At 40.6% G+C, this 128,012-nt stretch overlaps 4 protein-coding genes across 6 annotated transcripts; all 4 read right to left on the minus strand.

Moving 5' to 3' along the window:
- Positions 1-6,799: 6,799 nt before the first annotated feature.
- On the minus strand, positions 6,800-53,251 carry hcn2b (hyperpolarization activated cyclic nucleotide-gated potassium channel 2b). Its single transcript, XM_039812008.1, has 8 exons — positions 52,302-53,251; positions 50,650-51,073; positions 43,583-43,744; positions 34,638-34,856; positions 20,664-20,810; positions 19,642-19,882; positions 15,958-16,122; positions 6,800-11,877 (listed from the first exon to the last, which is right to left on the minus strand). Exons 1-8 carry the CDS (start codon positions 53,126-53,128, stop codon positions 10,904-10,906), a joined length of 3,159 nt encoding a protein of 1,052 aa, XP_039667942.1. The 5' UTR covers positions 53,129-53,251; the 3' UTR covers positions 6,800-10,903.
- Positions 53,252-55,717: 2,466 nt separating this feature from the next.
- On the minus strand, positions 55,718-75,707 carry bsg (basigin). 3 transcript variants are annotated; one of them, XM_039810450.1, is made up of 9 exons: positions 75,489-75,707; positions 69,145-69,495; positions 66,094-66,262; positions 61,417-61,505; positions 61,036-61,166; positions 60,526-60,802; positions 57,134-57,146; positions 56,972-57,044; positions 55,718-56,804 (listed from the first exon to the last, which is right to left on the minus strand). In XM_039810450.1, exons 1-8 carry the CDS (start codon positions 75,550-75,552, stop codon positions 56,984-56,986), a joined length of 1,155 nt encoding a protein of 384 aa, XP_039666384.1. In that variant the 5' UTR covers positions 75,553-75,707; the 3' UTR covers positions 55,718-56,804; positions 56,972-56,983. The 3 variants fall into 3 exon arrangements, with proteins under 3 accessions (XP_039666384.1, XP_039666383.1, XP_039666385.1); XM_039810449.1 differs by having other exon boundaries at positions 57,134-57,158; XM_039810451.1 differs by lacking the exon at positions 69,145-69,495 and having other exon boundaries at positions 57,134-57,158; positions 75,489-75,701.
- Positions 75,708-77,866: 2,159 nt separating this feature from the next.
- Positions 77,867-84,227, minus strand: LOC120565091 (E3 ubiquitin-protein ligase RNF126-like). The gene is made up of 9 exons (XM_039810452.1): positions 84,102-84,227; positions 82,640-82,698; positions 81,805-81,865; positions 80,584-80,819; positions 80,366-80,434; positions 80,184-80,253; positions 79,926-80,019; positions 79,103-79,218; positions 77,867-78,988 (listed from the first exon to the last, which is right to left on the minus strand). The coding sequence occupies exons 1-9, from the start codon at positions 84,174-84,176 to the stop codon at positions 78,809-78,811; spliced, it is 960 nt and encodes a 319-aa protein (XP_039666386.1). The 5' UTR covers positions 84,177-84,227; the 3' UTR covers positions 77,867-78,808.
- Positions 84,228-93,644: 9,417 nt separating this feature from the next.
- On the minus strand, positions 93,645-98,457 carry fstl3 (follistatin-like 3 (secreted glycoprotein)). The gene is made up of 5 exons (XM_039812386.1): positions 98,153-98,457; positions 97,541-97,720; positions 95,526-95,741; positions 95,174-95,401; positions 93,645-95,042 (listed from the first exon to the last, which is right to left on the minus strand). Exons 1-5 carry the CDS (start codon positions 98,220-98,222, stop codon positions 94,990-94,992), a joined length of 747 nt encoding a protein of 248 aa, XP_039668320.1. The 5' UTR covers positions 98,223-98,457; the 3' UTR covers positions 93,645-94,989.
- Between the last annotated feature and the right edge of the window lie 29,555 nt (positions 98,458-128,012).

Consider the following 128,012-nt stretch of genomic DNA (forward strand, 5'->3'; position numbering starts at 1 on the left):
CTCTCCTCTCCCCTCGTCTCTTTGAGGCCAGTTGTCAAGGGCAGAGATCTTTTCTGCAAAGTGCTCTCAAGATCGCACATACTTGACATATATAACATTTCACAACTTAGCCTCCGATACACGGCTGAGAAAAGAAATGTACTGCACTACATGACCTGAGCTCAACACCAAGGAGTGGTCATGGGTAGAAGGATGGATAGATGCTGAGGGTATAGCCTAAGTGTCTCGATCAATAGCTGTGACTCGTGCCAGAGGGACGGCTATGTATTTGCTTTAAAATGCTGGCAGTACGTATAGAGGGGGAAGTGCGGAAGAGCGGGGGGACACACACAGTTAACAATTTTTGTTGAGATGACGTGTGTGTGTGTGTGTGTGTGTGTGTTGTGTGTGTGTGTGTGTGTGTGTGTGTTACCTACCGTTGACTTTGGCAGAGGGAGTAAACAGGATATTGAAGATGTCCTTACAGCAAAATCTTGATGGGCCTGTCTCCGTTTCTCTGGGGTGATTCCAAGGATGTCTGCTGTTTAAATTGGAGAGCTGCACCGGTCCAACCTGCAGTAATGGAGCCGTAATGGAGCTTGTAGCAGGAAATAGTTTGAGCGCTTCCATTACAGGTCCTCTCCAGAGATTAACACGTCTTGTTGATGATGGTTCTGTATTAGGAAAATAAATAGTGCAAAGGTGATGGAGTTCTGATGTCTCTTGAGAGAAGAAAATGCAATTTTTTACTTCCTTTTTAAAATGTTGTTTTCCCATTTGAGCATACACAATTTTAGCCTCTGTATATGCTGATGGTCAGTGTTAACGCTTATCACTTCAATTTTCTAAGCACAAATGGACATTTGGAAAAACTGAAAAATGGGTTAAAATATCCAATTTTTCATTTTTTTCCACCTTGACAAATTAATAAATTGGATCTTTGACCTGTTTTTCCAATTTTCTGTTTTTATTCAGAGGGTCAGAAATTGAGAAAATTACAAAATTGCGTCTGCGCTCCAATTATTCAATACTGCAATGGTATTCTCTTCCTCTACTTTGTGGAATATGCAGGTCATTAACTGCATATGGACCAAAATGAAAAACTGATAGACTTTGGGGTCAGAGGTGCTTGCAACTGATGGTTTTGAGTGGGGGGCAGGGCGTAGCTAGGCGGAACGAGAGAGAGAATACCCTTGCGGTATTGAATAATTGGAACCCAGGCGCAATTTTGTAATTTTCTAAATTTCTGATCCTCTGAATAAAAAAAAGGAAATTGGAAAAACAGGTTAAAGATCCAATTTTTAAATTTGTCTTTTAGACAGATTGTTTTGGTTCTTTACTGTCATTCTAAACTCTTGTGTCATACTATACTTTTAGATACAAAATACAACACTCAGTGTGAATCAGTGCACCATTGCTTGTCATGTTTTGCTAGCTTGAATGCTTGAATGCTGTCCTTTTGTCTGTATAGACAGTTTTCAACTTTACGTAACTTTTCTTTGCAATGACGCTATCTTGCACTATGATACCATTGCACCTTTCTGCATTTTTTCCACACCGCTCCTTTAAACTATTTATGCTACAACCAAACTTTACTGTAAGGACACACCATTGATATCTTTCTTTGTATTTATGTAGTATGTGTGCTTGGATGTCATATGTCTGTGTGCCTATGTGGATGTATGTTGTGTATAAGCTATCCATTGTTCAAAACAGGTAATCTGACCTTTGACCTATGTATAGGCCTATACTAAAGCAGTGATTGGTTAGTGTTCAGTTAAGCATAATGTGTTTGCACATGTGAGGAGTGTTTGTGTGCCCTAGTAAATAAGTGTAGCATGTTTGGAAAAGGAAAGCAAGTCACTTCCTGTTAGATTTTTGTGTCTTAGGTAGATAATTGTGTGTAGTGTTTTGAAAAAAGTTTTATGCAATTGAAAACTGAGTGAAAGGCTGAAAAATAGCTTATGGTTTTGGATGTTTGCTGTGTAGTTTTGCACTTTGAGTGAGAGGTTTCAAAAATTGTGTGACATGAAAAGATTTTGTGTGTTAGCAGTTGGAAAAAACTAACAAGTGTGAGGATTAACTCACTCCTGTTGCCTGTATACATACCTCTTTTTTTTGCATACCTTTCCATCTGGCCTGGAAGAGTTTTGCTTACATCTCAATATTTTAGGTGTGATTTTGTTGCATTTCAAGAATGTCTTTGATTTGAATTGTGTTGTCTTGAGAGTGAAAGCTTAGTTGGTAACAACAGCTAGTGTCCATTCATTGTGGTTTAGTGTGGAGTCACGTTCTTCATCCAGGTGGTCTGCTTTTTGTCGACAACTAGAGTCAAGTGGAAGCTTGAAATTGTCCTTCTATCTGTGTTACCCTTGTGTAATAGCATGGGTTGGGGGGGGGGGGGTTTCCGCACAAAGCATGCTAGGATAGGCTCCAGCCTATCATGACTAGAAATGGACATAGAAAGTGCAGATTATTTGGCATGACAAACATATGGCCTGTTTTACATTAAAATTAAATTTGAATTAAATGTTTGCTGATATGAAATGTGATGTGTCACACCAAGCGTAGACAGTAGTGTGGGGCTTTCAGCGAGCTTCAGGGGATGCTATGGAAGTGTTGGTCGCTATCTGTCAGGCATGCCAGAGCTGGAAGCCACTCTTAGATAGCTGACCAATCACTTTCACTGAGAGCACTTTGATTTCCCTGCCAGGCTCCTGGGTTCTTCCGGGCTATCTCCTGCCCCGTGGCATCGTGAGTGGCCAGCACTCAGCAGCTCTAGCATGGGGGGCAGAGTGTACATACAGTCCTGGAGGGAGTAGTGGGCCAGAGCTCTCTCTCTCTGTTAGCCGGGGAGAGGAAGCAGGAGGCAACACTGTGGAGAGGGTGCACTGGTGTTTGGGAGAGAGAGAGAGAGAGAGAGAGAGAGAGAGAGAGAGAGAGAGAGACAGACAGGTGGTACAGTCTTGGCAGGTGTGTGTGTGTATATGTCAGTGTGAGTTTCCTTTGTCTGACCTTTATTCTGAATGACAGGGAGTGATGGGTTGATTAACCATCAAACACACGCATCTGGTGCCTGATGCAGCGATGCTTCAGTGAACTGGACCTGCTTAGAAAAATGTTTTCAGAAACCTTTTTTTTTTATTTTTTAAAAGAGTGTCTTCCTTCAGATGTTTAAATCTAATGTATGCAACAATATCAAGTTAATGCTTTAACTAACACAACAAGCGTTTCAAATATTTTCAGTTTCCCCTTTGGAGTCCATCTTTCCTAAGTGTGCAGAGAAAAGTCTGGCAGCCTGACCAGCAACAATAAAAGATGATCATTATCGTACATCTGGCAACAGCTGATGGTGTCGCCTGCGACTCAACTTGTCACATTAGAACCATAGACTGTAAAAATAATGGACGCAGCATCAGTGATGTCACCCATTGGTTGGGGTACTGCCGTTTTGAACCCATTAGTTTGCATTTTGGCCGTCACCATCTTGGTATTTTGGAGCCAGAAGTGACCATATTTGGACAAAAGGGCGGAGCTGGGAAGGATGAAGGATCTAGCCAGTGTTTATGGTTTTAATGGCGCTGCGCTAAAAGCTAAATAGGGAAAATTGCCAGTTTTCAACCCTTCTGACGCAGGTCTTACAGCTGAGTTTTACTGGTCCATTGAAATATTGCAATCTTTTACTGAGTTTGAAGGGTATTTTTCTATTGATAACCAGGCAGATAATCAGATGATATTAAATTAAAACAATCTATAACAAAGATTCAGAGGCCATAATATCATGACTAACAGAAAGCAGAGACATTCATCATCACGTGCCTTTATTGCATCAAGATGCTTGTTTCTATTAAGAATATGCAAAATTATCATAACCTGTTTGTGCTTTTCCAATATGCTAACCCAAGATTATTTGTCTAAACATGAAGCAGTGGAATCAATCTGTATTCAAATACAATTTATTTCCCTTTTTACATTTACTGCAGTGGGATGTAATTGACAGTGATGTTTGTATTGAGGAGCTTGCATTTTCATTACAGCCACACACAAAGAATATAGTACATGTATGTGGAGACTACAGTATCTGCTAGGCACTAGGTATGCACAGTACATGTTATGGGACGTGACAACTGTAGAGTGGCTCAGTAAATAAGAAAATCAGGTCTCTGATTTCCCAGACAGCGACTGCCTTGGGTGGCCTGTTTGATTCAAGGGAATTCATGGTTACTGGTGAAGATCTCAGTGTACATTAGTCTGTAGTGTTTAGGATTGGTTTTGGTATTGGTGTTGGTGTTGGTTTGGTCCTAAGTCACTATTATTGAGTGTCACTAACAGGTCTAGGACATGAGAAAGAAAGCAAGAAAGAGTTAAGCCAACAAAAGTCAGGGATGTAAAGGAAATAACAAATTAATACAGAAGGCTTTGATATTGAATCATAATTGTATCTTGGTAAATACAGAAACAACCAGTATTAAAATAAAGTGTTACATATTTTTCAGTGTTGCTGTAGTCGTTATCGTCCAATAAGAGAGAACTAATCTGAACTCATTAGTGGGTTAGGTGACAAAGTTAGAGACACAAAATCACATCATCGCTTAATCCAAATAAACAGCCCTTGTAGGTAAACATTTTAACCACTCGGAATCTCCACGCTTTACTGTCATTGATAAAGCCAAAAGACACATTGGAATGGTAAATAGTTTTAACTGTTAATAAGCTGTAGCATTGTGAACAGGGAAAATTAGGAACTATGAAGAAAGTATTTATAAAAAAACAAAACATTTTGATAGCGCAAAACTTGGCAAACACAAAAGCTTCTGTAGATGTTGCCACGTGTGTGTGTGTGTATGTGTGCATGTGTGCATGTGTGTGCGTGTGTGTGTGGTACAGACATCATCCTGAAAAAGTTGAACAGCTGTGTTGTTGTAACATTTACTAACACTTAATATGTTTGTAAAGTTGCAAAAAGAGGGAAAAGTGCATTTACAGAGTTCTGGGCAACATGCTAATTAGATGTCAGAGGTAATAGTAATGACATAGAAGGTAAAAAACAAATCAAAAAGCAGCATTGGTCAAAGGACCAGGATTTGCAAATGGAGTGTGGAGAATGGAAATGTGGAAAAATGAATAAACAAATGAAACATACACAATAGAAGAAACCATGCAGGCCTCACAGCAGCTGGCACAGGATTATATACAAACGGTGGGTAGCACTGTGAGCGACTGTAGAAGAAAAAGTTATACGTCTTCTGTAATGCAAACTGATTTGTTCTAACTATATGGGGGGGGGGGAATGTGGACCTCTGGGTACTGGTGCCGTTTCGTCAACATGTACAGCAGTACACAGAGCTGGTTGATCATAGGCAGACTTTCTCTTAAGTTACCAGCTAACGCTAGCGCTCGCTAGCTAGCTTGGTTGGCAGAATGCTAATCTATATCAACGACGTTACACTTCCGGGATTGTTCAGGTGCCGTCGGAAATTTCTTTGTGTTGGCATTCTAAACTCTGGTCAATTTATAAGGGACTATGGTCAACTGCTCCTTGGATCTCCGTGCTGGGTAAATCGGGACAGCTAGCTATCTGTCCAATCTGAATTTTCTGTTGCACGACTAAAACAACTTTTGAACGTACAACTTCCACCAAAACAAGTTCCTTCTCGAGTCTATTTTGCACCGTCATTGTGTCCAGCGCTTAGCACCGCCAGGGATGATTGTGATTGGTTTAAAGAAATGCCAAAACATTTCAATTACCTTTGATGCAGTGAGCACACAGTGGGGGTCAAAGTTTAAGATGAAAACACGAAAAACACCCCAAAAACAAGTTAACGGCTATTTTAGTGTACACAGGGCCATAGATACGCTTTGCTAAGCCTCTGTCATTGATTGACAGCTCTGCGTTTTGCCACGCACCTAAAGCACCCCCTCCTTTATTGTCAATTTAAAAATAAATAGCACTATAATTTACAAAATGAACATCATGCTGTATTGAAGAAGACTGAAACTAGCAATTGAGACCATAAACTCGTTATAAAACTGTTTATTGAGTTAATAAATCAAGTGAGAATTAGGGTAATTTCCCCATAGACTTCTATAGAAAATGACTTATTTTTGGAGTCAATGGAGTCGCCCCCTGCTGGAAATTAGATAGAATGCAGGTTTAAGGCACTTCACATTGGCTTCACTTTTCAGGCCCGGAAGGTGTCACCTGTTTCAATAGACAATCACCTGAAGTCAGCTGGCCAAGTCTTTCAACTGGCTGAAATGGCAACAGTTTTGGATGGAGGCAGTCAATGGGTGCGAGAGAGCAGTGAGGGTCAATAGGTTGAGCGAGCTGGAGAATTTGAACAAAGCAGTGAATCAGAGAAATAAAAAGTTGTAAACTGACAGGTTTCAGAACGCTTCAGACCGGCACATTTCAAGCAGTTGCAAGTTTGAGCTTGTCTTGTCGCAAAACTATATTTACAATTGCACATAAGAAGGCTTTAAAAAATGTCACATTTTATAATGACAGCATTCAAAAACCATATGAAGCCACTATTCCACACTAGAAATATTGCAATCTTTTACTGAGTTTGAAGGGTATTTTTCTATTGATAACCAGGCAGATAATCAGATGATATTAAATTAAAACAATCTATAACAAAGATTCAGAGGCCATAATATCATGACTAACAGAAAGCAGAGACATTCATCATCACGTGCCTTTATTGCATCAAGATGCTTGTTTCTATTAAGAATATGCAAAATTATCATAACCTGTTTGTGCTTTTCCAATATGCTAACCCAAGATTATTTGTCTAAACATGAAGCAGTGGAATCAATCTGTATTCAAATACAATTTATTTCCCTTTTTACATTTACTGCAGTGGGATGTAATTGACAGTGATGTTTGTATTGAGGAGCTTGCATTTTCATTACAGCCACACACAAAGAATATAGTACATGTATGTGGAGACTACAGTATCTGCTAGGCACTAGGTATGCACAGTACATGTTATGGGACGTGACAACTGTAGAGTGGCTCAGTAAATAAGAAAATCAGGTCTCTGATTTCCCAGACAGCGACTGCCTTGGGTGGCCTGTTTGATTCAAGGGAATTCATGGTTACTGGTGAAGATCTCAGTGTACATTAGTCTGTAGTGTTTAGGATTGGTTTTGGTATTGGTGTTGGTGTTGGTTTGGTCCTAAGTCACTATTATTGAGTGTCACTAACAGGTCTAGGACATGAGAAAGAAAGCAAGAAAGAGTTAAGCCAACAAAAGTCAGGGATGTAAAGGAAATAACAAATTAATACAGAAGGCTTTGATATTGAATCGTAATTGTATCTTGGTAAATACAGAAACAACCAGTATTAAAATAAAGTGTTCCATATTTTTCAGTGTTGCTGTAGTCGTTATCGTCCAATAAGAGAGAACTAATCTGAACTCATTAGTGGGTTAGGTGACAAAGTTAGAGACACAAAATCACATCATCGCTTAATCCAAATAAACAGCCCTTGTAGGTAAACATTTTAACCACTCGGAATCTCCACGCTTTACTGTCATTGATAAAGCCAAAAGACACATTGGAATGGTAAATAGTTTTAACTGTTAATAAGCTGTAGCATTGTGAACAGGGAAAATTAGGAACTATGAAGAAAGTATTTATAAAAAAACAAAACATTTTGATAGCGCAAAACTTGGCAAACACAAAAGCTTCTGTAGATGTTGCCACGTGTGTGTGTGTGTGTATGTGTGCATGTGTGCATGTGTGTGCGTGTGTGTGTGGTACAGACATCATCCTGAAAAAGTTGAACAGCTGTGTTGTTGTAACATTTACTAACACTTAATATGTTTGTAAAGTTGCAAAAAGAGGGAAAAGTGCATTTACAGAGTTCTGGGCAACATGCTAATTAGATGTCAGAGGTAATAGTAATGACATAGAAGGTAAAAAACAAATCAAAAAGCAGCATTGGTCAAAGGACCAGGATTTGCAAATGGAGTGTGGAGAATGGAAATGTGGAAAAATGAATAAACAAATGAAACATACACAATAGAAGAAACCATGCAGGCCTCACACCAGCTGGCACAGGATTATATACAAACTGTGGGTAGCACTGTGAGCGACTGTAGAAGAAAAAATTATACGTCTTCTGTAATGCAAACAGATTTGTTCTAACTATATGGGTTCATACCAGATGATAATATGCATTTTGTCAAAGATTAAAAAGATATTTCATTTTCAAACATGTTTCTTTATGTCTACAGTTACAGTGAACTAGGCTAAATAAATAAATAGTCTGGTTTACATAATGATGTGTACACATAGAAATAACAACCACGTCAATCACGTTATTGTCACTAAAGAGCGCAGATTGAAAACTAAATATCAGTTCAAGTTCTCCCAAACACAGACTTTAAGCCAATTCTCAGTCAAGTTTGGGAAATGAATCCAAAAGGTGAAATATTGCATCTCCATCAACACCTTAATGACACAACAGAACCTCATCTGCATAGAGTGGCCACTTACTCTTTTTTAAACCGTTATTGCTGTTAATATGACTGAATGGGTTAAGTGTAGTATTCTCTGATTAGCACGTTTAGTTAGTGTGAATGATTCAGTCTTTGACACGTCGTTCAAAGCTTAACATTTTGAAACAGCATACAAAAAAGTAAATTTGGTTTCACTCCGATCATTCTTCAGCTTTTATTTAAATTGCGTTTGGGATCATTAGAGTTACTAATATCTGCCGCCTGCATTCCTCTACTGTGTGCATTCTAATGAAGTATAAAACAGTCCATCAACATATTTAGTCACTAAATGCATTCCCTGTCCTAAGACAGTGCCTCCAGGACATAATGTGAAGTTCAGTTAAACACTATTCTCATAACGAGCCTCTGTATTCATAATTTTTTCGAGCATCCAAATAGGTTCCACAGGGCATAATTTGGGCATAAAACAAGAACACAACAGACCTCAAAAACACTGTTTAAAAATACTTACAAACCATCAACTTTTTTTTCCCACTGATGACTCTGAAGGTGGATAACAACGCAGGAACTGAAACTAAACAAAATGAAAATGCAAAACAATCATAGAAGAAGAACTTATTATTGGCTCTGAATAATAAAATCCAATCAGAGGAGAATAATAACAGTCCCAAACAGACCCGAGGGATTCCAATTTCCACTCTCATTACCCAGTAATGGTTCAGGCATTAGTCAGATGAGGTGAAAAAAAAGTAAGGTCCAGGAGAAAAGGTTCCCTTTCTAATGCTTTTGGTCACAAATCAGTAGCAGTCCTTATTGAGGCATTAATGAGAGAGCCACACTGCAAAATACATCCTGCAAAGTATCTGCACTGTCCTTGGATGTCGATCAAAGCTGTAGCGTTTACAGTAAGGTTGAGTTTTGCAGGAGTTTCATGAAATGACTTTGGCATAGTGACATTGCCCAAACTGCTACAAAAATGTGGAATTCATGGTTAGAAAAGAATGAATTCATATTTTGATTATGTGAGTTTTAATGGATGTACATTTTGAGTCATATAAAATGCTGTGTAATTAACTGGCAGTGAATTATCATTTCTAAGCTACAATAGTGTGGGATGTTACTACTCACATAAACCCATTACTTCAGATATCAAATCTGGTGTTAGGAAGAAGAGTCTTTTAGTCAGGTGCATTTTGATTGGATCTTGTTAATTTATGAATCTTAAAGCTACATTAATACACTTTTGGCCACTTGGGGGAACATAAACGGCAAAACAAGCTGACAGCCCTGACATATTATTACTTTATCAAGTTGTTATGGCAGACATGTTAGCAAACAATCTGATACTTACATATCCAGCACACACAAGCAACATTATAATAGTCCCACTGGAGTCATATTTCTGGCCACCTATCTCTATATATTTACTTGCCTTTTAGATCTGGTTCACCAACTCCTGAGAAAGATATCTGGTTCTTTAGTTTTGCTAAATGTGCAAATGGGTTTAAGGGAGCGTTTCTGCTGAAAACTGCTGCATTTTGCTACTGGAAACAGGGTTGAGTGATGAGACTAAACTGTACAGAAAATCTGTTGGCTTTAAAGCCAAAACAATGAGCTAAAGAAAAGCCAACAAAAACTCTATAGAGGCTGGAACTAGACAATTTGTCCCACTGTAATTTCTATATAAAGGATATTAATTGTCTGTGATCTGAACATCCTAGGGGGTCACATATTTATCGGTGGGGTCTATCATAGGCAGGGAAGACTTACAAAAGGGGCCAACTAGATTCAGAAAATGCTTTATTTTGACTTGTATATTCATTCATCCTGTCATATCAATATTCTGGGGAAAGATATGCTAAAAATCATTATTACATATTATCTATATAGGTCTAGGAATACTTAGGAATCACAAAAAAACCACAATTTTAATGTTCAAACTTTTTAGGAAAACCACAATTATGCCTTTGTGAGAAGATCATTTTCTAAAGCCAGCCTACTGACAAAATGTGGTAGATACAGTATAAACCCATTAAAGTGCCAACTTCTGATATCTGAAGCAGGTCCCTGATTTTCCTTTAGTCCCATCGGATCCAAAGTTTGCATTAAATGAGGTGAATGAGAGGATAGTGAAGCAGATATGCCCATGACTATGTTGTAAAATAAAGTAAATAAAGGAGTTGGAGATGGGTAGATGCTACTTTACCACTACTGTGCAACTACTATGTCTGCGAGTAGAAACTTCTCAATGCTGCAGATTCAAAAACCACAATACAGAATTTATGTTCGAACAGTCTTCTCTCAGATTCTCCCTGCTGCCAATCAACACTCATACATTCGGATAGTCAAACTAAAATAGAGAGAGAAGAGGACCTGTCGAAGATAAGCAGAAAGCCCCAGTGTTCCTGCAGTCAAGTCTCTCATTGAGTCACTCCCCCAGAGTAGTTAAATTAAGATCACAAGTTTGAGGATAGCCTGGATCTGACTCTGATGTGGTCTGTTTCAGGAAGGCTCACTATAGAGTCCTTCTTGGGTCGTCCTGAGTCCCCCAGACCTGTTCCTGCACCCCCTACTGCCATCCCTGCACCAGCCCCAAAACTCTGCACAGAACCAGGCAGGGATGCTACAGGGAAGGCCCCCACAGACATCTGGTGGGGCAGTACCACCTTAGGTGGTATAGCGCTCCGGATGCCTGTGTGACCTGATGGGGTCTGAGGGGGTCCAATGGAAGTAGAGGAGACTCTTGTAGACTGGGGGGGACTAGGGGCACCTGTTTGCCCCCCCTCATGAGGCAGTGAGGGCTGAGAGGCTGACAGTGCCCTGGCGTCTTGGCTCAAACTACCCAATTGCAAGGAATGAGTACTCTTATATGTGCCGGGCCGGTGTGCGGGGCTGGCTATGTGCTGCTGGGCTAGAGAAAGCTGGGAGCCTGAGGTGGGACCAGCTAGGGCACTGGATCCATACTGGAATGATCGTCCTCCAAGTGTCAGCGGGCTCTGGACAGGGGGGCTGGACTGGATGGGAGCAAAGGCACCAGAAGCAATGAACTGAGACTGCAGTGGAGAAGCTGAAACAGGGCTGGGCACACTTTCCATCACCTGGAATCTCCTCACCATCTTGGGGGACTGCAGGTTCCCTACTCCCATCAAGTTCCCTTGCATGGGGGCACAAAAGTTCATGGCTACTGCCTGCTGCAGAGTGGCAATTGCGGAATTCTGGGGATGGGTGGAGGAACCTGGAGGATTAAAGACTCCGTCACTGTATAGAGGAGGTGTCATGGACATGGCCCGCGAACGTGGTACATTGACCTGTTGAACCATTTCCCGATCATATTTAACTATCTCCTGGATCATCTCGTTCTCCCGGTTGTTGAAAACACCCGAGTTCAGATCATGCTGAACTTTGTGCATCAGGACTGAGTTCTTCTTGCCTGCAATGACAAGGAGACAGAAGGTAGCATTGTTGCTGAAGTAAACACTATTGGTTGCTAAAAGAAAAACAGCCTTAGTTGTACAAGCAGTCAGTTTTTACTAGACAGAAATAACAGCTTCACTGTTTACCTTTATCCTTTGTTCTATTCCTGGCCACAGTAGATAGCTTGTATAGTAGCCTTTATATAGAACTATCTGCCATTTTCTCCACGCACAAAATCCATCACGGACACACACACACACGCTCAGACAGAGAGAGAACTAGAGAGCATCTTATATTTTGCACTGATTCCCTTTCCTGAGGATATAGAGAAAGTGTTTTTGCCAGTCAGGGCTTTTGCAGAGTCACCTCAGTGCTGACAGTGTGAGTTAGAGCATGTCTGTTGCCAAAGCAATTGTTTATTTGTGCCTCTATGCCTATGCATGTACTACCTGTATGTGATTAGATGGTGATGGTGTCTGTGGGTGTTTACTTTCACTTGGCTGGTGTTCTGCATGTATTGGCCCTCCAGGAGTAAAAAAATAATAGTTATCTGGATACCTGGTAACTCCAGCTCTATGAGTGTGGGTTAAGCCATGTTGCAGGCCTCACTTTTGCTTAGCAGCACCAGAGACAACAGTTGCACCATCTCCTGAATTAGATGGTGGCATGCCCTACGAAAGAGCAGAAGCTCACAGCTTGAATACTTGGGTGTAATGAGAGACGCTTCCTAGTTGTACGGTGTATTGGAGGTGACGCAAGGCGAACAGAGACATTATCATCTCAGCCATGATAGTGGCGACAATAAAACACATGCTTGAGCAGTTCCTGTATGTGTTGATTTCACAGTAGTGTGCATTTTTTTGTAGATGATGGAAAAACCAAGGCATGTGATGTATCACATTAGCAGCAGCATCGAGGTGGAAAGAATCAGAAAGTTGTCTATGTACATCAAAATCCCCAAATGAACTGTCTCCACACATTTGAAGAATGGACAAGGAAGGGAAGACACAACCACACATAAAAAGATAAATACAATGCCAAAAGACAACCTCTTCTGATCAAGACTCAGCTGTCATCGGGATGGCATCGGGACTCCCCCTACCAGGCATTTTCATGCCAGTTGACACCTTGATTCAAGTGACACTGATGACGGACACGAAGGCCACGCCACCTTCACAACTCACATGGGAGAGTGACAAGTTGTGTGAATGAGATTCAAATGCTTGTGATCTCTCACCAGTAAAGTAACACTGATGAAGCCTCTTGGAAGAGAAGCACGTTTAAGTTTCCTTCTCACTCTTTGATAGATTAGAGGAGGACCTCTGTAGAATTTGCCTTCATGCAGGTAAATATCGACTGGTGGCTGAATTGTAGAATCCCACTTTGCGGGAAAAGCAGACTGCACGGCTCTAGCCAAGCGGACTAATGCTAGATAGAGAGTCACAGCAGGAAAGTGTGTAACAGAATCATCACATCTGATCTCACATGGCTCATCACGGGCTGTTTCTGAGAAAGAAAGCAGTGCGTGCGTCACAAAGTAGTGGAGTTCAAACCCCATGGGTTCTCACTGCTGTCAGGTAAATCAGATGAGTGTGTTGTTAGAGACCGCTGTGTGTGAAACCTGCTGAGAGTGGAATGCACAAGTTCCTCCTCTCCGACGTAATGACCGGGAAGGGTGATGGAGGATGTGAACAGAGACATCTCTCTTCTTGATCAAAAGAGAGAAGGAGCCTATTTGGGGAACAATACTTTCTCACTAGTGAATCAATTGCTTTGACATGTGCAGAAAGGTAACAAATGGAAAGTTGAGGCAAACACACCCTCAATATGTCAGCTGTTTCTTTAAATCAGATAGAAAAGGAGACAGTTAAACCTGGTCGGGCGCCTCTCTGTGTTCCATAGATACACAGGTTCAGATAATTAAGTAGGAGAAGAAAAGATATTTCCTTTTGTAATGGGTATGACATCATGTCCCTGGGAAGGGTAAAGGTTATTTAGGGACACTGATCATTTTCGCTCCCCTTCTCTCTCTCTCTCTCTATCGGTCAGTAGGCAACTTGTGGGGCGCATGCAGCGGGAGGTCTAGAGTGCTGGCTAGAAAGCTAGGTTGTTAGTCAGTACAACAGCCTGAGTGATACCCATGTCACAAAGAAGTCAAAAAGGCTGGTGAACTTGTTACTCTCTAACACAGTCAGCCGCCTAGCCAGAAGGAGAAGTCACGGGAGGAGGCAGTTCCAAACTGGCATGTTGCATGGATTCCATCTGTGGGCCGAAAACACACCCTCTCGGGTTTGCAGGGAGGAGGCAGAGGAATCCCCATTTGCTGTGCTGTAGCCTGGAAAAGCCCGGTCGTTACATTTAAAGAGTTCTTACTCAAGGAGTAGTTAGGTCTTCCTCTTTGATACGGCGGGGATCGTTCTTAGTACACTTCCTCCTGAGGAAGCGAGAAACAGCAAACATGTCTGCCTTTGACATCTTGGAGCTGTATGGATGGTAAAACTATGCTATAGGTGGCACCTAGGGACAATAACATGCTGATGGCACTGCAGAACTCACACATCAGCCAATCCATTATTAAGTAACACCTCCACCCCCCGTAAAATCACTGCTATACATGCAGCTTCCTCTGCTGATCTTATGTGTCACTGTGTTTTAATGAGGCGCATTCAGGAAATAAAGACAACAGGCAAGGAATTAGCTCCTCTCTATGTAAGAATGGCTCACAGGTCAGAGACTGTTTTTACGAAAATGGATGACTGGCTGGTAGAGCAAAGCCTGGTTCCATCAAAAATGTGAGTAATTATGGTCTGTCAGGCTGAACTGATCCTAAATAAGCACTCCTGGACACATATGCTCAACAAAAAAAATAATCTTAAATATTTGAAGCATTGGATTCCACTGGCTTTTAAAATAAGGACCTTATGAAGATGCGTCCAACAATAACTCTTTACACTTGAGAGGAACAGAGCTTGTGTCATTACTTGCAAGTCTGTATTTACATTTCATATTCTTAACATGGCTTGATAGCCCTCTGTGTGTTTGATCCAGATGTTTTTTTCGGACAAACACCGCTGACAAAGCCAAACAAAAGAACACAGTGTTAGTGATTGAAATTAATCAAGTGCACATGGAGCCCAGTGGGAATATTCGGATCTGAAGCAGATATGTCAGCCAACCCCCCCAAATATGTGAGCTGGTTGACTGAAGGCTGCTCATGTGTGGAATCTGGCTGCTATGGCAACAGCTGGCAGGTGGTGGATGCAGGGCTTTTGTAAACATGTGAAGTGTGGTCATGAGACAGGGGGATGTGGTGTGACATCAGTAGCACTGCTGGCCTTAGGGGGAGTGGGGGGCATTATGGAAGGGGGAGGTTGTTTGCATTGTAAAGAAAAAATAACATGGTTGTGTTTACTAGTTAAAAAAGGGGCTCCCAAGGCTTCGCTAAGACAAAGCAGTCTCGGTGCATGTTTGTGTTTGTGTGTGTGTGTGTGTGTGTGTGTTTCTGAACTCAATGTTCAGACAGAGCCACAGCTGAGCAATCGTGTTAACAAATCAGTAACTTCATCCAGAGAGAGTATAAAGGTAGGAAACAGTGATCTTGCTTAGCGTTTTGTGTCACACATGTTAAGTAACTGTTTTCAAAATGGCTGGTATCAACCGGAAGCATTTATTTGCCATGACAGATCTACTCTCAGGAAACTACATGATAAATGATTCACTGCCATGAATACATTTTCACCATAAGCTCCTTTCCTTTAGCGCACACATCATACCTCTAAGGATCACTCACACAGCGCGTCACAGCTGTCAGATGTGACAAAGACATCACATTAATGAATGAATACATTTTCCTTATGCTTCATTTCATCTAGTGAATGACTCATATGCTTATGAAGTCACAATACTTGTGGCTTTTATCGGTAAGCCGTGACGCTAATTACCCGTGACTGAATCTCTCAAGACACATTTCATGAATTAGGTCTGGATGGAAAGATGCATTTGAACACCTTTACACACCAATCATTATAGCAATCATGCTATAAGGTCATTTGTTAAACAATATCAACTAAAGTTTGCTTTACTGGAGCAGTCTTACCTATCCTGTCCAATCTGTCGATGGCTACCGTCTCAAAGGCCCTCCTCATCATGGGATACTCCTCCAGCACCTCATTAAAGTTGTCCACAGAGAGAGAGTACAGGCGACAGTAGGTGTCTGATCGCACGCTGGCCGTCCGTCTGCCACGGGTCAGTAGGCAGATCTCTGGCGAGGTGAAAGAGAGAGCAGACAAGAGATGGTTAGATCACAAAATGGCAGACTGACAGATTTCAAGGCATCAGACAGTGACAGAGAAAAGAACAGATATACTAGAAATAAGGAGAGGTCTGAAATTGACATCTTAAAACCCTAGGCTTTGAAATGTGTGTGTTCAGAATGAAAGTGGTTTATGCATGCAGAGGTCGTAGCCAGTATGACCCACTGACAGTATTTTCCCCAGCAGTGGCACAGCTCTGACAGCTGTGTGAAGGAAGCCCACTCTATATTTGGAGATGTGCAGCTAAGCTTCATTACACTGAGTTGTTCCCTTTCCTTTCCCCTAGTATCGTTATCTCTCTAGCTTTCTTCTTCTATAGGCATGGGCTGACTGTTGTCTTGACAACCATATGCCCTCCTTTTTCGCCATCTGAAAAGGTCGACCTCCTCTGACTCTCTGTGGAAAAAAAGGGAGAGGGATAAAGAAACGCGAGAAGATTCCATTAAGTACATGCATGGGGGCACCGTGACTGTCTGTTCAGGACTGTGGTGTCTCCAGCTGCAAACGGGGCGCTGCACAAAGCAAACAAGCCAGGAGGGTTTCAAGGAATATTGCAGACACACACACACACACACACACACACACACACACACACACACACACACACACACACACACCTCACTTGTCATTAAAAAGCAAAGTTCCAGTCTTAATGCTAATCTAAGCTAACCATCTGCTGGTTCTAGTTTAATATTTGCCATAAAGACATCATGAGAGTGGTATTAATCTTGTTGTCTCTATCGTGATCAGAAAGTGGAAGAAGTTAATATTACAGTACATATTAATAAGATTTGGCCATAATGATAGGATATAGGACACAGCTGGCAGACATTCTCATACAAACAGATATAGTACATTAACATACGCCCACATGCATTCACTGTGTAGGAATCGGGGGAGACAGCAGCTTTTTTATTCAGATATTATTTAAGTGTGACCTTAAGTGTGGACCATGTTCTGATCATCCTTCATGATCTGATAAAGGATTTATAGTTGCTGTTCAGATGAATTATTAATAGCCTACGCAGATAGATGCTTTACTGCTTACTGTAGGTTGGTGGCGATGCTCCCCAAGGTCAGCTGCTGTAATGGAAGTAAAAGCTGTAGGATGTAATGTATGAAGCCCTTTGGACAGAACTATGACATGTACTCATAGCGTGACTTGACGGCGTAGTGAAATTAGCTACACGTCAGTGACATCACACACCTTAGTAGCAAGTTACTGGGCTTTCTTTCTTAACCTAGGTTTTGTCCAGTCATGTTTGAGAAATGAAGGTTAATCGTTTTTAAGCATTGTAGATGCTCTAGTGCTCTAGAGTTGTGGAAAGACTCTCAGAATCCACAAAAAAATTGGTCAATTGGGATCTTCCTGGTTATACATAACACATCCATTTACATATCGCTAGCCGAGTATAATTAGTGGGCCATGATGCTGGGAGAGAATAATATCCTAATGAAACCACCGGGGCTGCATTAAAAAGCCATTCAAACCACTGGGGTAACCATTTGTATCTTGTGGGCAACTCTCATCATCAAGTATGATGAAAAATACAGAGAAAAAAAAAGAAGGGATTTTTAGCAGCACTATTTGGGATCAAGCCTGCCTTAACCTTTTCCTATAGCCTGGGATGCACTGTTTCCTGTTCCCACTAGTAGACAATGCAATGTCCAAAATGATCTTATTATAGTTGCCATATACTATGTTCACAGGGAAACTTCTTCTCCTGTTTCTCTTCTTTTCTGAAAATGTATGCCAGTTCATAAATAATCAGTTAACTACATAAGCCCCTCCGTCTGTATCACTATAAATGATTTTAATAACAAGAAACAAAAGTGACTTTGAGGCAACATATTGGCAGTTCAGACCAGTCACAGCAGCAGTAACACAAACGTGCAGACTATTAGTTTCCAACAACAAACTTCAAGTAAGCAAGTTACACGCTAAAAATTGAAATATTGAATCGTGCAATAAGGCAGGTCTGCTTAGTTCTTTCTGGGAATGATTGTAAAGATTTTCAAACAATATGTTTTTTGCATTTACTACGTACATGGACGTTTTTGGACCGATTGGTGCAGATTGCTATGGAAGCAGTACACATGGCGATACACTGCAGAGCAAAATACGTTTAACCATGTATCAAGCTGATGTAATAGCTCACGTTACTGTATTGTGTGAACAGTTAACTTCAATTAATATTGTATGTGGGGGTTTCTTTTGCGTGGTGCAAATGTTTCACCAAAACAAGTTCCTTCCTGAGATAATTTTGCAGAGCCAACGTCTCTGTTTGTGATTGGTTTAAAGAAATGCAAACAACCTAAAGCTTTTCTTTTACTCTAGAATGTAGCTGTGGAGGGGCCAGACCATACTCCACAGCGATGTGGAGATAAGTCTGCCAATGCGAGACTTTACATTACACGTCATTTAGCTGACGCTTTTATCCGAAGCGACTTACAATTGCTGTATGTCAGAGGTCGCATGCTTCTGGAGCAACTAGGGGTTAAGTGTCTTGCTCAGGGACACATTGGTTGCTATATCGCAGTGGGAATTGAACCCTGGTCTCCCACACCAAAGTGTCACAAAAATATGTGTCATATACACTTCACCATCTACTTACTGCTAATTACTAATTGAGAGATTTTACCACAAACACATACTGCACTGCACCACACTGCGGTGGTTAAACCATGTTGTCCCTCCAGTCCAAGCCCACTGCTAGTTTTGTTTATGACAGACCTTTGACTTCCTCACTGGCGGCAGGGAAGGCTCTGAAAAATGTATGCTTGACATTACAAATGGCCCGTCATCATCGTTATGCTGTGATAATTAACTGGTTATTATTTGGATGTGTGTATTTGTATGTGCATGTTTGTATGCCAATGTGCCTGTGGCCCTCCAACAGCGCCCTGGGCAGCTGGCACATCAACATTACTGCCTGTGAACTCTGGTCTGCTGCAGAAGGCACCAGATGTTAAAAACTGCAGCCCCAACCATCAACCCATGAGACTTAAAAAAGTGTGGAAGTGTGTTTTGCGCACGCCTGTGTGGGTTTATGGATGGCGATAGCAACACAGGCACCACATGTTTCTAAACAGCCACAGAGGAACAAAAGCCTGTGAAAGTGGGACAGAAGTGGCTATGAGGCAAGACTGCACAGAATTCAAACGTACACTTTCAGGGTGCTGTTTCTATTTTTTTCTGTTGCTACAATTTTTAAAACACACATCTGGGATAAAACTGTAGTGGACTCAGAGTGTATATAACATGTCTGGAAGCACAGAATAGAACAGCTTTCTGTTCTATCCTCTTATTCTATTCTGTTCGGTTTCGATCATTTTTCTATTCTACTTTTTATTCTCTGTTCTGATCAGGTCCTACAATAGAATAGAACAGAGCAGAACAGAATGGAAAATAGTAGAATATGACAACAGAACAGAATAGAATAACTGATGATCCTAAGGTGACATACCTCCAAAGTAGGAGCCGTCCATCAGCTTCATGCCGATGCTTCCTTTGGTCAGGACGCTGACCACCCCGTGCTGGATGAAGTACATCTTCTTGCCGATGGTTCCCTCTCTGATGATGTAGTCTACAGGCTGGAAGACTTCAAACCTCAGTTTGGTCAGCATGGCTGTCACAAAGTTGGGGTCAGCGTTGGCAAACAGCGGCATGGAGGCCACCAGCTTACGGCAGTTGAAGTTGACGATTTCCTAAATTTGAACAGGAAACATCGGTGGATCCTAATGTTGCATTGGATGTCGTAAGATGTATGGGCATGCATGTAAATAGGTTTACATAAGTCTCAGTTTGTACTCCACGCAGCAGATTTAGCTTGAATTGGCATTTCAGGAAGAACAACTTGTAAAACTATTAATTTCATGATTATTTGAGGGTAAACACATGATGGTTAGTTAGTTCATTATTTTCATTTATGTATCTGAAAAAAGGAAATGACTGTTTATTATTTTTAAAAGGATTAGGTGATTAGATAATAAAACACTCATGTACATGTTTAACCATTTTTTTAATTACCTTACGGGATCCTGGCACAGTTAATTTAAGTATTCGCCTATTTTTCTCTTAATTTTCTGTTACCTGAACAGTACTTTAAGCTGCCATTGAAGCAAGAGGACCGTATTTACTGTAAAATGCAGTGAACAGTGTTCACTGGCAGCAGGAAAAATCAACTCTTAGGTGTATGGGAACATAAAGTCAATGTGGAAATCACTGTAAACCCATCCGTTACTTTTCAGTGAGATCTGGTAAGCACTTAAGGTGACTTCATTGACGGTTAATAAGTAAATCAATACAGAAGCCTGGAAATGGCATTTCTGACAACTTGGTTACGTTTTTCTTTGAGACCATAGCTAAGCATTATAATGAATTTATTCCAGTCCACTTACTCGGTGGGGAGTGGAGAAGTGTGTGTATGTGTGTGTGTGTCTGTGGGTGAGTGAGCACATTATAGTGGATGCTTGGGTGTTTTCATACCTCGCGCAGAGGCTCATTAAGCTCCTCCAGGATGCTCTCTTCGTCAAACATCTTGCCCTGGTATCTGTGCTCGTAGTAGTCATGGATTTTCTGTCGGAAGTCGGCCGGTAGTTTGTGGAACGACATGTACTGCTCCACTTGTTTATACTAGAGGATGGAGAGAGGCGTGAGAGACAGCGGTCAGGAGAAACAGAAGCATAAATCGATGAAAACAGGACTCAGCAACTCTACTGTTAATTGTGACAGGAAGAGGCTTGAGGAGTTGGGTCCGATCAGCAGCTGTGAGGACACCAGACATTTCTCATTTATATTTAAACGGACTTTTGGCCACCTCTTCATCAGCTGTTAATGTGTGCAGTGATGTACAGCTCTGCTAACGTGAAGATCCTGTGACCCATTTATTCCTCATAGCTATGGGAGGAAAATGGTGATGAAGCTGTTAAGGAAAACATGGCAGCACCGTGAAGCCCTTGAGGGTTCTATACGCTCTACTGTGTTTAAAGAAGAATGACGCATATTGCTGCTATCATACATCTCAAATCTCTCTGTACTTTGGTGAACTAAAAGCTTTACTTTGAAGGGACAAATCTACAGTACAGGAAATATTAATCGGGATTTCCACAGGGAAATATACAGTATATCTAGTATTGTTCTGTGTTTTAATGAGAGAAATATATAAAACAAGTCTTCCATGATCTGTGAAGATGAGAAAAAGAAAAAAAAACAGGTAAATAATTAAATTGGGGCATTTGTGTACTTGGGTTACTATTCTGAGGAAGGAAGATATTTGTTATTTATGTTGGAATTGATAAATATGTAACTACGTGGTGAGAAAAAAAATATGGAGGTTGGCTGCATCACATCATGTATGCTCACCCAAGTGATTCACACCATCACTGATCACCAGTGTTGTGTTTATCTGCATCGAATGCAGCCTGAATGTCCACTTTTCTCAACTCATTATGAAGCTCTATCACACATTTCATACCTGGATTCCCTGCCAAAATGGCACCCGCTGGATCTACTGTATAGCTTCTGCTGTGAGATGGAATTACATGGCACTGTGTTAATTGGGGAATACAATTTGCTATTATTCCCCTGTACACAAATGGCTTTGGGTTTCATTGTATTCCTACCGGGAAGATGGGGCACTGTATGCCAGTTTTACACATCGCCACCTTGCTGTAAACCAAACATACACCCTTATGCTATACACACCTTGGGATGCTGTTGTGTGTCACACAACAACATCCCGAGGGAGAAAATGGCTTGTATTTTAGAACAATATAGGCTAACAAAATAACCCCCTGAAACTAGTGGAGAGCTGTTCACTTCCTGTTATATCAGCAGCAGACTCGCTCCAAAAAGATGCAGAAAGATGCAACAACTGGTAGACAAAAGAAAGCTAAAATCTCATTGGGTAAGAAAAAAAAAAAAACATGCAAGCAGGAATAATTTAATCATGAATTAGCTTTCATGGACCCAAAGCTGTTTACTAAACATTGATCAATACTGTGCAACAAATCCACGTGACCCTGTTGTTGGAGCGGCTTTAAAATGTTACGTAAGGTCTTTCAATCTCCCAAGTGTGTGTGTGTGTTTGTGTGTGTGTTAAGCAGTGTGAGCCATCCCTCTGTGGGATAAACTGTCAATTGGATGAGTAGATTTCAAGCAGAGGGTCAAGGGAGAACCCTGTTCAACACCACACCAAAAGATCCACCAGTGCAGTCATTGGGCATTTCTTACTTTTAGGTTGAACACATTTTTAAGACAGGTATATCCACATACTATCGTACTATAACATGTCTTTCATCCTCTCTGGACATATCTCACAATTGAACAAACATACTTATATTGTAAAACCTCAACCAATGTTGTCTACTCAACTTCTTTAAACAATAGATATGTTTTAACTAAACTTTTAAATCTCCTTTTACTGCTCTCTTGTGTAATTCTTCAGGTAACACATTCCATTCTTGCATTGCTCTATACATGACCATACGTTTAACAGTATTAGTCTTTGCTTTTGGTAAAGTTACCTCTTGTGGCATGTCTAGTCGCATAGTCGTCTATATCTAAACTGAAAGGTAATTTATTATACAAAATAGATGTTTTTTTTGTAACAAGAATATGTAACAAGAGTGTGTGGTAGAGCGAGTGAGAGAGTGACGCCAATGAGCTTCGGAGCGAGTAGTGACTCTAGAGGCATAGTGACAGAAACAAAGTGTCTCCCCTGTGTTTTCTGACCAAGGTGGGAAATATGTCGCAGGAAAGGTTCACCCTCTCCTTGATTTCATGTGGTTTATGGAGAAGGAGAACCAGGAAACGAGTCGGTGGAAATGCAACGCTACATTTTTTGAGAGTTGCACGTCAGAAGCATAAATCACGCTTAACAGTGCCACTTACTGCCAGTGAAAAAGAAAATTGATTGCACCCTGTCAAGCAAAGCCGCCACTGTTTGAAGCTCACCTGTGGTTTTGCAACGTCTATATTAATCAGCGGTGTTATAATTCTTTTTCCTCCCACCTTTGAAGTTAGAGCTGTCCTGGCTGTCAGCTTTCACTGTTTTAACCTCAACTGAAGAATAACATGTTCGAAGAAAAAAAAAACTGAATATGACAAAAATGCTGATGAAATCCTTTCAATTATAAGTTGGATAAACTCCAAAATGACCTCTGAAAAGTAAACAATTTGGAGATTTTCACACAAGTTCAGTTGACATTTTACATGGGTGACAAATGGAAGGAAAAACCTGAATAAAGGAGTGTAAGAACAAATACAGATACCTCCACACAGGGCACAAGGGGTCAGTGAATGATTTGATGAGTAAGGATGTGAATCATATGCTAAACCTAGGAGTGGGCATTATGGATTTTTTTTTTTTTATAAGAAGTATTTACATCCAATTTTCAGAGACTATATGTCAACAATCACTGGAGGCTTGTTATGGCTCAACACCTTACAAATACACTTTTTATTCATTAATTCATTTTTCCCTTTTATTTGTCACCCATCTGTATCTCATTAAGTCACCGGATGGCCATTGGAAACCTAGTCATGTAATAACTGAGGTGTGGAAACAGTGCAGTAGATATAACAGAGATCTTGTGTTTACATACTACGCCCACTTCTTTAATCATGTAGAGTGCCGATACCTCCCTGCCTGTGAGTTTTGACCACACACTTTTGATTTATAAGGACACAGCATGTATGGAGGACCAGTGGGGGTGCTAAAAATGACCTTGCCTGCAACAGTCATTTACACGTGCATAGGATAGGATGTATGGGGAATTACTCACACTGTCAGGTGACATATGGGTTAGAGAAGAAAATGATTGGTTGTTCGTGGTGGCTTGGGTGCACGGCAAATCACAATGTCCTTTATATAGCACATACTGGCTGTCATGGTAGGACATCATTCATTTTGTTTCCCTAAAGGAGGATTTTCTCTCCATAATATAAAGCAGTGTGTTTTTTTTGTTTTTTTTACAAGAGGAAACTTGGGTTTATGTAAGAATTGCAGCGTTGGTGGAAGAGAGTCACATTTGTCCTTATTTTCAGGAACACTTAATTTCTATTAGACTATAAATCCTCTCTATAAATCTCCTATAATCCTTCTCTTTCTGCTTTTTGTTCCAAATGGTCCTCACACGCTTTCTTTCCCTGTGTCTTTCAGGCACTTTTGTTCAATGACTGCCCAGTATCAGTGTGACTTCTATACAAATACATATTGCACACACTTGCATACAGTACAGCATGACCTTCTACATGACAAAATGAAAATCCGAGTGGATCACTTACTTTAATGAACCACATTATGAAATTTCATCTGCAAAAACAATTTACTGCATCCGTTTCTTTCTTACGTGAACCAATTTTAATCTCATTCTCATTTAGTCTTAATTAATTCCATCGGGCCATGGTTCATTTTAGCGTTGAAAAGCCATGGCAGCACTTAATGAAAACCCTACAGGGTGTCATCCTTAGCCATCTTTTCAGATGTCTAACACATCTTGAATGTAAACACATAATCCAGACAACAACAATGGGAATTATTCTTTTCAAATTGTTAAGAAAAATGTGTTTAGGGACATAAGAGGGGATTTCCCAAATTGTGCGCATTCCTAACTAACCCAGTAGAAAACAAAATGAAGTAAAGTCATTTTCACTTAAACCTGACAAATTCCTCCTGATTTGCTGTGTGTCAGTAAGAATAACAATGCAGCCGACGTTCAGAGTCTCCAGCTCAATCATTCAAGCGTGGGGATAAACGGAGAGGCTTCTATTAAGTGTTTCCTGCCTCAGGATTCAGTGTGTGGCAGTCTCAATTAAATTGAAATGACATCTCTCTCTCTCTCTCTCTCTCTCTCTCTCTCTCTCTCTCTCTCTCTCTCCCCCACTTCTTTAAAAGTGGTTGTCGAAGCAGCTGAGTTTTATTGACTTTCTGATTATTTTCTTTTAGTGACCATGTCACTCAAAGCCAGTGGGATGTGAGTGAGACTCAAATGTCCTCGTTTCCTAAAAACCTTTTATTTTATTTTTTTTAAATGCTGCTCGCTGCTCCCTTCTTAACTACAAAATTTGGAGTAAGTCACAGTTGTAGTGAAGCGGAATGTTATTCAGCAATTATAATATTTTGGAAATCCATAATGCATGCTGTGTTACTACATGGTCATGTTAAACAGGGGAACATGCGAGAAATGACAGTTAAAGCTCTGACTCACACTGAATAAAACACACTTAAAGACAAAGAACCCGTCTGTATGAAAACATCCTCACGTTTATAGCCAGATACGCACTTCTACATTATTTACCCTCCAAGGTGGCACGTTTTCAGAATCTGAACTTCAAAATATTTTCCATATTCCACTGTTCTAGCACAAGCAAAAACATAAATGTCTAACACCGATAAGAGCTTCCTATACTGTATGATTGATGCAGTGTCTATTTTATAAAATCAAACTTTGTGGCCGGAGGATGCAGTTAAGACTGGACTTAGATCCTCCTGAAGTACTTTTTTTAATGGGACATAAAGCCTCTAGTTGGTGGCTTGCGAGCATGATGCATGGCTGTCACTGTAAGCCGCCACTGAGGAAGGGAGAAATTGAATTGGCCCTCCCATTAATGAGCCATGTCACTGAGTGTCAGGGCTCAGGATGTGTGTGTGTGTGTGTGTGTGTGTGTGTGTGTGTAATGTCCTGCATGTTTAAAACCTGAGTTGACGTCAGCCAAAGACCAAGACAGACCCACAGAAATAAACACACACAAACACACACACACACACACACACACAAACCTTTAGACACACACAGTATGCGTGCATACACTCACTACCTTACTAATGTGTGTTGGCGTGGAGGGACTTCAAAAATATGTCAGAATGATGAGGAATGAGAATTTACACAAGAAAACACTGTATTTTTATGTCCTACTGTACGTTACATATTGCATGACTACAACAGAACGTTTATATATGTTAATGTTATGTGTTGTGGATCCTGATTTCATTGTGATTCACCAATATATTTTTAATATTAGAGACTCTTCCTCTCTTCATGAAGCGCACTGATGACATGGAGCCAGGTTGATGCCTTATCACATATTAATTTCTCTTCGTACACATAAACCAAACATAAAGGAGAAAGTGTAGATTTGAGGATTGTGGAAAAGGGGCTACAGGAGGGAAATACCAGTTTACTGGCATCAGGGTTATTTTCATGGTTTGGCTTTAGAGAATTTAATTCTTAACAAAAAGCCTGTTATAAACTTGGGCAGAGGTAGGCAGGGACAGTCTAACAAATAGAGCTGTGGAAGTGATTTTCCCAATTCAATTGCTCCATTGACATTTCAGAAAATGCTTATTTAAAGAGTTTTAAGCCTGGAGACCAACCAAGCCCCCCAGCTACGAGATGAATCGTGACCATAAAACATTTGATTCGGCGCAACAACAAAAAAAACATTTTGAAAAAAAGAAAAAAGCCAAAGGTACAAGACTGTGAAATGATCAAAGACTTCAGTGGTAGCAGCACACCCTCCATTCGCAGGTTCAGTAAACAGTTCCATGGTCATAGCAAGCTAACCTGACTCAGATGGATTGCTTCGCATTTGCTCGGCATATCCATCTGGGAATTTTCCGTTGGAGAACTTTTGGGAAGGGGTGAAAATACTGGTTAGCTGATTGGATAGACCATCTGTCTATCACCACCTATGTTGGTGATAGACGGGCCAAATCAACCAATCAGATCAAACTCTTGCCGAAACCAGTCGGGAGAAGAGCAAAAACATCTTTTCCTCCAAGAAAAGCCTCCAGTGCCGTTTTTTGCTCTTCTTTCAATGAAGGAATACTTACTAATTCGGATAAAACTTGCGCGATAGCTACGCTCATCTCATCCGTGGAAGCTGCCATGTTGTTTAGACTAACAGTGGCTTCTCGTTGCGTCACACCTAAACCCGCCTCAAAACCAACAATGATTGGTCGGTCGTTTGGCCGTTTGATCTCAAGATGCCAGCATTGACATATATAAAATGGACCAACAGATCCCGTTGCTCTGGACGGAGACCAGTGAAGGATATTAGAAGCACTTTTCCGGTGATGGCCAGCTTTACTGCGCAGCCTCCAACTGAGAGAGACCGCGTAAATGTGACGTGAGCAACGTGTCTGAAAGTTGGAAGTCTTCTGGTAGCTGTGCCAAGAGAAATCTCAATCATTCCCAATCTTACAGAGATGGAGAGTGTAGGTATATGTAAGGAGATAACATAAGCACAGGCTAATTATTGCTAACTAACATGCTAGTTAACATTAGTAATTAAACCTAAACAGCTAACGTAAGTCGAAACTGCCTGCGAGCTTCTCCTGTACTATACGGTAATTCCTCTACTGTGTGACAGTAAGTCTCGTGGTTATGACACAATCGTTAGCCTATTTTTACAAAAACGTCTGCTACGGAGCCATAACGTGAGGTACAAGCTAATGGAGCCTTTTATACATTGTCGTGTTTCTTTAGAAATAAACAACGGACAAATAGAGTCTTTAAACGCTTCAGATGTAAAGTTATTCACTGTCAAGTGACGTAAAAAAAAAATGGCGGTCAGCGGAATGCTAACGGGAGGTGATGGCCAGGTAGCCACAAAATGGCGCCATAGATGGCTTGAGTTCTGAAGCGAAGCTTACCCCCTTGGATGCCAGACTGATCTGCAAGTAGAAAACTGGAGCTCGCGAGATCAGGACGGTCTCATGAGGCTAATAGCAAGCCCCACCAATCAGAGACTTCGCTGTTACACTTTGATATACGGATATACGGATTGTTATTGAAATTACATTTTCATTCAGTGTTAGGCATTAGTGGTTTCCCAGGTTATGAAGTGAGCAGCTCCTCAAGTGTCTGTTTCATGTGTCAAGGCCCAGTGGATCAGTGCTCCTCACCAGAGGCCCCGGGGGTCACATCTCCCTCCTCTCACCACCATTCAGACACGCTGCTCTATTGCTCTTGAAGGGGAAGAAGTGATGTGAGAGGAGGCGCGGGAGTGCAGTTACATAATGGCTAATGCCCTCCGTTCATGTGTGGTGTCCGCTGGCAGATGGTGTATTGCCCAACGTCAAGGGCAAATGAACATATGAAGCAGGGGAGGGCTGGAGGGACGGAGGTGGGAAGAGTGTTGTGGAGAAACATGGGATGGGGGCACCAGTCACCTTAAAGGATAATTTTTTTTTTTTAACCTGGACCCTATTTTAGTATGTTTTTATGTGTAAAGCCGCTTTCCGACCGTAGGGATTTTTGCAGTCCCTAGAACCCTTTTTTTCTCCTGTTCCGACTGGACCAATTTGGGGATTATTAAGTTCCTCTGGCCACAGTTCCTGTTAACTCTTTCAGCTCCTACTTCAGGGTAGGGTCTTTTCCCTTTTCCACATAGTGGTGGTTAGATGGCTGTGATTATAATAACAAAAGGTTAATTCCTATGGCCACTTGGCCAGTGTGAATGCAAATGGAAAAAACTGTTTTGGGGGAGAGTACTTAGAACAACTGTTTAGAAGTGGACTGTTCCTATAATTACGTTCCTGTAACTACTTGGTCGGAAAGAGGCTATAATAGTGACTGATGTTAACAACAATCTTTGACCGGGCTGTAATGTAACCCTATTGGGCAAATATGCATCGTCAATTTCGACCAATAAAAGTGCTGTTTTTGCCACCGACAGACTCAGATTGTTATTATAAGTGGCTGACAAAATTATGGAAAGGATCCCTATGGAGATAGGCCTTTTTAAATCTTCTTTAAGACCTTTTTGTTTAACCAGAAATAGCTAGACATCGCTGGCACTAAACCTACCAGACTCCATTCAAAAAAACTATACCTTTAGCGTGTGTAGAGCCAACATATTTGTAAATCGGTAAACTATGTGTTTTATTTTTTAGAGTTGTGATTGTTGGAAAAGTGGAACGAATGACGAAATGACTTTTTGGAAGGCAATTTCACGGATGTTTTTATATTTCAAAAGAGGATCTGACTCTTTAACATTTTGCATCATAACTCCTGGCCCATAAGTCAGTAAAAGAATACTTCTTGCTTTCTGAATTTTTTTTGTTCAAAACAAATCGATCAGTAAAGGCCACGCTCATTTCTGCCTCAAACGTTTTTTATTTAACCATTCCTGCTAAAAATGTCATCCGGTCTTCACCAAATTTGGTACATAACTTAATTGGATGGACCTGGAAAAAAAACTTTCAAGTTGCAATTATACTGGAATTGGTTTCCAAATGGGCTATTTGACATTAATGCCATAAGGACGTCCTCCTTATGGCGTGCTCAGAGACAAAAGAGAAAAATTGAGACAAATGAAGTCTGCGGAGTCTTTGCTGGAGTCTCTGTTTTGTGTCAGTTATGTGTCACTGTACTGTGGTGTGACGTCTGCAGCAGTCACTTCCTGCCATCAGTCCCATTCTCCTCTTCTTCCATGATGCACAACAGTGAACTAATGAACTGAGTGGCAACACCTTGCTAGGCTAGACTAGGACAACTCATTCAACATGCTGTCCCTCTCCAGCCCCCCATGACTTTGTTTGTTCGTCATTAACCAATGAATTGAACCATGCTGCACTGCAGTCTGCAATAAGTACTGTTCTGCCATCAGATAACAGACTGGAGACAGAGCTATTGGTTGAAACTAGCCTCTCTGACAAAATAGATTCTTTGTCAAAGATAATGCAAATGCTCGCTACGGCATGGACTTGTGTTGACATAAAACAGAGTAAACAGTTAGAGTCATGCTCAGCGTTGAGACAGAAATAGCATAATAGCTCCAGCACTAAGCATCGTCACCTGTCTGCATGCAAAGACCCGACTGACCAAAGAAAGATGACGACTGTTTACTGTGGGCTCAAGAGTTAGAGAAAAGCATGCTGGTATTTCTTCTGCTTATCAGAATGGACACATGTTGTGTATAACAGGTCTAGGGATATAAATAGAGACACACAGTGTGAGATAAGAGAGGGAGATGAGAAAGACTTTAAAGGTGTAGTGCTCGACTGTCAACAATGTTTTCATACAGATAAATTGTCAGGGTTTTCAGTCGGTTTGCCTTCACAAAACTAGTGTGGGGGGCATCAGCAGCTGTTCTTTGAACCTTTTATCCATTACTTTTGAAGCTAACTATTTCACCTGTGTATTCTTTTTGCTTATTATTTCATTTGTTTATTCATTACTTTTAGTTATTTCACGTTTATCCATTATTCTAATTATATCAACAATTTGCCTGTTACCTTTAGTTGGATGTTCTCTCTCAGCCATTAGCGACTTTAGACCCTTTTTAAATTTCATCTCAGGCCCCCTGAAAATTATAATAATAAAAAAAAAAATGTAATCAATTTTTTTAAATCAATTTTAGTGCTTCAAGTTAGAGTTTGCGACCTTGTCTGTTAGTAATAGTTTTTCATGGCCTCTCAATGTCAGGGATTTAAGATGTTACTGGCTCAGATTGATGGGAGGTACTGAGCAGTCTGCCTATTGTGTTTCCTGGTTATTGGGACACATTTACACACCAGTTTGTTATCCTGTGTGTTCCTCCAAAACACAAATATGCAGATATACTGTATTCATATATATTTTTTAATTAAATCATAATTTCAATTTTTTCCAATTACTTAGGCCACTCTACAACGTTTCCACGTACGCTCTAGCACCTGCAGAATTACCTGCTGGGATACAAGTAACCCTGATTGGGAATCACTGTAGAGCATCTGTGTTCTCAAGAAACCTAACCATTTTAAACATGATGTGGTTGATCCTTTACTTACAGTAAGTAAAAGTATTAATACCACACTGTAAAAATACTCCATTAAAAGTCCTGCATTGAAATTTTTTTTAAAGTAAAAGTATGTAAGTGTCATTAGGAAAATGTACTTAAAGTATTAAAAGTAAAAGTATTTAATGCAGAAAAATCCTCACATTTTAGAAACTTTTGTCAATCAGAAAGTGTTTAATTGACTAAACATTTCAGCTGTACATGTAGGCCATTATATTGTTGGGTAGTTTAATTTATAATAAAACATTGTATTTTATAAACAACATGTGTTTTATGTGCAAAAATCTTAATTTGTAAAGTAACTAGTAACTAAAACAGTATTTCCCTCTGAAATATAGTTGAGTAGAAGTAAAAAGTGGCATGAAGATTAAATACTCAAGTAGAGTACAAGTATGGCCTACCTCAAACTGTACTTGAGTAAATGTACTTTCCATTTACATTCCACCACTGAATGTGTGTCTCCACAAAAAGTATTACTACTCAAAATATGAGGCAGTAACAGCAGCTTAGCGTTCCTTTGTCACCCCCTCCTTCACCTTAAAGGGTAACTTCTGTTATTTTCAACCCGGACCCTATTGTCCTATGATTTTGTGTCTAAATGACTGATGGAAACAACAATCTTTGACATTGGCCCAGTATTAAGCAAGACCGCTGCTGTCGGCAGTCTGCGAAACAAGCTACAATGTAGGCATAGGGCAATTTTGCACGGTTCTATTTACGTTCACAAAAGTGCTCGTTTGCCATTGGCAGGCTTCCAATTAAGTGCTTTCAACGTTTAAGGTGCAAACTCCAGACATTAGTGCAAGTACATTAGCTTTAAATAAGCAAAATTACAAAGAGCCAAATGGAAGTGCAGTTTCAGCTTCTTTTTTTTATCCAAGGTGCAGTCAGAAGAGATGTGTTTTTAGCCTTCGGCGGAAGATGCGTAGGCTTTCGGCCATCCTGATGTCAAGAGGGAGCTCATTCCACCATTTATGAGCCAGGACAGCAAACAGTCGGGATTTCGTTGAGTGATTAGTTGTCCCTCGCTGTGACTGGGCAGCAAGCAGGTTTACTATTCTAAGTTTCTGACAACATTATGGGAAGGATGTCTAAGGAGGTCCACCTTTTTGTTAAAGTCCCCCTTAACTCAAAAATTAGTTTTTCTTATGTTTATGTCACCGACTCCCCAAAAATGTCTGACTTTGACTACACTGACTTTTATCTGTGCAAAGTTTGTCACAGAGTTTTCACATTCATCTCCTTTACATGAAGATGTCTGTGCTCTTCCCTGAAATTGAGATTCAAACATATCCAAGGCAAGCTTGATTAGGTATCTAATCCGTAAACCAATAGCTGTCTAATACGCAAAAGCAGAGGTGAAACTAAATCACACATCGACCCATTATATGTTCATGAGTATCCACCATGTACAGTTACATGGAGTTCAGAATGCTCAGTGATTATGGATGGCGTACCCCAGATCCATTGATAATGTATCCATTTCGTGCTGCATATACCATGCTCCTGAATCTGACATACATACAGTAGCTTCATTACTTTTTAAATACCACCACAGCCCCTCCCACAGGAGTGTTGGTCTGCTATAAACGCGGCATCATCATGGATGCTCCCTTATATCATGACCTAAAAAGTAAAGCAAAACAATGATTATCTCTCCAACATGACAGACAACCAAGTCAAACAGAATAAAGCTACATGTTAAGGCCGAAACAGCACACGGCAAAATAAGAGAGACGTAAACCTGAGCGCCCTTTGTTCTTAAAAATGGCCAGAGGCTTCAACTAAACAACAAAGCTCGACCAATCACTCTGATGTGTGCGCACGTGTCTGCATGCATGTGTACGAGTGATAGATAGCATAAGACATGTCCACATCACGCAGGATCTAAGGAAGCTAACAAGACGCAGAGCACCGCTGACACCATGGCCTTATAAAGAAGGAACGTGCTCCCCTCCCTGGCGTGCAGGAAGCTTTGATCAGCCGTCACACGGAGACGTCAGACAGGCCGAGGCTGAGGCCGTGTTTATCTAACTGATAGAACACATGCTGTTCCTATCAAAGTGTGTTAAAGGTCCAGTGTGTAGCGTGTTTAGTTGTTCATTATCAAAATCTGTGTTGCCCGTTCACAAACTTGTCCTTTTTCATGAATATTTACCACCACCATCAATTCCAAGTATTCCTATTGGCTTGAAATTTTACATTTGCATGAACTGGGGTAGACGCTCCATATTCATGCGCCATCTTGAAATACGTTAGCCTGTAAGGGACACACAGGACATACTGCTCCGCGTTTTCACCTTTCGTTGTCACATGATAAACTCACAGGTGCTGCTAATTGCTTTGCCTAATGCTGCTAATGGGTATCGTCGCTTCCCGGCCCCGGCAAGTTTGAAGAAGGAAACATGGAGGACCACACGTATTCAAAATCCAAATGTCAGGAACAGGAGTCTTCTTCTTCGCCCAGAAAAAGAAAAAGGATATTGAAAAGAGCAAGAGACCGGCTTTTTGAAGCGTGAAGGCGACCGTAGCTGTAATGCGTACTTTGAACTGCGTGGTGCGAGAGAGTTGATTGCGATATATGATCTCAACGCTAGATGGGAGAAATTCCTACACATTGGACCTTTAAAATCAAATGAGCAAACCAAATATCAAATGTGATAAGCATATTCACATTTTTGTAGAGGACAAGCACTGTAGCTTAAATCACATTTTGGGGTCTCCTTATGGCGTCTTGCCATGCTGTAGATACTGGGGCCACCTGGGTACGGGTATATGGTAATTCTGTAGCTAACTCCCCGATTTATTTCACAGGTGATCTAAAAATAGATTTGTTGATAGACTGTTGTAAAACCCTCCTTTTTTAATTTGTTTTATATGTAAAAGTTTTAAAGCTGTACTATTTACTCAGATATGTTTGAGGTTTAAGGGTTGGTTCACCCATATTACAAAAAATACATAAAAACCTACTAGTTGGGGTATCTTGCCATGCAGATAGATACAAAATTTTAAGATTTTAAGATTTAGTTTTTGAGATATCTGTTTCTGAGATTCTTGCCACCACGCAATAACTTGATGGTGCATTGGGAAACCATTTTAAAATAACAGTAACATCTCTTTCTAGAGAAGGTGTCCCTGTAACTCTGGTAATGCACAGAACACACCGTTTTCATAGGGCTTATTTCTCCGGTAGAAGGTAGTTCTAATGACTAATAACTGTTTAACTGTCTGATTTCTTGAGTATGTGGGACATTGTTTCTGAAAAGAGGTGCTGCTGCTGAATTTATCTAAAGAATAGTTTGGTAAACACGCTCAGAGGGAACTTGATCTTCTGATCTAACTCTTGGCAAGAACCCAAATAAGCGCAATTCCCAAATTGTTGAACTATTCTGTTAAATAAAAATGGAATGCTTTGAACACAAACCAGTTCCATTCTCCACCATGTATTGCTAATACCTCAGAGACAGATCTCTCAAAACCTGGACAAACCTGGATAAAACCAGAACTATCTGCATGTCTAGATACTATTTGGGGTGTGAGTGAGAAAATGTTTTTTTTTTTTGTTTTTTGGTTGAACTCAGCATTAATCTGCCTCAAACTATTAACATTTAGCTGTTTAGCAGTAAACATCCAGTGAAATGAATCCAGACACCAAAGAATTAGCCAGATCCTTACCTTTTCTTGGTATTGCCGTCTGGACGAGTCCAGAGACTGGATGAGTGCGGTTGCGTGGCCGATGAACATGGCGTAACAGGTGGCTCCGACGATCATACTGAGCATGGTCAGCCAGATGTCCGACATGCTCTCTGGTGCTTGTCTACCATAGCCAATACACAGCATGTGGCTCATGGCCTTAAAGAGGGCGAAGGAGTAGAGCTCGGTCCATGTGTCGTTCTGTAGGGAGAGAGGGAGGGAGGGAGGGAGGGATAGGAGATAAGAGAACAAACAAGTTGGAAAAACAAAATAAATATAAGGAAGGTTTTAGGGTTATTTCGTCTTCCTAGAATAACGCCTTACTTTTTATATTGTTACTTTCAGGCTAGAATGATTTTGACTTTACTAACTGAGCCTGTCATCTTGGCCAAAGGTAAACTGTAAAGGCACACTGCAGTGAAAAATGATTAAGTTAGAGTGTGACAGAGAGAGTTAGGGAGAGTAAATTAAAGAATAAGAGGGCTAAAGAGTAAGGCATTCCTGGTGAAGTGTATGGCTCTGTGTCTGGTGATTGTAATAGGTTTGGTGGATGGCCTTATCATCATCATCATTACTGAGCATTGCCTCGTCTTCGCCAAAGCAGAAGGAGAAGAGGAAAAAAGGGAGTGTTAATGAGGAGCCTTTACATCTGCCTTCTCCAGTCTGCCTTTGATTGGTGCTCACAAACTCAGTCAACTCTAATTCTCCCGCGTTTGATTCATTAGAAAGCCCTTCGTCGGCGCGGCTGAGCCTCACATCCTCCCCTCAAACAGCTGTGGTTCACACACTGACCGTGTGAGACACTGTATGTGTGTCTCTTCTTCTGTCCTTCTCTGACACAAGTGGTGTGTTCCCTCACTGATTGACTGCTTGGATTCGTATCTGATTTGTGTTTTTCAAGGGTCATTTGCATTTTATTTGAAATTCAAATTGAGTTGGTTTTGGAGGAGGTGAAAGAGGACGTACTGGCAAGAGGCTGCTGTCAGATGAAAATGTGTGTTTCGGAAAGGTGATTGGAAGAACAGCGAAGACAGAAAATGAGATTTTAAAGGCACTTAGCAGCATCAGGCAGCATGGTAACCAGAAATTGGGCCCTGGTGGCTGACTGTGAGCCCCGAGCATGGCTTAAAGTCAGCTGGATCGGTGGTTTGTATGAGGAGATAAAAATGGACCTTTGTAATCTTAGATAATAGAAAGAGAAACAACCCACAACAACAGTTTGAAGCCTTTAAGATTATGAGCATCAGAATATCTCCAGCTTTGTTGTTATGTATGTAGCCTTGTAACTGCAGTCCTTGTCTCACTGTCACGGCTAAGCCCATTATAATAAGCTATATTACAGACAAACCCTAACAGAACATTTAAAACACTCCAGCCTCAGTCTGAGCCTCATCTCTGCTCCCAGGTGGTGAACAGACCCGGAGCTGTATCCCTCCAGTCAGCCATCAGCATGCTCGCCACATTGAAGGAGAAGAACATTCCCTAACCCAGTGTTCAGGTTCTCATACACACACACACACACACACACACACACACACACACACACACACACACACACACACACACACATACACACACACACACACACACACACATACACATACACACACACACACACACACACAAACAAAATACACTGTGCAAAGGAAACTAGATTACAAAAATACTAACATAAAAAATGGACTGCTACTCAAGTATACTGTACATGAAATCAAGAAATAGCCCTTAGCTTGTCGGTCTATAAGCTATGCTTATCTGCATCTGTCACATGCTGTTTTTGGCATTTATAAGACAATATTACTGGATGTCCAGCAAGGGAATTTTTAATCATCTTGGTACAGATACAGGGTGTAACAGTATCTATGGGTCGAAGGTGCATTACTCTTAGTCTGTCTGTGGGGCTATTATTGAAAGCCCTTGGGTATAAATCAGCTCGTCTCTCCTGTGTTCCTAGAAATGTTTTTGTTGATGTCAAGGCCTACGTTGTAGCATAGTCTCTCCTGTTTCTGCTCTGATATCCATACAAATACACAACACAATCATAAACCTCAATTAGGCAGAACTGATGCTCCAACCTTAGTTATAACAAATGGATGCATCCATACCATAGGAATGTAGTGAAGGTCAAATGGATATAGCATGTCTAGTTACACGTAAGCTTTAAAGGAATAGTGGCAAATGCGCTTCTTCACATTCTTGCCAAGTTATATGAGAAGATCCATCAATCTTCTCGTTTACTGTCATTTTCGACAAACGGAATCGAAAGCAAATATACGCGCCTATTCCTTTACGTGTGATTGTATGAGCAGGAAAACCCTTAGAGACAGAGACAACACTTCTTAAACCAGCTGTAACTGTATCTATTTGAGATAATAGCTAATTAAAACTGACAGTGTACAACTGTCTCTTACTATTGGAAATTACAGCCTTCATAGTAACACAATCAACTTATTCTGCAGAGAAGAAAGAGGAAACAAATTAAATTAGCTGGAGTTCATTTTATTCGCAATCGGTCTTCACTGAGCAGCGTAGATGATAGCTAATTGTACATTACACATTTAGGGAGGAACACAAAGGGAGTATGGGACATCTATGATGCATGATGGAGTATAGAATAGTCAGTGTACGTGCATGGTGGCATGTCCGTCAGGGTATACATGTTGACAGACAAATACATTTCTCCCGATAGGCCTATGTCATGCAACAATTGAAGACCAGAAGAACATCTCTGAGTGGGGATACGGCTCTTCCGCTTAGCTTTTTACAATGGCGGAGCCCGATAGACACTGCTGGACCAAGTCTCTCCGCAACCTGCCTAAAGTCACCTACGACGATGTGGTTGGGATTGTAAATGAACACTCTCAAAGTAAAAAACATTTTGAAAACGGCAAAAAAGGCAAAAGGTACCAAACCGTGTACAGAAACTATCAGAGACTTCAATGGTAGAAGCTCGCTCTAGCCGTTCGCGGTTACGGTAAATGTTTCTATGGTAACAGCAAGTTGGATCAATCAGAGACATTGTTGTTACGCTAAGGATTGTGGGTAGTGGAGTTTTTCTCCATAAGATTGCGGATAAAACATGTCTTTCTTAAAAGAAGGTTGATTTCATACAGATTTCCAGCTTCTACAGGAGCAGAAACTTTCATTTCACAACCACGTAGCTCGTGATCAGTCTACCTCAGATGATTTAGACATTATGGCTGATAATCTAAATCCTTATGGAGAAAGGGACTGTTGACCGGAAGTTCTGATTCCCTACTCCACGTTCTGGAAGCAGGAAGTGTGACATAGGCCTATTGGAGATTGAGCGTTAATGTGGAAATAATGGACTACTGAGCACAATTTCAGGGCTTCATGCTAGCTGTGTTAGCGAATGGAGCTGCAAAATCACAAGTTTGAATTCATAACTTGAACTGTTTCTTTTTCTGAATATAATCGGCAGCCTATTAAAAGATTTCTTTTATGTTTTCTGAAGGACGGAGCTGACTTAATTGTGGCAGCATGTTGCAGCTAAAATGTTTTTTTTTTAATATATATATAGAGCGAGGTATTGCACCAAAAATGAAAAAGAAATATTCAAAAGTGATCACAATAAAAACTAAAAGGGGACTTGGAGAGCACAGACCTCTTCCCAGGCATGCCCCATCTCACAATGTTAACGCAGGGAGAATCTTCCCAGTCCGGAACAAATTTTTCAGATTATTCCGACACCACATAAATGAAGCACAAACACCCTATCTCGCAATGTTAATGAAAGTGAAAAATAATTTGTGTACATATGAAGTGAAAAATAATTTGTGTACATATGCAGTAGTAGGCTACAGCTGTGGTTGAAAGGAATGTCATCAGTTTTGCAGGTTTTAGTCATAAACCAAAGTATTAAAAGGGATACTTTGCCGATTTCAAACCATCTCTGTGTCATTTTTGTGTGGGTAGTGTGTTACAGTAAAATGAACGGTGGTCATCGGAGGTCTGCCGAGATCAGCGGGATGATTCAAAACCGTCATTTAATTGTGTTGCAATTGCTGATTTGGGTTTTTATCTCAGTCGGGTTTATGGAAGTCTTTCTACGCTGACTCATGTGTATCTTTCATTGACTTCATCAGATGTGAAATTGATGCTTGTAAATCATGTGGCAGGACAGGATGTTAATTGATTTGCGAGAGGAATTGGACTCAGTGGATCATAGCTTTGCTGCTCAATAAGCCGTTGTTATTGGGTTTGAGTTAATTAGCTTTAATTGGTTTTTCGTCTTTGACTGATATCAAGAGGAAGCAGTTCAACATGATGTGCTCGAGGAACTTGTTGCTTAAACTAACATTTATACTAACTTATATAGTTACAGTGGAGACTCAGCAATTACATTGTTTATACATCATTTAACTGTTACATATAGCGGTTACAGCAGCTAAAGCGAGGGTAGTCTATTTTTTGGGAGAACAGGACAGGGGCTAGTTTTCTCTACCCAGATTTATGTTTTCAGCTCTTCTTATTATAGTCTATTGTAGTTTTTTAAATATTGTTAACGTTTCCTCTCTGCCAACACAAAATACAAAGGTTCAATGAGATGTGTTGCTTTATAAATCATCATCACACACCTCCGATCACTCTGTTATATAAAGCCTTACTACATTTAAAAAGTGAAAACTGCAACGCTATGCCAACTTGACATCTTTAGTTTTTTTAAGAGTTGCTAGTTTTTTTTCATCCTTCTCCCTGAGGTATTCAACACTGGCAGAACTGCGATGAAGATCACCACAGCTTTCACAACACACAGTACTTCCCTCATCTGGAACCAGTCACAGAGAAAATTCCACCACTTGGCCCCAATGTTCCTTCTGTTGCTAGTGCGGGATATTCTGAGTGTACACAAGGTACGAGCAGTACAATTGTCCACATAATGCACCATTTGCACAGCGACTGGACTCTGTCTGAGGTCTGGCTGGGTAATTGTGTGCAAGGTCTGTCTTGGAAGAACTCACCAGCCATCCAATGTGAACTTCTTCAGGACAAATGTGCCGCAAAATGGATAGTCTCGCTTTGCCAGACCCTCCTCCACAGCGCTGTGAAGGAGGGTCCACACAGCCATGCCTGGATGGGAGAAAAACGTGCTCTGGTTTATTGGCATTTCTTTAAACCAATCACAATCGTCTTGGGCAGTGCTAAGCGTCATGGTGCCGCTTCAAAATAGCCCCGGGAAGGAACTTGTTTTGGTGGAACATGTGTACGTTCAAAAGTTGTTTTAGTCGTGCAACAGAAAACTCAGATTGGACAGATAGTCTAGCTAGCTGTCTGGATTTACCCTGCAGAGATCTGAGGAGCAGTTAACCATAGTCCTCAGAAATGGACCAGAGTTTAAAATTCCAACTCGAAGAAAGCGGAAGGTAATGGACATCCGGCGTAATTTCCGGCGGCACCGGAGAAATCCCGTAAGTAGAACATCGTGGACATAGACTACAAAGTGGATGAACCTCATTTCTCATTCCCTGTACAGGAACGATCCATGTAAAGGAGAAATTCAGTGCTCCCCTAGCGCAACATCATCATCGAGGAGGTAACTCTTGCCACCAACATAGCAGTGGCAGTTTTAGGATGCCAGTGCCCCCATATTATTAAGCTGTGGCAGAATCATGAAACAAGTAACTGCCAAAACATACCTCAGGCCTATGGACTTTCATGTTTCATGTCTACTGAGACCTTCATGTCTCAAATATCCTTAGAATACCTTTATAAATTAAGGATTGAAGCAATTTCCAAATGCCTCTCATTTGTATTGCCTATATTCCAAATTAACTTCCAAAATGTGTTACTGAGATCTGTTACATTAAATACAGAAAGAGAGCTCACACCGGAGAGAGGAGAGGAAGAGAGAGGCTTTATTCTAATGCCATTGATCCAAGAGCTGATCCGGCTGAGGCAGATGGGTCAAACCCATCAGGAAGGAAAAGAGTTGCAAGGCTGCTATTTTGAGTATCATATAAAATACAGACGTATACATACATATAAAAGCATGTATGAAAGTGCACATGAGAGTGTCCTCTGACCAACTGAATACATCACATGTTGTTTCTATCTGGCTGTATTATAGCCTAAGTGCATGGATGATGCAAAAAGGAAAGTAGTGTAGCCCAGTAAACGCCCAGCACAGGCTGTCAGCCTGAGGTGAAGCACGTAGACGAGGATCATTTAACGCTGCGTGTCTGATTCAAAGCCACTCTGAAGAAGAGGATATCTGACCTTGATTATCCTGAGATGGAAAGCAGCACAGCACACCAGGCGGCCGCGCCCACATGGGTGCCTGCTGCCTGGCATTGCGGCATCTCGCTCAGAAAATGGCACACAGGTGTAAACAACGCACATCACTCTGAGGCATCAAAGAGGAAACTGATTGTAAGCACGGCGAGGTGGAACGGAGGGAGGAAAGGAGTGTAACACGACAGCTGAGATAACAATATATGTTCTCTGCATTCATACCCTTTGGTGATAACTAACATTGTACACAAAAATGTCGTTGTGCAATATAGAAGCTGCCTGTTCTCTGAGACTGGAAAACATCAACGCAAAAATGTTGCTTTGAATTGGAATTGAATGCTAATAATAGGCTATCAACACATCTATGTTTGCAACTGGGAGCTGAGATGCCCAGGGAGCAGGCAGGTCTGAACACTATGGGCAGGATAAAAGTGGAGGCTAGTAATATGCAAACTTTAGTCACTTTATTCTTTCTTTAAGTCTATGATATTGCTACTGCATTTCGTGTGTGTGTGTGTGTGTGTGTGTGTGCCATAGTACACAGTGTTTTGTGTGTGCCAAATGTAGAAGGTTTAGCATATGAAGCATTTCTTAGCGACAGAGGTGTCAGACAGCTCAGAAAACAGCCCGCACATGACAAATGCACAAGAAAGGAATCATCCAGTCTGCTAAACTTCACACAACAATTATGTGACGTTCCCTCCAAGAAATTGTTTAAACTAACTTGCAAATCAGTTAAACCTATTTGCAGCTTCTGACACTACAGCAATAAGTCAACCAGTAACATCTTTTGGCTCTTTTCAAGTGCTGGGCTAGTTAATGGGGAAGATGATGTTGATACAGATCAGGAAACTGTGTAGTTCCCACTCATGCCAACTATTTCTCCTCAGCCTTAACCAATCAGTTTACTCCACATTCTTGTCCGTGCCACTGGCTCTGCCAGTCACCAGCTCCCAGTCAGTTGTCTCTAACACAGAATGACGAGTCAGACAGGATGGAAGTGATTAAGCTTAAATGATAAATACAGTACAGGCCAAAAGTTTGGACACACCCTCTCATTCAATGTGTTTCTTTATTTTCATGACTACATTGTAGATTCTCACTAAAGGCATCAAAACTATGAATGAACACATATGGAATTATGTACTTAACAACAAAGTGTGAAATAACTGAAAACATGACTTATATTTTAGATTCCTCAAAGTAGCCACCCTTTGCTGTTTTTGATAACTCTGCAAACCCTTGGTGTTCTCTCAATGAGCTTCATGAGGTAGTCACCTGAAATGGTTTTCACTTCACAGGTGTGCCTTGTCAGGGTTAATTAGTGGAATTTTGTCCCTTATTAATAAAAAAAGCAAAGGGTGGCTACTTTGAAGAATCCAAAATATAAGATTTTCAGTTATTTCACACTTTGTTGTTAAGTACATAATTCCATATGTGTTCATTCATAGTTTTGATACCTTCAGTGAGAATCTACAATGTAAATAGTCATGAAAATAAAAAGGAAACGCATTGAATGAGAAGGTGTGTCCAAACTTTTGGCCTGTACTGTACACAAACAGGAAACATGTTTTCTGATGTTGTGACATCTGATGTAATAGTACAGCCATAAAAATACCTTTCCTTTAATAGTGTTGGAACAAGTAGACAGTATATACACTCAGTTGCCAGTTGATTAGACCCACCTGGCAAAATTAATCTAATACAACAGGCCTGCAAAAACCATACCTTCATTAAGGATATAATGTTCAGTATTTATTTTAGTGAGGTTTTAATTCAACTGTATGGTCATTTGGTACTGTATGTAGCTTGTGGTACTTGTGGTTAGTTTTATTGATTGTAGATTTTTTCTAGTTCTAAAACTTCTACAGAGAGGATTTAATGAGAACATCAGGGTTGACTGAGCAAGGTATGCTCCTGTTTGGCAAAATACTTAACCAGTATTTTGCCAAACAGGAGCATAACTTGTTTAATGTTCGAAACGAACATGATTTTAATAAGGAATATTATTCTTTAATGATCTGGTTAGATCATTGCTTTTCATGCAGCTTGAGTCTTGCACTACTTGCTCTCCAGAGGGTTTTTCTTCCATGCCAGCATTAGTTTTGGAGAAAACCTCTCCTAATGGCCTGTCTATCAGCAGTTGGCCAGAAGCTACCTGCCAGCTAGAAGGAGAAAAGGACATCTGATAGGAGACATAAATAGGATAGAGAGAAAGAAGAGAACGGCTAAAGAACAAACCACATTGCATGCTGTATGAACTGAATGAAAACTGGCTTTTTTTCATCCCTCAGTCCTGCTTTCTGTACTGGCATGTCTCCTGGGTTTAACTAGAGAGGGTTTAAGGCCAGTCCTTTGTCTTTGTGTGTGTGTGTGTGTGTGTGTGTGTGTGTGTGTGTGTGTGTGTGTGTGTGTGTGTGTGTGTGTGTGTGTGTGTGTGTGTGTGTGTGTGTGTGTGTGTGTGTGCTGACTCAACCTTAAATAAATTTGATTTCCCAAGTTGCCTGCAAAAAACACACCTTTGTGCTCCATGAGGGATATTTTTTATGCTTTGGTTTTGCAGTAATTGTTCTTTCAAACGCCTTTGCATGGTAACATCCCTGTGATTTTGTGACTTACAAATGGTATACACATATACACAAAGATATACAGTGCACACGCAGCATTTCGCTTACCACCATCTTGTTGAGGGAGACCCAGCAGTCAGACGGAAAGTCCTGCAGCATGGGAACAAGGAACTGGAGACAGCCATCCCAGTGACACAGCAGCAGCATCATACCAATCAGGTTGAATATTCGCATCACAGCACTGGCCAGGTCATAGGTCATGTGGAAGATCTGTCAGGAGGAGAAGAGAAGGGCCGCGAGAGGGTTATCAAAGCGAAGTGGAAGAAAAACGACAGAGATAGACGTGTGAGGGCAATGAACATAAATTATGTAAACATAAACATAACATAATGTTACATAATAATCTTTATGTTTAGACAGATTGAGGTAAAAACACAAACAGTAGAATCACAAACAGTACACATCCAGCATATTGTTCTACTGAGGAGAAAATTGAAAACAGTTGGTACAATGCATAACATATGTATTATTTACTGTTATCTACAGGAGATCGTTTGGCCAACATTCTACTCTTTAAACAGTATCAATTTATTTATTTTACTTTTGCCACTTGGGGCAGCAGAACATATGTAAACAGAACAGTTACATATTATCATCTCATAACATTGATATGGCCCACATGTTAGCACACAACTGCCTATTTATACATCCAACAGTTACAAAGCAACATTATCACTCATTTGGAGTTGCTTTTCAGTGGCTAATCTAAGTCCAATATTCATCTTTTATTAAATATCATAGTCCTTTTTTTTTTTTGGGTATGTAAAGTATACAGTGATTTACGACATGTTTTTCATTTTTCTCAAAACAGTTGCCTGCTGTGTATCGAAAAGTGAACCAAAACAGTAAAGGCGAAGATCTTCAGCGTCAGTTAATGTAAATATCGCCGTAATGATAAAACCGACCAAGTTTTTAGGCATCAACATTATCCGACTCTTCTGGGCTTTCGGTGAAGCGACCGATGGAAAAAGAGGTAGGTGACAGTACAAACTTTGAATTTAAATGGTTTCTTCACAATGTCTGAGCTGAAAAAGCATCTTGTTGTCACATAAGGGCCCTGTTCATGCTGCACAGAAATTTTAATTGCATTTTGTGTCTGTTAAGAGGCACAAAGGCACTCTACAACATGCCCCCCACAACTGGCATTTTAGCTAACTGGCCATTAGCTGCAGCAGCACCAGTTTGCTAGCACCGATTTTGGCCGTTTTTTTTTTTTTCCTTTCGACAGTACTCGGTGACATCTAGCGATCAAGATTCAGGTAAAAATCGGCCGGATTTCTCCTTTAAGTTGCGGATCAGAACACACAAACAATGAGGTGAAAGACGCTAAAGGGAACTGCTAAGTCAGGTGGTAATTCTTTGTGAGTTTGAAACAATAAGTCACCCCTTTCACAATCTGGATAGTCATTTGACCTCGGGCTAGGCGATAGGACAATATATATCATCAAAACGATATAAAATAGTCTATCATATACAGTATATATTTTTCTATATTGCTTCGATTGCGATGCCGAAAAACCAGCGGCTGAACGGCTTTACAGCAATATTTACATAATTTGGATTCAGCTTTACGATCTGATCATTGCACATTATGTTCATTAATATGCACTAAAGTTCTCAATAAAATGAGAAAATACCCAGTACTTTTCATTTGTTAAGTACTTAATTTGCACAGCGATATACAACAAAAGGCTTGACCATGTGGTCATTTCATACAGTACAGACTATTTACTTTACAATTTATAAGATATGAAATTACCTATATCGGGGTAGAAGATTTTGGCTATATCGTCCATTCCTAATTTGACATATTGTTAATATAAAAGTATTGATAAGTAAAACAACAGCCGGGGCGGAAGAGCTACAGGGAAGTATATGTTTAAAAAGCAAAGTTTTCAGTAGTTTTGAAAAACTAGCTGGGTTTTCCAATGATGTAATTATACATCAAATATTATAATAGGAGATACCATTTTAAACATGGTATGATGATGTCACTAATCAGTAACAAAACAAACCCGACATGCTGTATGTGATTCCTCAGTCTTCAGTAGAATACCAGTGTCAGGATGGAGGGTCTACATTATGACCAGGTGGGGAAAATGAACAAGAGCCTGTGTTCTGCACTCTTTCATGATGAAACCTCATCAGACGCTGATGAAGCTTTGATCAGCAGCCCGGGCCGGCCTCTCGCTCTAGTGTTTCTTAGATTTACTCCCCTCAGGTAAGAAATGCTCATTTGTGTGGAGCTGGTGTTCTGGTCACAGCCTTGTAAACACTACTCAGTGATGCTGTCGCTGTAAATGTGCAGTCCCCTCAAAATAACTCAACACACAGCCATTAATGTCTAAACCGCTGGCAACAAAAGTGAGTACACCCCTATGTTAAATTCCCATAGAGGCAGGCAGATTTTTATTTTTAAAGGCCAGTTATTTCATGGATCCAGGATACTATGCATCCTGATAAAGTTCCCTTGGCCTTTGGAATTAAAATAGCCCCACATCATCACATACCCTTCACCATACCTAGAGATTGGCATGGGGTACTTTCCATAAATTCATCTCTCAATGCAAATCAGCTATTAGGCTAACCGACATAAAACCATGCCATTCTCTAGGTATACATATATATAGAGATATATAGAGATACTGTGTGTATATATACTGTATATATATATATATATCAAAAACATATATATATATAATTTTCTCACTTGAGACTAGAGAATTGCCTACAACTAGGCCAGATACTGTGTGTGTGTGTGTGTGTGTGTGTGTGTGTGTGTGTGTGTGTGTGTGTGTGTGTGTGTGTGTGTGTGTGTGTGTGTGTGTGTGTGTGTGTGTGTGCTCCGAGCGCGTGAACAAGCATCCTCCGTTGTGAGTTTACAGTTTGGGAGCTGCCAGGTTGAGAGATTCGGTGACTCATCCCGTCACCTCAGAGACCTCGCTGCCCTAAACCCTTAGCTCACTTGAATATCAAAACCTGCAGCTCCTTTAAAACCCCGGAGGGCGCAAACGTCTCGTTAGTTACAGTGCCGACACAAGAAAGCCAACCGGTCTCACGTATTTCTCCATCCAAACAGACCAACACGCATATTAATATCCACTTGCCAATGTGCATGATTCTTCCCCAAGTGATGATTTTTTTTTAACATTAATATGCGTTCCCCCAGCCTGCCTATGGTCCCCCAGTGGCTAGAAATGGTAATAGGTGTAAACCGAGCCCTGGGTATCCTGCTCTGCCTTTGAGAAAATGAGTTCAGATGGGCCGATCTGGAATCTTGCTCCTTATGAGGTCATAAGGAGCAAGGTTACCTCCCCTTTCTCTGCTTTACCCGCCCAGAGAATTTGGCCCACCCATGAGAGAGAGACACCATGGCTTGCAAACAAGCAAAGTGGCAGTTGGTCAAGGTCACACCCCCACCCTCCACCTTGCCCCCCCTCTCTCCTCCTCAATAGCATTTAAAGCTACAGACAGAAATGGCACATGGGAAAGCTCATTGTGGGACTGGCTCTAGTGGCTGTAATTCTGCACCAAGGCTGAATTTCGGGAAAGAGTCTTCAATAGCTAATAGCTTTAGCTAATTTGGAGAAGGAGAAAGGGAAACACACTGTGAGGCCCTGCCCTGTGATTAGGAAGCATTCCCATCATGATTGATGAGGCTCCATGACTAATGTTCTCCCCCGACACCCCAACAGTACCTGGCCATGTGTCACTGTCAGACCACAATCTGGGTCAATGCACATTACTGTGACTACAACACACACTCACAACCTGAAAACCCTAGATAAAGTACTTTTTACTCCTGTCTGCTGCACGCTGTCAAACACAAGTTGAGCTGAACGATTCAGATGACGACGTTTAGAGAGAACTGTTGAACCTGATGACTCCCACTACCAATCTCCACTCTCATGCACCCACTGCCACCCATTCACCATCATTGCCTAGCTCATGAAAAAGGCATCCTCTCTTGGACATGCCAGCAAGTGAAGAGTCTTGATACCAGCTTTCCTGCCTCAGGAAATTGCTCTGATTATTCCTGACAACGCTTATCTCTGCTTCTCTGTTGGCCGCACACGCACGCACGCACACACACACACACACACACACACACACACACACACACACACACACACACACACACACACACACACACACACACACACACACACACACACACACACACAATCTATTCAGAGTCAACAATACACAACCTGCTCTTTCTTTTTTAATTATGAGCACGACTGTTGACTCAGTTGGCCCACAGCTGAGCTAAACGGTGAAATCATCACAACACTAAGGATAATCTTTTAGGGAACACCGCCGCAGCAAGCTGAGCTAAGCCAAGCCGAGCTGGGCAGAGGGGAAACACAGCCAGCCCCGTTTGAATCGAGCTGAGCAGAGCAGAGCTCGGCTGAACTAAGACGATCAGGGGAGGGCTGAGTCGAAGCAAAAGCAGCATTCACTTGTGAGTGTTTGAATCAGTAATTAGGGTTCTCGTGGAGCTCAAATTACCACTCTGTAATCAGAAGAGCAGAGTGGTTATTTTCAGAGAGAGGGCACACACACTTTTGATTCATAGATGATTGGTTAATCCAAATAGGCATCCTCAGTTTATATCCGCAAGCACATTAGCAGGACAGGGTCAATTGCGTTTGCGTAGCACATAGGTATATGATGGATGGTAATGCACCTATCTTATTTCCTGATGTGTAATGTGTCCAGAAAGTGTGTGCAGTTGCAATGAGATTCAAATAGGAGTGTAAGAGATAAAGCAAAAGTCAAACACCAAACTAAAACAATTACAACAATGGGGGAAAAGGGAAATTTTGTTATGAGGAAGAAAAAAAAAAAAGCAATTAGTGTCTCCGTGGTTGTTTATTCCTCGAAAGATCCCTGTTCACTTTCCCACTGATAAACACAAATCATTTTTTCATGAATTCTTACCTACACTGGGTTATAATGAGCAGTTATCCAGCTGTTATCCATTGCTATATAAGATGGTAAAACCACAGTTTTTATGTGTCAGGGAGAAATTGTACAGAGGATTGTTTTGATGTACAAACAGAATTACTTGTACACTGACATAAACCACTGCAATGGAATCCAATCCAATATTGTATTATTAATTAGAGCACAGTCAGACTGTTTTTTTTTTTTTTTTAAGCATAAAACCAAAATTCAAAGCGTTTGACTTTGTCACAATATCCAAACTACATCAAACATGATCATTAATACAGCTCTGATGGCTTTGATCTGTAGCAAGAGTGAAGCTGACGAGCCTTTTTTGTTAGACCCTAAAATTCATCAGGATTCATAATAAACATACTCTTGTGTGAAGGCTCTCTTACAATCTGCACATTCCTTCACAGATGAGCCTGCATTACAGCACCGTCTCTGTCTTCAAGGTAACTTCATAGGTAACTCATGATGTAAAAGTAAATGCTGTTAGGAATAATGTCTGCAAAGGCTAACAGACATTATCGTATATTGCCTGGCCGACATTGATATTTAGATTTTTGTTAAATTTGATAACGATATATTAGCCAATCTTGATTTTTGGTTTTTACAAAGCGGGGCATTTCACAGTTGAAAAATCAACTTGTCAGTGCCCTCTGGTGGAAAAACTATGTCATGGAGACACCATTTCTAAATGACCTCCGACCTACTTTGGCATTTCTGTACAGGGATTTCTTGTTAGTTATCGGCCAGCATTAGCCTAGAAATCTAGACGCACCCTAGCGGCAGCAAATTTAATTTGCAGCCGGGGGAGGGGGGGTTCTAGGCACTCTCCGCTGGCTTGCGAGCTGGAAAAACCAAACTCTCGTCAGGCCAATCACATCGTGTATAGAGTCGGTGGGCGGGCTTATGGCTGCTGCTGCTGGGAACAGCGGTCTTGTGGGAAAACTTGGAGTTCAGCTTTTCTTTGAGAAAAGAACAAAGAACGGCACAGAAAGCATTCTTAAAAAAAGGAAGATGCGTTCGGAGTTTTGCCGACCGGATACAGCCAAAGTTTAATCTATCAACTAGCTCCGCTACCTTCTTCGTTGCTCTGCCTGGTTGTAGCCCTATCCTATAACGTGCAGAGGGAATTTGAAAGACAACCGTTTATCCCGCCCCTTGGAATGAGCCCTGTCAATGGTGAGTTCCCAGACCCAACATCTTGATGTGGGTCTGCCTTGTCAGGCTAGGCCAGTATATAATCTGATACCAATATATTTGTATTTTATTAAGCTAATATCGGCCGATATTTTGCATGTCCAATTTATCTGTCTAGATCCAGTATCTTTTAACCTTTTTCTGTTTCACTATTTTTTTTCTCCATTGTTTTATGTAATAAAAAAAGTTATTTTGTGAGATTTCAGTAAGAGATTTAACAAACCAGTATAACTTCACCCTAACTAACGAATAGAGAATGACAATATTTTTGGCCGATACTGGCTTATCAGATGAATACAGATCTGCCTCTATCATTTTTGATATGCAAAGATAAAAATGCAAATAGACATTGCAGTAGTAGTTTTAATGAGTGCATTTTTTTGTACTAGTGACCCTCATTTTTCAAAATTAAAATATTTTCTGTATATTTTGGTTTCTATCGATGGTTATTATATAGGCCTATAACATCTCATTTACAGTGTTTGTGCACTTACAAATGTTGCTGTTATCTTATTGTAGACTGTTACAGTAAGTACATCTATTTTGACCCTATAAATATATGACACAACAATTCTTCAATAACATTTGATGCATTATCAACAACAATGTCCGTTTTTTTGGAATATCTGCCTATCGTCCCATATCAGTCAAGTTAAACAGTTTTACGTATGGCTTAGATGAGCGTGACAACTACCATCGCCTAAATATAGCACGCTATCTACAACAGTGGTGCTCATGCTGTGTTCTGTCCTTGTGTATTTGCTTCCGTCCAAGTACCACAAGGCTACTACATGATTATTGTTATTATCGTGTGTTGTAGGGCCTGTATGCTCACTGTGTACCTAATTCAAATAAAATCATAAAGATTAATTCTCCAACTCCCAACTCTTTCTCCCATGAGTGGTCAGAGTAACACCCAAACCCTTTCACTGGATCATAAATGTTGAATCTCTGCCTACCTCCTCCCATTGGTGGATGTAACGGATGAGTCGGGACAGCCTCAGCAGCCGCAGCAGACTGAGGATCTTGGTGAAGCGGACAATTCGGAGCGCCCGGGCCGTTTTGTACACCTCCGAGTCCATCCCTCTCTCCACGATGAGGAAGATATAATCCACAGGTATGGAAGAGACGAAGTCCACCACGAACCAGCTCTTCAGGTACTTCTCCTTAATCTTCTTGGGATCGAGGATGATCTCGGTGTTGTCCTCGAACACGATGCCGGTCCGGAAGTTCAGCACCAGGTCCATGAGGAAGAAGGTGTCAGAAACCACGTTGAAGATGATCCAGGGAATGGTGGTCTCGTCCTTGAAGAAGGTGATGCCCACGGGGATGATGATCAGGTTGCCCACCATGAACATCAGCATGGTGAAGTCCCAGTAGAACCTGACAGTGTAAAGCAGTGGTTAGAGACTGAGGGACTGCCCCCCCATCCCACCCCAAACACAGTGACAAATGGCCGATCTTTTACGAAATGCCTGCTTTTTTTTTTACCAAGTGCATTGTATCTTCTCCCTGTGAGGCAACCTATACCATATGACTCAAGACAGTGTCAGGACAAGGAGAAGCAGAGAGACATGGATATAACAGGAAAGATAAGCTGGGTGCAGTTCATTCCAAATCAAGGAACAACTGACATGAAACACCCGTAACAGTAAAGCTATACTGATGGAGGATGCCTCAGCAGTTATCACAGCAATTGTGCAAATTTGATATCTTTGAACTGCTGGTCAGACAAAACACCACATTTGAAGACGTCACATTGGGCTTTAGGAAACTGTTTTTTTTTCTCCCCACAATTTTCTGACATTTAGATGAGACCAATAAATACATAAATAGAGCGGATAACTGGCTCGATTCATCTACATTATAATAGAAAAGAATCCTAAGTTGCGGCCCTGTTGTGTCCTCAGAAGGCACACGTTACACAGCTGTCTGATCAGCGGAAAGTATACATGGGAGACTGCAAAGGAAAGTGTTGCCGAGTCATGAATGTTCCCTGACATAATCGCCGACAAAACCATTGATTATTATATTAAATGATATTTTGGTAGCAAAATCTGAGTCACAGCCAGTTAGGAGCTCAAACAGTTGGCTTTATCTTCAGACTGCTGCTGCTGTTTTACACTTGAGAGATTTGGAGGAGCTGTCCTTGGTGCTGAAACTCGATGAGGGAACTTTTCCAACTTCAAGTCAAATTCATCTTTAATACAAAACTCATCAACCAAAGCTTTTTTTTGAGGAAACGTTTGTTTTTCTCAGTCCTCATGATGGATCAGATTCTCCCCTAAGTTTCAAGTTTTTTCCCCCAGATAATTTTTAAGCAAAATAAAAAATATAGGCGTAAATAGCTATCTAAAATCTTTTTCTTTATTTATTTCCATCTTGGCTACAGCTAAAGTGTTGTCTATGGATGACATTACCCAAGTGCCTTTATAAATAACTGAATAAACACCTGAATATTCTAAATATAATGTTCTTAGTCTTTTCTCATATAAAGTTTGATATGTAAAAACTGTGCCAGGCGGTGTGTTACTACCATATCTTTCAAGCACCTCAATATAAGAGTCTGTAGGCTTACTGGTTATGAACATCAACTCAATTTGACCCATACCTGAAGTCGCTGTATGGGTGGATAATCCAATTACCCGCTGACTTTACGCGCTCTTGTTCTTTCTCCACCGCCTTCTGGCTGCCAAACATGCGCAGGGAGAATTTGTTAACTCCGGGCTGGAGCATGGAACTAAACTGCCGCTGCATGTATGTCTGATTCCCTCTGTAGTCTTCATCATCCGGCACTATCTGAGAGCCATCCTCAGCTTTGGTAAATGTGACAGAATTTCTCGACTGCTGACTCGGAGTTTGTCCTTTACCAGCTGGGGCGTTGGAGAAGGACACTCTGGAGTCTTTTTTCTCCATCGCTGCCGCGGTCTTGACCTCGGCGCCCGGCCCCTGTGTCAGGGACCCCGCTGAAGTGATAGAGCCGTCCATGCTCGCAGCCTGCCCCTTTCCGTCTTCAGCAGCTACGACTCCATCTGCCTGCTTCTCCTGCCTTGAGATGAGAGAGGAGAGGCTCCCTGAACTGGCCGGGTCCCTTCTACAATCTCCGTTTTTGTTGCATATCATACCGATGGCTCCCTCTGCTATCACGCCTGCCTCTGGGACTGTGTCCCCTCCAGCAGCATCCCTCCGGCAAAACAGAGCGGAGGCCGTGCTGCCACTGGCACGGACAGGTGCGGAGTCCTCGTCTTGCAGGAGCCACAGCTCATTGATGTTGGAGTTTTTACGCGCAATGGACGCGGCTCCGCCTCCTGGCGTAAATTTCTTCATCTTGGTTCCTCCGCTGCTCCTAGGATCCGCGCGTCCGGACAAGCTGGTTACTTGAGGTGGTCGAGGCTGCTGGAATTTGGGCTCCTCATCGCCGTCCTCCGCCTCGTCCATCACAGGCAGAACAGACACAAGACAGACGCTCCCCGCAACTTGGACCTGGTGAGCCTGGGCGGCGGCGGAGAAAGGAGAGTGGATTTCAAAGCAGCAGCAGCCCTCTGCTTTCCACACACGCCACTTTAGGATAACAGCGTTGCTATAGCTGCAACCTGGCTGCTGTTATTGTGTGTCTGTCTGTGTGTGTGTGTGTGTGTGTGGAGAGAGACGACAGCATTACCTTTAGGCTGCACCCACCTACATTTAAATTATATTGAAGAAACTACGTGAACAGAAGAAGCTGGCAGTGTCACAAAACTCTATTCATCTAATAAATAAACATAAACATATATGATGAAATCCATAGATAAACCCACCTGATGGGAGCCAGGGCCAAGGCGACAGATGAAGCTCACAAGAAACCATCAAGTTCTTCATGGTTTGTCATCCACAGTTGATTCTCAGGTAGACCATCAGCTAGGGCTGGGCCATATATCAATATTATATCGATATCGTGATATGAAACTAGATATCATCTTAAGTGTTGGATATGGTAATATGGTAAATGTTGTCTTTTCCTGATTTTAAAGACTGCTTTAGACAGTAAAGTGATGTCATGTTCTGAACTTACCAGAATGTTTTAGCTGTTCGATTATTTGCCTTCAACCGCTTTAGGTAATTATATCCACATTACTGATGACTATTTATCAAAAATCTAATTATATTTTTTGAAGGTACCATTAGTCAACCCTACAATATCTGGTCAAGAATATCATATCTGATTTTCTCCATATCGCTCAGCCCTACCATCAACCACTGGTTAGATGATGATCATATAATGCTACACGAGGGCTTTCCTCACTAAGAGGCTGTATCAACAGGGTCGGCCAGTTGCTTAACCCTTGTGTTGTCTTCGGGTCAAATTTGACCCGTTTTCTAAATGTCTACATCAGAAATATGGGTTTCTCTTTAACTACCTCATTTTGATTACCCAAAAATAACACGGACGGAATGATTCCACACAACGCGCTTCACAAGTACAACAGAAGATCTGACCTCTACTTTCATTGAATTTGGGTTGTTTTGTTAAAATTTGTTAGCGTTTGAAAAAGAATTAGGCATAACTTCCTTAACCCTTGTGTTGTCCTTCGGGTCCCAGTGACCCGAAGGACAACACAAGGATTATGTACTTCCGTTTACTTTGTTGAGAATTGCTCTCTAAACAAGGGTTAATACAGCACCTTAGTTCTTGTTTGTACAGCATTTTGGTCAGCTTAAACTGTGTTTAAATGTGTTCTAGAAATAAACTTTACTTACTTACTTTACACAAACAGGGTTTAGAGAGCAATTCTCAACAAAGTAAAGGGAAGTACATAATCCTTGTGTGGTCCTTCGGGTCACTGGGACCCGAAGGACCACACAAGGGTTAATAAATTAGGTTCATTTATCATGAAATCCAAAAAGTGTAAAACTAGTAATGAGTTGGTGTTAGTGCTGTTCATACATGGTAGTAAAAATAAGTGTAAAACGGCAAAAAATAAATAAATAAATGCCAAAACCATTGAAAAAAAAAAAATAAAAAAAGTGCCTAGAACTGAAGACAACACAAGGGATAAGGTTGATTGTCTGCCAATATGGACGGGGGTCCCCTATTCTTGGATAAATGGCTCCACCTTGTGGAGAAATACACACTGCACCCACAAGCTTCCGAACGCTTTTTCTACCCATGGACTCAGACATACGTCCACTGTCCACATAGCCTGATGTATGGGACACCGTACTCCTCCAATTCAGGACCCTAAACTGCATATCAGCGCCCTCACTGATTTTTTTTTTTTTGCTGCAGTCTTCCTTTTCTTTAACTATTCTGCTGCAGCTTAACACATTCCTATGGGGCAATCATTTAGGCGTTCGTAAACCCAAGATAAAGCTAGTTCTTAAAGATAACCCTCTTTTATACAGTAAGGAAGCACACAAGATAAGACCTTCAGTTTTGTTGATAGAAGGGGGTTACAAACCATGCTTTCTTTTAGCTTTTGTGTTTTGTGTGTTGAAACAGGAATATGTGGAAGGTAAAGTCAATAAGAAAGCATGTTTGGGGCCATTTTTGTAAAACATTTTAAGAGATTTCAAAACGTAAAAAAAAGAAAAAAAAAAAAGAAAGAAAATGGATTGTTGAGCAGGTTTAAGCTCAGCGCACACATAGCTGCAGTGGAGTTCTTAGCTTCTTTGCTCAACATGTGTAATAATGCCGGTAGACAACATTTCAATAAGGTAGGGGTTGAGAAACCCCAAACAAATGTTCTCGTGAATCACTTTGTACGCTTGTTTAGGCATGCAACAGTCTGAAAGGCACTTGGACGTCTGGCTTGAGGATATGCTTCAAGATTTTGTCTCAAAACACATTCACCTTGTAGTAACAATTTTATGTTCAGAGTTCTTCTTCCTTTATGCCCTGACATTTGTTAGCAGGACAGTGAATGCTACAAACAATGGTTTTGGTCTTCTGTGTAGCGGTTTGGTCCTCCTTGTACACAGTGCTTCTTGACCTGCTATTCTAAGTCAACTTTTGAGTTGAGGAAAAAGTTAAGTAAACCAACAGACATGTAAAATCAAATACCTTTATTCAGTTTGTGAAAGTTGGAAAACTGGTGGCGTTCCATGTACTTTGATGGTACAACAATTTACACAACTCTGGCTAAGTCTTTTATCTGTGTAACTGAAACGGTAACATCGAATCACAACACTAATCAGGTTAAATGGAACATATGGCTTCTGAATATCTACACACGGGAACAGAGACGACGGTCCAACAATTGCACACAAATCTCTCAGATCACTTTGAGTGAGAAAGAAAAACCATCTAATTAAAAACAGTTCATCACCTGTACTAAATTAAAAACAGCAGTACGTGGTGTTGAGGTCGCAATCAACAGAAGCAACAGATGTTACATCTCATGCACTTGGTCCTTTACAATATATTTTTTTACTCTGGATGTGACATTGGCAGCAAAAACATTGGTTAACTAAAACCTCAGTTTCAAATATGTGAACTGCAAAAAGGAAATAAAAGCTTGATTTAAAAAAAAAAAAAAAAAAAAGTAAATTTTAAAGTGTCACATTTGCACACAAAAGTGTAGTGGTGCTTGTAAGTATAAAACTCTGCTATGGGAGGATGGCGGTGGTGTGGGGACAGGTCAAACACACTCCAGTAGTTTCATACTAACTGCCATTCTCTTAGCATCAGGATCAAAAAAGGTTTCAGATGCTCTGAACAGAACTCATGCTGTCAAGTCACCATCCCAGATCGGAGAATATAAAAGCAAAGACTGACAACTGTGTGGTCAGTGTATCTGGAAGCATCAACATGTAAAGAAAAAACAACCACAAACGTGCCATTCTTCACATGAGCTGTCTAATGATTTTACATTGAAAACACACACACTTTGCTATTAAATGCATGCAATATTTGCCCTGCGGCCTCGAGCAGAAAATTACTTCACACTATGTTCTGTGGCTGCACAACGTGGAGAAGCATATAGAAGAAAAAAAAAAAAAAAAAAAAAAAAAAAAAGAGGAAATCATTCAGTTTCTTAAAACATTTATCACCCAAGCACAAAAAGTAACTTAAAATTGCAGGGTGCACAGTATAATGTGCAACGGCTGAATCCTGGACTGCCATCTGGAGGTCCATCTAGAACAGAAAAAAAATTGCATGAATGAAGAATTTAAGTTGTTTTCAAACATTTCATCATTCAGATTCTTAAAAAAAAAAAAAAAAAAAAAAAAAAGGTTTATCGTCTTTTCACGGTTTTTGAGCAGAGTAAGTGAAATTTTAAGAAGAACTAAAGTTTCACGCACCTCTTTCAGCTTCTAATTAGAATTCCTTTGCCTCACATTCTTGTCTTTGTGATTTGCATTAGAATTCGTCTTCCTGAAAAACATTAGTGAAAACATGAGTTCTGTTTAAAAAAAAAAAAAAAAAAAAAAAATAAGACTCAAGACGCTGCTAACGATACTTACAGAGGAGCAGCTCCTGAGTCGTCATCTGGACGGCAGCAAACGATCAGTGAAGGAGGGCAAAGAAAAACAAAAGTCAGTTGGAAGCAGGACGTTACATGTCGGTTACTGGTTTGAGCACCACATGCCACCCATCCTGCCCCACAGATGACGGCAGAAAATGTTAGAAAAGCGACCTCCTCCGCAACGTGATTCCAACTGGGTTATAATCAAATACCAACTGAATAGGAATTAAAGCATGCCCACCTGGTTCTGACAATGAATGACAAAGCTAAATCCTTAGCACTTCATTTATCCAGCAATTCCCCACACACAAATCATCGTTTGTGTTCTATAAAAAGACCCACTACTGAACGTCACTTAACAGACTACTGCAGGGGTCACCAACCTTTTTGAAAGTGAGAGCTACTTCATGGGTATTGAGTCATATGAAGGGCTACCAGTTTGATACACTCTTCTGAAATAACAAATGTGCTCAGTTTGCCTTTAGTTATATATGATTATTAATGATTAATGCTAGTCATCTATGTGAAGACATTGATCATGTTAATGATTTCTCACAATAATTATCAACAATGACTTAACAAGGTGGGAAACCGATAATATCAATATTCAATTTTCATTTTTAGAACAGGCCTGAGGGCTGCTGATGTGGTCCTTGGGGGGCTACCTGGTGCCCGCGGGCACCGTGTTGGTGACCCCTGGACTACTGTATGGTCTCTTTAGTAAATCTTCAATAAGATTTAAACATTTGCCATTTATGAATATCTTTGTACATTGTCCAGAAGTATATGGAAGCGTATTGCATTCACCATAGTAAAAAATAAATAAAAATTTAGACACCTTATCTCATAATTACGAGAAAAGATCTCGTAATTATGAGATCATTTTAAAAACACCTGGAAGGTGGCATATCTAGGAAAATGCTCAACGTGATTTAATGTATCGAAACAACGATCAATCACCACCAGATTTTATCATGGTCATATCTTGTCACGAACACTTAAGCCCGTCAAAAAAACTAAATCTAAATCCAATTATAGAAGTTATCTCACGTTAATGTTTTCTTATCATTGGCCCTATGGCGAGGAAAAAGCTTAACGTGGTTTAATGTACCTAAACAATGATCAATGATTACCTAATTTCGCTCTCATAATCACTGAAAACTGTCAAAAACTCGAACCCAAAGTCCAATTATTATGGACATTATCTGACATTAAGCGTTTCTGCTTCATGCCTATTGTAAGGAAAAAGCTTAACGTGGTTGAATGTACCTAAACAAAGATCAATCATCACCAAATTTCTCTCCCATATTACCCCTCATAACCACGGAAAACTGTCAAATAATCTAACCCAAAGTCCAATTATTATGGACGTTATCTGACAAAGCGTTTCTGCTTCACAGCAGGGCAGCGGAGCGGCTGGGGGTTGACTCTCCACGGTTCTCATTGGCTTTAAGTCCTAATGTGAAAAAGCTTAACTTGGTTTAATGTACCTAAACAACGATCAATCACCAAAATCTTCTCCTATATGATGATTGATCATTATTTGTACATTAAACCACGTTAAGCTTTTTCCATGTTAAGTTTTTTCCTTACAATACCAAAATAATGTTTTGACAGTTTTAAGTGGTTATGATGAGCAATATAGGTGCAATATATGGTTAGGATTGATCGTTGTTTAGGTCCATTAAACCACGTTAAGCTTTTTCACGTTAAGCGTTTTAGAATGTCCCCTAGATATGCCGCCTTCCAGGTGTTTAAAATTATCTCAATTACGAGATCTTTTCTCGTAATTACGAGATCAGGATCTCGTAATTATGAGATCTTTTCTCGTAATTATGAGATATTTTCTCGTAATTACGAGATAAGGCGTCTAAATTTTTTTTCCTATGGTGAATGCAATACGCTTCCGTAGAAGTCACCCCTTAACATCAGGCTCATGCAATACAAGCAAAGGACACCAAAGACCTAGTAGCTGTATTAAGATAAAAAGAAGGAAATGTCTTTATACAGGCAGAGCCAACTTACACCCTGGCGTGTATAGTGGCAGTATTCACAAAGTAAGGCTCTCTCTGCTGCCAAAATGGTCAATGAGACAAATGTCAATGATGTACTAAACTTGAGAAGAGGGTTGTCTATCATTTATCATGCATACAGTACAAGATGCAGAAGGCATGCAGACAGAATGCTGAAACCTCACTTATCAACCTGTTCCAAGTTCATGTCAAACCATTATGTGTCTCATTTGACTCTTTCATTGGCTCAAACACATGACTTTTAAATAAAAAAAAAAAAAAAAAAAAAAAAGGGCTAGTAGAAAGTGCAAAGGAAATATTTTAAGCTTGCTCCGATTGCAGGGCCAGTGAAAGAGTGACCAAATCTTTGAGCGCATTCCTCTTAGAAGGGGCGAAAGCAGACTCCCATAGCTTTTTCCACGCGGTCATTTCACCTCAACCACTTCAGTCTGACATGCAGTTTTGTCCACTTACCAAAATGCAAAATCAGCAGCGAACAGAGAAGTAAAAATATAAATAATAGTTTCGATCACAGAGCGTTGATACAAAAGGCGGAAGCTAACTCCTGATCTGCATTTGAAAATAAAATAATAATAATAATAATAATAATAATAACAACAACAAAGACAATAAGGGTTTGTATTAAATGCATGCAACTACAGTCTATACATTCCCACCTTAAGAGCAATGCCTTAACAGTCTTCAACTTGCCACTGAGGGGCAGTACATCTTCTCAACTCAAGTTTAGTAAACGAGGCCTACAGTTTGATGCATTTTTGTCCTGTTGGAAGACTTCAAATGTTCTTTTAGCCACACATTATGACAGAGGATACAGAGTGCAGGTTGGGATATGGCCATATCTAACCTCAAAATGTACAGTTCGGTAGCTAACCATTCCATCATGTGATACCAAAACTTGTGTAATAATACAACGGCAAAATGCCCAGTACGTTTTGGAATTCACCAACGGTTGTGGCCAATTTACAAATAAAATTCTCAGCTCTAAGTAGCTGTTCAGACCAAAAACAGCAGCAAGTTATCACAGCTCTAATCACTTCATCCTGTTTGGATTTACGCGAGGTAAAACAGTAGAATGAGCCTATTCAGGTAACAAAGTCACGGGACCTTGCACTGGCAAATGGCAGAGTCTTGTTGGATCATCAACGCATTTGCCATTGCGACTTCTCCCTTTTTGTTGTTGTTGCTGCTTGCACCCCCTGACACTGTCAACACAGTGGTCTCATTGAAATGAATGAGAAGGCAGTGTTTTATCTATAGTGCTAACGTCGGTCTGAACACAACCTAAAAAAAAAAATATATATAAAAAAAATAAAAAAGTATGGAACACGTAATGTTGGAGGCAGCATGGCGAACGTACCGTCGGTGATCTCATCGGGCTTTCTCCTCTTCTCATAGATGAAGATGATGGTCACCAGGATGATGACCTCGGCCACGATGCCAAGGAAGGGCCAGAGGGCAGCCAAGCGACTGCGGACACGCAGGTGGATCTGGTCACTGGTTGTGCCGATTTCATTGGTTCCAGAGCAGACGTAGTCGCCGATGTCTTCTTCGATGCTCAGGTTCTCAATGACCAGAGTGGTCTTGTTAGGGGTGCTCTTTATCTCATATTTGTCGGTAGTGCCGTTGATGATAGGCTGAGGGTCATTTTTAAGCAACAAGTTAGTTACACAAGTAGCAAGACAGGTGAGACTATTCTGCCTTATTTCATTTTATTTAACAATTGAAGGGCTGGACATACACCATTTGCAACTTGCAATCGCAAGCGTTACGTCACCTAAAGGTTACGTTTGAGTTGGTTTTAAAACTGTAGGTCAAAAACATCATGAATCATTTTTAAGCCAAAGTTACAAGCTTGAGAAACACATACGGTTTGGCCGCCATCTTTGAACCAGGTCCAGTCAGTAGGCAATGGGTAGCCACTGCTCAAACACACCAGCACGCCTTTGTCCTTCTCGTTGCCATGCTCAGAGTGCTTGTAGGCAACAACATGGGGAAGTACTACAGCAAAAAGAGAAATACATATTCAAATTAGAATATGAAAGTTTGTATATTTAAATAAATTACCTCCCATGAAATAGTTTATCCTCAAGCTGGAGAAGAATGCTTGAAATAAAAAAATAAGGCTACCTAATCTATAACCATAAAAACATTTGCAACCCATGCAAGTTAAAACCCCAATGTAAACATGGACATGAACTTAACAAAATGACCAATGAACGCAACTTATCTGCGATATTCATTAACTTACTTTTGACTTCAATTGTCTTCTTCACCTCTGGATCGGTCAGGAACACACATTCGTACTTTCCACTAGAAGTGTGGGTGATTTTGTTCAATCTATGGAAAGAAAAAGAAATGAAGGATTTAAGAACTCCTTGCAACACTCATTAATGGAACTTGAATAGCATTTTTCTCTGCTGACCTAACAACCTAGCATATAGCAGATGGGGACTTCTAACCAAATCTGCTGTAGCCACTTTAATGACAGTGATTAGTTTTCCACTTAGCTAAGTAGAAAATTCACAATAGAACCGTTTATGCACAAGAGCCAGGGGTAAAAATAAAGCTGCTTGTCCATGCAACAAATATTTCAAATTTCCCCTGGTAATCACAATCCTACTTGTGTTTGTCCCATACAGTCCTGCCTGCTCTCTAATGGGGAATTAAGGTCAGGGCAAGTGAGCACACTGCCAGGAGTGCTTATCCCCGCTACCAAGACTACCGGCAAAGCTGCATGACTGCACGGTCCATCTCTCTGCTAATCAACAGCAGTGAACGCCTGAATGGCGCCCCTAGCTTGGCTGCTAATGGAGGAAGGGAGAACAGTGAGAGGGGGAGGGAGGACAGACAAGCAGAAGACAAAGTGCAAGGGAGAGAATATTAGGATAAAGAGATTTTGACTGTAGTAACACAGCCAGCATAAGAAACAGAGTAAAACACTAGACCAGGGGTGTCAAACTCATTTAAGTTCATAGGCCACATATCCCTGATTTGATCTCAAGTGGGCCAGACCAGTAAACCACTCCAGAAAGATCAGAAACTTTCTTATTAAGTTTGTCAGCTTGATGTTGGCAAACACAAGTTACTTCTACTACAACAGCATTCTTAGGCCATTGTAGGGGAAAAACAAACTATTTATTTATTTAATATATATACCATTTTAATCTCAAACAACTTTGATTTCTCTGAGATCAAACTGGTAAATTTGGAACATGCAATGCCAATATAGCTCACTTTTAGATTAGATTCAACTTTGTCATTGCACATGTCACAAGTACAGAGCAAAGAAATGTAGTTGGTGTCTTAACAGAAGTGCTTAAGCAGAGATTAAATAAATTAAACATGTGCTACAGTATCAATAAATAACATGCTACAATATATACAGAGTGCAAGGTATGAATTATATCCATATAGATATGTGTCTATAGGAGTGACTTACTACAGGAATGTACAGGCTATGACTATTGTAATACAGAATAATAACTATACAGTGTGTACAGTGGTGCAAATTGTGAGTGTTGAGGGCTTATACAATATGTACAGCGATTATACAATATGTGCAGTAGAGCAAGAGGAATGATTTACAGAGCATTCCAGGTTTGTTCAGTCCAGGGGGGCTGGTGGGTATGTGTGAGGGGTGTCAGCCAGGGATGCCATCAGGGCCTGCAGCTTTGCGTATGTTGATCCTGCTCAACACTGCTCTGACATCAGTGGGAGAGGGTGTCAGAGGTTGGTGGTCAGCAGTCAGTTCTGCCTTGGTTGCTGGTACTTTGTTGTCCTCAAGCGAAGTTGTTAAGCTCGTTGAGGAAGGAGATATCAGTGGAAGGGAGGGGAGGGGTCGATGGGCCTGAATGCCTTGCCACATACGTTGGGGGGTTGGAGTTGGAAAAGTGCTCCTCAACCTTCAGCTTGTAGCATGTAGAAGGGTTTCCATCAACTGGTTTAGAGCGAATAAACTAGACTACGCAAAGCGTAGTTTCTTCACAAGTTGACGTTACGCATTGTTGTAGATTGCAAACCGTCTTGCTAAATCAAAGAGTTTAGAAGCCAAGTTCTTTGGCTAAATGGAGAGAGGTAGCATTGTACAAGTTGGCCACATGTGCAGAATACAGGGTTGTGGCAGAGATATTTGGTGTCAGCAAGACAACCGTTCACCGCTGTGTATACACGGTGTGCAGGGCCACACGATTCAAGCTGTAGAACCAATTCATCAATCTACAGCGCACCGCAACTCCACTACGCACGTTGTGCCACAAGTGTACGGCGCACTGGATGAGACCCATTTCCTGATCCTTCCCCCATGCGATGGATACCGGGACTACAGTCATGTGCGCTACATCACAACTTAATCAGCAAAAGCCATCTCACATTTTGCGCATTAACTTTCATTTCACTGTGGGTTTCACACATTGGATGAGTGGTGAAAGAGAGAGCAGCAGTGTTGGGAAAGTTCACTTTCTACATGAACCAGTTCAAAGTTCAGTTCACTAATTTTAAAATTAACTAGTTCAGTTCATACTTCAAAATTTTGAACGAAGTTCACAGTTCCAAAAAATGAACTAGTTCATAGTTCTTTTTTTCCATGTTGCTGCGAGCTATTTTTCAAAATTATTGCCACAGCCCATATAGCACATACATGCCATTTCAGGTTTGCTATGGGTGCGATTGAAGTGCGGATTTTCTTTTTGAAAGCCGGCAAAGTTCGCACAGAAATGTAAGATTTTTCCCATCCTCACCAACATGGTTATAAAACTCGTTTAAATGATCATACGACGCCTCCTTGCTGCTTTTTGTTTTGATGATGCATGCGGCGGTGCGACACTGGTGGCTGGTGTTACCAGATTGGGTGTTTTTTTTCCCACTACATATCAAGGCCTGTTTACGGTGCATTTTAGCCGGGTTTCCGCCCGGAAGGCTCTATAGAAATCTGGCACCCTATTGAACAAAGTTAAACAGATAGCGTGCCGTTCACAGACACCAGAATGAACGAGTTCACAGTAAGACCCTTTATACACTAGACGCAGCCCAGCTGGCGTGTACAAATGTGACGTCATGGAATCGCCGTGAGTATTTATACCCGCGCTGGTGCTCGCGACACTAGTTGCAGTCTTCTCCTGAACAGAGGTGGCGCTAATGAGCAAAGGCTACCAACGTTGCTGTTTCTACGGACTAGAAGGAAGAAGAAAAAAGGTAAACAACGGCAGAACTGGCAGCAGCATTGCCGTCAATGCTTCGATTGGATTCAATGACTTACTTCGTCAGATGAAGCCTTTCATTCGCCATAAAAGAGCTCATCTTAACCCATTAAGTTTACAAGACAGACTTGCAGTCACTCAGAGTCCTGACATCCGGTGGTCGGCGAACTCATTCAGGCCTCCTGTTTCTGCTTTGTCGCGCGCCGCTGAGAAATAAAACAAAAAACAGAGCCGTGCGCGACCTCGGCTTGCGCGCCATAAATTGGACGTGCCGGCCGGCTATTACATCACTTTGACGTCACGATGTCGCGTGCCACCTCGGATGCGTCTAGTGTAAAAAAATAAAAAAAAAAATAAAAAAAACTCATCGTTCATCAGGCAGTAATACAGTATGTTCAGTTCACGTTCTCCCAAAATATGAACGAGCTCAGGCACAACACTGGGGAGAGGTGATCTGATTGTCTTATGTGGGGGAGGGGAGTAGCTTTGTAAGCTCCAGCTCTGTTGGAATAAACATGGTCCAGTGTCTTGTTTCCTCTAGCATGGAAGGAAACATGTTTATGAAATCTGGGGAGTATTGTCTTTACATTGGAGTGGTTAAAAGTCACCAGCAACAATAAAGGCAGCCTCGGGGTGTGTTGCCTGCTGTTTGCTAATGGCTGCATGTAGTTCTTTCCTTGGAAGCTTAGCATTAGCATCCGGTAGTGTGTATACAACAGTAACTATAATTGATGAGAGTTCTCTTGGGAGATAGCAAGGTCTGCATTTAACCATGAGAAACTCCACATTAGGTGAGCAGTGACTCTGTGATTGAGCTTGTGCACCAAGCTGAGTTTGTATAAATGCAAAAATCTCCGCCTCTGGTCTTACCGGAGCCATCTGCAGTGCTGTCTGCATGGTGAATGTGACGTCCTGCTAACTCAATAGCATTGTCCGGAAAACGGCTATTTAACCATGTCTCTGTAAAGATCATGACATTTGAGTCCATAATCCGTTAAGTTTATTGTTGGTGATGCAGAGTCGTAGTTCGTCCATTTTATTCACCAGAGACCGGAAATTAGCGAGAAAAATGCTGGGTAAAGGGAGCCAATGCGGTGTTAGCTTTAGCTTAGCTCGCAGCCCTCCGCGCTTACCCTGCTTTTTTTACGGTCTCGCCACAGTCAGCACTTCCGCCCGGCCGGGAAAAGTGGGCAGCCTTCGTTGTTCAGGAGATCTTGGGGATAAAGCTGGAGATCGACGATAAAACAGTTGAAGTTGTGTAATCCAATGTCCCAGAGCTCCTGTCGGCTGTAGGATGTTAAAGCAGCGCTGCCCTGAATGAATAGTCCAGTGAGGAGCAGATAAAACACAGCTAATTTGCCAAATCTGGAGAGACAGTGAGCCTCGCGTTGTTCACGCGCCGTCATCTTGGTATTATTTTAGGCTGTAAAATGGCTAAATGTCTAAGTTGTCCATACCACATTTAAAAGTGTCAAAGCCAGCTAGGCTTGCCATTTTCTGGTATGTTCATTTACTCAACACTGCTAATCAGGGTTGTGAAAAACAAACTGGCCTCTCAGGGGAAAAAAAAACAATTCTTCTGCTTTACGAGGTAGTGGGAAACAGCATATATATTACACCAACAGATTCAGGGAATTTACATCTTCAGAGGATGGGCACTTTGATTATGCCATAGTAACTGCAGGGAAGATCTGCCCATATGGCCCACTTGGGTAGATGAAGCTACTTACTGGAAGACTATGTATGGAGTGGCAACAGAGGACTTCGACTCTTCAATGAGTTTGCCATTGTGCGTCCAGTGGGAGCCCTTGATGGGAAGACTGGACTCTGTCAAGTTGCAGGTAAGGAGTGCTGAGGTCTGGTTGCTGACTTCTTCAGGTTGAGTAATGATGTTTGGGTCTTAAGATAAACAGAGAGGGAAAAATAAATTATTCATCATCCTTTTCAGCTTTGCAGGTTGAGACACCAATGGTGCCCTACAAAAGGCAAAACCCAGCAACTACATATTTGTTTAAAATTTCTGACCTGACCGGTTTTGCTATATAAAAATATATATTCTACCATAGAATTGTTTTAATCCCTTTTTAAATTTGCAGTAACTGACCTAAAAACCAAGGCAAAACACAGTATTTGCACTTTGGTGTGTAGTTACTGCACTCTGCCTTTGTAGGACCAAATTACTTGTCTTAATACCCTTCTACTTCATTACTGCCATTAAGATATTGCCTTGAAATGTATCATTACTGGGTGCACTGTTTTTAAGATATAGTTTAATTTACATTTTGGCTCTGAACACTCAACAGTTGTCTTTCCAGAAATGAATGATACAAAGGTTAATAGGGTAAACTGTACATGACAGCCCTATGCACACACTCATTGAGGAGTAAAGAAATAAATGGAGGCGGCCAGAGCTGATCGTGGGCCTTGGCCACTAAAACACCGCCACTTTCAAAGTTTACAGACAGCCTCTTTACGGTTATCAGGCTCCCTTTTGTTATTGGGTTTAAATCCAAAATATTGCCCACATGGAATATAGATTACGATTTTGTTGAGATGACAATTGTTGAGTGTGAAGTGGTCAAGCGGAAATCAGAAAACAATTACCAACTAATTCCATGGCAAAATCCTTCAACTTACCAAGTTTGAGAAGGAAAACTAATCATTTCTCACAAATTAAAACAAAGAAAACACAAGTACAAGTTCTGAACATAAGCACAGACCTTTCTAAGAAAGGGGGAAAACAGATCCCCATAATGGGGCGATCTGTCCCACCAACAGCAGAATGGAGGGAAGAATAGGAGTTACTGGAAATCTAGTAGATACAGTCTACAACAAGGTCATGGGGAAAAGATCTTTGAATACAAGCAGAAGAAGCAACAACAGGGGGATGAAATATTATTGGCAGTATCACTGCCAATCACATGATAAAAATGTTAAAAATTACATAATTTTGCTTCAACAGGGTGAAGAAACTGACCAATTCTTCAAAAGCGACAAAAAAAAATACTGACCACAAAGCAGAAAGATACCCCATGGCTGAGAATCTATTTTAATAATTAGTTACCATCTTCTGTCAACCTACAGTTCAGTAGGTCATAAGTCACAGGAATGGTCTACAAGAATAAACAAAAAGGAGCATTGCCAATGTTAGTATCATTTAGGGAAACCGGTAACCCTTAATTTGAAGGGGTGTGCATAAGACTGACATGACACCTGTCATGAACATGGAGTCTTTATAAATTTTTATGACAGTTGTCATTAAGTGTCATTTAGTACATAAGGACACTTTTAATGCAATGTTAGCATTGTTGAAGAGGTTTGTGTTAAGCAAGCGTGGCGGCCTCTAGAGGTGGGAATCACCAGAGGCCTCACGATACGATATCATCACGATACTTACGTCACGATACGATATTATTGCGATTTTAAAAATATTGCAATATTCTGCGATATATTGCAATGTACTACCTTATTTCCAACTTCAAATGTTTCCCAATTTCAAATGATGTCCTCAAAAGGACAATTTTATCAATTTATCTGTTTTATCTAAAAATATATATTTCTCTGTCTGTTGATCTCACTTCCATTTTATTGCTGCAAAATGGGATTGTCAAGCAGACAGGCTGACTAACACATATATCATAAAAGATCGATACTTGACATCTGTGTATCGATATAGTATTGCCACGAAAAATATCGCGATACTATGCTGTATCGATTTTTTCCCCCAGCCCTAGCGGCCTCACCCTGGCCGTCCTTTGCACGCTTTCAGGTGCCGAGCTCTCAAGGTACAGATAGGTCACTAAATTTGAGTATACGAATAATTCCCTTGACCTCAAGTAAAGTGGAAGTATTTGGACTTTACATTTAGATGTCATAAATGTCTGTGACCGGAATGAGTCAACATTCACGTTTTAGGCTGCCATTACTTGGTCAGCAATTTTTTCTATATTGTCCAAATTGTAATTTGAATTTGTGGAATACATTTTAGGGCACTAAATGTAATTTAGTACTTTACTTAAGGTCAAGGAAAACATTCATGACAGTTATAATGATCTCATGACAGCCAATGTCAAAACCAACCACTTATGACCGTTTAAGGTTAACAAAGTTAAATAGTTTTTGTAAATTTGATAATTAGGCCTTACGAGGTTATGTTAATGTCAACTTGTCACAACGATAATGCCAACTTTGCAAGGGTCATAATTTACAACACTTAAATGAACAGTCATAACCATTCATAAAACTCCTTCATGTTCTTATGACCATTTCTTATGCACAGCCCTTTAAATAAAGTGTTACGGGAAAATGCTACCCAAGTAAATATCTACCAGGACTACTAATCAAGAAATCTGACACCCCTTTTTTGTTTTAAATTATTGATATGCAATAATTTTCCGGGAAGAGCCATTTGCAAATTTCCAACCTTATGACAGTATTCTATCTAAGAAAACATAGTGGAACATAAGCCTTGAAACAAAAAGGGGGAAGGAGAAGAGAAGGCATCAGATTGAAGACATTTTCTGTGTCAGGTAAACAGGAAAAGGGAGCGGCCCAGCCACGCTTTATGACCAGGCTTCGGATTCAACTACAGGACAACTTTGGAGCTTTTGAGGAGAGGAGAGGGAGAGCGTATACTGGGTGAAGCAGGATGGAGAGGGTATTGGACCGGGAAGCATGGGAGTTGAGTGTAACTGGAGCTGAATGTCCAGGACTTCACTAATGAGGAGATGACGGCCAAGCTACTTTGACCGGAGTCTCCTCGTGCTTCTTCGGCCACTCACTTTCGATGACAATAACGTTTGCCTGCGAGCGGATCCACTTGATTTTTGGCGTCTTCTTCAGTTCATTGCGGTCAGGGTCGTTGGAAGCGCGGCACTCGTACGTGCCCGAGTCGTTGAAGGTGAGGCTTGTGAGGTGAATGGTGCTAGTGGCGTGTGCTATATATGTGGCATTTATTTGCACACGGTCATCCCGTGCCCCGTCAGAGAGCTGGGTGAAGGTCTCGTTGGGCTCTTCACCCTCTATAAACCACCACTGCACCTCAGGGATGGGGTTCCCTATCACCTCACAATGCAGCTCTGCGCTGTCACTGATCAGCTTCATCTGAGACAGGGGAGACTTGATGAAGCCCGCTGAGCACCGTTTACAGTCCCGCCCAGCAAACAGAGATTTCAAGAATGTTTTGAATGTGGTGGGTTTAAAAAGCAAGCCAGGTCATTTCATGGAGTGGTGATAAAAGGCCGTGATGGAAGAAAGACAAGCAAATAGGAAGAAAGAAAGAAAAAGAAAGAAAGTTAAAAACACAAATGAAATGAAAATATGAAAGTATACACACAGAAAATAGATCAGAGCAACATTTTCACCAAATTATTTTGGGAAATGTTTATTCCTGGTACTCTGACCCATCTAGACGAAAATAAAAATCATAAAAAAGGCAATAAGGGATGACCCAAGCTGATCCAAGAGGACAGCAGGCTTCATGAAGGCTATAATGTTTATTTGTTCAGCCTGTTAGAATTATTACTACTAATTATTATTACTTAGTACTACACTTGGGAGGCATTTCTAATATTTTGCCCATTTATATATCACTAAGTACATTTACATGCACACCAATATTCCACTATTATTCCAAATATGACAATATTCCGAAACGTGGGATATTTCGGTATTATTTTGGGTTTTCGAGGCATTGTTTGGACATGTATACAGCGCATTCGGAACATGCATCTCAATCAGGGTTTTCACCGCAGGCTTATGGTCAGCTCTGTGCGTTGCTATGGTTTCTGAACACAAACCAACCAGCCAACAGATTGCAAGGCTGGAGACCCAATAAGGAGAAACCGCTACCTTTAAACATTGTCAAAAACTTGGACATCAACAGGTTTTTGGATATGCGCAAACCAGTAGGGCTGCTCGATTATGGAAAAAAATAATCACGATTATTTTGGTCAATATTGAAATCATGATTATTTAACACGATTACTCATTAATATTTGGATATAATGGATAGTGTCCAGGGTATAATCTGTTAGTGTCCTTTATCTCACAGAAAGTCTTTGGATCAGAATAAAATCTGTTTTACTACTGTGAGTCGGTTCAGCATTACAGATATCACACATAACGTTACACAGCTAATGAATAGTTCCACAGACATAACAGTGTATCTCACATCACATGTTCACTCACTATGACCACTACTACGGTCATTACGGGGAATATCGTCTTTTTCGGAATTAGGGCAAACACAGGGATGTTATGTGCATGTAAACGTACGGAATGAGAGTAGACTACCATTCGCTTTGAGTGATCCTCTCTGTGATACGCTGAATCTGTCAATGGTGGACTTTTGTCAATTTTTCGTTTACCAAAAGAAGAACCTTTATATGAGTGTTTGTTCCATTTAAATTATGTAAAGACCTTGTATTAGCAATTACTCAATAATGAATACTAGGACTGCGGGCAAAACAGCTTGGGCAAGACATCCCTAAAAAGGCAGTTCTAGCAAAATATAAAGAAAAGAAAAAAAACATCAAAAGCATCCAATAGCAATGTGCAATGAATGGAACAGAACATGAAGAGAAAAGCAGATGAGCTTGAAATGAAAAACATTTCACGTAATAAAATAAAAAATCCATGAAAGCCTAAGAACACGCAAGCATTTTGGGCTGGTGCCTTTTCTCTGCAGTGCCTTGTGTCACCCGACAGCGGCTAGCAGGGTGTTAATCTAGGCTAACACAGTCCATTTTTCAGAACATTCTGTGTAGGATCAATGTAGCTACGTGGAAATCAATACCCACCGGGTGATGCATTCACATGGGAGTAACATGACAGAAAACATTTTTTTGCTGTTGTGCAATTGACTGTACCAAGCAGATTTAGAAAGAAATACATGTATTGTTTTGGTATGAAATGTGCTGATCAGTTTGACTAGGCTGTTAAATCCTGCTTGAGTGTGTATGGGTGCCTGTGTCAGGACCCTTATTTTCTGCCTACACTTTAAGGCTCACAAAACCACTGAGTGACTGTTATGTCATACAAAAAACCCTTTCTGATGGATTTACTTATTTTGATATTCGTTTCCTCCCCAGCTCTCCACATTCACAGCAGGCAGGGGACCTTGTTTTGCCACTCAGTGGTGGCCGGGAGGGGTTATACACTAAGGTGGGTCCAGGGAACAATAACCTTCTCACACTACAGGCCAAAGCACGGCCAGCTTGTTTCCCTCCTAGCCGAAAAATCCTCAAACTAACACAAAGCCGGGGCTGGGCACAGGGTATACCTAGTACCAATAAGAAAACAAAAGGAATATCGAGTTCATCCTCGAGATCTAACTCTAAACTCGCTTTTTTTTATTTTATTTTATTGTTTTTTTAAAACATGCACATCCTTTTTCTACATTCCCCTGATGAAAATACTTAAAACTTACATTTTCAAAAACACAAGACAGTCAGTAGATATTAGTGACAAAACAAAACAGGCAGACTTGTGAATGTGTACATGACCGCCCTTGTGAACAACATGTATATGATGTAACCTTTCTAGCTTAGGGGCTTCCACCACCGCTGCCAAAAGGTCACCTTCGTGGAACATGCTGAATAGAAGTTCAAAATTAAATATAGTCCGGACTGTGAATAGATGTCAAGCACATGGATCGTGACAGTACAATTTACTGCCTTTAGCCCTCTGCTCTTTAACATGAGAACTAACTCCATGTGTTTCGGGCACTTTCAGAGAACAACTTCCATAGTTGATATTCATGTTATTGTTTACATATGGCCAACAAACAGGCTAAATGCCTGAACAATGTAGGGCTGCAACTAGCCATTGTTTTCACTGTCGATTGACCCGTCAATTATTTTCTCGATTAGTTGTTTGGTCTGCAAAATGTCAGAAAACGGTGAAAAATGCAGATCAGCGTTTTCCAAAGCCCCAGGAGATGGCCTCAAATGTCTTGTTTTGTCCACAACTGAAAGATAGTTTACTGTCATAGAGTAGTGAAGAAACTTTTTAACAACAAATTTAAGAAGCTTGAATCTGAGAATTAATTCCATTAAAATAAAAAATAAAAAAGACTCAAATCAATTATCAAACTAGTTGGTGATTAATAATTAAACAGTTGACAACTAATTGATTCATCTTTGCAGCTCTAGAACAATGCACGAAAAGCCTGTAAATCTATAATTTTACCATACAGGATATCAAGATTCAATATTGAATGTAATACAGAGATAGCATAAGATTTGTTAAGCACAAAAAAGTAGAGAGGAGCAAATAAACCCAAACTAAGGGGATCCATACTATATCTTCATAGATAATTCATTTTTCATTCAACCAGCTAGGTGAATAAATCAACTTGAAAAAGGGGTTTACTGAGCCTTTTGAAAAGACAAAAAGGTATATACAAAAGACTAAAACATGTAATCATCAGGCCTCATGACACATTCAACAGGAAGAGCTAGTACAATGTTAACATCCTAATAGAAGATGGATGCCAATGGTTCTTACATGATGACACGCATGGAAACAGACACACTGTTTAAAGAGGCCATTTCAAGCTTTCATTTCAGCCCTGTATTTTTTTTGGTAAAATGTCACTGTTTGGAAATGCAATTCCAAGGAGGGGGCAAAAATACTTTCACTTGTCACTTTCTGCCCACATAAATCCATTGGATGTGACCCATCTATGTAAAGTGCACTTATCAAGTAGCCCAATGTCACCACTGCAAAATGTCAACTCCCACCCCGTACACACAACATAGCTACCTGTCACTGCAACTGCAGGCTTTTATAGTAAAAAAATAAAAAAGTGGTCAATATGAGTTTGTATTCATCCCCATTCACCAGATTACTGGGATTAAAAATCCAGTACTTAAAATATGTGACAAAAACTGACTTTGTTCACACAAATTAGCCTTACCAACCCACCTACCTCATAACACTCACTTTTCATGCCAAAGTTATGCTAGAGAAGAAGCTGAAACTCTACTCCTGATCTACTCCAGAGCAGTTATTACCAAAGCAGGAAACATCGAGTGGCATCAGGGCTCCTTTTATTTTGTTTGACGCACTTGCACACAACAACCATAAACAGAAACAGTCTGGTCGCTGCTACAGACTTTGCAATTTCAAAGTCACCTGCCCATGCTTTAGGAAACCGTGCTAAATAAAAAGGACACATTTTACTTTCAAAGCCCATAGTTTTACAAAATATGTCAGGTCACGTACTCGCCCATCTCTCTCAACTGCCTTGGGATGACGAAACGGAGAGGAAACTGACGTGTGAAGTGTACTGAAATGATTGAGTAACTCTTTCAGTGTTATAACTCAATAGAGAAGAAAGCTCAAAGCAATTTCCACATTATTCAATTTAAGTACGTAAAAGGCAGCGTCATGAAAACACACCTGGCAGATCTGCATGGCATGACTGCGTACATTGACAACTGAACCAGCCCCCTTCTTATACATTTAGTGTAATGTGTTGATTATCCCTATACTTTAAGACTTAGAAGCTCATTTGAATGATCATTCTTAGACAATAAGTATATGGCAGCTTTATTATAAAACACTGCTTCCATTGGTATTGCTCACAGAGACAAAATAAGCAATTATCCCTATTTGCTCCCACCTACTTCCTAAGTTTGTTTGTTTTTCCCTACAAGAACCTTCACTAAAAAGAATGCCTGTCCTTATGTCTGTTATTTGTCATCCCAATGCTGACACATATGTCAAGTGACCCATCCAACAGATTATTGACAGCGTTCTGCCGGAGAACATCACTGTCTGGACCACAAGGCCATACAAAGAGTTGTTTGTTTGGCTGAATACACAATAAGCAGTGTCCTACCCTGCTACCTAGAGGACGTTTACACCAGGCACTGCAAGAAAAAGGTTAGGAGAATCATTAAAAGATCCAAACCACCCAGGTAACAACCTTTTCTCCCCGTTTAGGTCGGTAAGAAGGTACCTTATACACCAGGCCAGCACTGAGAGGCTCAGGAGGAGCTTCTACACTCAGGACACTAGGTTCATCAATGAGGACACCGCCTAAAACTGCCCGCCCCCGACCATCATCATAAAACATTATTTATTATTGTCACCGTTTTTAATGCAAAAATTGGACTGACATTACATTCCAATGAATTTTTTTATACGCGTTCACTTGACAAATACATTGATTTATCATTGGTTACGATCACTGTAACCAAGGAAAGAGCTATGTATGAATAAAATACAGCTCTTTATCGAGTAACAATCAGTGGCGAACCAGGTCGATCAACTGGTAGGAAGCAGAAGAGCTACTGGCAGGTCATTTAATGAGGTCGAGGTCCTCAACCCTTTAATATCAAAACGTAGCTACTGCAACAGAAAATGGAGGAAGGCTCAAAATACTGTATTGTGACATGTGATACGCATCACGGCGTTCTGGCCTACTAGGCTTAAAAAAAAAAAATAATGACCGCCTAACCAGAACAAGCCACCAACTATGCTAACGTTTAGTTAGCATAGTTGGGCTCCAGTTCCTAAAAGGCTGTGCGGCCTAGATTTACCAAAAGACTTAATATGTTACGCTTTAACGTTAGCCGAAAATGACAACGGCAGTTGACGTTAATTACCAGCTAAAGGATAACAGCCCTTTGTAACGTTATGAACCCTTTCTAGGTTACGCAACTAACGTTACGAGGTCACAACAGCAACACGTTTCTGAACCACCATACGTTTTAAAATTAATTTTCTTTTGAGCTCATGTGACCGATTACATTCACTTACGATTGGCAAATATCTAAACCCCTTTCTGTGAAACTGGGACAGACGAAGAAAAAGATAACGTTCCACTCAACGTGTTACGAAACCGCCGGTTAATCGTTGGAAAGGATTTTGCAAATGTACATTTTCAAAATGTGTCGCTAGCAGGAACACTGCAGCTAACGCTAATTATGTGACGGTTTCTTACTAACTCTGGATTCATTTTGTAATAACGGTAGCTGCAAAAATATATTCGACATAGAAAAACAACTGTCATAACCCTAGCAAAGCAAGAATCGGAATAAACATTTGTAATGTTCGTAGTCCGGGGACAGTCTAGCTACATATTCAACCAACATGGCTGACACACAATTCTTACCTGTGGTCGCATTGGCTCGCAAACAGCTCAAAAGCAGGGCACTGACAGCCCACAGCAACTTCATTGTTGATAATTTAGTATTTACTAAATCGTCGAATAAAGGCAATGTTAACGAAGGCGGGCTGAATCTTCTGCTTCTCTTTCTTCTGAACTTCCAGCTAGATGTAACGCTTCAGTCGTAGCTGGTCGTCTTTGAGTAGCACCTCACGTACACCCTCTGATCATCACGTAAATATGACGTGCTGTTTAGAGGCGTGGTCACGTCAAATAAAGCCATTTGACTTTATTTAACGATTCTTACGTAATTTGGCAAAACCTAGACTCTAATTAAAATCTTTAAGGTAAAACAAACCAACAAAAAGTAATGGTTGTGCTATTTGCCATACACACGGACAATTAGTGTTTTAAGGAAGTTACACGTTTTGAGGGCTATTATCATAAAATAATAACGTCACTGTTTTAGAAAGAAACATTTCTAGCATATATTCACAGAGTAACATGGATGTCTGCCATCTCAATATAGTGACTAAAGGAAAGTCACCCAGATGTTGGCGTACGTTAGAGCAAAATCACAAAAAGTGTAAGGAAATGTCTGCAGTATTCAAAGACTGAATTGTTAGGTTTATTCTCCTTGGCTAAATTCTAAAGTATGGGGTTCTCACAAAAGTCTGAGTTTCATTTAACTTGAACAAACAGAAAATACTAAGTACTTTCTTTATCAGGTAATCCACTGGGCAAAAAGATATTAATTCAGCAAGGATGAGACATCACATTCAGCACACTATTTCAAAATGCTAGGCTGTGTTGCAGCTTGTAAAAAGGCACATAAAGACAGATGGCACAATACAATTTTAGCAAAAGAATATGGTGATGCTAGGAATCTTTCTGCAGGTGGTTTTCAAATGGAGACTAGTTGAGGGAACAATAAAAAAAAAGAAAACACATACAATTTCTGGAAAAAAAACAGTTTTCGAGTCTGACTGCAGCCAGACTTTAATCCTGTTAAAATTCTGTGGAATTAATTTCACATTACTACCCTGATATTCCCTATAAACTTAAACTCAAAGCCTTAATGTATGAGAAGGTATGTCAGAAAATCCACAAATCCAGATGTGCCATGCTGATGTTTCTGAAAGAAGCCTGAGTGCTGCAAACCTATTGAAAATCTATATACATGTCACAAGTTGTATTTTAAATCCAAAAAGGTAGCTTTAGACGTTAAAAGTTGTAGCAAATTAATATTAAAACAGCTTGTCATATTTGAAGGTACAGTTACAAGGGCACACATTTGCAGTGTAAACTACAAAGACAACAATAAACTGAATATAAATCAGCTATTTCACATTGTAAAGTCAAACTTATAGTCAAGTGTATATATTTGTCATCTAGCTAGACCAATGTTCTGCTCATAGAAATCCCCTCAGATTAAAGGCCTTTGAACCTTAAACCCCATAGGAGAAGAGAGGTACAATGCGGAGGAAATACACCCATATGGCTAAACAATGAAGGGAAGCAGAATTGATTGGCCCTTTGAAAACATTTAATAGGCAAGTACATGTACCCCATTGAAAGATTTAATAGAGACTCTTGTTTACTATCTGCATTCCTGCAGGCCTTACTTTGAAAGTACAAAACAATCTCAAGACTATTATGCATTGAAATCACTTTGAGCAGTGCTTGCTAATGGTGTTATTGTTTTCTGGTTGATGTGTGCTTGTTCTAAGAGCCTGCAAGATGTCATTAAAAGGGACAAATAACTTAGACTGAACAGACCAGAACAGCTCATGTTTGCCAATGTGTTTACCATATTACTATTTTCTTTATTTGGTATTAAGGAAAAACAAGTGACTAATTTTTTTTTTGCTCAATGATAGCTTATTTGCTGTACCGACCACATTTTAGAAAATGTCCTTCTCTTTTTTTTTTTTTTTTAACACTACACTACCATCTAGTGTCTAAGCACAGCACTACACAATAAGTGCATACAATTAAAAAACATTTGTTGGTAGTTACGGTCATCAGTTCTTGAAACAAGCTAAGATTTAACCTTGGGTGTCTTTAAATCCATTTTTATGACTACCTTTGCTCATGATTAGACCTTTAAAGATTACACACACACACACACACACACACACACACACACACACACACACACACACACACACACACACACACACACACACACACACACACACACACACACACACACACACACACACACACACACACACACACACACACACACACACACACACACACACACACACACACACACACACACACACACACACACACACACACACACACACACACACACACACACACACACACAAAAAAAAAACACACACAAAAAAAAAAAAACACACACACACACAGAATGCATTACATGAATTTTGAGTGGTAGCACCCAAAAAGCTTTATTTTCATATCAGTTTTTATTTTTATTTTGACACGATCATACTGCAAATTAATAGTTTTTCAATCTGAAACTTTAGAAAACATTTAATTTACCTTTAAGTTAAAATGCACTAAAATATTTCTAAGTGTTTTAGGCTTGCAGATAACATCCAAGCATCCTTGTGTGTAATTTAGTAATGAGTATCCACATCCTTATCCAAACAGCACAAAATTACTGCAATTTGATGCATTCTTTCAAGTGCAAACAATGGTACCTGTGTGGTGTCATGTGATGTGGAAGTGAATCTCTACAGTAAATTCATTTTATAAACTTTTGGAATTTTGTTTTGAGAACAAGAGGAATCATATGTAGTATCATTCTAAACCATGAAGAAACTTAAGTGCACACTTTTAAAAAGTGCACTACAGTGCACCTTAGGTCATATTATCTGAGAGATATGAATGGTACTTATAAAAATGAATAACTGTACATTTCTTTTTGCTTCATTGGCTAAAGTGGGTCTGGGGTTTAAAAAAAACAAAAGAAGAAAAAAAAAGTAAAAAACAAAAACAAACAGCAACTGTCTGGTTTTCTTTCCCGAGTCTTCTACCTTTTGGATTCTTTTGTTTTCTCTTCCTGTATGAGGTGATTCAGGCAGAGCTCCATATCCTCCCTGACAGAAGCTGCACTCCAGGCCTCCGCCCTTCCTTTGTTCAGATCCCTGATGAAGGTGGGAGCAACAGGACGGGCAGAAATACATGGACCTCACGCATCACTTACCCCTGAATCAGGCTTGAGTGCTCCTGGCCAGATGCACTCAGGTCTCTACCCTACAGCAGGGAGAGACTGGAGGTCACCGCTCTGAAGTACAGCAGCCTAGGAGCTATAAACAGCTCATAGGGCGATAAGGACAAGAGGTTCTCTAGGAGTTATCAGTGGAGCTCTCATTGCTGGTCGAACTTGAGGACTGAGGGGTAGAGGAAGATGAAGAGGACGAGGAGGAGGAAGGGGAGGAGGTAAAGTTCATCCCTGAAAGTTCTGGAGGGTTCGTTGCTGTGTTCTGCCCACTCAAGCTTTTCCTGCATACTGGACAAGTGTCATGCTGGAGAGAAAAGAGGGGTAAAAATACAAAAGGTCATCGCTGATGCTTACATTATTCCAGATAGCAAATGGTGAATATAAGTGGAAAGAGCATTAGTAGGCGGGTCTTTAATACCTGTTCCAGCCAGGGCACGATGCAATCATTGTGGAACATGTGATTGCATGGGAGCTGCCTCACATTTTCTCCAACAGTGTAATCTTCTTTACACACTGGACATTCCAGTCCTGAAGCTGAAAGACAGAAAATGTTTAAAAATTTAAATTAAAAACAAAATGTAGAAAATGTAGAAAATGTAGAAACTAAAATAAATATGACCCAAATACAATCTGTCAAGTGGATTTGAATGAGAGGTTCAAACAGTTACATAACATTGTGAACCATCAATGCTATTTAGAAGGAAAAAGAAGGAAGAAGGAAAGGTTATTCATAGCCAACAGCCGCAGTGAAGTTTAAAATGAGATGGGATGGATCAGAAAAAGGTTTGGATGCTACTGGTCTGACTTGCCTTTAGCTATGCAAAGTGGCAGTTGCACAACCGACTATCTAAAACCTGAAATTATGGGCATGCTAAGTAACTAGCATATTAAAAATCCTGCAGATAACGATTGGACATGTTGGTGCAAAACTCTACCAACTGTTAGATGATGATTTCAATAAGACTAAATATCTATCTATCTATCTATCTATCTATCTATATTTTATTTTATTTTTTACAAAATCATGCCTTTGAGCTCACTTGAATGAATAATTCAAGTCCATGGTGAGATGCTCCAAATGAATCATTCTTATAATGTTCAAAACTGAAGCCCAATGAAGCCCTTTCATCTGGCAAAAAAAAAAAACTTTATACTGCTGTCCAAAATTTGCACATAATACAGTCTAAGATATCAGAAGAGTTTCAGACTAGACGATTAGCCTTTATTATGTTTTAACTTACCAACATGCTCAGCTGTAATTTGTACTGTAGGAAGAGTTTTTATTTTATCCCCATCAGCAGGCGGAGGTCCCGTGTTCTCAAACTGGTTTAATAACTAAAGACAAGAGACAAAAAGATAGAAAAGAAATGCATGTATGCATATTACTGCATGCTTTCTAACACAACATGATGTGTAAGAAAACATGCAAATCAAACCTTTTTTTTTATAAATAAGAAGAGGAATCACTTTGAAAACATGTGAAGGTTTCTGAAAAATACCTGAGTTATAATTGCATCTAGTCCATTAGCACCCCAGGCGTAATCCATAGGACTTGAGTGCAGAACACCCCTTCAAGAAAACAATCGCAACATTACATACATAACATTTAGGAGACACCTAGACAGTGTTTTGTTAAGAATTTGTTTTCTGGGTTAAATATGGCTCTGTCCCAGACACTCACCAGGGTCCAACACCAATATTTGGCATTGCAGTGGGCGCAATTATTCCATTCACTAGTTGCTGAATGATTCTACAAAAGAGAAGATACAGCTATGAGAAAGATGTATTGAGAGAGAAATGAGACAAAAAGTGTTCCGCTATAAAAAGGAAAGACTTAAGTCCCACTGGTGCTTGATTTTATGACTCCAAGTCCCACAAGTCCCACGGTGTTCTCCTTACCCTTCTAAAGTGGGAACTCCCTCAGCCCTCCCTGCTTGTCGCCTTGAACCATGACGACTTCTCGGTTGCCTGGCACCGTATCGTTGCCGTGACGCCGTTTCCCTTTCTCGTCTGTTTTCAGCATCCCTGTTATCCTCTGTCCCCAGTCCAGACCCGAAGCTGAAGCGGTCGTCAAAGACACCCAGGGCAAACTGACCATAGCCAGAGGGGAATGTAAACAAGTGCTGGTCCGCATTCTGAGAGAAAAAAACAAACAGATGAAAGCACACAGAAAAACCTGGGTGCTGTAATCTTGATGGTAGGAACTTGTGAAGCTTTGTTTCTCTACTTACTCAAAACTATGTATTGTCAATACAACACACCTGAAGCATTGAGTTTGCTTTTTTTTACTGTAAGGTCAAATTTTAACCCAATGGAAAAGCATTCTGGCATAAAGAATCTCGCTGTTTAATGAGGTAACCACTAGAGATGTTCCGATACCGATACCAGTATCGCCCCCGATACTGCCTAAAACGCTGGTATCGGGAAGTACTGGAGTTAATGCACCGATCAAATAACACGTAATAAAGCCCTAAAGAAAATCTATGTTAAAGTAATTTATTTATGTTCTTTTTCCGTTATAACTGACTGTCAAACTGGAGAATAAAAGAAAGTTATGTGGCGTTCATCGTTTGTTTGTTCATGTTTCACAAAGAGTTTAAATTAAACTAGACCGACAACAAAGATAGAAAGGATATCACATCCATACAGGGATAGCAGTATACAGTTGTTAAAACATAATAAAATATATGACCTGTATCAGATCAGTACTCTGTATCGGCCGATATGTAAGTTCAGGTATCAGAATCGGTATCGGCAAGCACAAAATGGTATCGGGACATCTCTAGTAACCACATCACAACAGCTCCTTTATTTCTAAGTAAATAAGTTATCCCACAGCACTTACGTAAACTACATATCAGGCTAGGAATGTGATTCGTCTTTGGGCAAAGTTATAACAGCCCAACCCGTCAATATATTACCATATAGAGCAAGACTGTGGACTGTTACAAAAGCAGAAGTGGAAACCCTGAGGTGACTTCAATCCTGTGCAGTACTAGATCAGCAAAAAAAATGCCAACGGAAACTATTTGAGGGCATTCTGACAATATTATGCAACAGTGTCGTAGATCAGAGAAAAGGTTGTGTGACAGAGATAAGAGTAAAGAATAGGTTAGAAACCTCAAATGGTTGCTGGTTCTGGGTCCCGCTGGAGATGTTAGACATAGAGCCATTGTCAGCACTAAACAGGGAACAAGTAGTTGACAAAGTTATTTTTTTCGACTCAGCGGTATTCAAGGAAATTCATTTCCCCCCCCCCCACCATGTGTCATAGTTTCCATCATTCCCAATAATGACATCAAGTGTTTGTGTCCTATTTCTTCCCTTTATCCTCAGCCCTACACCTTCTGTGATATCAACATTAACTTTTGATATCACTCTCAAATAAGTGATTTAGATTGTATGTGTTATAATACATTTTGTTACAAGCTGTGTAGCTTTACAAGTAACAAAATGTATCACAACACATATGATCTAAATCACTTATTTGAGAGTGATATCAAAAGTGAATGTTTAAAGTTGACATTTGATCACAATCACTCATGTGATAAATGACTGTATTGATTAAATTTGTGGCAGGATCACAGCTTGTGTTGCTAGCCCTTGTAGGTGCTTGTGTGAAGCAAAGTAACGCAGGGTGCTATTACACTAAATGTTAGCCACTGTATGTTCAGAATCATCTTTAATGGACAAGTATGTATACACATACAAGGAATTTGACTCAGGTGTATGTTTGTGAATAACATAACTGTTAGGAATGATGGCCAAACATATGAAGACCCAGATTAAAAAACAACAACAAAGACTTTCCTTTACAAAGACTATTTGAGGAACTTCATTCTCCATAATAAATGGCGTCAGTCTCCTCATAACTCTCTAATAGTTACAGTCTAACAATCATATAAAATGCTGCCTTGATATGGAAAACTGTATTTAATACACAATTTATACACACCTTCTCTCCTCCAGCAGTTCCTCAATAAACCCTGACTCACATCTTGGACATGTGTACTCCTGTGAACAAACAAAAGGTAGCACATTAGACTCATCATAACAACATCAACTATCTATTTTACAAACAGGTGCATCCCTTCTCATTTAAACCAGTGACTTTAAAAACTAAACATAAAGTTATTTGCATGAAAACTTCAACTGCAGCCTATTACTGTGTCAGTGCGTGGCAAGTGTTAACTGCAAACAACATGTGTCAAATACAACTCTACTGATAGCACAGCTGGACAGTGAGATAAAGAAGACGGAAAAGGATTATCCTTCTCATATGACTAAACCAAGCTCTCTAACCTCGAAAAGCAGCGTGAAGCGTTTTGAGGTCTGACAAAATTGCCCCATTCATTGGAGCGAATATTAATAAAACACAAAATTTCAAAAAGAGGGCTCACGACTCATGTGAGGAGGCCTTCCCACTCCATCCTAACTATATATATATATATATATATATGGCTATACGTTAAAAGTGGCCTGACCAGCTGTGTCACTATTTCATAAGTTTGACTGTCGCCTGTAAGCCCCTTCAGCAAACACCGTAGACAGCTGAGAAGACCCCCCCTTATTACCGTACATAATTTTTTTACACTTTCTTACTTACTTATGTGTGTCATGTTTTGTTGGTTTTAAACCCTGATCCTGAGAGAAACAATGGCACACAGGCTATTCCAAACAATAAAACAGCAGTTGCACAGGTGTATGAGGTGTTAATGCGACCACAGGCCATTACCAGCAACCTACAGAAACCTATGGCTGATCTTTTACATTGTGAAAGGCGCATGTACAGCTCTATGACAGATCATTCTAGCCGGTGACAGGCATGCCACTTGTGTGCTTCACTGAATGGCAAAACAAGAAAAGGACGCAGTGGCATTGTTGCCGCGGGACCATTCACACGAGTGGTTGACAATCTAATCTAACGTTAGTACGCAAAGTCAGAATAGTGTTAACGGAGTTTCACTAATAAAAGAAATACGCGAAGTCGAAAATTAGTCGCGATCAGTGTTACAGTTACCAGTTATTGCTAGTGAATAGAGCTGCTAACATTATCAGTTAGGCTAACATAAACCCACAGTAATCAACAAATGACCCAGTCAAACGTTGTTACAAATACGGCATGGCAAAGTTCCAGTTGGCCTGTGTGTAACAACTAAGCTAACGCTACGCAGTTCGTGTTTGTATGCGGGTGTATCCACTACAGAGATAACAAGCTAGCTAGCTAGCTAGCTAACTAACTAACACTGGGTAGCGTTAGCAAGATAAACGGGAACTCGTAGCAGCCGGCTAACACTGCTAGCATGCTAACTGTTGGCCCAGCTGCTACAACGATTTCTACTGAAGTAACAACAACGCCACTGTGTTTTTCATTTGTCCAACTGTCTCTATCTTTACTTTCTGTCTACAGTACTTACGGGAAGACGAGGACTAATCTCTGCGGAGCATCTGTGACAGAAGAACCGGCTAGGCCATGGAGGAGCTTCCGCCATCTTTAACCACTAAACAGGTAGAGAGGAGGAAGCACTACGGAGCACCGAAAAGGTCAATGTTAACCTCCTAGAAAATACGGCGAGCATGTGATTGAAATGACTGCTCTGCATGATGCATCATAGATAATACTAAAATGTATTATATGACTGAAGAAAATAAAAAAATGGAACATTATTGGATGGATTTTACATGATCTATTATAGAATTACAGACTATGATTCATCTAAAATAAAAATAAAAATTGATTATATTGAATTAATTAAATGTTTTACAACACGTGTAAACATAAGGGACAGCTTATTATACTGTGTAGAGTTGAATTATTAATGAAAATGCATTTATTTATTTATGTCTGAACAATTGTGTGTGTTACATAATATTGCCACATGGTGGTGCTTTTGTGTATCAATTGTTGAAGAGTGTTACTGTATTTCACATTGTAGCCAGGGACTAAGGATACAATATACTCTTGGTAAGTTTCCTATGGAATCCATGCGATCAGAATTTAGAATGAGGATTGACTTTATTGTCATTGTAAGTTGTACATACAACGAAATTAAAAGTGCTACTCTATGGTGCAAACATAAAAAACACATATCTTCAGGCAGGTTATTATATGTTGGGGAAAACCAAGTTAAGGTGTCCTTAATTCATACACACATACCAACGCAAAAGCCTCCCCAACAAATGTGTATCATGTATCCCCACACTGTGTCTCCATTGAACTCATCCTTGCAGGTTCAGGGCCCCCTGCACTCCCTGTTCACATATAAACCAGAGATATGTTTTTGCAATCTGGCACTGCACTGGATTTATTTTGACACATTTTACTTTTTTCCATTGGATTCCTGTCAACCACCTCTTGAGACATACTTTGAGTGTTTAAAAGTAGCATCTGTTTTTGCGCAACGCATCTCGTCAAAGGTGGATTTGTGTGGTGTCCTTGATTATTTGACAGTAGCTGTTGGAACCATTTTATCAAGTGTCCAACCTGAGACATAAAAAAATAAAAAAATAAATAGTCTCTCACATGGGAAAGACATTCTCTTGCTTGATGTGAACACAGCCAAGTTCTTGCTGGCAGCTATCTAGCGGCCCTGAGATAGCAGTGAAGGTCTCAGAGATCACTTAGTTAAATAAGAACTGGAGAGGAAAATGATTGATTTTATTTTGTTTTCAGGTCTGTTTTTGTTTTCGAAGTTGTAAATTAAAGTTTCCTCTATATTTTTTTCTCCTTAATGGGATTGCCAAAACTACAGATTGGCAGCTATAAACATATCACACAAGTCTGGAGTATCTCTGGTACTTGGCAACACATGTTGAGAGTAAAGTAGGAATTCCCATACGACGGTCCATCAGCCAATCACATCTCTAAAACCGTCTGGCCTGATTTTGTATTTACAAATCCAGTATTGTGCTCTTGAGGAGAGTAGCCCAAGATGCAACCAGCTCATATTGAGCAGAATTTCATTGACCCAATGGTTTAATTTCCCAACGTGGCATGCATAACATAGATATGATTAGTTATAGACTGGATGTTTCCACACGGCAAAGCTCACAATGTAACCTAGTTAGGTCCTAATATCCTCTCTAGGCCAGAGTTGCGTCTGATCTGGCCATGTGGGAGCAGGAAAGACACGGCTGTCCCATGGGCTGAGATTAGAGAGGGTCTGATAGCACTGAGGTTTGCTATGTCTGCCTGGCTGAGGTAAGCTATTGTCTCTCTGCGCCGAGTGCGTCACCGCCGTCCCAGGCGAATGCTCATTGTAGCAATGCAATCTGGGCAGTGAATGACTTTGGGTCAGAGACAGATCATGTGAGTGGCAGAAAACAACTCTACCAGACAGTTTGAACTTCCACATCATGTAGTTTTAGGTCACTACTAATCTGGATTTGGAATATGTTCCATAATTATATTATTATTATTATTATTATAACAGTGAACTGCTTTTGAGAAAGTTTAAATATACTGGATGAGATATTTTCTTGCTGTGATGTGGATCAAAACACATGCTGTAAAAAACACTGCAAGGGGTGGAAGTCACTAATTGTATTTCTTCCTGCCGCGGTAATTAAGTAGCTTTTAGACTGCACATGCATGTATGTGCACATGCACACATACATCCACATACAGTTTGTTGTTGTTGTTTTCTCTCTGCCTACATTTTACGGTTTCATTACACTCTAAGAGGCAATAAAATGTTGCAGCCAAGGCAGCAGACAGATATGCTGCAAGGGACACTGCTGCTTTTGTCACTCCATAGAGCTTTTCCAGACACTCCAGCCGGGATTGCCCCACACAGTCCCTCTGGGCCCCCTAAATCACACTCCCGTACACATAGTAACACACACATAGACACACACGCACACACACACACACACACACACACACCCACACACTCAGCAATAACAGCCGCCTGCTGGAACTTCCTGGGCCCCTTAGTCATGCGCCACTTGTTTTCAGTCCCACCCATCGAAGGCTCTCTCTCCCTCCAGACACACTCTGTCTGAGGCCATGTGTCACAAGAGCTGTGCATCAGACACACACATACACACACACACACACACACACACACACACACACACACACACACACACCGTAAGATCCCTGGACAAACAGCTAAAAGGCTGTCAAGGTCAACATTAGTGATTGACAAAGCCATCTTTGTGAAAATAAACGTAACATGTCCTCAACATGTATATACACATATTTGAATCACAGCTGGTAATACCAAAGTGTTTTTCTGCTCTGCTTGTGTTCCAGAACAAAATCCTGTGGCACTACAGCAGAACATAAGTGTTTGGGATTACATCACTGGGCAGCTAACAAAATATAGATGTTGCTACAGGAACATATGTTCAACCGTCTTTGTTGTAGTGGAGTGTTTGTAGTCACTAACTGCAGATGTTTCGGCAGAGTTTTTGCAGAGCTTTGATTGAATTATTGTTTCATTAGATAATATCTGTCCCATAGATCTGTCCTAATAATGCGCAGTGCACTCTGTTCAAAATACTGTTGTTTTAACAGTTTAAATACTTTATACTCTTTCAATTTCTATTCACGTTTGCTTGTCACAAGGTGATTTGTAGTACTAAAAACTTTTGAACCAAACTAGCAGCATGGTCATTCCCATCCGCCTCAATTGTACTTTAGCTGCCTTCAAATTGGTCGTGTTCATCGTGTTCACGAGATAAGTCCATATGAACGTCGCCCTGTGGTGGTATTCATGACCTCAGATGTGGACATTTTCTGAAAGTTCCGAGTTCACAAGTTATGATGTGTTTGCTGACGCTTTTAGAAATGGCAGAGGTCACATAAGTCCATTTTTCGGTGGATGGTAAGCTAATATATTATAATTGGAATCTTCAATCTAGTTCTTGGTCATTTTATAATAGGCCTATGTCTGAAGAAAATTTTGATATTCCCAACAGCGTCATCTTTTTACTTTGTCATTATGCCAATTTGCATTTGCTGCATTGCGTTACCCGCTCGCTAGCTTGCTAACTGTTAGCCTCTGTGGCTACTAGACACCGACAGTAACTTTAAGGAGGACTCTTTTGGCGTCCATGTTACCATTGCCTAGCAGCGGTGTTCTCACGACTTAACCACTTGAACGCCAAGCATATCGTGAACGCGACTCATTAACCACAAGTTTACACAGTCCATTTGAAGGTGCATTTGCGATAAGTGTTAATTAGCAAATGTAAGCATGCTAACGTGATAGCTGGCTGTGGATTGTTAGTCAAGTGATAGACACTGAGACACTGGCTGGTTGTGTAAAATTTAAATTTCAGAATGGTCTAAGACTTATGTGTGATACTGTGAGTACAGTCTAACTAACCAACAATCAGTGGCAAAACAGAATGAGGCAATACAGCATATACAGTATAACACGAAGACATTGAGCATAAGACACAAAACATAGCATGTTGGAAAGACATAGTGTTAATCTCTTCTTCCCAGCCAATCCTACATAGCAACGCCAACCGCAAGCCCCCACAGGAGACAAGAAAAATATCCAATAAAAATAACAAAGCCTATTGCATTTCCTCATGAAATTCCCCGGCAGGTGGATGAGTGTGAAATGAGGACAAACAAAAGAAGACAATTAACTGTGTGTGTATGAGAAGAGGACTGTGTAGAATATTGTTTTTGGCATGCATTCTGTGTATGTGTCAATGTGTGTCTTTTTGTGGGGGTCAGGATATGTTTCAGTCCTGTGTGTGTGTGTGTGTGTGTGTGTGTGGGTGGGTGTGTTTCCAGAGTGTGTTGTGAGAATATTTTGTGTGCATACAGTACAGACAGTACGTGTGAGTGTGCACATTTACATAATTAGCTCACACAGTTGTTATGTCTCGTAGCCTCCACAGTCCACACCATGCAACACTAAAGCTTATAACAGAATCCATGAGTTGCAGTTACTCCTCTTATCTAAAACTGACCATCAGTGTTGTGTTTATAAGATGTGCCGATCTGTAGTCTGGGGTAATAGATACCATGTGGGTCTCCTGAGTTCATTTGTAGTACACTGTCCTACTTCAACAAGCAGATGATATCGTAGCAGATGACTGAATTAGCCACATATGTGTCCTAGTGGCTATTCAACTGGCTGTTCAAATAAAATAAGTTGGTGATAATGAGCGGGCAAGACTGAATAAAATCCAAGCTGAGGCACTTTTAACTTTGCTGAGTTTGCATGGCATACCGTAACGCATGACAATTAAATGTTTAACCAACTTTCCATGATAACCAACAAACTTTCCATTTTAAACTAGCAGGTATCTGGGCCAAGGCTTGTAAAAGAAAAGGTATTTGTGTTTTGTTTCTATGTGAGAGCCACCTGAAAAGCGGATTATTATGGTAAAATTATGGTCATGGACTGGTAATTTTCCAAGCCTCAAATTGCACAATTTGACTCAATTTAAGTAAAGTTTGGGAACTAAGTGTAGCGCAATTATCACACTTCATTGACTTGTTTTCAGTTTGAAAGTGTGACTTGATAGTTCAACATGAACTCAAACCAGAGTTAATTCAATGGCCTTGTCAGTGGCAAGGCAGGGGAGTCAACAATCTCATATTATACTTTTCTCCGGCACAGGAGTCTCACACAGTACCTAAATGTCTCAGCATGCATTACAATCAATATAATAAAGTAAATAAATAATAAATAAAAAAAAGTGAGATTTCATGTCTGTTTTGATCATAAAGCAGGTTGATGTGCCATATAAATACTGTGACAAAATTCTCAGTCCACAGAGAAATTCCGTATGGTTGTGATGTCACAACTATATTATATATAGTTAAAAACATGCAGCTACAGTGCCGTAACAGTCATTCCTTGGCTGCAATGATGGATGTTTTTGGGAGGGGGGCTTAAAGAAACAGGCGTGAAAATGTGAGTGTTTCAGACAGAGGGTGAATGCAGGTAAAGACGGACAGTATGAGAAGAAATGTAAACGTGTTCTAGTAGAAACCCAAAATACAAGTATGAACCTAAAAATTTGCATAATATGGGACCTTTAAAGCCTTACAGTTTATTTTGTTGCATTCCCAGTAAATGTTCCTCCTGTCAGTACGTATGGGCCAGACCACACACAGAGCCAGATGAGAAGCTGTCCCAGAGGACACGACAAGGAAGTTAGACAATTCACCAAGAATAATTGGGGACAATTAGCATGTGCACAACTTCCTAACTGGGCTAATTTGTTGTTGGTGATCTGATCCCGACCAAATCACTGACAAACACTGCTCATTTGCAGTAAACCTGCCTGGAGTTTTAGTTGTAGCTTAACGGGGGATAGCAAACTTGGTTGCAAAGTTTTTTTCTGAGCAAATGAATCACTTGTTTAAGAGCAGTGTCCTTTGCCTCGCAAACATTTCCATCTCGGGGAACTAAAAGCACAGACTGATGATTGACGTTTAAAACTAGCACTGTAATAATAGATTGAGGGTGCCAAATTACACTCATGAACATTTCCTAAATCATTTTCTTCTTCTCCACAATATGTTGTCGTTATCATTAAATAAGCATTACTCTATGATGACAGTCTGGCCTCAATAAAATATACATGACCCCAGATCAGAGATCATAAAAAGCAAAGAGCATTTCCGAGAAATCCATAATCCAACGTCATCTGTAAGACTGGAGTGTGCGCTGTTGTGTCAGTGTAATGATCAATTGTCAAAAGTTAAATTTCATGCACATGTGGAAAATTAAAAGACTTGCCGTGTAACAGAGCAAATCTGGGAAATAATGTCTGAGGCAGATATATTCTGATGGAGTGATGGATGTGATATCTATTAGTTTCAGCTGTGGGTGGGACTGAGCTGTTTACAATCCAGTGGCGCGTTCCAGAGAGTGGGTGGTCTCTGAAACACTCTGCAGCGCCTGGTCTGATCACAACATAATTTCAGATCTAAACGTTGGCTGTAAACTTACTGGAAGTAGTACGGCAACTTGGCGGAAATGATGCAATGTGGACGTCGTTGACGTTGAGTAAGAAGCTTGACATATCAGAGCAGGATGATTACGCATCCCTGAAATGTCAGTGTGGGCGTCACATTACAGCCCCATGTGTTTGTAGGGATATAAACACCTCAGCCAGAGGTTGTGATGTAATGTGTGATGACTGATCCCATGCTCATAACAGGTGAGATGCACCCATAATCACACCCACACACTCAAACATTCAGACAAACACACGCACGAAGCTGTGTTCCAGTGGAAGTGAGGCTGACCCCTCATCGGTTGCACCACAAACAATAACATGTAGGGGAAAAAAGAATGAAATATGGAGTAAAGTGGGAAGAGGATTCCTGAGGTGTCATGTTAAGTGTAATTAGGATAGCTCTGAAATGGCTCATAGGTTTACTCTGTGGTTATGTAATTACCCCCACTGGTGTGACACTGGCGCATCATATCCGACATCAGCCAGAGGGCTGTGTGGTAATGATATACAGGTTGTGTTCCTGGTGAAGGTATTACACAGTCATAATGACAACAGCAAATGGGATTTGTCTTGAACCCATCAGGATGGTTTGTCCAGATACATGCATCAAAATTGCTTTCTCAACATATTTCTCTGTTGTGTATTTTCCTGGAAGACTACCCATTTCAACATACTGTATTCACCGCAAAGTGCGGCAAATACTTTATTTTAGTGGGTGTTCACCGCAAATTCCTGTGGGGTTGCCACTTTTTAAACTAAGGCGAGAAACACCGGTTTGTTGAGTTTACTGTGTGGGTCACAGAAGAATTTATAGATGGCACGCACTTAAGGTATGAGAAAAATTGGCTTTAACATTGTATTTTCCACGTACATTTAGCATAATGAGGTGTAGATTTGGCAGTTGATCCAGAATAGGTTTCTATGTATTATCCCAAAGATGAAAAACTAAATGGCATGAGAGGCCTCATTGGACTGAAGTTCAGTAGGCCACACTAAGACATGTCTGCATGCCTGATGACTAAATCTGAGCAATATATTTGTGTGGATCTTTGGATCAATCGATCATGTATACTTTTACACACAATGCACAGAAAAACGTTGAAAGATAAAAAAAATTTAAAAGACAATTTTTATGTTTTTATGTGTGGGCACAGAAACAGCCCCTTGGTGGCATTGTTATTTGCCCCTGTTTAAACTAACAAAACATCCAATTCCATTCCCAGTGTAATAAAAGGGTACTTGGACAGGAATATAAACATCGTCCTAAAGTCGAACCAGATGCTGCTGCATGGCGGAGCGCAGGATTCAGAGAAAGGAGAAAAAGACAGAAAAACAAGGGAGGTACTTTACACAGGGAAGTGAGTCAGTAACCAGGCTACGAAACATTCATTTCTCAGTTCCTTCGCTCCTCCATCCCCCTGACTTGCCCACGTAACCCAGAGCAGGGGGATATTCCTTAGGAGACAGGGAAGAAAAGCTGCCCAGCCTGGATTTGATTCTCGCACGAGGCCTTGAGAGGCCTGTCAAAGAGGTGACTCAGCCACTGCACGTACAGAAGAGGAGGTCTAAGCACTGCACGCATACACCGAGGGCCTGGCTGGCTGCCGAAGCCTGACCCACCACCCTAAACTTCAGCATGATAGGAAAGCTGTGCCATTTCCTTTAGGGTTCAAGTATGATCTCATTTGGCTGAACATGCTATGATTAAGTTTAGAAAAATCCAACTTTTGTAAAATGCATGTCAGACACAGTTTCACAATTGTGGATTTCTGTGTGTATTGTTCAGTAGCGGAGTGGCAATCGGGAGAGTCGGGACTTTTCCCGGTGGGCCAGTAGTGTTTCGAGGCCGCGAGGGGCGGACTGATAATAGTAATACATAGCAAGTTCTTAGCAACACCATCCGGCGGCCTGGTGTGTGGCCGCTGCCCGCTGGTCAAACTGTGCGGCCTCTGCTCAACCCGTACGGCGGGCCGCAGCAGCAGCCTCTTATTTTAATACAAACACAGGCTAATCAGAAAGCTCTAACGAAGTGCAGGTCACAACCATGTCTAGGAGGATTTTCAGAAATATAGGGGGATCAGTGAGCGGCCCCTCCCCAAATGGCATAGCCCTGGTCGGCCTATGACGTAAAGCCATCAAACACCTCTTTTTTTTCCTCGTCACATTTAGGAAGTCTATCGGTAACGTTAACAGAGAGTGTGTGAGTCTAATGATGGAAAGCGCTGAGAAGGTCTGAGTCAAAAGGAAAAGAATTACGGAGGAGGAGGCAGCGAAATGCTCCAAAATAACGGACATGTTCCAGGCACTTAGGTTGTTTGTTTTGGTCGACTCCGTAGCTGTGTGTATGCTACTGTCTTGAGCAACCAAAGCTAGAAGTACACATTGGGTTATGAAAACATTACACCTAATCAGTTTAAAACTCAGACCCTCCACTCGCCTTGTCTGGAACCTGTAAGGTAGGTCAGTGGCTTTCCTTTTCTCAATTTGGCATAAGTTAGCTTGGCAGTCAGTTCCACTTGCGTGGGGCCCCCAAGGGCCGGTGGTCTACGAAATTTCCCGGTACATTTTTTGGTCCCACTCTGCCCCTGGTATTGTTATTACTGTATATGTAGTAAAATAAAATGCAGATGATATGTTGAGGTGAATTGAGATATAATAGAAAAGCAGGTTGCAAAGCAAGAATCAAGTATGTTAAAAAAAAGAAAGACAAATATTGTGCCAAATTGTGACAAATATTAAATATTGACAAATATGTGTGCCGTTTGCTTTAGGTTTCAAGTATGATCTCATTTGGCTAAACCTGCTTTGATTAAGACTGTGACAGAGTTTAGAAAAATCCAACTTTTGTAAAATGCATGTCAGACCCAGTTTCACAGTTTTAGAATGCTGTATGTATTGTTATACGTACGTAGTATAATAAAATGCAGATGATATGTTGAGGGGAATTGAGATATGATAGAAAAGCAGGTTTCAAAGCGAGAATCAAGTATGTTAAAAAAAAGAAGACAGAGGACACATTGTGACAAATATTAAACTTTATGTTTTGAAATGGCAGTACAAAAATATGTTAATGCATTTGTCATTCAAATTTCACAGTAGGTACACAGGTAGGTACACAGACAGGTTATTTACAGGAGAGTCATTGAGATGTTTCATAATACACTATAAGAATTATTACAAGTATTTCAGACATCTGCTTAGAGTTTAAAGATTTAACTGGATCACTTGACCATTTGATATTGGCCATTTGCATCGATATCTACCAGGTTTAACAGTAGGTGAACAGATTGACTCACCTCTAGCAGTGTAACCAGGTACAGGTATGTTCAATTGGCCTAAATTGTAGTCCATTCTCAGACAAATTTCATTTTCCTTTCGCTCAGATGATGCTGATTACATTTGTCTGTCCAGTTAGTTCATTGAAAGCAGCAAAACAGCAACGGAATGAACTAGCACAACCTCCAAAAAATGTATTTACAAAACAAAGCCAAGCACTCAACAGAGGAGGTATTGTAGAGGGCTTGGGGTTGTACCAACAGCCTTCTGAGACTCCTACAAACACAACCAAACTGTTAATTTTAGTAATCGGCGGGTGGCTGAGAGTTAGGATCAGGATCTAGAGTAAACATGTGTGGAGGGAGGGAAGGAGGGAGACTATACAGGTTTGTTTAGGCTGTGCCCCTTCCTCACCTCCAAACAAAAGCGTAAGTACATACAGCACAACTGTAGCTGTCCTGCTCTTTGTTTGTGGTGAATTAATACCACATTGGCAGGCTATAAAGTGGTATCAGCTTTCCAAACATATCAGCGCTGCCTTCCATCAGCTTGTTTGTTTTGTTTGTGGGGAATGTGAAAACTGTAAAAAAAAGTTGTAAAATGCCAGTGGCCGCCATTGTACATACACAATAAACACAACACAATAAATACATTGTATGCATCAGCTTTCCCAAGGATATATGGATTTGTTACTAGGATAAAAACATAAATAGAGTTTGATACCTTCTCCAATAAATAGTTGTGGTATTCTATTTACAATATGCACATATCTCCCAAAGAGCCAATGAGATATTATTATTTATTTTTTTATCTCGAGACACGTGTGTTCATCTGCCTCAATTTCCCAAACTAGCAGGAGTTTAACACAAATTGCTCACAGGGTTTTTGTAGCTCTTTTTGAGGCAGTTACACTATTGTGTCTTCCAACAGAGGTCTTTCAAATGTATTGTCATTCTGTATACAAAGGGGAGGGGAAGTGATTGTCAAAAAAAAAGAGGTCATCATGGGAAGCTAGTGGTGTGACACTTGGAAGTGTTTCTCGAACAACTCGTTTCTTGCAAAAGGACTGGGTCAGGAGTTGTCCGTCTAGACCGCGTTTTCCTCACTGCCTTCGAAATGTTGAGGTTTCCGAGGGGGACCTGCACCAAAAAAAAAAAAAAAAAAAAAAGAGTCAAAATGTGCTTGCATGACAGCTGCAGAATCCTCATTGGTACAGACAAGTAAGAGACTGGTAAAAAATAGAAAGTGACAGGTGTTTTTGTAGCCTTACTGCTGCAATGACCGTAGTGACGGACTCCTATGGAGCGACCGAGGAAGCAGGTGGCCCGGCGGAGGTGGCAGGCGCTGGGGTAAGTGATGTTGTCATTGCCACAGATTGGCTGCTCAGACGGCATGGCGATTGGGCAAGGAGTTGTGCGGCACATGACACAGTGAGCGCTGTTGGTCTGGTCGGTCACACAGGTGTGGGTACCTGGACACACCACGTTGGAGCACGACTCTGTGCAAGATATGAAAAAAGGACTATTAGCAAAAAAAAAAAAAAAAAAAAAGTGTGATATATTTTGCTTTTGTGCACAACAGCTTATCTTGGAAGTAGCATAAACTAGATCAATCATGCTTACTTTTGCAGTCTCCTTGGTACATGACCTCCAGGTCTGGGTGTCCCATGCAGCGGGCCATCAGCAGAGTACACTCATCGGTATATGACTTCCCGTCGCTGCCGCACACAGCGTGCTTCTGGGTAATGTGAGAGCAGTCTGGAGAGCACACACACTGAGGCCTTCCCATCTTCATTATGCAAACCTTCCCGGGACTGCATTTGACTCCATCGCAAGTCTCTACAAAAGCACAGCGAGTGGTTTTTATATGCGAGTGTCAGTGTAATGTTACTGTATTAACAAGTCTGCAGACATCAGGTGAGCCGCAGGCATTTTCATCCAAAACAAGCTTGAGATCTGGGGTTTTCCCAGACCAAAACACAATTTTCACCTTGCACAATATTTACAATAATCACATCTCTTTATTGACCGTTACACACGGGGGTGTCTCGCCTGGTGGAATTTGAGGCTGGCGTGTTTTCATAACAGACCAATGTGTACGGCTGCATACGGATTGGGCTAAGCTCCCACAGAGGGACGGAGGGGCTCTGAGGTAGACAGAGTTCAAATAGCTGTCAGAGGAGTTTACAGGCTGAGAAATGAGGAAGCCCCGGGCTCCTCTGACACCCCATAATGTCAAAGCACATGAGGAACTGCAATCCTACACAGTGCAAAAATCAATATTAGACAATGCACACAGGTCTTTTCCCAGGACCTTGAGAGATGATGGCTGATCAGCTCCGAGTCCTGAGGATTCTGTAAACAATGAGGAACTTATTTCTTATTTCCTGTCTCTACCAGCACTTCAATATCCTGTTTTATTCCAGAGCTGTGTTTTTTTTTTTTTTGTGGTCTAACTTTTGGTTCATTTTCATCTTTCACTCTGTCTCTTGCTGCGCATACATTTTCTCTCTATCTCCTCTGTGTCTCTCCCAATAAGGGAATGTCTGAAAAAAAAAACTATAGTCTTGTAACGATGTAGGTGTCTTACTCTGAACTGACAAGCCATCGGTTAACTTTCATTCACGCTGCCGACGTTTTCCTCCCACCGAATTCCAAATGATCAAGATAGTGTAGCACATTATGAGTCCCAGACATGTGGCAGGCATTTACTCCAGCCTGCAGGAATGTATTTTCTTATTTTGCTCATGGAAGCAAACAGGGCAGGAGGAGGTTGTGATTCGACCAACTTTATTCATTTTTCATGTGACAATTGTTTACCTTTATGTAAGTCTTTTTTTTTTTTTTTACAAAGCTGCAGGCTACCCTTGACTGTGGTATGTCTGCTTATTTCAGGTTTATCTAAATACAATCCACATTTCTCTTTCTCTAAGCCGTGTGACGAGGCCAGAAAACCCTGTGGCTGTGGTTGGGTATGTTCTCCAAAAAATGCCAGTGGCTCAATTTTTACTGGACTTGGAGAAATTCACATTTTTGCCCTATGATCACATGGTGCAAGTGCTGCTTAAGAAGAAGAAGAAGAATTTATTTGCAAGTGAACCTGAATGAACCTCGCAGAGATTCCAGGAGAGGAAGCTTCTTAGGACAGCTGGGTGGAGTTATGTGGGAACATCTCCTGGATCCATGTCTGCATTTTTTTTTTGAAAGCTGCACGGGGAACTCATTGTGTAAATACCTTGATTTCACAAACGGCGTGGCTTGAATTAACTTTCACTGACTCTCCGCGGGGAGACGAGAGTTATTTAGTGTAACAGAGTAGCCAATTTTGTCCCTGTGATATGTAAAACTTAAGTTAAACCTTCTGTTTAAAGTCTGCAATTGATATCCAAGCAGTGATTAAAGCCCCCAGTACTTACCTTAAATCTACCACTGACAGAAGCAGCCTGAGTCCAATAGGATCATTTTATGTTTTAAAAGAATTTAAATGTGGGTTTAAAGCAGTTTAGTACAGCATTTAACTTGTGGGTTACATGCAATGACGAATGCCATGTGTGATAAAACAAAGCAATACACAAGTAATTGATTCCTGCTACTTGGCAGCTTCAACCAATTCCATTTTTAAAGGTTTGTTTGTTTACCTTTGCATGGTTTACAGGAGACAATTCCCAGGAAGCCCAGCAGGCTGACCTCATTCATGGGCAGGCTGGTGTTGGACCATGCTGTGTCCAGGCGGCCCCCGGCACAGCACTCCTCTCTGGTCACCCCTCTCATCAGCACCATGTCGCACCTTTGGTCTTGCTGCAGCCAGCACATCCCGGCTGGAGATAGTAGCAAAAATAAAACAAGTGAATTCATTCCGACCCATACAAACTCATAAAACGTAAAAAAGTATATTATATAATTCTGAGTTATTGTCAATTGGACTTCTTTTAGTCAATGTCCATTAAATGAATGGCTAATTATAAAACTGTAGTATTATAAACGTTATATAGCACACTATATAGCACCTGTCTGCTTGGATGTTTTCACAGGCTTTGTGTATATATACAAAGAGTAAACTATCTACTGCACTATTTTAATTTCAAAAGGCTGAGGCAAAGTACATAATAGTACATAAATATAATTCTAGAAAAAGAAAGTACCTCATCAGTATGATAAGTGTAAGAGGATTCATGCAGTTATTTGTCTTTGGACCTACTTTTTCAAAATACAAAAAAAAAAAAAAAAAGAGGAAAAAAAAGTCAACTTACCACTGGCAGGATTCCTCCCAATCTGATACATAGTGAAAATCACACCAAAAACAGGGATGAAAAAGATCATTGTGTAATCTAGGTAGTACAAACCCTATTTTTCCCCCCTTAAAAGCTTGTCTCTGCAAATATCAGCAAGAAGAAGTGATGTTCCTCTGGCAAACTCAACTGTGGAAGTAGCTCTCCCTTATGTGAATGAATGTGTTGTGGATAAGTGATGTCGTTCCCCCTCTGTATAAATATTTAGCCCAGATGGAATTATGCTGCTGGGATGGGCGATCCTCTCAGCCAGTAATAAGCCAGGGCAGGACACAGTTTGACTCTGACTCAATTTCCAGAGTCGGGAAATGATCCATGCCCTCCAAAGCCAGACGCTGGCCACTAATATGACCTCACGAAACATTTTCACACCATATTAAGACTCATTACAGGCTAATTACAAATTTTTACAGTGGTTTTTCTGTTGTTTTTTTGTTCATGCAGCTTATTGAATAGACTAATTTAATGAACTGTTCAGGTATTTGGGAAAATACTTTGATTGCATAACAACCTCTGAATGTGACCTTATAAGAAGCAGTTTGAGTTTTTTTTATTTGTCCGGTGGGTCCCGGATGTTTTGGTCTCTATTATCTCATCTCTCTCTTTAATGTGGCATAGCTCAGAGGTATTCATTCTCCTTACTGTTTGATCATGGTCGTTTTCTGTCTAAAAGAGGCTCTGTGTGGTTTAGGAGGGAAAAGTTGCCGTTAGAAATGACATACTTATTTCTTATTGGGCTCAAACAATAATCTTTTGAAGCGAGGTGGATCCAGCAGTGACATTAAATTGTGCTTCTTTGTAATGTAAATACGGAGGAAAGGAAGAGCCACCGCAGCAAAGTGGTTACTATCTTCTAAGGCTAAATATGATGCTTAATCAAACTATTATCAAGTGCCTAAAAATATCCATAACAACAGTCCTTTGATAAATGAAGTCATCCGCCTCTCCAACATTTACCATATCTCATTGTACTAACTGTCTGGGTTTATCAATGAAGGCTGATATTTCACTCTACAGATGTGGTTAGAATAACACTGAGATGAGGGGATGAGTGGGAGTGAAGGTGGTCTGCCCTTGAGCAATATATTAAGTTAAATAAACACAACTACGTTGGAGCTTTTCAAGAAAATTCATGTCCCCTCATTTTTAGTCTATGATCACACACACAGACAACCACAGCAGCCAAGACTGAACACGTTGAAATACTGTGGATATATATACAGTATCTGTCGACCAGACACAATCTAGTCTTCAAAAACCACTCAGGTGACTAAAGGCCGATCTGCATTATCATCATGTCTGATAAGAACATCTGCACTGCTCCTCTCTCTTCCTGCACTCACTGACACTGAGAGGTATGCACTAATGCTAAAGTAATGTGAGACTGCCCATCTGTCTGTCACCGCTTTCTTTTATGTATCCTTTTGATCGTGGGGGGGGGGTGAAGGTAGCATATGCTGCAGAATCTGAGTCGTTGTGAATGATGTTGCCTTCTTCAGCAGAGATCCCCAGGGCACCGAAGGAATGCTGCCTGACCTAGGAGGGGAGGAAAGACGAAAAGAGAGCAGTGAGCGATGGCTGTGGGTGGCCTGCCTCTTCTTCTGGAGATCCACTCAGCTCCTCATATGGTTTGGATCATCACTGCCGAGCCATACAAATGCATACAGCATGTTGGGGAATTTGGAGCATCCACAAATGTACGATCTTTATTAGGGTGCAGCTTACTGTGTCCCATCTTTGAGACATATTGGTCTCTTTCAAGTGGCCTGGCTCTGAGGGGCAGCATGAAATTTAAGAAGCCCATGGCGGGCTGTGTCTAATGTGAAATAGAGTGAGTGCATCTCCACGGGGCAGGTGGGGAGCTCAGTTTGTCATACTGTAGGCCACATTTGTCTGGCATTAAAACACAAAAGGCAACAACACCACTGCCATCTAGTGGGAACAGTTGGAAGATTTGTGAAAAGCAGAGGTGGGTCTGTTTATTCTCATACCCCTTTGACTTTTAACTCATGTAACCAGGGTATATTTGTGTATATGTTTCGATATTCTCTAGTATGAAAAACATGACAAATATGAAACAGAAAAATGCAACAAAAAAAAGAATAAGTGTACTAATCTAAAATGCAATACAACATTGAACAATTTTTTTTCCAACAGATATCATCACTTTATTGAAACAAGTGATTATAGCTTAGCTTTTATTAATTCATGGCTTTTTAAATTATGAAGCTAGCTATAATGATGACGTTGTCAAGTAACATTATGCCAGAGAAGAAAGGCCAGAAAGTAGGCTAATCAATTGCATTTGTTAAGGGAAGTTTTGCATTACCTTACCTTGTATGGAGATACATGTTGCTATGTATTCAGCCGGACTAATTAAATAAATTAGTGTCAGCTGCGTTAGCGGAGTTATACAAATGACGTTATCCAGGTAGCTAAGCTAAAACCGTAAAACTGTGACAATATAGCTACGGTAGTTGGGCACGTAGCTATATAGTTATGGCATTAAAGGTCCCATGGCATGAAAATGTCACTTTATGAGTTTTTTTTTAACATTAATATGCGTTCCCCCAGCCTGCCTATGGTCCCCCTGTGGCTAGAAATGGTGATAGGTGTAAACCGAGCCCTGGGTATTCTGCTCTGCCTTTGAGAAAATGAAAGCTCAGATGGGCCGATCTGGAATCTTGCTCCTTATGAGGTCATAAGGAGAAGCCACTTGCTACAATTTATGTGAATGTCCAACAGCTGACCATAGCCTATCCTTATAACTTTGTTGCTAATTATCATTAGCCCAAAGCGTAATATCTTCATGGGAGAATTCTTTGTATTTTTTATACCAATTAAGGATATCCGAAAACAACATTGCTACATAAAGCATGTAGGCCTACTAAATTGCTGCAGACTGTAAGTAGGCTATTAGTCCTAGTGTTGCAATTGCAATTAACCAAAATGACCAGATGAGGGCGCCCCTCGCCTGTCTCTCAATATTCGTTTGTTAATCTCTGCAGCATCCTTAAATCTTTGTGTGTCCTCATCTAATAAAAAGGTGTTAAGCCTTTCATTTTGGACATAAAGCAGTCCTAAATGTAATCTATACTTGTCTCCTCCCAGACACATATGATATCATCTTCTAGATAAATAAGTTGCTGCTAGATACATAACATAGCTGACATGTCGGTGTCAGTGATTACGAGGAGCAGTTACAACATGACCATTAAACCTGGAGGATAAGTCAAATGTTTTCTTCTTTTGGTTGCCCTGCTTTTGTTTTTTTTTCTTCTCAATTTCTTGAACGATATATAGCCTACTTAGCAATTTACCCTTGAATGGCAATATTCTATAGCTATTCTGTGAAGTGCATCCTTCATTTCACTGGTAAACGAAGTTGCATTCGTGACTAATAGAGGATACGAAGTGTATATCTTTGAACAGAGCATGAAAGAAAGCACTTGTTTTATTGCCATATAGGAAAGAAACCCCATTACAATCCACCCACTGGTCTATCTTAAGTCATAGTACTGCTGTGTAGCCTACGTCACATGGCTAAACAGGCCTCAGCGGTGGTAATTGCTCCGTCTGCTCCGGACTATCTGAAAGCAGCTGCAATATATATCCACTCAATTTACTCCTAATGTGTATTACTGATTGAACCGGCAATGAGGTTCGGAAAAGTGACAAGGCCGGAAAGAGTCACCCCCTCTGTCCCCTCTGCACACAACTTTCCTCCTCCACCTCACCCTCACCCTCTTCTTCCCTGCTTCCTTCCTGTGCTTTAGCGTTGCCCATGAGGTGAAGTCCCTCCAGCGGTTCATTAATGGGGAAGGTTAATGTGGGCGCACGCGCTGCTTATACAAACAGCACTCCCTCCCCCTTCAGCTTTCTCCCTCGTCTCTCTCCCAGCCCTCCCGCTCTCTGCCCCCATGCCCCCTTTTCCGCTCTCTTGAGCCCTCTCTCACTTTTGTAACCAGAGCAGGGCACTGACGTGGTGGTGACTAAAGGGTCTCCTTCTGTGTCAGAGTGACAGTCATTTAGCTCCATCTGTGCGCTGCTCCGGATCTCCTGCTCTTCCCCAGTGGGCTGGTGTAACCCCTGGTGCTCATCTGCTCTAATAGACGCCTCATGCTCCATTCATGAAGACTTCGTACAAGCTCTCAAGTGTTTTTATTCAACTTGACTTAACAGACTTTCATGACCCTAGTATGTCCAGATGTAACACTAGCTTTATAATAAAATACACACTTTTTCTGGAAGGGTTCCTCAGTTGAAAGTTAAGGTAAGATGTGGAGTTTATCCAAAGTTGCAAGTATATTTCCACCATGTTCAACTAATTTTAATTGTATATTGCTGGTGATGCCACTATTTAGTCAGTATATTTACATTCATATATCAAACATATTGGACAACAAATATAATCTGTGTCAAATTATTGTCAATATGGGGTGATACAAGTATCTAATTTGCCTTTTTATGGCTGATGAGTGGCCTCAGTCAATAGTTTTGATATGCTCATTGCAATACAGTGTGTTAACTGGTAATTTCCATAACTGTGTTAATGTGGCGATGGACTGCTGAGTGTGTGGGGGATGCAGGAAATGCCAGATATTTTTCCTGAGAAAAAGTTATCCTGTGTGATTCCCTTGGTGTGTCGCTACTATTTTTTTGAATACTGTTTGCCACTGTATTTTCATTGAATAGCACTGCAAACAATTCAAAATGCATATTCTGTGTGATACAATACCAGTCGGTATGCTCATTGCAGTATGTTAACTGGTAGTTGAGGTGGTTTGGGCATCTGGTAAGGATGACCCCTGGACGCATCCCCAGGGAGGTGTTCCAGGCACGTTCAGGTGGGAGAAGACCTCAGGGAAGACCCAGGACTAGGTGGAGGGATTATATCTCCCCCCTGGCCTGGGAATGCCTCAGGATCCCCCAGTCAGAGCTGGTTAATGTGGCTCGGGAAAGGGAAGTTTGGGGTCCCCTGCTGGAGCTGCTGCTCCTGGGACATGACCCCGGATGGGGTGATGGACCAATACCAGTTCTCCTATCTAAATTGATGCTCACGAGACAAATGTAGTTAAAAACTTACAATATAATTCGTTTTACATCAGTTTTGTCAACCTTATTGTCTTAATTTATCTGAAATAGGGCAAATCAAAGATTCCAAAGCAACTCATTAAATCCTTTGTAAAGTTAGTTTTGCATTACCGGTGGTGAATACCAGCTGTATCCTGATCACCGCTATGCCAGTGCCATATTGGTCTACATACCCTCTGTCTGTCGGATCAAGACTGATGTGCCAGGAACCATCTGCTGTCTTTGCACTTCACGTTGCCTTATGTTGCCTTGAGAGCTCACTCATACAAACAGTGTTTGTCATACCTCATTTAAAGCTACCACATTTTGTACTGCTGATTATTATTCAGCTGAATGTGACTCACTTACTGTAGGCAGGCAGCCACAACTTACTGTAGTCATTTCCCAGATTGCTGGTGCATCAGTTGCAGACACTGCAATATTACGTAATTCGGCGAGAGGAAAAGTCTCCAAAGTCAAACACAAACAAAGTGATCATCAGATTTATGCTCATTAACAATACCAACTTTTGATGTGAATCAACACCGCTGACAGTCGTCAGGAAAATAACTTTTGTGACCTTAATCAGAGGTGTTTATGTTATTTGTTTTAACTACTTGCAAAATTTAGATATTATTTTAATGACATATAAAGATATTCTGCCATTGTATGAGGTGCTTCTCAGTTATTGTTTAAAAGTAAAATCATATACTAGGGTGAATGGATAATGAAATAATCCATCCACGTCGGGCTATGTTTCTTGTCACAACCAGGGTTCAAAATTAACTTTTTCATCCACCAGCCAAATGGCTAGTGAATGTTCCAATTTTAATATCCACTCAATAGACTACCATTGTTTTTTTGGCTGATGGGTGAAGCTAATCTACCAGTAAATTGCATATTTTACAAGCATTTGGCTGGTGGATGGTGCTTTGAACCTTGATCCTAACCAAATCGGGCCCTTCTGAAGCTATAACATTCACAAGGTCTTTGAGAACATTGGGAAAGGAGAGTAGAGCCTGGGAACTTTTTAAATTAAATGTATTTTAATTAAGTATTTAATTACTTTCAAGTATTTTGAAATTTGTGTTTTGCTTGACAGAAAAAAAAGATGTAATTTGAGACAAAATACATTAAGATTCAAGATTCATTCAAAATCCTTTGTTAAGAGCTTGTATTTGTGTACTTTAAATTCATTTAAATGATTTAATATGTCATTTTTTTCTCAAATAAAACCTTTTTTAGCCCCAGGTTTAAACTTCAGAAAAAACTGTACCACAAGTAGTGTAATCAGTCTTTGGCTAAATGCAAGTGAAACATGTCCTGTCGGTTCCAGCAACGCGACTATTGTGAACTACCAAAATTCCACGTGTTCCTCGTGACCAGTAGCTTGAGGAAAGAAGCTGCTTAGGTGGCATGTGCAAAGTTCCCCTAAGAGAAAGGTTTACCATCTATATATGATCAGATATTGCATGCTCAGGCAAGCTTAGGCTACAGAATGACACTACAATACAACAGAAGAGAAGAGTTATTAGCACTATACCGTCTAGACCAGGTAAATATGCTTAGCGTAAGCATACCAGCTAATGTCACAGACGCGTTATTGTGGAACCCACACAACTTCTAGGCAAGACCCTGCCCTTCAATAGCATTCACGCGCTACTATTCACCAGGCGTCCATGCTTACGCTAGGTAAGGTAACCCGATTTGTTCAGGTCCTATCCCCTGACCAATCGGCTGTCCTTACCTTAACCACTCAAGGTCAATGCCTAACCCCAACCAACCGGCCTGCTTCGTAGCGCGGGACTTGCCTAGAAGTTACGTGGGATCCATAATTAGGCCTACGCGTCACAGGCAGCCTGGAACAGTGACATCTTGTGGTAAGTTATAATATGGGAAGCTTAGCAAGCTTGTTAGCAACTTCTGTAACTCAGGACAAAATGAAACTCTTGCATAGCTACATTTAGTTGTTTCATAGTGGTCATTCTTAATAGTCAGGATCGAAAGTTAGCTCAAGTAACTAGCTTTTCACAGTACGGACCAACTCTGCTGTGAAGAATGCATTTATAGACCGTAGTTGCAGTGTGCATGAACAGGGACTTTTTATTTCTCTTCTGTGGCAGTGAACACAACACAAGGCCTTTCAGTGACTGTTATACAGCAACCTGAGTGTATCCAGACACTTTATGGCTGAATGAAGTAACTTAACTACCCCTAATAGCATGCACTATTCTGTGGGGTGCATGAACTTCTCTCAAACACCGGTCTGGGAGGGAATTACTTCCCACAACAAACCCGCCAGACTTCTAAAATGTATTTTCAGTTAAACATAGAATGTATGTTTGTATTTTGAAATTTTTTATTACTTGCTTTTCATTAAATACATTTTCTCATACCAGTATCTTGTATTTTATTTTGAGATATTCGATGAGCAAGTGTTTATGTAACACAATCCCTTATGGATGTATTTGTGCCCATCTCTGAGTACAGCATCCCAGAGGGGTCAATCCATCCATCACATGCTTGGGAATCTGCATTTAGGTGAGAGAAGAAAATCCAATTACAGTGCATATCAGGAATGAATTTTAAATCCAGTTGATGATATATAATCTAGCAATGTCATCTCACGGTGCAACCCTGATATGAGTCACAGACAAATGTCTGCCAGTCTGCCTCCTATGTTGCATGATTTTAACACCTAAGGGTTATATGTCAGTACATTATGAAATACATTTCCCCTTGAGTACGCTGCCAGTATACTAGAAAACATAATAGCTGGTTAGTTTACAAAAACAAATAACAAAGATAATGTGAGCCTTTACGAAAATATACACTACTGAAAACCACCGTCGCGGATGGAAAATTCTGCATTATTACATGCTATTTGACCAAATTCTAAGAAGAGCACAGAATATGTTTGTTGTTGTTTGCCCTTAAATCAAACCAAAAACAGCTCTCCGTTTTCCATTGTTCCAGGATGCTTGAACATGACCCTGCAGAGAGGTTCTTGATACAAGACATCACACAACATAAGTAAGTAATCATTCTTTGCCTCTGAAGCAGCAATTCAACACACCTTCATACCGGCCCGAGAGAAAGTTCCGCCAAAAAAGTGTGGATTGAGTCTTTTTTCATGAGGAACACAATTTGTGTGTGTGTGTGTGTGTGAAAACAAGCTTTTGTTTAGTCTTTTTTTTTTTTCTACTGTTTTTTGAAGCCTGTTTTATGAGAAGCGTATTTGTTTCCAGCCTTTCATCATCATCTTACGTGTTTGCCTTGCCTGACTTATTGAACTGGATTCATTGGCAGCGCAGAGCAAATTGCTGTCAGGCCTGTCCCCGTCAAATTTCGGTGCAGAATCCCTTGGCTCCAACATAATAATAATAATATACTAGTGAACTAGTCTATGTTATCGATTGTCAAGGAATGCACATTATATCATGAGACTTTAAAAGAGCTTTACGCATGTGCTTGTAAAACACTGACGACAGCTAGTAAGAATCAATAATATATACATATATATATATATATACTGTATAATTAAAGTTTGTTTCAGAGCTACAGTGGAGCATGAGCTGTCCAAATAAACAACAGGTGACTTAAAGTGCTCATATTATGCTCATTTTTAGGTTCATAATTGAATTTAGAGGTTGCACCAGAATAGGTTTATGTGGTTTAATTTTCAGACAACACCATATTTTTGTTGTACTGCATATTGCTGCAGCTCCTCTTTTCACCCTGTGTGTTGAGCTCTCTGTTTTAGCTACAGAGTGAGGCATCTCACTTCTGTACCATCTTTGTTGGGAGTCGCACATGCGCATCAGCTAGGTAAGGACTACTAGCCAGTCAGAAGCAGAGTATGAGGGCGTTCCATCCTAGCAGCTAGGCGAGCATTATAACGTGTGTTACAAAGTGACGCACGTTCGTCACGGAAGTAAAGGCTGGACTACAATAGAGCTGTTTGGAGCAGTTTGTGAACAGTGTTTTCTGTTGGAGATGGTAAGTCCCTTTGGAGTGGACTTTGGGCTTTTTCACTTTGTAAACCTATAACGTGCACAAAAAAGATATATAACACAATAAGGAAATAATATATTAATAAAAAGGAAAGGGGAAAAGCCAAAAAGCACAATATGAGCACTTTAAATCTTCAGCGTGTACACACAGGAAGGAGATATTCATGTTAGTTAAAAAAAAACCCATCTCTATCTCTTCTCTCTCCCTGTGCGAGCTAGCCCTTTAAAGACTCTTGAATGGACAAGAGCTGATGCTCATGCTGGCAGCAGTTACCATGGCAACCAAATGACTGAAATGTATGTGTTGCTGCTGTTGCAATACAAACTGTCAGAAACAGATAATTAAAACAGAGGAGGGAAAGTTTTCATTCTGTCTTTCACAATCGAGCGCCACGTCGTGCACATTTCATGTGTCAAGTATGCACAAACTGATACTACTATTGGTTACTGTCACTGCCAACACAATTTTACATCACAACTCGTGATATTTGTTGATGTGTTTTGGCTGCAGATTCATGTTCGACAAGCTGAGTAATGGGCTGCCTCTCTCTGGTCATTAACAGCAATGAATTATTCCAGAGAATTAAATCTATCTCTCTGCCTTATATGGTAGCTGCCTGCCTGACAGTGCCGGGCATAACAGGCAACATTGGATGGGAACAAATGGTAACTGAAAAAAGACTGACTGCTGTATAAATATTTAAACAAGTGAAAGGGCAGATGGGTCTTTAAAATTAATTACCCCACTCATTGTAAATATGAACATTAGGGGCGCCTTACAGTGAGTCAAGGCTCCATGCTGGAGTCTATGCAGTATTAATGATCGGCAGCAAAAGCACCTCACCTCTTAAAGTGGAACATGTTCACTACAGTGTTACGGTTGCTATAAGAAAAAAATGCAATTGACACTTACAGCACTCTGAGTACAGTAAGAGCATTCACATTGGGGAACGGTTCTCATGTTTGTGATCATGTGGAGGTACTTGTGTTAAAGAACATTCCCACCCAGGAGATGGATGCTTATTACTAGGGGTGTTGGTTAGTTGATCCATCACTTTGGTCCAGACTGAAAAATACCTAATTCAACATGGATTGCCATGACGTTTAGTACAGACATTCGTAGTTGCCACAGGATGAAACCCTTTAAAGGAACACGCCGACTTATTGGGACTTTAGCTTATTCACCGTATCCTCCAGAGTTAGACAAGTCGATACATACCCTTCTCATCTCCGTGCGTGTTGTAACTCCGTCTGATGCCCCCAGCATTAGCTAAGCCTAGCACAGATCCTGGAGGTAACTGGTTCCAACTAGCCTACTGCTCTGAATAAGTGACAAAATAACACCAACATGTTCCTATTTACATGTTGTGATTTGTAGAGTCACAGGGTGTGCAAATAACAAGGTCATATGGGATGCAGCCGTCTTCTAACCGTATACAAACTGGGAACTATATTCTCAGAAAGGCGAAGCACTGCTACTTCCGCTACTTGGGCGGAGTGATTTTCTAGCAGCACCTGAAGCCCTGTGGTGAGGAGCAGAGAGTTCGCCTGGAGTTCGCTCAGAGTTGGAGTAATAGAGTCAACAATTACTAGATAGTAAAAGCATAGTGACCTTGTTATTGGTACACCCAGTGACCATACAAATCACAACATGTAAACAGGAACATGTTGGCGTTATTTTGTCACTTATTGGGAGCAGTAGGCCTCCAGGATCTGTGCTAAGCTAGGCTAGCGCTGGGGGCGTCAGACAGAGTTACAACACGCACGGAGATGAGAAGGGTATGCATCGACATGTCTAACTCTGGGGGTTACGGTGAATAAGCTAAAGTCCCAATAAGTCAGTGTGTTCCTTTAATCTATTCCTCTGATGTTTCCTTTAGTGCCTCTATGAGGTAATTCTTTCAATTTGCCCAAATGTTTGCATTCACTGCAAGACTAACAACATTCCAATTAAGCACATCTGTACTTTGTTTAAGTGCTAATTAACAAATGTCACTATCAGGAGGAAAAACAAGAAACATTTTATAGCGCTTTAGAAAAAGCCTATAGCTACAGTATACAGCTCTATTAATTTAACATGACATTTTGGCCATGATGACATGTAATATTTTAATTAGTAAATAGAAGATGTACAGGGGCCTATATTTCTCCTCACATACTGTTGTGGCTTCTTTTTTTTCCCCTCCAAAATCAATATGCCTTTAAATACCTTATCATTAAATTCATTTGGAGCTCCCTCGGTGCTCTTGAAAATACAATCCAAACCCAGTTTCTGAAGTGGTCATTTAACAATATTTTCAAAAATAGATCATCTCTAAACCTTGACGTCCTTGAAGACAACATGTACTGTACCACAAACGTCCAAAAATCACTCCGCTAAAAGCATTTTTCTATTCATTGTTGAACTGGTTGGAAGTCACAGATAATTGCCCCCTTTATGTTTTTTTTATTTTTATGTAACTGCAGTGGAGGAGGTGGTGGCGTAAGATGAGCCGTTTAACATTGGAGAATGTGTGTGGGTAGAAGAGCTCTTAGTTGTAGGAAAAAGGAAGAAAAACTCATTTCTGGAAATAATAGGATAGAGGTGATGATTACGGGAAGGAATAAAGCGCGGAAAACAACAAAGTCAAACTAACATGGACTGAACATGTGACAACAGCACAAAAGACCCCCATCTTTCCCAGCATGTGTCTGTCTCCACCTACGGTACATGAAAGCGAACAAATGCACCTCCCACACACTCTTCACTATACTCACACCTTCCACACTTGTGCCCACGCATACACACATACTACTTCAGTTCATGCAGTTAGTTTATAAGAAAAACAAAGGCTCCACACACACACACACACACACACACACACACACACACACACACAGTCACTCCCAGCTACCTACCTCATGCCCCCTCTGTCATCACTCATGCTCTGTGAACTGTTACAAAACAAAAGGTCTTCATCCTTCCATCTCCAAACATTACTCACTGCTCTCACAGAGAGGATGATGTGTGTACAGTGTGTGTACATGTAGTGGGCTTCTCTATTCAATATTTCTGGCCATAGGAAGGACATGTGAGCCATCTTTGCTACCGGGTACGTAATGTGAACAGGTGAAAGCCACCTACTGAGGACACATGGAGTATTATAGTGACGGTGAATACAACCATTCATAAAAAAAGTCTATTATGAACTGTCCTTGTTCCTTTTTTCGCTGAAAGCCATGCATGTTGAAAGCCAAGCTGGTTCTTTATATAACTTTCTTTCATTTATTACATAGTGTGTGTCTGTGTTGTGTCACAGGTAGCTAAGGTTGCTAAGGCTGGGGGAAAACTGACGTAGATAAAAAACAAACAAACATGGCTTTCAGCAGTGCAACCCCCTTGCATATACTATACATAAACCATAGATATTAAACGAAAACAGAGGAGGAAAAATTACGCATGAGGTAACAGGCGCCATTATACATTTTATTTCACGGTATTTTTATACTTGGAAATGTATCTAAATATTCCATAAAAATTATTTTACTTAAATACAGGCAAATATACTTTTACGTTCATGAATGTCAAACTTAATATTCATACTAGTCGGAAGGGTGAATCTGAATGGGCGTCAGCTGTTTCCACCAAGCCCCAAATTAGAGCTCCATTACATTATGTGTGTGTGTGTGTGTGTGTGTGTGTGTGTGTGTGTGTGTGTGTGTGTGTGTGTGTGTGTGTGTGTGTGTGTGTGTGTGTGTGTGTGTGTGCGTGTGTGTTTGTGAGTGTCATGAGTGGACTGATTGAAAATTGTAAGAGACAAAGGGCACACTCCATAATGAAATGACACTAATCACGACCGCATGCACAACACACACACTCATACACATCTATGTCCCAAGTTTGTCACTATGTCCTTTGTGATTGCGTGGGCTTGTCTCTTATCCGCTAACAAGCTGCCAGAGGGTTGACGTGTTGTCTTTGTCCCTGCTGCTGAGTTCTTGATTAAAAATAGTGCGTGGAGACATTTGAGTCGCAGGAGGAGTGAAAATCAAACAGGAACATGTGTTAAAAACTAAATAAATCGATGGATTTTCTTTTTCTTGTTTTGTCCTTTCCTCTGGATGTTTTTCTGTGTTGCGAGGAAGAGGAGGAGGACGAGGATGAGCCCGTCTCTGGTTGAGAATGTCATACACCCCCGAGGTAAGTGTGGTGCTATATAAGGCCGAGCCCTGGAGAGTAATGAGAGGATAAGAGCGGAGGAGGGGCTTGTATGTGACTGAAAATAAACACCACTGGTAAATTATTAACAAAACCATTTGATGAATTTAGAAGGGGAAAAAAATGGTTTTCAAAATCAAGTTTGTGCATAACTCTTGCTTTGTTGTAATCACATGTATGCAAAATAACCATTTATCATTTAGTATGATATGATATTCATATATGATGTATACCCGTTTAACTATAGTTATTGTAGCCTGGAAGTATGATTAACAAAACTATTTCTCTTTCTTTTTTAGCTTTCCTTTGAGCGGTTATCAAAGTGCTACTCTGTACATCATAAATTTGAATATGTGAAACATGTACAACAAGTGCCAAGAATATATTTGGGAGAAAATCACAGGGAAATCGGATGTATAAAGTATCATAAGTAAGGGGTTTTATTACATGAATTCTTGCTGAATGCTGTCTAGTCCTGCCTTTGGACCAAACATTTTTCAGGGACAAATATAGCAAATGAAGTCTAGTTCCAAGTGTGTGTGTATCCCCCACCCTTATTCAGCTCCGTCATTCATCTTTCACTCAGCTGTCACACAAACACACACATCCCAAGTCCCTTTACAGTCTTTCCTTGACTCCTCTGTTCATTTTCATTCCACACCTCTGTCTTCTTCTCCTCTAATCGAGCAACCTTGGGTCTCAGAGGGATGATCCTTTTCTCCCCATGTTATGAGGCCCTCCATCACAGCAGGCTTGACGATAGCCTGGTAATGATGATTTGTTCCATTTATAACTGCAACTTCCGCTTTTTATGTTTGCCTGCCTCTTCCTGCATTATTTTCCTGTTAAATGTAATGGCTACATCAGACACTACTACTTAGAAATAACAAGGGTGCATCATGTGTTTGTAGCATGCAGAGTAGCCCCCTTTATACAGCCTATGCTCAAATCTAGCTTGAATCTCACTGTGACTAAAATTACATTTTCAAATGTACAGAAATAGACATGCCAAACACTGAATTGTTCCTGTACTGCACCAATGACAAGCTGTTGTATTAAAAGGCCTGCTACTTCTGTGTGGTGACAAGTGTAGCAATACTGTTGAACGTTTTTGTTATGGGAATTCAATGTCATTGCTAGCATATTTCATAGTTTCATTTTATGGGCCCATAATAATTTCCAAAGACGTTTTCTGAAAATAACTATGCAAAATGGTACTAATAATAGGGGAAATGGGAATTTCATTGAACTAATTGTTCCCTTTATCTTGATTGTTAATTTGTTTGCCAATTTGTTTGACAAATTTCACATTTTGGTTAAGCAGACCTGCTTAGCACTGACTAAAAGACTCCATTCACCCTAGCAATGCATTTGAAATAAACTAATAAGAAGTGTACCAATTGAACACAGTCCATATAATTAGTAACAAATCACATACTTCCTCCCAGGAAAGTTCCTTGGAAATTATTTGGAAATTACGGACCCACAAAATAAGTTGGTATCAGTGGTGTAGTCTACGTGATAGGCAGGTGTACGCAGTATACCCACAAAGAAAGCTCCAGGATTGCCATATACCCACTTAAAAATGCGCAATGACATGTAACAACATACTTTACTTTTACTATATGTTTAATATATTTTGAGTTGCCATCTGTGTTTTCCTTCGCATAGGCTAAATAAAGGTATTTCCACCGTAAGTAAATTGGTGCATTAAAGTGTATCAGAATGTAGGAAATGAAGTCTTTGACTCTCAGAATTTCCCTGGGGGAGGACAGCCAGACGCCCCACTTTGATATGTCCATTCTGGTCCATATATTTATATAGTACAGTATACCCGCTAAAATACATTAGACTACACCACTGGTTGGTATGTAGTATATTCCCAGCATATATTATATTGAAGTTGGTAAATGTAATCAGTTATGTAGAACTTTGTTTTCTTACAGGATGACCCTGCTTCAACATTAAGGAGGGTGTGATGCTGTTCAGGATGATACTGTAGTTGTGTGAGCAGTTATGGCCTGAAGAGGGATTTGCCGGCTGACTAACAGAAGGTGCTAGCAGCACTCAATATGTCATTGTCTCTTGTTTGGCTAATTGCAGCATGGTACCGTGCCGGTGTCAGCCCTCTAGCAAGCCAACACACACGCACACACACACACACACACACACACACACACACACACGCACACACACACACACACACACACACACACACACACACACACGTACGTTCAAGCACACATTCACACGCAGACATCCGGATTTACACACACATATTGTATGATGGCTGATCATTAATGGCTGATTACAGAATCAAAATGCCATACTATCTCCAGAGGTGTCAAGTAACTAAGTACAAATACTTTGTTACCTTACTTAAGTAGAAATTACTGGAGTAATTATTTTACAGCAGACTTTTGACTTCTACTCCTTACATTTTCACACAATTATCTGTACTTTCTACTCCTTACATTTAAAAAAATAGCCTCATTACTCCTATTTCAGTTCGGCTTGTTTTCATTCCTACTTGTCATCGACAAAAATCTATCCAGATAAATCGCGCCATCCGGATAGAGTGAATTTGATTGTGGTCGGATGAGAAGTATAAACATATACCATTCCGACACCCTATTGGTTTGTACGCAATCCATCGCACCTGCACATGACACAAATCACGTCACACTCCAGCAAGGAAATAGCAGACGTATATAGCCTAGTACTAGTACGAAGATGTCCGTGGCAGAGACTCAAGAGAACTCGAGCGAAATGTCCCAACCAAGCACCAGCGAGGAGGTGGGTAGCCAGGATGACCGGTCAACCCTTCTACATCCCTGGTCAAACCTGGAAGAATTTTCCGAAATGGTTGGATGCAAAAACAACTCCTTTTGAATGTGCTGCAAGCTCTGCGCACCCAAGTACCACGAGCTAATTACAATACTTATAGGCAACTAGTCATCATATCTTCCGCTCCATGAAACACATGATAATGCTCAGTAGTACACATACATGGTTCTTTAATGTATTTGCATTGTACTAAAATGCGTTCATTTTCAATGGGCATAAATGCGGCTGAAACAGGTGCATCCCAAATTTTTCAACATTAACATTTTAATATAACATTATAGTCATTAAGGCCTTTAGAAAAAAAATTTTTTGTGGAGGTGGGGTTGTGCACTATTAGGCCCCTGTGTCACGGCCTAAGCTTTTCTCCTTAATGGCATTTTTTTCCCCTTACATTACTTTTACTTTTATAATTTAAGTAGTCTTTTTAAACCCTAGTATCTATACATCTACATGAGTAATGAATGTGAATACTTTTGACACCTCTGACTATCTCTTACATAGTTTGCATGAGATTCGACCACAATGTCATCATTTTGTTTGAGGTTTGGATTTATTCAAATACAAATTGTCTCACTGAGTTCAGCAGCATCTTCAATAAGGCTTACTTTTTCTGTGATAGCTTTGACATTCTTATGAAACATCTTTTTCATCTTCCCACTCTTATTGCAGTGACTTTTTGGTGAGTCAAACAAGGTGACAAAGGCCACAGTGTAACAGCCGTTTATAATCGACGCTCCTTAATTAGACTCCGTCAGCATGTAGCTGTGGCAGGCAGTCAGAAGCTAAAGAGAATAATCTTTTTTTTTTTTTCATTCCTTGTTCATACATGTTTGTCTGACTGCACAAAAAAAAAAAAATACTTCTCTAGATGTCAGACCTGTCTTTGGGGTCACAGGGGAAATTATGTCCATTTATTTATAAGCCCATCTTGTTTTATTGTGTTAGTCTTTGAATTGGAACATTTATTTTTTCCATAGTGGAGCTTAATGAGCTGCCTGGAACTGTGACTGTGTCCACACAGAACCCAATTAAATCTAACATGAGGACCATTATTCTTTTCTGCCCTTACGTCTGTGTTTTGTGTTTCTCCCACCTCCACAGCGGGAGGACATGAGAGGAATGGTCTTATACATTTCCTATTACCAATAAATGGCAGGTTAAAAATGTCAGACTGGAGTCTGGTGCATGTGCGGTGGGAAATTAGATTACTTCCTCTTCCAATTTAAAGTGAGGACACATATTATTTTAACACAATTTAGGGATTGTACACAAATTATTAGTGGGGAGAGCAGGGGAAAAAGGTGGGGTTATGTGTTTCTTCTTTTTGCTGAGAGGAGGACAGTGACTTTTCTCGAGAGAACAGAGAAAGCCCACCCCATATAGCGTAATGGATGGAATAGGACTCAGGCTGGCCAAGCAATGGGAGATCAGATACTGTTGTGCCCACATCTTGTTCTCTGCCATAAGAGCGCAGGACTCCATGTTGGTGCTCAGGTCAAAGTTGATGGACAATGTTTCCCTGGTGTTGAATTTTTAATGTTAATTAAAGCAACACTATGTAACTTTTAGCTGCAGCTGTAGTTCCAATGAGACAACTTGTAGGGCAGGCATGGCGTTATGGTTATACCCACTTTTCAACAGGCCCACCCAAAACTTTTCTTCAAAAAACATTAATTAATTAATATATTATAATTTGATGAAAAATTATTAAAAATCTGCAAATAATCTCATAATTTGTGCTAAAATTGTCTAAATGTTTAGTTTTCAGAAACAATTTAAAAAAGCTGGTCATGTCTATTTTTATGTTTCTGCGCAAGTTCAGCAGACAGTGAGGTTCGGGATGGATGTAGCTTGTCGGTATGCTAGGCTAGCTCCAATTGATCTGAGAGTGTGAAAATCATTTCCAGTAAAGGACAATGTGGCAACAGTCGTTGTTTAGGTACCTTAAATGTGCACAAGCGGTGTCAGAGTCATCGCTGCAACCAGGAGATGAAGGAGAGCTGAGATCCACAACACCTAGCGCATCTTTGTCTCTCCCACCCCAGGATGCTAGCGCGGTTAGCGCGGCTAGTGCAACTAGCGTGACTAGTGCTTCTGTCTCTGACTCGCGAGTGGATGATATAGCCCTGTGGATCTGTCTTCCGTGGATGAGCCCGCAACTCAACCAGTGCTTAAGTATCCGGTCGCTTCTTCTGCTTTAGGGAGTTTAATTGTGTAGGACCGCCAGAAGATAACAGTAAGGTATGTGAAGGCTACTCTGCCTGTATTGTATTATGTCGTTATATGAGATATATGGATTAAAATAATCGACTCATAACTTGCTACAAAGCTGCAGGCGCAATTCTATTTCTATAACAGCTTGTTACAGCTGTCAAGTTGTTTTTCCCTCATGGTTTTCTCTTGTTATGGCCAATGATGCTTTAGGGCTTGTTAATGTGATTTATTTATTTTTGTTAAACATGTTTAGCTATAACATGAATCATCACACTAAAGTAAGGAAATAACTTGAGTCGTGTTTTACATGACAGATGACGTTGTCAATGAACAAGTTCTGTGGCCGAGTATTGATTGAAACTGTCGGGCAGTGTTGTTGATTTGTACTGTTGAAAACTTAAAACATTTTGTTTGTCATCATGTTATACGAGCAGAACTAAACTATGTTTTGGGGAAATATTAGATTCCTGACCACTTTTACAGTCTATAGGCCTTAGGTTAGGAGAGATGCGCTATAGCACAGCCAGAGGCCTGTACTACGAAGCAGGATTTGGCGTTGGCGAGCTAACTTAAGGTTCAACCCAGGATTTTCTGTACCACGACGGTGGCTCAGTTGTTACCGGGTTCAATCGCCGTGGTAACTCAACTTGAGCCGTGTGTCGCCAATGCACACATCGGTTTGAATTATGTTTTTATATGTTTTATTTGCTCTCACGATCGCTTACCACCGCCAAGGATGCAACTGAAATAATAGGCTGAAGCAACAAGCACAAGTGTAATTATGGTCAGATCTTGTGCCTGACTGATAAAGTGTCCAGTGTAGTCTAATGTAGGCTATTATAGTGGGTGTACCTACTGTATATTGGCCAGAATCTTCCTTTGGGGGAGGAGGGGGCATATCATAGTGGGGGGGGGGGGCCTGGGTGTCCTCCCCCAGGGAAGTTTTAAGCATCAACGACTTCATTTCCTGCATTCCGATACACTTTTATGCACCAATTTACAGTAAAAAAAAAAACTTTATTCAGCCTATAGATGTTAAGAACAAAACACGGATGACAATTCAAAATATAATGGAAAGTAGCCTATGTTGTAACGTGTCGTTGGGCATTTTTAAGTGGGTATATTGAAATCCTGGAGCTTACTATCACGTAGACTACACCACTGGAAGTGATATTGATAGGCATTGTGATTTACGCGTGTGATAAACAGCGTCGGCTTTGTTTGTCAGCTTTCCTTCCTGCATTTTGCCTGTAAAACCGTGTCTGTGTTCTTCATATTTATGTAGAATTATAGTTTGCGCTTCTTGTTTAAAATATGCGTCTCTGGTAGATGTTTGCGATTGGTCATGGTGCGCAAACACCGCCTCTTTTATGTGAACGTGCGCGCCGCTGGATTGGGAAACCCTGAGTTGACCGAACTAGTTGTTAACCAGCGTCGTGACACAGGTTATGCGGGACCGCGGTTGTTAGGGTTAGGTGAAGCCGGATAACTGAAAGAAATCCAGGACATGTTGATCTTGATTCGTAGGCAGAGGTGTATAGTCCAGGTGCCAGAAAGTAGAAATCCTGTCCAGCAGCTGTCCCAACCATCACTAAACCAGCTCCTCTACCAGGTAGATGAGCTCGTTAGTGAAAACACCTGTTCTAGATGTAGAGGCAGATCCAAAAACATGGCAGGATTTTTACTTTCTGGCACCTGGACTATACACCTCTGTTCGTAGGCCTCTGGTATGGTACGTAACGGAGGTTCCAAAGCGCTCTTCTTTTGGTCAGAACCAAGAGCGATCGCGGATAGGTCCGTCCTTTGCACCGAAAATGTTTACAATGCAACAACATATTTAAAGAGCATCAAGCTATTACAGTCTTTATTATGTAAGCACATATAATATGTCCTATAATATAACAGTATATTAGTCAGTCATTTGTATTAGGTTAATTTAATTTAAGGCCCACCCACAATTGGTCTGGCCCATCCAAAACTGGAATTCTGGCGCTGTAGGAGGACCGAAGCGGGAAAAGTTACATAGTGTCGTTTTAAAGATGACGGCCATATATCATCTGCGCAGAGTGTTCACCAGTGTTTTTGTTGCTACTGTTAACATTCATCCTGATGCAAATTTACAAAATGCACCAATGCACCACTGTTTTTGTTTAGTTTTTTTGTTATTCTTGTGTAGCATGAAGGAACTACAACTGCATTTCATTGCGCAACCCTGTGTTGTACAATGACAATAAATGAACCTTGAACTTTGAATATGAAGTTGTCATATATCATAATTCACATTCAGCCTTGTGTTATGTTTAAACTTAGAGATTGCTAATTTCATTTTTTTATTTGTGCGTTGATGGCTATATATATTAAGGGTTAAACTAGATAACACCATCTTAAACATTATTAATGTTGGACGTTTGCATGTTTCTTCTGAGTCAAGGGTCCATATAAAACATCAATAATGCTGGGGAGGGTCTTGCAATTTTAAAAACAATAATATAATTTAATAGTAATTTTCGCACAGTCCCTTAACTCAGAAATCCTGCTATCTGGGATGACAGACATCGATCTTCTGTTCAATGTTCATTATTGTCACTACATCCCTACTCACTATTCACCCCTGTTTACTAAGAGTGGGAGTTTCTGTTAACACGCAAAACACCAGTGGTGGAAAGTACATTTACTCAAGTACTGTACTTAATTTCCTGTTTGTGGGCCTGTGTGTGTGTGTGTGTGTGTGTGTGTGTGTGTGTGTGTGTGTGTGTGTGTGTGTGTGTGTGTGTGTGTGTGTGTGTGTGCAATGTGTATAATAACAGAGTGGAAAACATTTAATTTCCCCTTAGGAATTAATAAAAGTATGTCTTCTTCTTCTAAAACAATGTTGACTCATTTCTTCAGTCAGATACGGACAAAACTGAAGTGACCAAATTAATCTCTCATCTTCACTTATGCCACAGTCTGGCTCGTGTCAGAAGTCTATGATCAGTGATCAGTGAGTCAGTGATTAGTCATTTTTTGTGCACACCTGTTCACACACTTCCTGTGCCTCAAAGAATAGATTTCAACATACTGCTGCTGGTTTATAAATCACTAGACAGTATAGGGCCAAAATACCTTTTGGATATGCTTTGTGAACTATGAACCACTCAGACCTCTCAGATCATCTGGGACAGGTTTGCTTGCCGTCCCCAGAATCAGAACCAAAAAGGGGGAAGCAGCGTTCAGTTTCTATACTCCACATTTCTGGAACAAACTTCCGGAAAACTGTAGGTCGGCACCTACTCTCAGCTCTTTTAAATCGAGGCTGAAGAATTTTCTTTTTGACATTGCCTTTCTTTAATTCATTGTACTGCATTGTGAATTGTATTCCTGTATTCTATCTGTTTTTAATTTTGGATTAATTGTTTTTAATTCTGTATTCATTTCTAACTGTGTTTTAATGTTTTACGTAAAGCACTTTGAATTGCACTGCTGCTGAAATGTGCTATATAAATGAAATTGCCTTGCCTTGCCTTTCCCAGCCAATCAGCTCCCTGCCTGTTCTCCTTCCTGATCACCTAGTTACCCTCACCTGAGCTTCTCCTCCCTTCTCTCCACCTGCACTTTATCCCCCTTCATTACCAGGGCCACGTTCAGCCCCGACAAAACGTAGCAACAAGTTTTGTTTTTTTAAACTGAAACGGGGGTGCGTCAAACACCCTGTTGTGTGCGCAAGCGCTCAGCCTTTTCATTACCACGAGTTTACATACACGGCTCTGCTGATTGGCTATCACCTGTGCTGTGACACAGCAAATAAACGAGAGAAAACATAACAAAACACGGAAACCGTAGATTGAACGTGCCCCAGTTTTTAGCCCTGCCTGCACAGACCTTGAATAAAGAGTTCCTGTTGCCTGCAGTCTCCTGTGTTTGGGTCCACCTGCTCCACTCTTCGTGACAATTTGATGTGTTGTCTTCTATTCTTTTATTCACTTTTCCTTTCTTTTAACATGTTTGAACTGCTTAATTTTGCAATAAAACATTAAGAAGAAAGTTATCAAGTGACGCATTTTCTTTTAAACTTGTCCTATTTGCAAAGGTATTATCTGAGCACGCACTCTTCTGGTCAAAATTTCTCTGAGGGGTAGCTGCTGCTCCACACCCCAACTTTTCTCTCCCTTTTCTCCTGCACACTGGTGCTTCGAACAGGAGGCTGGGGGGAGTTGACCGTCCAGTGCTGTGCCTCAGCTAAATGCTGGCAATATTTAACTAGAGTAAACTTAGTACTTTTTCCACCACTGAAAAACACAAACAGGGAATCCTCCAATTCTATTCACTGACAGTCAAGTGGGAAATCAACAGTGATGGAAACAGTACTCAGATCTTTTAGTAAAAGTATAGCAATACAGTACCACAGTATAAAAATTCTCTGTTACAAGTAAAAGTCATGCATTCAAAATCTTACTTACACGTACTTGCATCAAAATAAAGTTTGTATATTTGACATTCAGAACATTAATATAGCGTCAAAACAACTATTTGCTATGTAACAATAAAGTGGAGTAATGGCGTACCGAGCAGAGGCTGACCCGGGCTGCCTGATCGCTCTGCGCCACCTGGGCCGACATGCGCGGGCGAGCGGCGCTCATGCGGCGGTTACCGCTGAAAGTGCCGTACGCACCCAAAGCGTCAACACGCCGTTGTCGCAGAAGCCAGGTCGCCCTGGTGTGTGTGAGCTAACCCTCATTGACACTGTTAGCTCTATCAGCCTTGTTGCTGTAGTCAGCACTGTTAGCACCGCTGATAACTCTGTCCCTAACCACGATGGCCAAGATGTCGTCATCGTGGAAGCTAGGTTTTATGTAGCCCAAAATGGAAACGCCCAAGTAAAAGACAAGTACTTCAAAACTGTACTTAAGTGCAGTACCCCTGGAAATCAAAGATTTTTCATCTTCATTTTTGTCAATATTCTGTGGTAGGCCTATTTGCCGTTTTACTGCCAACTCCAGATGTTACATATAGAGATGAAGAACACAGTATGAGTAACTGCGACAATCAAAACATTGGCTCATTATTAATTCTAAAGGGGTTTTAGTTTTGTGGTGGGAGGCAAGACTTTATCCTACATGGCTTTAACTTACCAAGGGCATTCGAGCTCAACACCCACACACATCAGTCCACTACAGTGGAGAAGAAGGAGCCGCTAGGTTTCATACTGCAGTGCTGAGAGACACACTGAGAGAGAGAGAGAGAGAGAGAGAGAGAGAGAGAGAGAGAGAGAGAGAGAGTTGGTTGTAGGAGAGAATTTTGTCTTTGTTTTTGTCAATACCTTATTTTTATATAGAGGCTTTTGTGCATTCTGTGTGCGCCCATACACTGCCCTCTGCAAACCCGTCTTCCCTCACTGATTTCCGGAAACGTACATTTTCTCCCCTTTGGCCGTGGTGCCATCAGCAGCTGAAATCACACATTATATAGAGGGGAGTGTGTCTTTAGGTTGCCATAGCAACAGGGTGAGTCATTCTGCTGCAGTCAGTTTAGTCACACTCGCACTGACTGTTTCCCTCTCTTCTCTTTTTCCATCTCACTGTCCCCCTGCCACACACTCACACGCACAAAAGGTGTGTGTGTGTATGCGTGTGTGTTGTGTGTGTGTGTGTGTGTGTGTGTGTGCGTGTGTGTGTGTGTGTGTGTGTGTGTGTATGTGTGTGTGTGTGTGTGTGTGTGTGTGCTTGTTTAACTATATTCGTGGGGTCCAAAAAACGTGAGTCCAGTATACTTGTGGGATCCTGACAGATTTGTGGGGCCAAAATGCTGGACCCCACAAAGGGCTGTTTGAGGGTTAAAACTTGGTTGTAGGATTAGGGATAGAATTAGGTTATGGTTAGGGTTAGGGTAAGAGTTAAGGTTAGGCATTTAGTTGTGATGGTTAAGGTCAGGGTAAGGGGCTAGGGAATGCATTATGTCAATGACGGGTCCCCACAAAGATAGTGCCACAAACATGTGTGTGTGTGTGTGTGTGTGTGTGTGTGTGTGTGTGTGTGTGTGTGTGTGTGTGTGTGTGTGTGTGTGTGTGTGTGACCGACAGAGCAGTCTGATAATAAGGGCAAGCTCTCACTTTGATTACTTATTTATGGATCAGGCTAATCAGTAAACTCACAGCGGAGGAGCACACTGTGAAGGAGGCGAGAGGTGTCAGAAGAGATGGGGGAGGAAAAAGAGGAAGGGGGCACTTAACAGTCTTTTTTCTTCTGAGAACACTTGTTAACTCTGATTAAATTAGAAGAAGAAAAACTGCTATTATGGGAAGTTGTTTCCTTTCCTTTTGTATAATAAGACGTTACAGCTGCGTCTCCCAACTTTAGCGATACGCCTCTGCTTGAGAAATGAATCATCAAACACCTCATTGTGTCAGTCACACAGCCCAAATGAAGATGTGTTATGTTGGAAAAGTGAAAAAGAGCTTTTGTAGTTGAACATGAGGTGGTACAAAGAGGCTCCTCTCCTGCTTTGCACCTGTTGCCAAAAAAATGGTGAAGGCCTTTTTAATGTCAACTTGTTTACTCTACTCACCTTTGTTTAGGCTCTGTATAATACCCATGTTGCAAGTTTTCATTTCATGTGCAACCGACATCTAGTGACGGATATGATGGATAGGCCGATATCACAACTTCAATGTGACATTTTTATCTTAATAAGCTTTTCCATTTTCAGCAGTAAATCAGTTTCATCTGAACTAGATACGATTGGGCTATGAGGGATTTGTTGTGTCTGAAAACAGCTGCTCACGTGGCAAAAAATACAACTTAGGATCTGGTTTTTATGTTTCAGCAATCTATATGAACTGCTGTTTGTTTGCTTGTTTTGCTTGTATACAGTAAGATCTCACTTAAGTCTCAATATGCTTCACAGCCATGTAGGCCTACAACACTTCTTAAAGCAGCTCTCAAATATTAGAACAATAGGCACAAACTTTGGTAAAGACATTGATGTCCTCCAGGATGCAGCCTGGTCTCAGGAAATGTCGTATGAATACATACAATATGTTGTAATATGCCAATACAATGCATGGCAATATGTTAAGTCATTTCGCGTGTTATCGCTACACATTTTTACTTTTCGCGTGTCATTTCCATCATTCAGTCGCACTGGGATTTCATCTAACCCCAATGAAAACCCATCTGCAGCAAGTGAGATGACGCACTGTCAAGAGCGAGAAAGCATGCTAGGGAGGAGGTGTGGGAAGGGTAACACATTTGACTTTTACCCGGGAGACCGCTTTTCGTGCCCCGTGGGAAACCAAAAGTCAACATTGACTTCTTTACGTTATGTACGTAACTTACAATAAATGTAACAAACATCCTTTTTTTAACCTTAAGCTAGCAAAGCATTTTTGTTCCCTAAACATAATTTTGTTTTTACTTTACCCACCAGAGGTGTCAAAAATATTCACATTCATTACTCAAGTAGAAGTATAGATACTAGGGTTTGAAAAGACTTCTGTAGAAGTTGAAATATCAACTCAAGCTTTTTACTCAAGTAAAAATGTAAAAGTACTGGTTTCAAAACTACTTAAAGTATAAAAGTAAAAGTAATGTAAGGGGAAAAAAGGACAAAAGCTTAGCCCTTAGGCCATAATGACTATAATGTTATATTAAAATCATACGTGCAAACTCAGAAGGGCTGACAAAGGTGACACATCTCTTCTGTGTTTTTCAGACAACGGCAGCTACAGTCTGGTGTTACAATCCTCTCCAGTGAAATACAGACACACTTTTACACCGTTTAGCTGTCAGCATTTTAACCGTGTTTACTCCAGCTGCTAGCTAACGGTAGGCTAACGTTACCTGCTGTCGAGTGTAGTGTTAACTAGCGTCCCGTGCGATGATGTTTCAGTTCCCTCTAACGTCCGTTTTCGGAGCATCAGAGAGAAGCGCAGGCATTTAAGTGGCACCAAAATAAGGCACCGAAATCCGCGTTGCTATTCAGTCTGGTAGATAACGGTCGTTAAGGCACCGGTGCCGTATTAGCACCGGGTCTGTGCAGGTGCAATGGATCGCGTACAAACCAATAGGGTGTCGGAATGGTATATGTTTATACTTCTCATCCAACCACAATCAAATTCACTCTATCCGGATGGCGCGATTTATCTGGACTGAACTGAAATAGGAGTAACGAGGCTATTTTTAAAATGTAAGGAGTAATTGTGTTGACTTTGGGTCACATTGACCCGTTTTCAATTTTTGTATTATATCAGAAAATATGGGACGTAGAAATAAGCGCTGAAAATGTGGAGAAGAAAAATTTTACAATTTAAAACGTTGGAAAAAGCACAAACTGTGAAAAAAAAGGCATTGTTTTTTCAAGGTTGATGGGAAGACAACACAAGGGGTTAACATGGTGCCCATGGTCAGCATTAACATCAGCATGTTAGCATTGTCATTGTGAACATGTTGGCATGCAGGTATTCAATTCAATTTTATTTTTAGTATCAAATCATAACAAGAGTTATCTCGAGACACTTTACAGATAGAGTAGGTCTAGACCACACTCTAAAATTTCCAAAGCCCCAACAATTCCAGTAATTCCCCCAAGAGCAAGCATTAGCAGTGGCTGTTGCGACAGTGGCGAGGAAAAACTCCCTTTTAGGAAGAAACCTCTGCAGACCCAGACTCTTGGTAGGCGGTATGCCGCTAGCATGGCTGTAACCTATCGTTTCTCCTTTGTTTGGCAACGTCGGGGCAGTGGAAACAAGTTGTGAACACAACATTGACATACAGTGCCTTGCGAAAGTATTCGGCCCCCTTGAACGTTTCGACCTTTTGCCACATTTCAGGCCTCAAACATAAAGATATAAAACTGTAATTTTTTGTGAAGAATCAACAACAAGTGGGTCCCAATTATGAAGTGGAACGAAATTCATTGGTTATTTCAAACTTTTTTAACAAATAAAAAACTGAAAAAGTGGGCGTGCAAAATTATTCAGCCCCTTTACTTTCAGTGCAGCAAACTCTCTCCAGAAGTTCAGTGAGGATCTCTGAATGATCCAATGTTGACCTAAATGACTAATGATGATAAATAGAATCCAGCTGTGTGTAATCAAGTCTCCGTATAATGCACCTGCTCTGTGATAGTCTCAGAGGTCCGTTAAAGCGCAGAGAGCATCATGAAGAACAAGGAACACACCAGGCAGGTCCGAGATACTGTTGTGGAGAAGTTTAAAGCCGGATTGGATACAAAAAGATTTCCCAAGCTTTAAACATCCCAAGGAGCACTGTGCAGCGGATAATATTGAAATGGAAGGAGTGTCAGACCACTGCAAATCTACGAGACCCGGCCATCCCTCTAAACTTTCAGCTCATACAATGAGAAGACTGATCAGAGATGCAGCCAAGAGGCCCATGATCACTCTGGATGAACTGCAGAGATCTACAGCTGAGGTGGGAGACTCTGTCCATAGGACAACAATCAGTCGTATACTGCACAAATCTGGCCTTTATGGAAGAGTGGCAAGAAGAAAGCCATTTCTTAAAGATATCCATAAAAAGTGTAGTTTAAAGTTTGCCAAAAGCCACCTGGGAGACACACCAAACATGTGGAAGAAGGTGCTGTGGTCAGATGAAACCAAAATCGAACTTTTTGGCAACAATGCAAAACGTTATGTTTGGCGTGAAAGCAACACCGCTCATCACCCTGAACACACCATCCCCACTGTCAAACATGGTGGTGGCAGCATCATGGTTTGGGCCTGCTTTTCTTCAGCAGGGACAGGGAAGATGGTTAAAATTGATGGGAAGATGGATGGAGCCAAATACAGGACCATTCTGGAAGAAAACCTGATGGAGTCTGCAAAAGACCTGAGACTGGGACGGAGATTTGTCTTCCAAAAAGACAATGATCCAAAACATAAAGCAAAATCTACAATGGAATGGTTCACAAATAAACATATCCAGGTGTTAGAATGGCCAAGTCAAAGTCCAGACCTGAATCCATCGGAGAATCTGTGGAAAGAACTGAAAACTGCTGTTCACAAACGCTCTCCATCCAACCTCACTGAGCTCGAGCTGTTTTGCAAGGAGGAATGGGCAAAATGTCAGTCTCCGATGTGCAAAACTGATAGAGACATACCCCAAGCGAATTTACAGCTGTAATCGCAGCAAAAGGTGGCGCTACAAAGTATTAACTTAAGGGGGCTGAATAATTTTGCACGCCCAATATTTCAGTTTTTTATTTGTTTAAAAGGTTTGAAATATCCAATAAATTTCGTTCCACTTCATGATTGTGTCCCACTTGTTGTTGATTCTTCACAAAAAATTACAGTTTTATATCTTTATGTTTGAGGCCTGAAATGTGGCAAAAGGTCGAAAAGTTCAAGGGGGCCGAATACTTTCGCAAGGCACTGTATCATCCATCGTTTCGTCAGGCGGGGCAAACAGGGATCTCAGGATGCAGGACTCAGACACGCAGCAACAGTCAAACAAAATATTTATTGTACACACGGTACAAAAACAAACAGTAAACAGTCTCCAAAAAACACTGGCAGGGAGAACAAAAAGGTAAATCTAGCGACGGTATCCAAAAAACACTAACACAGGTCAAAAACAGGCAGAGGATCAGAAAAACTTACAAACTCAATAGAAAAAACCACTGGACCACTAAACTCAAAGGGATCAGACAAACTGGCAAAGAACGAAAAGAGCGAGGGAGTGAATATATACACTTGAGGGGGGAGGGGAGACAATTAGACACAGGTGCTAGACATTAGGGCTGGGAAGGTGATCACACAAAGGGGGAAGGCAGACAAAGACCGGAAGGAAAGTGGCCTGCAACACAAACACATACGGTGAATTTCAAAATAAAACAGGAAGTGAGCAAGGTAAGTGGATGTGAAAGAAAACTGAAAACATGACCTAGGATGGGGAGCTGGGCATGACACTTTAGAGTTGATATGACAACGTTTTAAGCAGTTTTATTTACACATCCGCAGTCACGGAGCAACATTAGAATTAACATGTGTTTGTTTTCACCTAATGAATGTAAGTCACTGATTCTTGAAACTTTGGCAAAAACATGTCCCACTAAGAAAAGTGCCAATTCTGTTGGAAATTAATATACATATAACATTTTCATGAATAAAAAGAATCAAGGTTATGATCAGGGGGTGCTTTGCACATACAGTATGTAAGGTTCTTTTATATGTTTATTTTTAATGATTATTTGCTGGCCCATTGCCTCCAAAATCAGTTGTCCTCGGATAGGAGATAATCATTTCAACTTGATTAAAAAAACAAAAAGTCATAATTGAATTAAATAATATCTTTACCACATGAAATAGTAAATTGTAATATGTTTTAAAAACTACAAACAGTGAGTTTTTAACAATATTTACTATTATTTTGTGGTTGCTCAAAATGTGTCCCACATATTCTTCACCACAGTCAAATATTTATAAAAAGCAATAAAATCAGGCAACTACAAGGTCAACTACATCCCTGAGGACCCCATT

The sequence above is a fragment of the Perca fluviatilis genome, chromosome 9, assembly GCF_010015445.1.
Source record: "Perca fluviatilis chromosome 9, GENO_Pfluv_1.0, whole genome shotgun sequence".
NCBI lineage: Eukaryota > Metazoa > Chordata > Actinopteri > Perciformes > Percidae > Perca > Perca fluviatilis.

Bases quoted from the DNA above. Each gene is read 5' to 3' on its own strand.
- hcn2b (XM_039812008.1), bottom strand. From the start codon at position 53,128: ATGGACGAGGCGGAGGACGGCGATGAGGAGCCCAAATTCCAGCAGCCT. The intron at 34,857-43,582 runs GTAAGCGAAATG...CTCTCCCTACAG, and splicing joins TCTCCCTCAACAAGATGGTG to AACGACACATGGACCGAGCT. The intron at 11,878-15,957 runs GTAAGACTGCTC...TTGTCATTGCAG, and splicing joins CGACAGATTGGACAGGATAG to GCAAGAAGAACTCAGTCCTG.
- bsg (XM_039810449.1), bottom strand. From the start codon at position 75,552: ATGAAGTTGCTGTGGGCTGTCAGTGCCCTGCTTTTGAGCTGTTTGCGA. The intron at 61,167-61,416 runs GTAAGTTAATGA...TTTTTGCTGTAG, and splicing joins GAAGACAATTGAAGTCAAAA to TACTTCCCCATGTTGTTGCC. The intron at 60,803-61,035 runs GTATGTGTTTCT...AATGACCCTCAG, and splicing joins TCAAAGATGGCGGCCAAACC to CCTATCATCAACGGCACTAC.
- LOC120565091 (XM_039810452.1), bottom strand. From the start codon at position 84,176: ATGGCGGAAGCTCCTCCATGGCCTAGCCGGTTCTTCTGTCACAGATGC. The intron at 82,699-84,101 runs GTAAGTACTGTA...GTTTGTTCACAG, and splicing joins AGATTAGTCCTCGTCTTCCC to GAGTACACATGTCCAAGATG. The intron at 80,435-80,583 runs GTAAGGAGAACA...TCTCTTTTGTAG, and splicing joins GGAGTTCCCACTTTAGAAGG to AATCATTCAGCAACTAGTGA.
- fstl3 (XM_039812386.1), bottom strand. From the start codon at position 98,222: ATGATCTTTTTCATCCCTGTTTTTGGTGTGATTTTCACTATGTATCAG. The intron at 97,721-98,152 runs GTAAGTTGACTT...TACTATCTCCAG, and splicing joins TGGGAGGAATCCTGCCAGTG to CCGGGATGTGCTGGCTGCAG. The intron at 95,402-95,525 runs GTAAGCATGATT...TATCTTGCACAG, and splicing joins GTACCAAGGAGACTGCAAAA to AGTCGTGCTCCAACGTGGTG.